Below are 114,110 nucleotides of genomic sequence, written 5' to 3'. Positions count from 1 at the left end.
TAGGTGGGATCTTTCCAAAAACTGTTCTTGCACACAGGAAAATTAGGAAATTGAAAAACTCTACTCTACCCAGTTTTTAAAGAGTCAGTCTTTCTTGGCATGACTTGGACATTTATATAGCTAATTATAAAGACATGTCTCAGCTCATGTCCTCAGTCCATAGGTCTTGTTTAAGAGGAGTTATAAGAAGCACACACTGCAACAACTTATCACAGACTCTTGAACATCACGACAGCTTTACCTGGTGACTCTCACATGATCTTTTCCAGCTTTCCTCTGAAACAGGACCTGACAGGACACAGTGGCTCTTTGCATGACTCACTCTGTATCCTATCTGCCTCCCTGTGTTACAGATAAAACTAAAGCACCATATTGAAGGTTTATTTTTTTCTTTCCTGATTCAGTTTTTTCATGTGCAGGAAGAAAAGCAATTAATCAGGTCTCCTGTTACATTGGTGTGCATATATCTCCCCACAGTGCAGCATATATATATATATATATATATATATATATATATATATATATATATTCATATATATATATATATATATATATATATATATATATATATTCATATATATATATATATATATATATATATATATATATATATATATATATATATTCATATATATATATATTCATATATATATATATATATATATATTCATATATATATTCATATATATATATATTCATATATATATTCATATATATATATATTCATATATATATATATATATATATATATATATATACATATATATATATATATATATATATATATATATATATATATATGTGAATATATATATGAATATATATATATATGTGTGTATGTGTGTGTATATATATATATATACACATACACACACACACACACACACACACACACACACACCTCAGGTGGTGTCCAGACATTCAAACAGTGCTCATTCAAATTGCCCTGGGAGTAAGATCCCCCTATGAAGGTTATGACTCCACTCTTACACAATGGAAATGAATGACATTTTGTTTTAAAATGTCACATTAAAAACTGTGTTTAAGTCGGTGAGCAGCATTAGTTCTCTAGGAAAAAAGTCCTGGTTACACCACAGACTTCACTACACCACAGGTTTCATTAGAACTGCTTTCTGAGATGTTTTTTTCTGCAAAGGAGCCGTGTCAAGATTTACTAACAAACAAAAGGTTGCAAGTGTTTCTCGCCAAAATGTCTATCTTAGGCTTAGGTGTTGAACGCATTACCTTCTTCTTCTTCTTCTTCATTGCCTTTGTTGGTGCATTGCTACATGTGTTTGGTGCTTTTGTTACTGCGCTACAGATAAGGGAGGAAGCAAAATCAGTCAGCGTATAACAAGGACATGAATATACGGTATGAAATTGGCCAAGAAAAAAACAGGAGGCTGCATGAAGACAAAACGAGGAGGCAATAAACCTCATTTCATATATCTTTTATTGTCTTTTTAAAATCATTGCATCAGCCTAAAGAAAGAACCGTACAGATGAAAGAGTACCTGTCTGAAGACAAACACAACTCTGAAGCAAGCTGTACACGAGAAAGAAAGAAAGAAATGTCTCATCTGAATTAAGACAGACAAACGGAGGGAGGATAACACAAGAGAAGAGTAGAACAACCGTCTTTTCGTGCATAGGGGTTGGGCACACCTCAACCAATAGGCCTCTACTGGCTGAAACAACAGTGCTCCCTCTGAGTTCAATTGCACTTTGGTGTAGAGTAGCTTTATCCGACTGCCCCATTCATTTCCATTCACCATTTTTGAAAGAAAGAGAAAACCACATCATCAACTATGCATTGACAACTATATCTGTTGCTGAGGCAGTGACACGGAAGCCAACTTGTTGGGCATCGCGGTGGAGCAAAGCATAATTTGCCATGTTATTAGTGTAAAAATGTGGATACGTGTTTGAAATTGTTGCTGCTCGCTCATGTCGCCCAGGCCGTTGCCTAATGGATCACTGCCAATCTTGTCTCCAACATGCAGAGTTGGGTCTTGAAAATGAACTACTGTACACCAGAGAAAAATGTCCATCAAACGAGTGGCAACCTTTCAGGTCAAAGTCCAGACTGAGAAGTGATGATGTGACAAGACTGAACACGTGCAGAAAAAGGGAAATGAAAGTGCAGTTAGCGTCATCATATCTTTAAGCAGGAATCAAGAAACAAGCTGTGGTGGAAAAATTTTGGTCTTAAAAATGAGTGAACAAACCAATAGAGCGACTCATTCAGCGTTTAAGCTTTGAGTACCATTTTCTGTGTAGTGCAAAATCAAGAATAGGATGCCTCTTGATAGTTTTTCCTGAATTTTTGACTGTTTATGTACTAAAACTGTACTCAAGTGGCGTGGTTTTACCGCTATTCACAACATGTGGGTATCATCCGCAATAAATTCAAACAGAGTCACACTGTGCACAATATAAACAGCAAAAAGATGCCACAGCGTCTCTGGTTAGGATTCATTCCTGCATACACAAGGCTCAGAGTAAGGTGAAGTAGTCAGCAGGTAAAGAATGACAAAGACTGATGGGTACCTACAGTATGTATCATGGAAAAATTAATCTTGTTGAACTATCTTGTTGAGTTTTGAAATTGAGGGAGCACTGTTCTTGTAAGTAATAAAAAAAAAAAAAAAAAAGAGGAACGAACCAAAACAGAAAAAAATAACAGATCAAGCAGTCATAACATTTTCAAGTTTAAAATGACAGGAAATTATGAAATATAAATCAATCTATCACAGCCACTTTGAGGGACAGACAGATTGATTCTCAAACGCATATTTACTATTTGGTTAATTACATATTGTAAACATTTGTATTTCTTTTTTCTTTCTGTACGGAGGAAAATTTTCAAGCTAGCTTATTTTTTTCTTTATAGGCTCTGTAAGGTTATCATTAACAGATAAAAACAAACAAACAAAAATAACCAACACTTGGACAGACAAATCTATCAGCTTTTTTAAAAAGCCAAATAAAAAAAAAAAATACTCAGGCACCATAAAAGAACACTTTCTAATGCCATCATTGTTCCATGTACAAAGATCTGCGTAAAGGAGTGATCATGAACCGTTAAATCGTGAACCTTTTTCTCTGTCAGGTTAGCAGGTTTTACTTTTTCTTTTCTTTTTATGCCTGTGTGTGGAAGTCCAGGCCATAAAACACAAAACAACCCTTCAGCGACCACAGAGATCGACCAGAGTAAGATACAGTGGTAAGATGGTTCGCTCGGGTACAGCATCTGTGGTGGATCTCTGCAGCAGCATCCTAAGTGTATCTTTTGTGGTGCAACTTAAACACTCTATTCACAAAAAATAAAACAAAACAAAACAAACAAACAAAAAAAAAAGAGAGAATCTTCCAAATGACGAAAGATTCTCACGTTCAAGAAAAAAAAAACTCCTAATATTTAATAAATGCAAAGCAGCCAAGACTGCATTTAACATATAGACTCAGCTCTGTAAATATTAACACATGTACATAAGCTTGCTTCATCCTTTGAATGCACCTGATAATCATGCTTAATAGATTACATGTATGTCGATCAACTGTAACCACAAAGTTTGTTGCTGATCATGATGAAGCTCACTGCAGCTGATTAGTAAAAATGCTTGCGTTTCAGTAACTGCTCGGATACGAAGCAGCCGTGGAGCAAGACTGAAGATCGCGTTCACATCAAAGCCTCTTTCTGATTTGTTTCAAGCACAATCCAAATCAGAATTACATCATCCAAAAATATAGATATCTAAGTATATATGTCAAAATATGTATTCTCTAGTATGTCTCTCGTTCTTCAAACCTCAATAGACACCAAATATATGTCTTTTCTTTGTAGTCAGTGAAAGATGTGCTTTGTGTGTGAGGCCATTTCAAGAAATATCATTTACAGTGTACCAAAGCAGATGAAAAAATATTTAATTCCTTGAATGATCATTTGTCATATAGAAAAATGTATTTTAAAGAAGCTCCGACACAAATGCATATCTAATAGGCGAGCAGGATGAAAGCTTTGAGTTTCAGAGTAACATCTACCAAAAGTGGGACTGAAGTCTCAACTCTAAGTCAAAGCGCAATAAAGTCTTCATCTTCTGCCTAACCAGGTTTCATTGCTACCAAAGTTGCATTGCTTCTAGCTATTAAACATCTGTGATTAACATGGCATATATGGCAGATGGAAGTGTTTACCTACACGGCAAAAATGTTCACCTTAACAAGTGACGCAGGAAAGGATTCCTGTTTTTCTTTAAGCAACAAACACATTGAGGAACTTGCTTAAACTGAAGCAGAACCACCTGGTTCATGAACATCACTGAAACAGGTCGACCTGTTTTTCCAGATAAACTGCTACTATCTCATTCCGTTGGCATGATTTTCCAATGAAACATTTTCAAGATAGGTTTATAAATGGATGGTTTACCAGAAACTTCCCCCAAAAAACCCAGACTAGAGTTATCATTTACTCCCAGCGGCATCCAGCCATGCATCTGTCGCCACACGGGTACAATGGCAGTGAACAGAATGATGTTGGTGTTGCTAAAATCATTTAAAAACTACATTGCAGATAATCAACAGCAATAATGTCTATCCAGAAATAATGTTTTGGTCACAGACCTCACTGTGAACAGGGACTATTTCTTCAGTACAAATAGGTCCAAGTAAAATGAAAACAATCGATATCTCAAAATCTCAGCTATCTGCTTGTTCAGACATCACTCGCAGTAAGTGAAAAATGTCTCTCTCTTGTTCGTCTTGTTAAGTTGGTCAATTTTGCTGTGTGGACACAAATTGCATAATGAGCCAGCAGCTCTCCTTAAAGTTGGTTTGAAAACTACGAGAGAGTTTAAACAGTTCATAAAGTAAAACTAACTCTCTAATGAAAACATTGCAATCAGTCAAAAGCATCAGAATTACATGTCAGTTGTTGACCACAAAAACAACAAAAGCATATACTGTACACTGTATGCTCCGATATCATAAAAAAAAATCTCAATCACTCCGATACACTGTATGGAAAGACCTTAAATTTACTTAAAAAAAACACTATTGACAACTGAGCTTCACCACTGTTTGTGAGTTTATGGTTGTTGGGCGTTGGACACACTAGTTTGAGTGTGTGGAACAGAAAAAAAAGTGCAGTCACAAAAGTGTTGGTCCAATAAACCGGATAATGATGCGTCAGCAGTGGCGGATGACTCAACCAGATTGCCTGTTCACAAAGGAACTGGCTTTTAATACGAAACACTGAGAAATGCTGCATGCATTAACTTGAGAGCTTATCAGATGAGCTTCAAACAACTGGGCTGGGCCACGGATGTGTACGGTTCACATTTCTATCTTATCTGAGTTTAATTCAAAAATGTACCAGACAAATAAAAATAAAAAAAATAACACCAAAAAAAATCTAGCTTTGGTGCACAGTGAGAGAGAGCACCGAGCTACTGTACAGCCCCCACTATAGAAAAAAGGAATATGTAACAACTATAGATGTAACAACAAAGAGGCACAACTAAAATCTGTCACTCTCTTATATATAACATGCTCAGATTTGCTCTAACAAACACACAAACACACACACAATCACACACAACAACTATACTCATTTGCCAGCTACCCATTAGTCTTTAATAAATGGCAAATGTGTGAAGCATGGGGCACAGCATATGGTGGTGGTGGCACCATCTTGTAGAGCGACGCTCCAATGACGAGGAGAAGACGAGCTCATCACAATGACTAAAGGCACTTCTAATCGTTCTCACTCACAAGTTTTATAGCCCTCTAATCAGAAGCACCGCCGTCACCTCTAGTTTAATTCTTGGGATTTTCTATTTGCCAAGAACTGTGCAAAGTACAGTACAATTGATTCGTCCTGACTGAAATCAAAATGACGTCTTGATTTTAACTTTTCAGGTTGCGTTAGGTTTCACTTCAGTCTGTTTGGGAAAATGTTGCTGCCTGAAATTTGTGAGTCAGCATTTCAAAAACAGAGATGTTACTGTGCTGAAAGGTGTTGTGTCTGTTGGAAGCGTAGGTCTTCAGATGAAACGCGGGTTTGATTATAACTCATAGTAAAGAGTAGCTAAATATCTCATTTCCAAGTTCTATCCTTCCTCTAGATCCAAACTGCCAAATGTGCAACCTTAAAAAACAGCACACTTTTTTTCTAAAGCTATCTATTGCCAATTTGACTCCACTATACCTTTCTACAAAAATACTTTTTTAAAAACTTTTTGGCAATGTGAGTGTACTATATGTTATAAATTTGAGAGATTATTCATATTCATTCGTTCTCAGGAAATCAACTGTGTAAATCAAATTAAAAAGAGGCAGCATGTGATGCCTCTTTCCCGGTTCATCGACCAGCAAAGAATAACTGAATAACCCGACCTCCACACAAGTGAACTGTGCTTTGAAAGTGCCAAAGAACAAAGTTGGTACAATCTTTACCTCGAGCCAAATGAACATGAAAGAGTCACAGCACAGGACAGAGGGAGGGAGCTGTTCGGAGACTCTGTAAATCTAAAACGTATTAACCACGTATAACTGTGTTGTGCATGGTACTGTAGTACCACACATCATACTGTATATGCACTACGAAAAGTACAATTACCAACCACTGGTGCCAAGTGAAAAAAGAAAAACAACAACCCAAATGAAGGACTCCACGCATGCTGTACGAGATAATCTCTCAGACCACAGAGGCCATTCTAAATGGCAAAAGGACAGGTTCTTTTTTTTCTTTTCTTTCTTGCTACATGAAAAGACATCCTTCATTTGGCTCACATTAGCTGGATACTGTCCATCCTTAAACAGAACCTAAGAGTGTAGCAAATATTCTGAGAACATAGAGAGACACAGCGATGAAACTGTATAAAGTCGCATACACTGACTGCATCTGTGTCTGAGTATACTGTACATGAGTTATATTACTGCTTTCCTTTTTTAATACATCAATGTTCTACAGCTCTGTGAGTCAAGCTTGTGATAAAATGAACAGTCAAGCGCAAGGGCGGGAAGCAGGATGTACCGTGAGTAAATCTGCATAAAAAAAAAACAACAATAAACATCTGCAAGGACATTGTACCGCTAAAACAGTCTAATCTAACTAGAGACGAGGCAAATACAGTACCAAAGATACAATAATCACATAGATTGATGCTCTGCAAGTGTCTTTTGTATATAGAAACAAGACACATAAGAGGAGCACTAACAGTTAAGTCAATGGCTACAGGTGCTACAGTATTGAAGAGGATGAAAAAAGAAGGAAGAAGTCTGAAACAAAGAGACGTCTGATGCAGGAGCTTTTCCACAATTTCCATTTTTGGAAGGAAAACTGAATCATGTGGAACTGCATTTATCTTTGTACCTCTCCATCTAGTGTATTGTGATTAAGAAGTAATTCTGTATTCACAATATACCAAATATGTACCATGCATTTCTTTCCTGTAATACAGCATTTACTGCATGTTGTACCACGTCAATTCAAAGAGGCCCACAGAGAGAGAGAGAGAGCAACAAGCAGTTGGAAATAAAGATCATTTCATAAAAAATATACCTATATGTGTGTGTGTGTGTGTGTATCTTTTAAAGCTTTGTCTATGTCGACAGCCGCTCATCTCCTCCTTCCTTCTTTCAACCTCGGCGTGCCCCCTGGTTCTAGAGACACAGGCTTGTGGTCATTCAAAGCTATTACTATGGCACTTAAGCAAGCTTTAAATTCAATCTTGTTTTTAAAAAAACCCTAAAATCATCAACCCCAGCTATTTCTCTCCCTTTCCCTCCCACATCCTCCCCATCCCGGCTCCAGTGACTACACCCGCCTGGTCCACGGTTTCTCAGCCGCCTTTAGGTGTGAAGCGAGCAGCCTGCTTTAGCCAAGCCAGTCCTTTCAGTGGGTGACAGCTCAGGCTTTTTGTCGACGGAGAGTTCGCAGGCAGTCTGGGGATGACAGATCGGGCCTTTGTCTATGGACAGTTCTCACGTGTTCAAGGCAAAAAAGCAAAAGTGCCTCCTGTAAATTTTCCCACCATCATCCCACCATCTGGTTTCTCTCCTCTTTGACACGTTCCTGACAACAACATTTTTGTGTGCTTATTTTGTCTTCTTTAAACTAATTTAGTCAGTTTTTCTCTGTATCAAAGGTTTTTCCTTTGTGAATTTCTCACACTTGTTTTTCACAACTGACTGAAGAGTCATGGCCAGGTGATGCGACTCTGTCCTCAACGGAAAACTCACTGCATCAGCCAGACTAACTGTACAGTGCTTCGTTACTGGTGGTAGTGTGCTTACTTTGAAGCCATGCTGATAGCAAGGAGTGCTCTTTGCTGGACTGGGGACGGTGTGGGAAATAAGCACCAGTCTCCAGCTAAAAAGGTACATGAACTGTAAATCAGGGCTGTTGAGTCCTTTATCGCCACTTAGACAAAAAAAAGCACTGTTGAGGTCTATTTCTTCCCCAATGCATATGAGTAAAAAAAATGTATTTCCCCACCCTGGTTGGCATCCAACACTGCTGGTGAATAATTCATCTGGGGTGCTGGTTCTGGTTCTGAGAGCGGGCCAGGACTGGGTAGGCTAGATTTACATTCAGCTGGTCGTTGTGTTGGACCAAAGAGACGTTTTTGTAGTGGAGCACCAGGTCTTTGAGGGACGAGTACAGATTGTAGGGCTCAGCAAATCCATAACCTGTGGCTGTCTTGTAGATGACGCAGTGCTTGGTGTCACCGTCCACACTGGAAAAGAGGACAGGGATCATTTCTACAGGTGCTCTACATTGTCCTCAAAGTAATATGTTGTCAGTGTATACATGTGTCCGTACTGTACATATACTTCTCTTAACACTTTGTGTTAAGGTGTTACGCCTGCCTCAGGTTGTGCAGTGGGCCCATCATAGCTAGAGGATTAGTGGTTATTGTGACAATGTATGTTAATTGGTATATGATAGTTTAAAATAGTTGTGGGATATCTGCTATTAAACTAACGTTGTCTACATCTGGTCAGCTATTTAGGTTGATAAAGAAATACATCATCGTACTACAAAACAGACAATACTGTCTTCTGAACAATGGCAAAGACATTTTGGACAGATTTTTGAATGCAAAGTATAAACTCAACTTACACTACTGAGCAGGCGTAGGAGCCCTTCTGTGATTGGCTCTCACGAATGAGGAAGGTTCCGTCACATTTGCCTCTCAGCATTTCCTCAGCCTGGGTGCGTTTGATGTCACCCACATACCAGGTGCACTCATCATGGTGGGGTGAACCCTCGTCCTCCTCCAGTGAGTAGGAGCTGGAAACACAGAAGTAAAGCAGCAGACAATCAATCACACGTCATATCACCGACAAAACACTGAGCTCCAACCACTCCCTGAATTACAGGTGGAGATACTACAGCACCAGGTCGTCACAGCACGAGCTGCTGAAGCTGTTAGTTCATCTGAAACACTCACTCATCAGCATCGTTCTTTATGCCCAGCCATTCATTGATCTTCTTCTGCCTTGTCCCCTTCTGTGTCAGCCATCTGCGAAGCCAGAACACCACAGACTTGATAGTGACAATTTACCAGGTACACACAACGTATACGCAAGATCTCATGGGTGAGTGTACAAGCTATATGCAGTTATATTGCTGCGTGTGTATGTATATATTCTCTTAATTGAAATCAAAACACAGAAAAGTTAACTGTCTTTACATCAAGTACTGGTCTCTGATTTTGCGGAGCTGCATGAGATCCGGCTTGAGGCTGTTCATCTTCTTGTCGATCTCTCTGTTGTCAGAGACTTGCTGTCTCAGGTCCTGTTCCAGCTTACGCTTGCTGTCGTGGATCTCCTTCACACGGGACTTCAAACGTTCTGAGTTGCTCTGGATCCTGATTTGACAGAATAAAATAATGAGGTCTCCGAATGTGTTCTTCAAATACTAAACAAAATGCTTCTGAAGTTAAACCACGATTATTAAGAATCCCATGCACACACACAAACAATAAACTTACTTTTGAATCTCTTTTTCATTGCCTTCGCGTTGGAATCGCTCCAAAGACTCTCTGCTGTAGCGCTCCTGAGTCTCACACTGCTCCTCAAAGATCTTGATGGTCTCATTGAAGGCCTCAATGGCTGTACGCTTCATCTGCAGCTCCTGATGAAAAGAGGGACAGAGACACAGATGGTGACTGTCCATTTGATGGTTTATTGTAGTTCATTTAGTCATTTAGGAACAGAGAGCCAGATCCATACTGCCTTACCCATCATGACCTTATGTAGGCTTTATGGGAGTGTATACATAAATAAACATATACATATACACACATATACACATAGACTACTATACACTGAAACCCCAGTCTGCTTTGAAATCTTTGCCTGGGAGAGACCTTACTGATGAAGTATAACTACTGTGTGTCTTGTTTCTGTGCTCAGTCTTGTCATGGTGTCTGATCTGAGACATGAAACAGAGTTTGGCTTGTGTTCCAACCTACATATGAAACTGACGATCATTAGCACCTGTTTGGTATAACTGGTTAATCATACACCTCACTATGATCCTACCAAATCTCTGACTTTGTGCAAGTGTACCTAAAAGAATTTAGGCTGCTCAAAACAGCATAAGCATAAGGGTGGTCACATATTGATCTGATTAAGATTTTTCTTGAGTTTGCTCACTTTGCATTTTGTAAATTGTTAAAATAATCAATAAAATTTTTATCAAATGGTCTTTTTTCCAAATATTTTCTATTTGTGTAATGTGTCGGATATATTCTAATAAACATTGTTAGATATGCAGGATTATATAACCTAGATTAATTCTAATACTACTGTATTTCCTGTGGCTATAACCAGATTTCCAATGTAGAATAATTACTTTCATCTTATCTTCTGTTCTCTATGCATAAGAAACAATGTAAGATTTATTGCAATGTGCATGTGTGTGTGTCTGTGTGTTGAACTCCTACCTGTGAGGTTCGCGTGTACTCCTCGTACAGGGAGTCGTACTCGCGGCTCTTCTCCTGGTACTGCTCGTGATACACCTTCAGCTGCTCGCCCACCTCCTCTATACTGTTCTCCTTCACCAACTGAGCAAAAGGCAGATGAGAGCAAAATCACCACTTTGAGGACTGGAACAATGAAACCCATTTCAAACAGTTAATGTTATTTCTGAAAACTTCAGCATCAACTTTGCAAAGGAAATCAAAGGAAGCTCTCAGGGGGATTTTGCTTGCAATCGAATGTGATGATGCAAAGTTTGCCAAGTGTATTTGAAGACTCTTGCTTCAATCAACAAACTGCTACACAGTGTGCAGCTTAACAAACCTGTTGGTATTTGGAGACCGGGTACAGAAGCTTGGTGTCCAGTTTGGCATTGTATTGGGCCAGGGACTCATGTCGGTAGTGATTGATGAGCTCCACCACGCTCAGGAAGGTAAGAGGCTCTGAGAAGCCGTACCTTCCATCTCTGTGGTAAATCTTTATCAGCTTGTTGTTCCCCCCTTTCCTGCAGGGGGAGACAAATTAAAAAAATTGAATATCACATTATTTTTTATTTCTATAGTTGAGCTATTCAGCCTGTTCAAATGTGGCTCAAACTGGTGTGGGGACAGAATGTCAATGCTAGAAAGTGTTGCTTTACCTGAGGGTGAGAGTGTACTCGCCCTCCAGTTTACTGGAGGCATCTCGGACCAGAAAGGTGCCGTCTGGAGTGTCTCGCAGTTTCTCATTCACCTCCTCTCTGCAAACATGATGACATGCACTAGTTACTTCATGAACACCAACCGTGAGCAGTAAAATGATGACAACGTTTCCAGGATCATAAATAGGTACAACAAGAGACAATGATTTCTGGAAGCTGTTTCGTATAGAGTGGACTGGCATTGCTCACAATAATCTAATTTACAGGACATTACCTTGAGATTTCTCCCCAGTACCACTCAGCGTCAGTCAGCAGGCAGCTTGTGTCTGTCATGGCTGACGGTGCCATCTTTGACTTGACTGGCTTTGCTGGAAGAACTGGAAAAAGACACACATGTGAACACACAAAGGTCACTTTAAAAAGTATTTTAAATGAATGGGAATGGATCCAAACAGTCACTTAACATGTCAAGTCCTTCTAAGAAAAGCTAACATAATCAACGTTGTACTGCGTATAAATGAAAATGTCTCTGCGCTGCACTATAACACAAACATGGTTCTGCACAGCCGTACTAAAAATAACACACCTGGAGGAGTGAGGTCTTGCTCTGTAGTTCTCTCTATCAACAGCCTCTCCACCACAAGGGCAGGGAACTCCTCATCCAGCGACAACCTGCATATCAATCAATGGTCAGCTTAACAGAGAAATTCAAACTCTATATTTGCTCATTTACTTTTGTAGCCTTCACAGAACAACTCCAAGATGCACAACTCTTCAACTGTACACACTCGATAGTATCTAGTACTGTGTAAAATATTGATCAACCAAAACTAACCAAGGGGTAGAGGGGCCGGTCTGTACCAGCAGCGGTCCAAAGATTTGTCCCAGCGTGTGTGTGTCCAGGCCATTGCTGGCCTGTGCCTGGGTGACCTTGGCCAGATGTGTGAGGAGGTACTGCAGGATGAGACGGTTATGGAGAGGGACGGTGGTGGAGCTCTCAAGGACCAGGCTTACCTCTCTGTCGTGGCTTCCACCGACTGCACCATCTGGAAGAGAAGTTAAAATGAACATGATCTATACATAAAACTGCTGTAACAGTTTTATCAGGTTTTACCCCATGAGATGAATCTGAGGAGAGTAAAAAGCAAGAAAGGTGTACTGAGGTATTTGTACAGACTGTTTGGCCTGCATCTAAAACTCCATTTCATTATTCCTAAAAATGTACAGAGAAAGCAAAGCATGTATCTGTAAATAAGACTAGTATATATCTGAAATTAAATCATGGTGTCCTTTGTGCAGAGGAGAATCAGCTGGAGCATTTCTAGCATGCCTCAGTGAGCTCATCCTCTCCCGACACTTGACTCTATTTTCTCAACGCTGACATGCGAATGACCTCGAGCTGCTGCAGATAAGGTTCAGTTTAGGCCTCGTGCAATTCTTTTACTTAAATTAGAGTTATTGGAGCAATGAAAGGTGCCTTTCTATAAGCTAAAACAACATCAGCAGCATGCAGCTCGTTTTTTGCGCTTGTGCTATTCCTTTTTGTCTACACGGCATAAAATCCCCATCTTAACGACACAGTTTTCTATTACTTGGTCCAAAAATACTTTACATTATCTAGCAGGATGAGACTATTTCACCATCTTCAAGCACAGATCAACTTAATTCAAGAATTTTCTAGAATTAAGTGTTATTTTCTTAAATAGCATATCTAGAGCAGCCAGGAAATCTTAGAACAACAGGAACAAGTTGGTCTGTTTAAGACCCATTCTGGTGGCTTTGCATGTTTAAGCCTATTAACTGCAAATTGTGTGTGCTTCACATTACTGTAGACCATTTTCCAAAGCATACCATGGGTTTTTAGATTGATAAATGAATATTTTCCAAAGTTCCAGGCGCCACTGGTTTCAGTTCATGCTAGAAATGTACGAGCATCAACTTGCAGAGACTTAATCCTTGAGTAATCCGTCACGGAGAACACAAACTTGATTTTACACTTCCAGGTTTAGGTCGTATGTAATTTACTAGTGTGTCTACGCTCCAACATCCAACACCATGTTTGTTTACGGTTTACAGACCATGAGTTCAATACTTTATATACATATATATCTATATATATTTACATACTTTATATATTAGCTGCCACTGCAATACCCAGTGTCAATACTGTAACTTTGGCAATTCATCAATTAACAAAACAAGGAAAGAAAAGATGGCTAAATGTTCACTCTGATGAACAGCATATTAGTTTCAGGGCCTCTGAAGTTGCTTTCCTTGTTGTACTGACATAAACTGAAATTCCTTTGGAAGTAGCAAGTTAATGTAAAATAAATTGGGGTGCTTTGGAAAATCGGCAGTAATGCACAGAATCTGTACTTAATCTGTGATTTATAAAACCTCTAATAACAGTCCATTAACAAGCCATTCTGGAACCCTTTTTAATCAGAAAAATGGGTGCTTGGTCAACTTTTCCTCATGAGATGAGACCTACCTGCAGACTGCTGTAGGGCCTGCTGCTGCAGTGTGACAGCAGTCTGAAGGTGCGGGTAGACAGAGGCCGGGATGACGGGTGACGGGAGGTCTCTCAGGTAGCACAGCACACTCTCAGACAGGTGACCCACGTCGTTCTGAACCATGTCACTCTCTGGACACGGAAGACATACACAAAGATAATTTGACATTTAGGCACAACTTGCAACAGTAAAAAAAGAAATCCACCAAACTTAATCAGTTAACCACAAAGACACCTGAACCTCAACACTCAATTCTGTTGACTGTTGTGGGTTGAATCCAAATTTATATAAGACAGGTGAGATGTACTGTGTTCGCTTAGTGGCACACAGCAGATGACTGCTTTCAGTGATGCAAATGAAAACTATACCGTTGTATCCTTATGAAATATGAAGAGTGCTGCTAAAAAACAACATGTATGCTCATAAAACATCCCATAAACATCCCATATATATGTAGTTCACTCAAGTGTGTAAAGTGTAGCTCGGTCGTTAGTGGATTTTTGAGTTCGATACTGGAATCAGTGTTTCAAGAATATGATACCGATATATCAACTTATTAGACTTTAGTGCTCTCTGGTGGAAAAACTGTGTAACAGTGACACTGTCTCTAAATCATGTCAAACCTTTTTTGGCATTCCTGTGCTGCAATTTTCTCTGTGTGATATTTAAGTCTAGCTCTAATGTAATGTGAACACCAACATAGATTATTATACACACGATGCATCAAACAACAAAATGAAGATTAAAAAGTACCAGAGCTCAGGCTGTACACTGGGCTGTCTGAACCTGAGGAACCAGTTGTTCTGTACAATGTCTTGCAGTCCAGACCTGAGACAGAAAGACAAAAGAGATCAGTTAGGTAACGGGCTGCACAACTGAGCAGACAAACAGTAGAAAAGAAATATTCATAAAATGAAGGCAGATGTGAGCCCTACACTGCAGCCAGAAGCTTGTTCTAACATAGAGGATGCCTCGCTAGGACTAGATAATCTACTGCAGTGTAACAGACACGGAAGACACAAACAGTACGGACATTTTATCACCGGCTGGACAATGTCAGCTGGTAAGCAAGGACTTAGGACAAGTACGTGACAGAGCACATTGCCAGATATTTTCTTTGGAGATACTAAAATAAATGCTGAAATAAATTTCAGCTGATTTTCATTCCAGTCTGACATCCAACAACTGGGAGAAAGGACTCAGCCAGCTGGGGGAGAGTTGGTGCTTCAAATGTTTCTGTACAAGCACAATATTTACAAGAGCAGAGCCAAAAATGTTCCTGTGTTAAATGATTCATTTTTGTTTGATCTTTTCTCTCAAATTTAAAACCCAGGATCATGACCTTCTTTTAAGCAGACAGCAGAAAACTTTAATCCTTTAATGATAAGGGAAACTCAAGGAAAACAGATTTTACAGTCTAAACCTTGTTAGAAAGACTGTTCCATGAGAGAAAGATTTCCCACACACCTCGTGAAAATATCCCTGAAGAAAACACTGTAACTCTGAATGAATACATTTCTTTCCTGGGTCCCAGGCTTAAAAAACATTTAGGAAAACTAGGTCTAGACAGCTTGCATCTAGGAGGCAATTCCTTGGGACTATCCAGTCTCTCAGATAGTTGTGAAAACCACACTGGGCGGTCAGTCTGTGTTTGCATCCAACACTGGGAAGTAACTCAATATTACTGCTACATTATATTATTTACATTCAGAGACAGACCTTCTGTCGCCCTTCTAGTAGGAATCAATATTGAAATCTTTTCTAATGCCTCGCGTGAGAAGAATCTCTGTCAGGTGGAAAGCCAGTGGATTCACATCTAAAATCTTTAAAATCTACCCTCTATAGCTTGTCTGCTTGTCTACACAGATTTTATTAGCGTCATCATTAAGGTATAACGGCTCCTACATGGACTCACTTCATCACTGCGCTTGACAAAAACACTAAAGCTGTGTCACAATTCAACACTAAGATGGTGAGAGTTACAGAAACATGTTGTAAAATAAATATTATAACTTTAGATATACATTTTGCTTTCTCTAAAAAGTTTAATTTAGCACGCATTGCCTCATTTTCTGTATAAAATCAGCAACTATTTTGATAATTGATTCATCTTTTAATCGCAAAAATGCCAAAAGTTCACTAGTTCCATTGTCACAATCTGTTTTATATCATTGTAAACTTATTAACATCTTTTGGTTTTAGACTTTTGGTCAGATAAAATCTGAGGACTTTATATTGGACACTGTATTGGATTTTTTTTGACATTTTAGTATTAAGTGATTTATAGAGAATTTAATCTGCAAATAGTCAATAAGGAAGATAATTATTAGTTATAGCCCTACATGCAGTTTGTGTGTGATTATGTGTGTGAGAGAACAGACAGAGAGAAAAAAAGAAGGCAAAACTGTGAATGGAGTCCCACTGAGCGCTATTTGTTAATAACATGGTGTGAATCAAACCCACTGTGCGGGACTCTAAGTGAGGCCTGCGAGAACCGTTCTGACTTGAACCACATTAAATGCAGAAGATCTATATCAAGCCACTAACCAACTGAGGAGGTACTGTGTGCATGAACTTGTGTGTGCACCGCTATATCTGTGTGGCTGCCTGACTGGATCCACATGTCTGTACGTCTACACTTGTGCAAATGCTGGCATGAGAGCAAGAGGCAGATGGCGGGAGGGAGACAGTCGCACGAAGACGGAAAGACGGGGCGGCGACAGACAACAGACGAATAAGTTGGCCATTGACATGGATATACCTCTCTTCTCTATGGCTTGGATCAGGCTGACGAGGGCTGGGGGAGCCGTCTCTGGCGGTGTGAACTGCTCGCTCAGGTCCGGTGCAGGAACAGCTGAAACAACAACACAAATCACTGTTACACTTCTGGCACAAAGCCTCAGAAGGGCCACAGGGGTGCTGCAGCACTGACAAGGGCGCAGTTAACTAGGAGCAGTTGGAGATATAGAGTGTGTATAATGTTGTGAGTATATATAAAACCTGTGAGGAACACAATAAAATATGATAAGGTGGATTTTAGTATCCATTTCGCAAGAAGCACACCTGTTTTGCAAAAGCACAGCAGCAGTCTTCTGCGTTGCATTTGTTTGAAAAGTGTTCTAATAAAAAACTGCGTAGCAGTAACTAAAACACAGAGAAAACTTAAAGCTTGTGATTCACGCCACTGTGGTGGTTTGCAGTCTGGAGGTCTAGCTGATGAGATGTATGATAATAGAACCAGAACAATTTAGTAAATGTACAAAAGAATGAAAGGGGCTTTATTCAGAGAAGTGAAAATAAAAAAGGACAAAAAAAAAAAAAAAAAAAAAAAACAGACTGCTGATGGCGAGCAAAAACTTTATCTACTTTACAACTCCCCATAGACTAAATCAAACATCTTTTCAGTCCGAGAGAAAGAGAAAGGAGAAAGCAAGAGGGAAAAAAAGAGAGATCCCATTTCCCTCCCCCCTCCTCCCCTCCCTCTCTTTTTTCCCTTTTCTTTTCTACCCTCTCGCTTTCTCTCCTCCCCTCCGCTCCGTCCTGCTCGGTGTTTCGCCTTAGCTCTTTGCGTGAGTGGAGCACAATAAAGGATTTAATCAAAACTCCTGAACAAGCAAAAGCCCTGTGGCAGTGTGCCAGGCCCGGCCCGGCCCGGACAGGCAGGCAGGCAGCACCTCCTATTCGGCCCCAGAGCAGGGCTGCGAGCTGGGGGTGAGGGGGGTAGGGGTGAAGGGTGGGGGTAACGGTGGGAGCAGGGAGGGCCTGCCCTGGCCGGGGCTTGGCAGTAGGCTCCTGTTCCTGGCACAGCTCGGCTAAACCGCTGCTGATTATTAATTTGGGGAGTTCAGACAAGAAACGCCGCGTCAGCACATTCCGTTCCCCCTCTCCCTCTCTCTCCCTCTCTCTCCCCCTCTCTCCCCCTCTCTCTCTCTCTGTCCTTTGCTCTCTTGCATTCTTGCTCTTGCTGGACTTACTCTTTTGCTCCTTCTGTTTCTTTTTCTCCCTTTTGGTCTCTTTTTCTTAAGTTTTAATTTGATCTCCCTTTTTCCATTTTTCTTTTCTTTCTCTGCCTCGCTCTCTCTCTCTGTCTCCATGTCTGCCAGTTAAACATGGAAACTTTGCCTGGCAGTGTCTCCAGCTCTCTAGCGAGCACACAGACAGACCTCTGCCTCGTCTTTATCCCTGTTGGCCATTTTGGCTGGCAGGCCCCTCCCCCCTCTTCTCTCATCGCAGGACCTCTCTCTCTGATGTGCAGTACAGTTTTCACATACATGTTAGCACAAAATCACAAACCCAAACTAAACATCAAAATATGTCATTTAACTTAACCTTCCAAAACAATGAGCTTCATGAACATCAGTATTAAAAAACATCATATGACGTTTACGAAAAGATTTGTGTGCATAAAACTGAGACAGGATGCAAAAAGCAGTCTCTTGTGTCTCCTCCGTGACCTCATGTTAAGACCGAAAAACAGAACTACGTTACAACAACGCAAGTAGCAAGTAGCTGTGTTGGTGAACTACAATCCAGGGAGTCCATTTTGAGTCGAGGATCCTCAGTTTTAAGAAGTCTTAGACACTAAAACACTGAAAAGTGATTTGTAACACAGTGAGACAGGATTGAACAACTGTTATCACAGTGGCAATCATTTCTTCCTGCAGCTACAATACAGTATATCCATATCTAACACAATCCATTCATGTTCCAGAGTCTTCTACCATGAATGTGACCTTGTATGTTTTTGCAGATTGCATTGACTTATGATATCACACTGTGTTTTGCAAAAGTTGAGCAAGTTTCAACTTTTTCGCTGGACAACCCTGAATTTTCTTGCCGTAGCCTCCTGCACCTGCACCTGCATTACCGATGCAGATGTCTCATTGAAATGAATGAGGGGACAGTGTCTTTTTAAGCAGCGCTACGGTTGGTCTGGAAGCAGTCGAAGAGGTTTTGTGGCTCTACAACAATTTCACACGACATCCTCCTTTGCTGATGACAGAGAAAAGACTCAATTCACGCTGCCACTAGAGGTCTGTGTCAGGTAAACATAAACAATGGCCGTTTTAGGCATTTGAACATGTTGTCTCCACAGCAGTCTACACAAACCACTGAACTTACTTTTGCTTGTTTTTACCTTTTCACATATCAACGTCTTGACGTACAGCTGTGAAAAACTGTTCATTGCAACTCATTGTTCACATTGCTGAATTTCATGCTTTCACTTAATCAAAGCATTATTGTCAGAAGCACTGTCTAGTGAGACCGGGCCGTCATAAATACAGATGCAGCAACATGCAAATGCTATTGCTTTAGAAAGCAGAGTGCACTGATTTTTCACTACACCAGAGCAAAAGTTTATCCTCATGGAACTCATATACGGTTGTGTTTAGGCGGGTCGCAGGCAATAAAACACGGAAACCAAATGAAACGGAGAAATAATAAGTACAAATATGGGCTATAAAACCTCAAAATGAATGTATTCTAATAGTTTGGTGGAGGAGCAGGATGGAAAAATGGATTGCTGTATTTTCCCCAAAGGAGGGAACTTTCTCACTCTGACAGGCAAACAAATATAAACACATTATTTCTCTTCACTCGAAAAGAAAAAGGGCTTTTGGAAAGGTATGGAAAAAGAGGGAGAGATAAAGTAACTGCAACTCGTTAGTCAATTAGAACCACTTCCTTGGCAGACTGCACACTGGGAGACAAGCATATGACTTGACATGCCCTGAGATGAAGCCAATGGGAGAGATAAAGAGAAAAAGGCATGACAGAAAGTGTTGGTCAGAACTCTTGCACTTTAATAAGCAAGGTCTGGTGCATTTGAGGCCTTATAAGTCCAGTTTATGCATATCCGACAGACAAGATCTCAGGACTGTGGTTGCTGTTTTTCCTCAGATATGCTTTGGTAAAGTGATTACAGCAAGTAAAACACAATAAAGTTATTCGACATCATCTGTGTTAGAGAACAAAACCATTAAGTCAAACGTGATGTGTGTTATATACACAGGAAGCTGGACACATGAAGGCCTACGAATGTTGCAGATCCTGTCTTTGTGTGTTTGTATTGGCACATTCGCTCGGTCCAAGACAAGCAAAAGTAGCCCCGTTGAAGCAAAGCTATGTGAAGCAGAATATTTGCTCTGTATCTCCTGCATCAGTATGCTTATGTAATACGTAGCTGGCTCTGCTGCATTCTCCCTCTCAGAGCTCTGTGTGTCAGAAACTGAAGCTTCTGCAAGAGCAGAGATACAGCACGACTTCAATCACTGCTCTACTTAAATCTTTCCTCCCTTAAAGGCCAACACTTTGGATTTGTGCTGATTTTTGTGACTGTCTTACTGAACAGTACTGAAATTACAAATGAAGAATGCAGTTCCGTGATCACTATTACCACAATGTCATTCTTTTATTTGACAAAACACTGTCTAATTCACACTTTAATCCATTGGTGCTAAACATTCAGCCCACACAGCTACAGCTACAAGTAAAAAAAAAAAAAACATTTTCTCCAGATGTAACTGCCCTCACAAGGTTTCACTCTCCTCAAGATGTTCTCATTTAACACTAATTTGAAAGTGAACACCTTTATCAACAAGTGAGGATAAAACATTTTTAACGCACGCAGGTTACTCCAAGCATGTGTTTCTTATGTACCGTGGTGACAAGGCCAGTTGGCGTCTGGCTCACGGACGGTGTGTAACAGTGTGTATGTTGCTGGTCAGGTTTCACTGCTGCATGTCCTCACTGCATCCCAACCATGTAGACGGGCAATGTATCACGACCGGTCACACCATCCATTCCTCTGTCACAACATGCTTCAAAGCCACACGTGTACGGGTGAGCCCCTGCAACCATGTCAAACACAGGTGATCTCTCCACAACGCTGGATCTGGTTTTAGAGGCCTACAGGCACCACTGTGAAGAAATATTTATGCAGAGAGACATCACATCGCAGGCTGATTGAGACATGTTTCATGCAACGTGACTTTTAGATTGTTTCATGGTCAAATAGGTCGGTCTACATTAGATTAGCCTCTGCTTATTCATAACTTTTGCATTAGAATGTCACTTAATTTATACAAATAATTTCTTTTTTTTTATGGAAACTTAATGTTGTCCAGTAACACGAGGCTCACCTTATCATCGAGGATAAGTGAGGCTGTAGGAAAATAACATTTTTGTTCTCCGTCACTTGGCTGAAGGGTGTCCAAGTGGATTGATTTGTCCTTTCACTGGCCCATGTGTACAGTTGTGAGGTCATTTCTTGTGTGCGTATTGTGTGTTTGATAATGGGTATCGATATCTCACTTTGCTTGCTTTTTGAGTGCCTGTAAACCAGGATTGGACATTTAATCAATACAGTTTGTGTCGATCTTCCAGCTATTTCAAATGTCCAGCAGTCCAGTGTGTAAATCTGTTAGTGTTGGTTCCATCTCTTCCTCTGCTGATATGAAATGTAAATGTTGTAGTTGTGTAGTTAAAGTGTGTTTTAGTGCTGTGTACTACCTCATGTCTTTCCATGGTTGTGTTAAAGTTATGAGGCGATCACTCTGTGCTGCATTTGTTGACATAATTGTAAATGTTTTGTGTGGATTCTGACTGTAAAAACATGTGATTTGTCATCTATTATCGTGTGCATGGCGGCACAGCATTGTGTCCAATCGGACATAGTGTTATATAACTCTCTACAGTCTAAAAGTAATGGGGTCAGTGTGCTCCAAACGAAACGCCTGTCGGATTGATGAACATCTTCTGAAACCCCCTCCCCCGAACCTTTCCAGTGCAGAGTTAACGCAGCTGCGCCCAACAATTTCTGTAACTTTCCAAAACTGTCAATCCCACATTCATGGGCACTTCACACAGCGACTGGCCAGCTGTGCAGACGAGAGAACGCAGTCAGGCATTTCAGTTCAAGTTTTCTTCTTTCACTTTTGTCACTTTTTCATGCACAAACATCAATGTGCAAACACTTAGGAAAAGAAACAGTACAAATGGCTTTCGTTTCTCCCTTTTTTCACTTGTTTTTAGCGATTTAAAACAGCTGTAGAAACTTTTGAAAAGATATTGGTAATATAATTTGGTTTATAGGCTGTTTGGTACTGTTATTATTGGTGAGAAAAATATGCAGCTCTCAACTCTGGATAACCTGGTATCATTTTGTAGAAACAAACAGGAACTGTGATTTAATTCCACTGCCTACATTAAGCAACTGTACAAAATGTACTTTACTCTGTTTCTGGTTTGCTTAAGTCATTAATTTTTTAGTAAGACAACTTCACGCCTAAATGAGTTCACATTCACAGCTCTGGAAATGCTCCAGAAAATACCATTTTCTGTAGCTCTGCAAACTGTAACATGCTAAATTTACTAAACTCCAGGACAATAGTACAACAGTCTGAAGAGAAACCAAATACAGCTGGTTCCTATATTTGCAGTTGGACGGGGTGGCCTTGGCTTACAATGTAGCCTTCGTCTCTCTCCCTTTCCAGCCTCTCCATATCTCTCCCATTCACTTTCTCTACTGTCTCAGCCCCTCTGCCAACCCCTCCATGAGTTCTTTGAAAGTGTTTTCCTGGTAAGGCGCAGGGAGCGGAGAGTGAGTGGAGGCCTCTCCTTTCTGAGAACTGGCCCCGCTAACATGGTTTATAGCTGCCCAGAGACAGTATCAGACGTGTATGTGAATCAGGGAGAGAGGCTGCAAAAAGGAGAGAGAATGAGAGGAGGGAGGGAGAGAGGGAGGGAGAGAGGGAGGAGTTTGCAAAAATGCCAAGCCATGGTTCACTTCAGCAGGCAGTTAAAGTGAGGCCAGGGAGAGGAGAGAGAGAGAAAGGAGGGGTAGAGAAAAAAAAACTCTCTCTGGGTTTGTAGAATTATTTCTACTGCAAGTTGAAAAACGTTTTGCCTCCGTATCTGGGGAGTGAAACTGAATTTTAGTCACAACTTGTCTCCAAAAGTGAACTTAAATCTATCACTCTGAGGTGTACTGAAGCCACATGTGCACCACAACACTGTAAAAGTGTTAGTTTACCAGCTGAAGTTCATTCTAACAAAGAATTTACCAATGTGAATACAATATTTTTGTATTGCAGGCTTGCTCTGTTTGATCAGTCTGCTTTAATACAGTGAGAGTGATGTGTATTTCATTTTCAATGCACACAGTAATGGAACACATGCTGTACAAAGTCGACTCAAACACTTGTGTGTAGGTGAATCCTGTATCAGTATAACTAGCACAGTCCATCATAGATAGATAGATAGATTACATTTGCACATGTACCTATGCAGCCGAGCTGTCGACATTCTGCAGTAACCCGATTTCTTAAATGCAAATGAGGAATAAAAAAAATAAACTCATAATAAGATAAGATTTCTGTAAAACAGGCCAGACTTGTTGGAAATGTGAACATCTAACTGGCTTTCCACCGAGAGTTTTACACGCGTGCATGACAATGACTCCAAACCGAGAAAGTACCATGTTAACAGCAGTGTTGAGTGAAGAAAGGCAATGTGAACTGTAGCTATGAATGAATATGAATAAATTACATCAAATTGTACAACAAATACTAAATACAAATAATAAAGTTTAAATAAGTAATTTTGCTGGCACTCATCAGTCAATGATCTGAGCAGAAACGAACAACAAAAGCAAGAAAATGATGAAATTATGATCGAGGTTTAACTGATAACCGACCAGCTGCATATAAAGGTGGGTTTTATAGAGACCACGTTTCTACAGAGGATATAAAGACAGTCATGATTTCCTTCATTATTTCTGCCAATAATACACTTCCTTGTGTGCATGCAAACTTACTGCAGGACTTCATTTTCACTTTCATTGGTGCTTTCTCACAAGTAATGTCTCTAAAACTGGACGTTGGGATTAAACCTGTGACCTGGTCAACCTTTCCTAACCAGTGGGCCATGGTGCTGCCCCTTGATGCCAAATGTTACAATCCCTGCGGACAGTAAATGGGCCACGCTAACAATACCTCTATTCACACAGCGTCCAGGGCCTCTGTGTCTTCAGGGAAATGAAGATGATATTTGTAAAATTTGGGCTTGACCATTTCTAATCTACAATGCACTTTTGGTGCTAAGCCAAGGTATCCTTCCGTCAGCCACTGCCACTGCCCTGCCCCCCCCCCCTCAGCCCCCTCTGTCAGGGTTTCACTTGGCTCTTCTGTCCCTGTCTCTCCATATCACAGACACAAACGCCTGCTGCCCAACTGGTTTGTCTCACTGTCTGTCAAACTACAAGGATACTGTTGTCCTCCTCACCTGCCTCAAAGTCTGTGCTTAATCTCAAATGCATCTCCTTCACTCTCAGGTTTTTCGTACCTTATTGGCACAGAGAAATCTCATTTGATAAGAATTCAGGAGGCACATTCACTGTTTTTTGTAACTCTCTGGCGAAAATACAGAGAAATGAATTCAAACTAATGAATCTGAATGAGGCTCAGTGTACTTTGTTATACACGATGAATAGCCAATTGGCTCAACCTGAGGTAATTCAGAGTTCACAGCCTACGTGCTCAGAGTGGTACTTATCCCATCTGTCATAAAAAGCACAGGGGAATTACAAGAGAATACAGCTTTCCACAGAGGAGGAATGTATGGTTTCATAGGCAGAATGATATAAAAACTTTTATTTATCTATTTTGGCCCTCTGCACCTTTTTCTCTGGCATCCCTTACAAGGAAGCAATAAATTAACCAGCTGAAGCCAAAAGCAGGGGAATGCAAATGAGGAGAAAATGATGGAAATCTTGGGGAGTGTGGAAGAACTTTGGTAACAAATCAAAGTTTTACTTGAAGTTGCGCTTGCTAAGGTCGACTAATCCATGCCAAGAGTATGTTTGAGTTGGACGCTGTTGCAGCTGAAGAAAGTAGGCTCTTACCATTATGAATAAATATTAGACGTGCCTATTTTCCAAAGTCACAGGAGTGAAGAGAGGTATGAAAGAACAGCGCACGTATCTCTGAGTAAAAAATGTGACATTATATTCCCTGAAATGTTACATAACTCTCAATTTAGACAGAATGGCAACACACTTATTAAAACATTAGTCTTTCTCACAATGTCAGTGAGCAAGTTTAACATTCAAGTGCCAAAAAATGCACTCAAATATCCAATATCTCCAACTTGGCAATAGCACAGTTAACAACAGCACTTGTTGCCCCTCCTGCCTTTAGGATTCTTTACCCGTGGTTGAGTAGGGTCAACAATAAGTCACAGCGAAGGAGAGGCACACATTTTTGTGCAGATAAGCACAGATGCAGTTTGGAAAGACACATTAATGTTGAATGTAAGGGGGACCACACAGACGGACAGAATCAATGCCAGACCTGTACAGGAGAGTCCAGTAAGTAGATGGATTAGTCCTTTATTATTCAGCAGAGAGTTTGGTTAGCTGTGCTTCCAAAGAGGTAAGGCTTATGACGTGTTTTAAGTATAGATTAAAGGGTCAAATTGAGGTCACTGCCAAATGTGAGAGCCCTATCAAAACTCCCAAGGTGGCTTACAAGTAACACCAACCAACCAACTTTTTAATTTGCGCATTTTTGCACAATATTTTCAAGCATTTGTCGACGGCCCTCTACATAAAACTCTCAACACAGGAAAACTTGTTTGTGGAAAAGAAAAGGTCTATGTAAAAAAGTCCATCTACACAGACGGATCCAGAAAGATCTGGATTCATAAAAGTCATAAAAGAAAAAAAGTGGTGAATAAAATAACTTTCATTTTCATGTTAATCCTTAATAAAATAGAATATGTTGGTATGTAATATAATGTGCACGACTTTTCAATGTTTCAATTATGTTCGGGGGCAGAACATAAAAAAAATAAGTACAGAAATTTAAAATATTATTTCTTGGGCCTTTTTTGACCTCTATTTGACAGTGAAGAGCAGGCAGTAAATACTGGAGAGAGAGGGAAGTAAGACATGCGAGAAATGTGACTGATAAAGTTGCGGTGATGTGGCAATGCGCTGTAAACATTTGGCTACAGAGGTAAGAGAAAAAGGAATTCTCCTCGGTAAAACCAGACACTGTACTAGATGGTCTGTGCATTTCACTAAAACTTTACGTATGATGTTACAACACTATATTTCAATTTGCAATGGTATCGTGTTATGAGCTTTCTTCTCCACAATGTACCACAAAAATGCCATTTACCGTGCAGCTGCATTGCCGAGAAAAACCATGGGACAGAGTAATATGAAAAGGTTTTTACCTTGAGACAACTCCGGTCGTGGAGCAGCAGGGAGAGGTCGCTGGGACCTGGGTTGACTCGATGGAAGCGCCATCTTAACGGGGCCGACGTACTTGACATACGTCCCTGGGAAATCGCCTCTCTGTTTGGTGCGCTCGTTGTACCCGAGGAGCCAGCCGAGGCGCTCAGGCTGCTCCACACAGCCCTCCTGGTAGTTCTCCATGGACAGCAGAGAGGCCTTGCTGACTGTCAGAAGGTCTCCAGGCTGCAGATCCAAGTCCTCTTCCTGGTCCTTGGTAAATGCGTAGAGGGCGAGATACTGAAAACCTTCTGCCGCCATTTTGTCAGGGAGAGAAAAATCAAAATGGCCACAGAGTAGAGGATTAGATGTTGCAGCACGAGTCCCACTGCGACAACAGGGTTCGGCTATACAGAAATCCTCCTCAGAAACCAAAAGGCTGTTGAGTCACTAAACTCTGATATTGGTGTTGGTACGGTGGCGTAGGGGGTCGGGGGAATGAGGGGAGGAGAGAGAGTCACCCGAAGCTTAGAAGCATTTTCAAAAGTCGATAAGGTAGCGCTCTGTTATGTCTGCGGTTGCAGCTGTTTCAGACCTGGCCGGTGTTGGTGGACTGGTGCACTTTCCTCAGCTTGATACCCCGGTTGAGCCAGATGATAGAGCAGAGGGAGAGCGTTGGCAACATGCTCTTTCAAGCAGCGAAACCTGCTGGCTGGGTGCTATTTGAGCAGCCTGGTAAAAGATTTTGCCAGTCGAGGGCCTGGCGTCGTTGGTTCTCCACGGTCAAATGCAGAGGTCTGATTGGAGGACGAGCGGGAGAGTGGGAAGGTCTTTAATCCTCTTCGGTTCTCTCAGGCTCCCACTTGTTCTGGACGGGGATTATGACTGACCTGCATGACATAAAAACCAAAAAAAATGAAGGGGAAAAGATGAAAAAAAAGATTTGAAATTAGTCTCAAAAACAAAAACTACAATTATGAAAAGCAAGAATTATCGTTTCTATTCGATAAATAACCATAAGTAAAGCGGCCCATATCTGTGTGAAACGAAGCATTAAGTGATGCATGAAAATGGCGAACTGCGGCAGCTCCATGCATTTGTGCAGTCTTCGGTTAGGGCAGAGAGATCGGATGATGCTGCTGCGTCATGACCAACAGCAGACTGGGTCCCTGGACAGGAGCCTCCATTCCCTCCACTCTACATTCACACACTCACAGCCTTATCTGACACATCACAGTTTCCACAAGAACAAGAAGTTTCCCTGTGAAATAAACGTCCCCTCAACTTGCACAACATATGCGATTAACTGAAGACATACATGCAAAATGGCGAAGATAACGTTTTCGCAGAGAGAGCATGCAAAGGAAACCAAGACCTGCACCACGGCTGTAGGGCAACCAGAATTTTCTGAAACATGCACAACCCTTTGCAACACTTGCCTCTCCGTAGGAGAGAAAGAAGGCAGCTCTGTGTTGCCTCAGAAATATTTTCGGCTTCATTCTGTCAAAATAGCTAAATCATACTGTACCAAGAGGATTCCAGATGAGAACACCGAATGGACGAGTCAACTGAGCAACCGAAGCCTGGCACGATATCAAAAAGCAGCTCTTAAAAGCAAAAGTTTCCTTGAATAATAGCTCACTATTTTCTAGTCAATCGTATTATTGTGTCTACATACAGCAAAAAGGTCATCCATGGACCCATAACAAACATTCTGATTAAAAAAACGATTGCTAGGCCCAATAACAAGTGGGCAATTATTACCGAGTAACAGCAACGTAACAGTTTCAAAAGACTGGATTTTATCAGTATGAAAGGTTCTGGTGAAGAAAAATGATCAAATCCTTTAAGACACTCGATTTGAAAAATCTTAATTTCTGGGTTGCAAACACTTGAATGTAATATCCATCATGTATCAGGTCATGTATCTTTTTTGGCCAATTGAGATTTAAGTTGGCAATAAAATAGAAATGCTACAAAGTTGAAATTCAAAATGGCAACTATACTGAGAGATGAGACAGAGAGCAAGGAAGAGAGAGAGAGATTAGGGTTTCCAGATTAAGTACGACATCTGTGGTCTGTGGACCAACCAAGGACAATGGTTCTGTTAACCTCTTTGGACGGGATGAAAGGATGTCAGTGAGGAGATGAAGCAGGTAGAGAAGGAGCGTGAAAGGGACAGGAAGGTGGATGGAAGTTTTTGGTCTCGTATTCTAGGAGTAAGGAGCTATTTGGGGCAATTTCCCAAAACGTCCAAATCCAAATAACCATAGGCCTGGTTTGCGAGGCCCGATGTTGTGCAATCATTTCTTAAACATTCCTGGATGGACAACGTTTTGAGTGATGCAATGCAGACACTTAAATAAAACTAGACGAGAGCATGAAAAAATAAATCTAAACCTCCGATTTGCATCTTTGAATGCCAAAGTGCATGCATTCGAACCTTAGTCTAGATTATCCTCTCTCCCCCCACGATATTCGGAAAGCGTATGTACATTCACTGCAAACCTTCGTGAGAGAGAATATCATCTTTTTAAAAAAGGTTTAAGAGTTATCGTGATAACAGGATGCAGCAGAGTGCAACACTCACCCCACTTTTGGTTGAGAGAGAAGCCGGACAGGCTCAGCCAGACTCTCGGTCCAACATCCTTCGAGTCGAGAAGCAAGGGGTGCCAGGCTAGACACGTGGCACTGGCATACCCAACCACAGCCCGCAATCCTCACACCACCATAACCCCCCCCCCCCAGCCCTAAACCTCCCCCCTCCCTCCTCTCTCCACCTGCTCTTCACCCCCCCCCCAAACACACACAGAGTCTTGCCTCCAACTGACACCCCCCCCCTCATCCTCAGCCAGCGAAAAAGTCCAGTCGTTTTTCCAGTTGCCATGTTTTATTTGTTTATAGTCAGAGCGCTGCTGCAGAAGAGAGGCAAAAACAAGACGAAGACCAAGGAAAAGAAAAAGCAGTGCGCAGGGAGCGCTCTTATTCAGTAATCCTTTTTTATTATTTAGTTCCAGAGCAGAAAAAGTCGTACGAGGTGAGAGAAGAGTCATCTCTGTTACAGTCCTGGTCTGATAGTGTTGTAGTAGCTCACAGTTCAGGGCAGCAGCAGCAGCTGGCAAGCTCAGCGTCACTGGATCCATTCCTTTTTTTAAGACTTTTTATTCAGTCAGAGCAGAAAGCGACAGAAAGCAGTGAAAAAACACTGGGAGACTGAGCGACGAAGCACTTTGCTATCAGCAGAGTCCAAACGGCTGAGGGAGACCACAGGAAAATAATTAATGAATAGGCAGCAAGTAACTCACTGTTGCTAGAGAGAGGGAAAGCTAATCCTGCGCTCTGATTGGCTGCTGCTCTGGCCATGTGCTCACCAGTCACCAGAGAAGCCGGGCAAATCAAGGAAATGTTCTAATATTAGAAAATGTATCTAGGCAGTGATCAAACATCTGACCCAAACAACTCCACCTTTTCCCACACACTTGACTTTTTTTCATCTTTGCAGCCTTGATGACTGCTCATCATCTTTGATGAAATGATGATTTAAAGCAAATGAAAGTGCCACAGGATAATGATGAAAACATGGAAACATGGAAAAACTGGAGGCTGCGTGTGATTGGAGAGAATTCCATGAGTCATGTTGAGATCGTGCAATGGGAGGAAAGGAGATGATTTTTGTTTTTCTGAGTTAGCAGGATGATAAATGTGATTACATGCACAGAAAGAAGGAAAAATGCATGATGGTGTTTATAAAACAGGAACACTGTGAGAAACTATTCGCCCCCAAAAAGTGCTGGTGGACTAGTTCAGTAATAGAATATCTTAATTGTGATACTGTGCAATATGACCAAAGAGTGATTTAAAAACAGAGAAAAGACTTCCACAGTCACAATATGTCATTATTCTTCTGATTTCATACTTGTTATTCATTTCACAGACATTTTGTTTAACTATGGGGGGGAAGCGAGACCTAGATTGAACTCAAAATGGCATCTAGATTTTCCTCTGCTGTCTGCAGACATCAAACGACTCCTGATGTGTTTAGTCAGGCAGTGGAGCTCTGACCTGTTCATTATACACCAGTATGCATAATGTAAAATGGCAAATAAGCCATTCAGAGCATCACTAACACAGTGGAGCGAGCAACTGACTCCACAGCAACATACTATATGTGTTTATGTGTTTAATGAGTTGTTCTTTTTATTCTGCTGTTCCTCCACTCGCTGTATTTAGATAAACATACAATAGATAATGTTGGTCTTTAGATATTTAAATGAAAATGATGAGGTCGTTAGTCATGAATTCATGCATAAAAGACCAGCGCTAATTAAGACCTGAAACAGCCGATAAACACATTTCCTGACTGCCAGAAAAACAATCTGCAACTATTTTTGTAACTGACTAATAGTTCAAGTTGTTTTTCTGGTAAAAAAAATGTCCAAACATGATGATTCCCTGCTTTTCTCTCTTTTATATAATCCCAAAATAAATATACCTGGGTTTTTGTACAAACCACTACATCGGAGGACGTCAGCCTGGATTTCTGGGAGTTCTTGAATTGTAAATTTTTCTCTATTTAGGTCTAATCTGGGCAGTTCTTGCTTTAAAGTTTATCTATGTGTCGGCCCTTTACGGCCCTGCTAGTGAGGAGCTGACTACAGAGCCACCACGCATGCAGCCTGGCCTCGGGCCATCTGTCCACATGGAACTGAAAAATCTACTGCGCCACAGGCAGGGAGGACAGGCCAACAACACAGGAGCTTGCAAGGACTTATTTTTTTTAGCCTAAAGGAGGGGGCTTAGGCATTTTATGATTTAAGTTATGTTCACCTGAATTCTATCTTTCCTTAATGAAGCTGAAAAGCTCCCTTCGCTAAATAGAAACATCTGCTACGAAGATTATGGAGCACTGAGACAGCACTGTTCTGAAAAGCCAAGTATACCACAAGGCTCCACAGTCAAAGAGGACTCACTGTATTTATCTGAAGATATACCATGCAGGCAATTCAACGCCTTGGCAGGTTTTAAATCATACCTGATTTCCATACGACCACGCTGTTAAATCTAAACATTTTGGCTGCAAGAAAGAAAGAAAATCTGATAAACCTGCAGAGTCTGCACTAGCTGCAAATTCCACAAGACTTTTTGCTGCGTAGTTAGCGCGCAGTAAGCGGTTAGAGAGCCTCAGACTTGTTTCTTTCACCAGGATGATTGCATTTCTCTTCTCAAATGCAAATTTACCCCTCACAAGCCACATATAAATGCACAAAGCTGCGCTGCACCCCTCCATCGCTAACTCTGTTTTGCCTAAACATGAACATATGCAGGTAACATGCAGCAGCCTCCACTGTAACACCAGTTCAATCAAATACTAATCCCACTGGGACACAGGCAGATCAATGAGGAACCCGTTTTACTCAGTTGGTGTTGAAGTAATTCAAATTAGGTGGGACTTACGTCCACTTCATTCAACTTAATGGGTACATTTGTCTGATATGAGGTGTTTTATTATTCTAAACTGTTCCTGCGGAAGAAATCAGTCAATAAGTTAGTGATATGTTCCCAACTCGTGTCTGCACTTGACACCAATTGATCACATCCAGGACTGAGGTTTCCAAAAAGTGCATTACAAGTGACCAATTAGATTTGTTCTCGGCACATTAGGAGTCCAAACAGGCCCGTTTGTCTTCTAGAAATCCTACTTTTGTTAACTATCAGATGATTCGTTGTTCTTGTGTTCCATTTCCAGAGTAGCTGCGTCTTAACTGCCCTCACGGCCGTATTCTGTAGCTATTCTGATTGAATAACACCATTTTGGTTTAAGTGGCTCCCACAGCTGAAGGACACGAAACTAAAATAACCACAGCTGTACTGCGTCTGGTGGGAGCTGAAGTTAGCTTTGGTTTTATTCAGCTCATCCAAGAGGTGTTCTGAGGAGCTCCACTTCTTTCGGACGTTTTCACGAAACGAGCCCTGCGACTCATGCAGAGCATTTTAGGACATTTAGAGGAAGAAAGACGGCTTTGCCACAAGTCGTGCTTCAAAATCGATAAAGCGGCGTAATGGAGGACTGACATTTGGTTGCATAATGTTGGATTCAGTAATTACAAGAGAGAGAGAGAAAGAGAGGAGGAAGAGGAGAGAGGCGGTGGATGGGGTGGGGGGTCTTTACACAGTTGAGTGGCTTGTCTTATTATGCAAGTGGCACAATTTCCATTAACTCCTTGATGCATGCCAAATCCTCAAACCAGGGATGTGACACACACACACACACACACACACACACACACACACACACACATCATGTCAGGCCTTCAGCTCTGTTAGGCCTCCACACTGGATGGCCTCCTACTGACTGCAGCCAGTGTAAAGGCACTATTATAGTGTAACTTACACACACGGAGTGCACTGCTAAGTTTGGCTTTCAGTCTTGCAGCAGAACTTTCCCCAATGTTAGCATCATGTAGAACATTTCACTTTTTGCGTTTAGCCTGTAAAAAAAACACAACACAACTCTAAACTCAGAGGTTTAAATGCTGCAGAAATCGAGACTCAAGCAGCTACTAGTTAGTTTAAAAGTCCTCTGTACCGTATTCTCACTGCATTCCCAGAATAAACAAACTCAAAAACGACAAAACGGTTATTAAACTCTACAGCGACTTCAAATAAATATAAATGTTACAGTAACTTCACGAGCTCAAGAGTCTCCTACACGTCAACTGTCGACGAGCACCGAAGCAACACGCTGCCGGAATAAAAGCTGCGTTTTTTAAGTGCAAAACCAAAAAAAAACCATAAAAGAAAAACACGAGCAGAAATCTTGAGTTGAAACTTTCAAACTGGGGCACAAGTCAGCGGCACAAAGTCTCGGAGCGCTCAGCACACTTGCAGCGCTTCCACCATTTTCCAGTACAGTGGCTGCTGCCGAGCTGTACTGGAAATGTGCAATAACTTGGAAAAACTCACCCGCGGATATTTCTTGACTCTTCTCACTTTTGGCTGCGGAGCTTTAACACCTCAAAGTGGCAGACCGAGTCCGTGTGGCGCTCTATCTGCGGACGAAAGCTTCTCGAGGTGCATCAAAACTTCTAGCAAACCCTCAGTTCACTCGGTGCTTCGCCCTTCTTTCTCTCGCTCTTTCTTTCTCTTCCCGTTCATGACTCCCTGCTCCCCTACACAGCCATTTTCCAGCTCAGCACGGCGCAGGGAAGGAGAGTGCGTGGGAACTAATATGAAGAGCGCGGAAAGTGCCGAAGCCGAGCGGAAAAGACCGAACGATTAGTGAGGGGTCACCGGCTGGCCTCGGCCCATAATGGAAATTTGAACCTGACAATCTTAAGCTGCAAGGCTGCTTTTTTACCCCAACCGTATACTTTAAGCTCTGTTTTATTGCAAAGAATCCTGTGCATATGAAAAAGGGAAAGTGCTCAACCACAAGTTAAATCTCTGTCTGATCCCCTGTTGGGTTACATAGGGACATGTAACCATACTCTTTATATACTTTTATTTTTTTTTTTATCAGCATCAGCATCACGGTGTGTTTCTCAGATCTTAAATAGTCCTCAAACTCATCAGCCTTTTCATGCATTTCTAGTTCTGTGACTGCTTTGGGTTTAATTCTGGAAAACAGTAGCCCACGAGGGACAAATCCTGGAAATGTATCTGTGCACTTTAGTCATTACTTATTGCAGTGTATCATTACTACACCGAGTAATTATTGCAGTATAGTGGTGGAAGAATTGCTGTGTTTCTTTAGAAATAGGTGGAAATACTTTGTTACATGTAAAAGTCCTACATCCAATTTCACTTAAGTAGAAAAGTATTAGTCATAACAATTAAGTAAAAGTAAAAGTACTAAGATTATTGGATTATCCTTATTGCTGCATGTATGTCTAAGCATCACTGTAATGTTGCAGCAGGTAAAGATGGAGCTCATCTTAACAAATACATGTATTTCCAGATAATTCACACGTTGAGTATGTTTTGTGCAACTAATCAACTAATCTGTTGCTGCAAAGTAACAGAAAAATGTCAAATCAATGAAGTTGGGTACAAAGTAAAATGTTATCTCTTAGAAATGTCGTGGAGTAGAAGTGTGAAGTAGCATAAAATAGAAATACTAGTATAGCACTCAAGTAAATATACTTAGCTTCTTTCCACCACTGAGTATTTACATGTGTTGATCTTTATTAGACCACAACTACACAAAAGAAAGATTATGATCTATTAGGTACCATAAATAAATAATATATTTATTATATAAATATCGTATGAGGGACAGATGACACGTACACACACGTCCTAGTCCCGGACATTGAAGCCCCTTTGCAATTCATTTATTTCAAGCACTGTTAAGACAATAAAAAAAACATACAATGTCACACCGGTCTGCATCAGATACCCACATGGTAGGAAATTCACAAAGGCCAGTTTGTCAATTGGAGTCGAGGGGTCAACTTTACCACACAAACACATGTAAACAACTGTGGGAAATATGTAGAATGACAGCTGAGCACCTATATGAAGACATGAAGTTTATCACACACACACACACACACACACACACACAAACGTAGAGATGAGAAGAGTCGTTGTGATGCTTTATTTTGATGTGTGATGCCAAACCGCTGGTATGGACTGAGCTGAGATCTCCACAACATGAACTCAGATTTAGATGATGATACAACGTAGACTCAAGAGATACTGTGACAGGTTGGTAGGGGTACAAAATAAAGAGACTGAATCCGAGGAACAAATCGAGATGTGTATTGCATCAGAAATTCAGAGATAAATTCTACACAGACACACGGCTTTTTCCCCCCGCAGCACAACTAACAAACCTCCAACTAATAACTTGAACCCCCACAATCTATAACCACTGTTCAACGCTTAGTATGTGCTAAACTCCCATTATGAATTCCCACATTAACAGCTCACTCAACCCTACAGAACACAAATGTGTGTGCCGTCATAAAACTAAGGGCACAGGACAAAATTTTCTTCTGTGTAACAAGTTAATCTGCAATAAGACTGGAAGCATTTTTGGTTGCCGACACTTCCAACAAATAAACGGCTTCAAAATGAGAACACGAACAATATAAACAAAATAAAGAGCACGCGGCTGAAAACCAAATCCCATATGTTCACACGTGCTAACAAAACTCTCACTTTAAAGCTCAAATAAGTGACTGAACATCAAATTAAAGAATTCAAGGCCCTTTTGATGAGATCAAGAAAAGAATATGTAAGATTGTGGGAATATTATACGGGCATGTGAAGCGTGCACAATCCTTTGACGCTGATCGCAATGCGAGATCAAGACCCTGCCACCTAAGTGACATTACACAATGTATCCGAGTCCATCTACCCCTACAAGGTCACTTTCAAAAACACCACCGACAGCTGTTATAAGGTCCACCACTGTTTATACAATATACACCAACAGCATAGGTTAGATTAGTACTGCAACAAGACTGTTTCCATATCAAAATTTACAAAAGGAAATCACCTCTACTAATTCCTTCATCCACGCAGGGCGTCCTGTTGAATTCACTGTCATTCACCTTTTTCATAATAATTTAACAAAACCATGACAAGTCCACACACATAATTTGCACTAAAATGTAAACACTCATTCATAACACACATTAAAAAAAAAAAAAAAACAGCCAAGGGAGCCAGTTTTGTTTGTTGCATCCACTGTACAATTTTTGAATCCCACAGATAAGGAGATCGTCCTGAAATATACATGTGCTCTAACTGTTATACGGCTACTACAACTTGTGCAAACACAGCTAGACTAGGTTTGTAAGGAGCTGGACGGAGGCTTGATTCAACAAGGTATTAGAGAACAGAGACAGTTTTATCTACACACCTGTATGCTGATCAGGTTATGATTCAAACCACTGCTAAAGGAGTGTCAGCACTGACGCACTTTATTACAGGACAGTCAGCGAGTGGAAGTAGAGCCCATGCATGCATGAAGCTTCTTATGTACAACTACAGTACCTCTTTTGAATGGTTCCTATGGCTAAACCATGCTTTGGCACCACGGCTAGGTTTCCAAATATTGACATATTTTTGTCCCTTAAATATGTTAACGCAAGGCCTGTGTTTGGGATCAATGAGTTCTAATAGCCACAATCTGTCAGATATCTTCTGAAGTTCTACGATACGTCGTATGTTGCAGGACAAACACTGTAAGTTTGTTTCAAAGACCCAATCCGAACACGAAACTACAACCAGTTCTAGACAGGCATTGAGGTATTTAAAAAAAAAAAAAAAAAAGGTACGATATCGACTGATGTTACCTGCCCTTTTCTGCACCTTCTGTAAAGCCACACTGAGTATTTGTTGCGTGGCTTTGCTTTTGTGCAATTCCTGAACTAAGAACAACTGAAGCGTCCAAGGCATTTTCAGCATCCAAAAGCATAAAAAGTCATAAATAAGTTTCTTCGATTAAAACGAAAAATATTTACAAAATACATCAGTTACAGGTGCCACAGTGATTTGAGAACCAAGAGAGAAAACAAGCAACCAGGAAGTAAACATAGTTTGGCAGTCATTATTCTGTTAACAGTGTTGCAGGATGCATATATTACTGAGAAACATTGATGTTAATTTGCTCTTCCGTCTTTGAGCAGCTGCTTGTGATGATTTGGGACTTGGTCACAGTTTTCTGGACACACATGCAAGGCCTTCAAATGTAAGTACAGTAGCAGGTCAGAGACTTATTTTCACTTTTCAGTCTCCTCCTGAGTGAGACTCTTGGTTGACCCATTATCCCTGGCAACGTGACACAACTAAAACCCTTCTTTGTCTTTTGACTTGGCTTTCTGCTGCGTTGTTGTACCCTGTGAACCTCTTCCTTCCAGCTTCACACTGGATTCTGTCTGGGCCGAGTTGATCCAGGACGCCTTGAACGCCTTCGGCTGCGTGACAGGAAGCACTGGGCTAGGCGTCGCCTCTCTCTCCTCCAAATCATCGAAACTCACTTCCTGCACGGCCTCCTGTTTCTTGAAGGAGTCCCTTCGCTCCGACAGAGCCAGCTTCCGCATCACCACCACTTCTTTGGAGTGGTGGTTGCCACCGCGGTGTTGTGGCGAGGAGGAATTGCGGTGGTGCTCGCTGCCTCCACTGGCCGTGTCCTGGTGGCCTCTCTGCCCTCCTATGTACAGCCCCTGACGGCCGTGCTCACCGACACAGACGAATCCTGTGGCTGTGTCCCCCTCCATGTCCTCCAGGCCCTCCCCCTCAGACAGGGGCACCTCCATGGTGTGGCGGCGGGTGCTGTAGGCCTTCCTGTCTCCATGGTACCCCCCTGTTGTCTTGTCTCCTGTCAGCTTCTCCGCTGACTGGACCCTCTTGAGTAGCGGCGATCGTGGCGGCTCTGCACTGCGGGGACGCACAGAATGGCGGGCGATGGTGGGAGGGGACAATGTCTTGCCATGGAAACCTTGTAGGGACTTGGGGTGACTGGGGAGGCAGGATGGAGAGCACTGGGGAGAGAGGGGCTGGGGAGGTGGGATGCAGGCCAGTGGTGAAGGAGGGATACTGCTGGTAGACTTGCAGCGGCCAGCTTTGGTGTAGCGACCCAAGACATGTAGGGAACTGGGCCGGGCCTGTGGAACAGGCGAGTTAGGGGAGCTGGAGCAAGGAGAGGAACTTGAATCTGGCAGAAAGAGAAAGAAATTAAGCAGTTTAGTAATAGTAGATATTTTTCACAAAGCATAACATAAAATCACACGACACAAAGAAACTGAAAGCTCCCTTTTTGGGAGGCAAGTGATACATGACATCCTCACTCACCTCCAGAGTGGTCAGGAGCAGGGGAGCGACAAGGCGTAGAAGGCCCAGGAGAAAGACTCTGCGTGGGGGAGCCGGAGAGGCTGTCGCTAGATGACTGGTGGAAACCAGAGGAGAAGCTACGACTGCTCTGCATGGGTGGAGGAGGCGTATGCTTAGACAGCTTCTTCAGGATACTACGCCGACGGCTGCATAAGAGGACAGAGGCGTCAGATGTGTGTTTTGTCTGCTATATTGTTCTTTGCTTTAACTTTTTCCAAGCTTACTTGAGTAGAAATACTCTATTCATTGAGTCTAAATTAAGCATTAGAGGTAAAACACAAAGAGACTAAGATCCATTCAGTTTTTGTTCGTTTTACAATTCATTAGTCATCACTCTAAGTTGTGAATGAGTCATTTAAGGTGAAGCTACAAATAGGTGTGATTTTCATCCAATGCATTTAATACTAAGCCTCAGGCACGAGTTCCAAATGTCAAACAGTAATGCTGCAGGTATGATTTCATTCTCCCCTCGTGTACCTGTCCTGTCCGTCCTTCTTCTTGCTCTTCTTGCTGCGCCGAGCCATCTTGGCCTTGTAGCTCACCTTTCTGGCAGGCCCCACCTTGATAGAAGTGTTCTCCAGCGCAGTAGTCTGCAGGGTCACCCTGTTGCCACTCTGATGAAAACAGATCATTAATATTAACACCTGTCTACAAGGCACTTCTTTCTCTTAGGAGTAGACCCACAAAATGATATGTAACCGGTAAGAAAGTATTAGTTTGTTTGGGAAACCTCAACAGTACATTTAGACCTTTCTGTACTTAAAAACATAGTAACATGTGTGCAGAAAATTATTATTTATAAAATATTAAGAGGTTATCCTCGTACCTTGAGCAGGAGCTCCACCACCTCAGTGTGGACGAGTCCCTGGACTGACTCCCCGTTGACGTGAGTGATGAGGTCACCGGCCCTCAATCCTGCCTCGTGTGCTGGACTGCCCTCCTCAACACACTGTTCACACAAACACATACAACCTCTGATAAAAACTACTGGTGAAGTATCTGTCAGGCTGTTACTATGACAATGTTTCACCAGTGCAATTATTTCAACCAATGTTTTCAGTTTACGTACTCTGTGAAAAAAATAAATATATCCAAATGCATACATGGAAACTACAAATACAAAGCTTTTCACATATGTATAACACAACCAGCTTCACCTGAGATAAGGACACATACCCAGACCATGTGGTGAACAGTGTAGACATCACTGTCTCCCATATAGACTCTGATGGCTCGTAGCGCGAAGCCAAACCTCTTCCCAGAGCTGTGGATGACCACAGGAGGCCTGAGGCAGCTGATGCTGACGGAAAGGTCCCGGCTGGGGGACGAGTCTCTGGACGAGGGGTTGGACGACAAGGACAGGGATGATTTGGGGCTCGTCGGAGGACCTGCTGAGTCATCTGGACCAGGAGGAGAAGATGATTAGAAAGGGCATCGGGTGACTCTGTATGGAGAGTTTGTGTTTCTGACTCACATTTTTCACCTCTCAGTATTTGATCAAATCACTTGTACCAAACTACTTTAACAACTATGCTAAAGATTGAGGTGATTCTACTATCTGCAATACTTGGCTAAATAATTAAAAAGGGAAATCATGATAATAAGATAAGTGACATTCTTATCTTGGCCACAGTATTAGTGTTTATGGTTTATGTGCATCAGGCTGTAGAGGGCACTGTAAACACATGAATAGTCTCATCATAAAAAGACAGATTGCAGTCGTGCCTCTAAAAGACTTGATTAATGGCTTGAAACTTGTGCAAGCAACTGAATCAGTACCAGCTTTCAGATAGGAACAAGGGTAAGATGGACACTTTGTTGACATTTTATAAATATCATCATCGTCCTGCCTACCTGGTGTGATGATGAGGGACAGGCCAGAGACGGAGGCAGATTTGGGGACTTTTCCAGAGGGGGATCTGGGTTTCTCTGGGGTCTCCAGTTGGTGGGCAATGCGCCGAGACGCCCCTCTTCTGAAGGATGGCCTGGTTCCTGTGCTGTTGCTCCGCAGCCGAATGCGGCGCAGGTTGGAAACCATCCCGTCTAGAATGAGGAGGTACAAGGTGTCACCTCTGATGGTTCATAATTGCATAACAACAGGAGAGGAGAATGTAGTGAGGCCTGGGTTGGTCAGTTTTACCTTCCTCCTCCGCAGAGATGGCGAAGCGAGGCATGATGTCGAGGCTCTGGGTGCTGTTCATCACCAGTGGGCTGGCGCTGCGTTCTGACTGGGAAGAGCTGGATGAAGCACGAGGACGCAGACTGCAAGGGGATACACAGTAAACATGTGGGAATTTAGTCAAATCAGATCTTGTAGAATTTGGGCAATTACTTATTCATGTCAAACTGTAAGCAACAGTGTTTTCCCCTTGAAAACAGTCACTAAAAAACAGATATACTCAAATTTGTTTTGATTTTTTATTTCCATTTGTGCAGGTGAATATGCTCTGGTATGTTACTTGGATACACCCAGACACTACCTTGCAGATGCTGCTCATTGCTTTTAAAATGCTGATTTCAGTCACTAAAGCATCACAATTGTGTCAGTAGAGGTCATATCAGTCTTTCATGTCGTACCAGTTAACTCTATTCAGGCTCACAGGGAGACCTGGAGCCTTTCCCAGTATGCACTGAATAGAGAGCAGGAAACCTGACACTGCATTCACACCTCAGAGCAATGTGAAATGCCCACCTGACCTGCTTTCACATTGCTTGAGCATACTGAGAAAACCCAAACTAACACACATACAAACTCACATCAAGGATCACATCTGTGTGAAGATAGTGTTAAACATTTAGAATGACTTATTATATATACTATTATTCCAAAAAGAACAATATCTTATACAATGGCTAATTTTGGATATAATTTGCCCTATATTTAATGAGAGCAAACGCATGTACATCTCAGATTTTTCATGAAATTTAAAAGCCAACAAGGCAAGAATAAGGGCTCGCTGTAATCTCTCTCCTCTCATTGGGAATTGAGACTCTCTCACGTTTCATGCTCTCACCTCCCCCTGTGTCCATCTGCCCTTCTGTCTCCACCAGCCAAGTGTTTGTGTCCATCGCCAGGGGAGAGGACTCCCCTGCCCTCCCATCGCTCCTCCTTCTCCTCACTGTGGCTTCGCTCAGATGACGACAAGCTCTGGTTGGATGGTGTGGAGGTGGACAGATGCTCTGTGCTGCTGTACACCTAGAGTTTAAGAAGAAAATGGTGGCAGAGACGTTCAATCAAGCTATCTGGAGGATTGTTTTCTCCAAGAGTGCACACCAATGTTTTACTTTGCGTTTTAATGCTGTGACATACACCAATAAGCACAGGAGAAATAAGTACCTTGCTGAAACGGTGGGCCACAGAGGAGAACTGTCGGAGCTCCAGAGATGATTCATCGTCGTTGGTTTCATCATCGTCATCTGAGCCCAGATGACAATAGCGCTCTGATCGCGCTGCAGGAAGCACAATAAGAAAGCATTAAATATTAACAAACTGGTGACACTGTTTGTGTCCTCACTGAAATTACCACCAGGCAATACTGTCAAATCAGATCTCTGCCCCCCAAAAACACATCATCAGTCTGACAGCCTATTCTCAAAGCGGTGTGTCCTCGTGTGTTTCTAGCAAAGGCGTGTCTAGGTTTGTCTGTGCATGTGCAGAGAGAGATCCATATTTGTAATGCAGTTAGGCGAGCCCATAATAGATCATGTCCATAAATCTAACTGGTCTGCCACTTACTGTCAAAGTAACTGGTGTCATCCTCAGTCTCTAACTGAGGTATGAATTCAGCTTTCTGCCTCAGGAGGCCGTTCCAGTCCAGACCCAGGAAGAACATGTGCATCTTCACCTCAGTTGTTCCCCCTGGAGAAAACAATAAACACATCAGACCAACAGGATTGGCTTTAGCGCCTGCTCATCATGGGGCTGGTTTACAATTTGTGAACAGTGTCTCCCTTGATATCCTAATATGGTAAATGGTCTGTATTCATGTAGAGCCTTTCTAGTCATTTCGACTTCTTTTCTCATTCACCCATTTACACATCATTCATACGACTATTCTTTAAGATGGTGTTTAGTGTCTTGCCCTTCGACATGCTGACTCATAGGATCCGGGATCGAACCACCTTCTGAATGGGGGACGACCACACCACCACCCTTAGAGGGCCTTCTCCGCCCATTTGTCAGTCACACTGACCTGTTCCCAGACGCTCCAGAGGGCTCTGTCGCAGCAGTCTGGTGATAAGGTCCTGGGCATCAGCAGGCAGAGCGTCCTCCCCGTCTGGCCAGATAATCTCATCTGGGCATAGAAGCACATACCAGTGATTCAATGAGGGGATTTTAATGCATCTACACAGACATGGGGACTAAAACGGATCTCTTACCATTGACCACCTGACCAAACAGCTGCTCTGGTGTGTCTCCAAAGAAAGGCACACAGCCCACTAAGAATTCATAAAGGATGATGCCCATAGCCCACCAGTCTACTGGCTTCCCATAGCCCTGCCTCAGGATCACCTCTGGAGCAATGTACTCTGGTGTACCACACACCTGTAAAAGGAAAAGCAGGTAAAGAGAGAAAAGACTGATGTTAGCAAAGGTCATAAACAACCTTAGAGATGATGAGAAACTGAGATGAGAGGAGACAAACCTGTTTGTCAATGAACTCTCTGGTATCCTTTTCAATATGTCCTTCATACAAGTTGGTGGTCATGTTCATTAGACCAATCTTTGACAGTCCAAAGTCTGTCAGCTTAATGTGTCCCATGGAGGTGATTAACAAACTACAAAAGGAGGAAGAAATGAAGAAGTGTTTCAACGTTTCATCAAATGCTAACCCGAAACATAGATAAGTCAGAAAAATCAAAGGCTGAATGAATCAGAAAATTCTGTTCCAACTTCAAAAAGATTGCCAGACTTTTAAAGATGATGGCAAGTCTGAAAATGATGAAAGCTTTAAAGTAATTAGGCGCCGCCTGAAACCAGAGATAGAAAAAATGAAATGTGAAATGAGGACTCACTTATCGGGTTTGAGGTCTCTGTGTACGATGCCGTAGTTGTGAAGGTATTCTAAAGCCAGGACAGTCTCTGCAAAATACATCCGTGCCATGTCCACGGGCAGAGGACCAATGTTCTTCAATAGGTTGGCACAATCTCCACCTTGAAGTACAAACACAGTCCAATGCTTTGTTAAAGCTTTCTGAAAGTCTCACGACAATGTGTTTACAGTGGCTGAGGATAGTGTGTGCCATATCTTGGTATTTAATAAAAATACCTGTCATCTTAATATGTCTGCATGGCCAATTCTGACCAACCTTACCTTCCACATACTCCATGACCATGCAGAGGTGCCTCCGTGTCTCAAAAGAGCAGAACATAGAAACCACAAATGGGTTTTCAGCAAAGGTCAGGATGTCCCGCTCCACAAACACCTGCTGGATTTGGTTCCTAAGCATCAGGTTCTGGCGGTTGATCTTCTTCATGGCAAAACGTTGACGGGTCTCCTTGTGGCGCACCAGAAATACAGCCCTGCATGGCAGGAGAAGAGAGGGAAGAGGGCAAAAGAAATGAGGAGGAAAGTTACAGGACAAGCAGGGATAGGACGGTTCATAAGGGAATGGCGGGTGCGGAGGGAGATACGTTGAGAGATTTTACAGGCAAAAGATGAAGAAACATACTCATCACTTACTAGTGAACATCAGTTCAGACTTGAAATGAAATTGTCCAGACAAATTCTAAGTGTAAACACACAAATACTACAACACATCCTCATTTTAGTTTCTTTTTCCGCTTTTATTGGGCTCTCTGCGGTGTCCACAAAGAGAGTGAGTCAGAACTCAAACAAAGAAGTCTGTCTAACTCACCCATAGGCGCCATTGCTAATGAGCTTGATCGTCTCGAAGTCGCTCTCCAGCGGTTTCCTACGAGGAGGGGTGCAGGCTGCTCGGCTCTGAATCACACACGCCCAAAAAAAGAGAGGAGGAAAACAACAGAAACTTAGTGGCTGCACTACTTCTGAAAAGCAAGAAGGCTGAACTGTATCTATCCAAGCAGCCCTTTCAGTGGTGTTTAGCGCTTCCTTATGACATTGTATATTATATCAGTCCAAGTGACGTTGTCTTACACGTTACATCACCCACCACCGTTTATTCTGTTAAAGCACGACTCAGATTATAGTTCACTTAAACTGCTTTATAACTGTTTAATAAGTTTGTACCTGTGTAGGTGTTGCGTCTCCAGTGTCATCAGAGTCTCTGCTGGACGCTCTGTGACTCGGACTCGTCTGCTCCAGATGGACCATCTCTGTTATAGCAGCAGACACACTGATCAAACTCCATTCAGCTTAAATGAACACCAGTGGGGACAAAGAGTGCTTATTGAACTTACTGCATTCATACTAACTGACTCATGATGCTTAAAAAAATTGCTGTGTTCAAATCATATTTGTTAGAGTTTTCTGTTTCTATGCTTTCTATGTTAACTGATTCAGGGTTTCCTACTTAAGTTGGATTATGCTCCACTCTGTTAAATATCATTGTGGAGAGCAATACTGACATGGAGTTCTGTAGAGGGAATATTTTAAATGCCCAATGAAGGGCACGGCAACACTAAGGCAGGAAGTACGACAAAAAAACAATTACAAAGGCATTGCAGTGCAAGTAGTACTAAATTGAGTAAATTACAATGAATGACAAGCGCTGTCCCCCATAAAAGGGTGTGCCTTGTTTTCATTTAAAACAATGAAGTGCTCTGAAGAATTAAAAAAAATGACACAAAACAATAATAATTACAGCAGCAGTAAAATCAGAAGATATAAAAAGCTTAGCCAGCTTATTATTTTCCCACATAATTAAATTTGTACAATGTTTCATATCGAGAGAGGAGATTCTTTTTAGAAATCTTATATGATTTTACTCCAGTAAAAAAGTGGACGTGCATTTTACTCAGTGGGATGAAGAGGATATTAACTCCTTACCATGTGATTTGCAAAAGCTGACTACTTGAATAAAGTAAATATTGTAAAAAAAACTCAGTGCTGCACCTTCCAAGGGATCCCTGGTGAGGCCGAGCTGGCTGATGATGTATCTGGGAATATCAGTCTTGATGCCATGGCCCACTTTGGCTTGACCCTCTGCCACCTCCAAACGTTGGTAAAACTCTTCTGGATCAAACTCCTGGAGAAAAGAGAGGAAAGATCATTTAGATTTCATTTATTTGGCAATGGCTTTTGCAAACACAAAAAAGGGACTCACTACTAAAACACTACAATAGGGCAGGAAAGTGATATATGAGAAATAGACAAAGTCTCCTGACAGGAAAGCTGAACATGACACACTAGGAAATAACAGGAAACACTACTGCAGTTTAATGACAGGGTTGGTAAGAAAGAAGGTTGAAAAGGTTAATTCAGCTAATTTCTTCTGCACTTGCAGGAAGAATGGGGTGAATATCTGGGCTTGTGAACTTCAGCTACACACCCACTGTCAAAATGAAATTGCTTATAAAGGACTACGACCCAAAACATCATCCTGTCTGGAAAGGTAAACTTGCTGTGGGCTTATTCCAACATGCAATTGTGTTATTATTACTAAAATTATCATTACGACAACATGTCATCAGTGTACGTGAGTCACCACTGACATCTGCTTCTGTAGGGACAGACATTTTGTTCGAGGCTCTAAACTGGTGAGCATCATGTTGATAATGCGTCACTCCTGCTCCTACACTGACGTCTGTCTGCCGTTGAGTCTTACCAGACACTCCAGGAGTCTGGCTGGCCTGGAGATGATGATGAGAATCTTCTTGACCAGTTTGGTGATGATGGTCACCTCCTCGCTCTCTGAGCGCTCATACGCCTGATCAGCAAAGGACAAAGGATGACAGATTATTACTGTGAATTAATCCAATTGGCACAAGCCACGAGGCAGCGCAGCTCGTCCACGGAGGCTGTCTGCACTTTGGTCTGGCTCATATTATTTTTAGCATCCATTTCATCTTCTTACATTATCTGTTGGTGATTCAGTGGATCAGGGCTGGTATTTCAACATCTTGCATCAATATTTCCTCTCTGCCTTGCCCGATTTATTAATAATTTATACATAGCACTTGTGAATACATTCATTGTCTCCATATCTTGGTCTAACATTGCCTTGCCTTTGTCAAACAGCAGGTTCTGAATCTGTGTTACAGACGTGGTGAGAAGAGTGACGTCAGTCAGGGTTCAGGTTGATCCACTGTAACTGTATTGTAACAGGTTTTGTGTGTTATCCTGTCAAACCTGATCAAACAAGATTTATTTCTAAGAACAGTCTTCAGAAAAACAGCTATAATTCAGACATTTCTCTATGTGACAGTAGTGACCATTTGCTTAAAATAAACTCTTTCCATGCTGGAAAGTTATTTTCATGGTGACATTAAAGAATAATTACAGAAATGTGGCTTAAGTGGAAATTATAGATGAAATAATGTCTGTCCCTGTTGTATTGTGGGATACATTAAGCTACTAGGAGACTGAATGAGCTCAAGAAAGCACTGCATCGACTGTACTGCGTGGCACTTTTATTAAAATATGGACTTGATGTTAAATTATCCAACTTTCTGAGTAACAAGAGAAAGTCATTTGGAACCTGAGTCTGCAGCAGAAGCCATGATCCATTTTGCAGATTTGCTGGAAAGGTTATGTAATAAATCATTATATAATCAAGCATTTGACCACTGCGCAGATCTTTATAATATAAAATGACAACACCGTTACTGGCCAATGAGCTGGAATCAGCACTGACTGAGATCCAATCAAACAGGCAATTTCAATTCAATGTTCCCAGTGAGGCTACAGTATAGCACGCAATGTCCCAGAGGGCAATCTGAGCTACCAACAATCAGAAATGCACTGATGATATCTTAGGAAGAACAAATACTGGCGGAACAGTTGCAAGACTGAGTAATAATCAAAAAAGTAAACAAAACTGTGATTGTTCAGATGGAAAAACTGTTTTTTTAAAGATGAGAAACACACACCTCATGCAGCAGCTTTTCCAGCTTCTCCTGCAGCTCCATAAAGTACCTGGAGGTGACCAGGCCTTTCTGGGACTTGTCCAGACAGTCTCTGGCGAGCTCCACCAGCTGGTGCTGAATGAATCCCAGCACACCATCAGCCAGGGGCAGAGCAGTGCCTGGGGAACACTCTGCAATGATGTCGAGCAGCTGACCCTCCATCTGGGCTGTCGCCTGGGAAACAACCAGGATGGAAGACTTCATTTGAAATGGTGACAACAATATTGTATTAACAATTTCTTTACACTTGGTCCCCACAGGTGAGTGGTCTAAGATTTTGACTTTGCCAGGAGCGTTAAAATCTCTGTCCTGGTTTCTAGTCTTCTTCTTTGTACATGAAGATGCATTAGCGCCACCGATCAGAGAGAGAGAAAGAGGGCAAGAAAAAAGAAGGCAGTAAAAGCACAGGGTATACCTTAGGAAAGCGTTCTTTGTAGACGTGATTCATCATGACAATTTCATTGTCAAATGTTCCACAAGTCCGTCCAGGGCTGGATGAGAACCAGATAAAAGAGAAAAGCAGCAAAAACGGATTACAGATATATCGTCACAAAAGGAATATTATATCATGTTTTTGCACAAATAATCATTTGTGGTTTCTACATTTGAATTGCATAAAAACAAAAGATCTGATTTGTAAAGTGATGGAGGTGGTGGAGGAGTGACAGATGGGAGAGGCTGACACCACAGAGTAAGTTTAAAATTAAGTGCTTAAGACAAACACTGATACACTGAGGCTGTAAAACAATGTCAATCACAAACACTGTCTTATTAAAGCTACAAAAAATGTACCAATTCCTTACGAGTGAACTGCAACTGTGTGACTGAAAGTGTTTACTGCCACCCCAGCTCATAAACACAGCATATTTGAAAACGACAGTAAGTAGCTGATCTAAGTAGTTCAGATCAGCTTCTCATCTGCAGTATCCATGACCACATCTGTTGTGTGCACAGGGCTTGAGTTACAAGAGGGCACCTTTAAAAATTACAAATCAATGTACTGTCATCACTAATATTAAAAATAGCCACCCTGGGCGCCCCCATACATCACATACTACAAATAACAATATCATCATGTGACGAGCACTTTACTATTTCTGGGTAACTACAACAGTTGCACAGCAGTGGTTTTATTTGAGGGCAATAGCAACACTTAACCCCTCGGGAACTATTCAGGGGCAATAAGAAATGCTTTACACACCCTCAGGAGCTATTTCAGAGCAACATTGACACTTGTCAGTCATCTACTCCCAGTAGTAATTTTGATGTGTTTTAACAGCATTACAAAAGTCAGTTACATTAATTTTATGAGCCAAGTACTCAAACAGATTAACTAAGGAAACCCTGGTGGAGTTTTTTCTCTAATGAAATTATAAGATCGTTTGTGGAATCTCATATTCAGTCTGTGAGCAGGAGTCGCATTAACAAACCATCAGAAAGAAAAGCTGTCTTTACTGGATATCTAAGTATATTTACTTAGTATAAACTTTTAGAACCAAACTAGAGAGTTAACAAACCTATACCATTTTTTGACTTGACTATATACTTCACCATTTTCTCATCAGCTTTCAATCAGAAACCTAAATGTTAATATGTTTAAATCAATAAATGCTAAATACCTTACTAGACACAACAAGCAGAAAACAACCACTTCTGCCTCAATTTAACAGTGAATGAAGACAATTTCTGAAAGGACAATGAACAAAGCTAACTAACATATCTAGAGAGCATCTAGAGCCTTCTGAGTATGTGGCACAGGCAGAGACTCCTCGCAGGAAAAACAACCACATCAAGATGCTGCCAACACCCTCTAGAGTCAATTATAAAAGTCTCCAGCAACCTCAAAACTCCCCACCGCGAGAGCCACTTGGAGAGCTTGTTGAAGTGTTTGATGAGAGCAGCGATGCAAAATGATGAGGAAATGCAATATTCTAATCCAGGGGATCATTAACTAGCACAGAAGCTTTTTTTTTTTTTCCAGTACCACATAAAATAATCATCCCACCATATTCAAATCCTCCCAGCCAGGATTTCATTATTTATAATCATACATGAAAGATGTTATGAAACATTAAGCCTATTTTTGTCGGTTTGAGGCAGAGCAGCAATCTTACCAAATGTGACATGACTTGTTTACTTTTCTCTTTACAGCTCTGCTACTAAGTCGCACATTGATGCTAAAGGCAGGCTTTTTTTTTTTTTTTTATGGCTGCGGTGCTCCTGACATCATTTTTTTCTCTCTTTTTATTTTAAAGTTATTCTAAATCTTGCGTGAGCTCTCTGATGGAAGGAAAACAGGGTCCAGGGTGTATCGTGTCTGTCACTACTGTCACTACTGGTCATTGTATGCCTCAAGCCTGTGGAGGTGGAAGGCAGCAGCATCTTCAATTAGTACTGCAGAATTTTCCAGGCACGGTGGAGCAAAAGCCGACGTGGATACCTCTTGGCTGGGCCAAAGAACTGACAAGTAAATGTTCACTAACAGGATAATACTAATGGGAGAAAAGGCACGCTGGTTCAGTAATGAAAAACACAAATGATCTATGGTCTGTTCTTCTCTTTCTTTTACACTACTGGCACTTAAATGAGTTGTTTCATTTAGAGAGGTTTGCACAGCTAACTACATAACTAACCCAGCTAACAGAGGAGGACTTGACTACATTTCAGCCACACTAGCTCAAGTGTGAGGCTGAGGCTGCTTATTTTAACCCTGGTTACAATAGTATGTAACTTGTGAAATAATTTTATTCATAAATAACCATTGGTAATGTTAGTAGTGGTGGACTAAGGGCTTCATTTTAACATTAACCTGCAACATCAGCCAGGTCAGACCACAAACACAAGCAGCTACTATATCTACGCAGTACAGATGTTGCAGGATCAAACCCAGGCTACCTGAGACTGCGTGAACGGAGCCTGACAGGGGGCGAGGAATGTGCTCCTTCTTCGTCTGCCACGCTCTCCGTGCTCCGGAAATGTTTGAACAGGAAGTGGAGATCATCTTGAGTGGGCTGGAAGGGCAACTGGTGCAACAACTCCTGGGAAGAAGAGGACTGTGAGGGAAAAAAAAAGAAATGGGGTATGTAAAAGAGAGATAAGTGACAAAGAGCAGTGTACAGACGTCAGTGATCTGGAATATTCTGGAAATACATAATAAAACAATAAATGGCTGAATACTCAATCATTTCAGACTTTGTCTACTTTTAATTGCGCATTTGTATCCGTGCTGGCTTGTGCTTCTACAGCTTTGACGATATAACATTCTGTGTTAAATGTGCTTCCTCTAATAGGAGATTCACACCACTACTCTCTCTCAGATTCACTCAGTATCCTGTGAACACTCAGAGTCTTAAAGGCTTTCATGTTCCACTATAGATCTGATTAAGATTTAACACTTAACAAGGGCTTGCTGAGAAAGGCTTGTGCTGCAGTGAGGCAAAACATCATAAATCCTTTTCCAGATTTAAAAAATGTCTCTGTGAGCTTTAGTGTTGTGCAGGACTTTTCTTTACTGCTGCAGCATGCCAAGAGGCAGGCAGCAACGGCTGTTGCGTCGGCCATGCACGCATTCGTTTTCTCTTTCCAAGCCAAAATGTGTGACACGCAGCCTGGAATTTATGAGTCCCTCCCATCTGGCTGGGATCTTGTGTTTCACTGGAGGAAGAGTAAAGGGAAGAGTGGCTCATCTGACTGGACGAAGAAGATACCCCGAGGAGGAAACTAGAGACGTGTCAGAGGCGAGCGAGAGCAGCATAAAGGCCTCACTGACAGCGAGCCTGAAAGGGACATTGTGTGGGGAGGGCTGACCTCACCGTCTCCGAGCCATGTGGTTGGCCATACAAAATTACAGCCGTGGCAGAGGAGCCGGGTATTGTTTTTACAGCCAACTGCAGCTTCAATATGACTTTCAAGACAAAGTCTCAAGATAATGAGAACAGAAACCACTGATAAATAGCTGATGGGCGTAGCTGGGCAGCATGGCACGCTCACTGTCCGTTTAACTTTTCCCAAAAGCAAAAGCTGCGTGAGGAAATGTGAAATCCTGTACAGTCCCTCCTCATTTGTGATGTCATGCAGGAAAAAGAAAGCATGCATTTCAACAAGACCAATGTTATTTTAGTGATAAGATTCATTATTCCTGTACTTTCCCTCAGTCAAAAGGGGCTACATAGAGTAATGCTCACATCATTTTGGTATGAAGTCATTTCTTTAGCGAGGGTGGCAAACACTTGAGACTTCCCAACAGGGGACATTTAAGGGGTCTGAGAGAGGATGAAGGATCAACAATATCAGTCCTCTAACAGGGGTAGCTGTATGTTCCTATGTTTTACACACTTTTTTGTCTGGTTTTCCTCTCTTAGTTTGTTCTCTTGTTGTCTTGCTTTTTAACTACCTCACCCATTGATGTGCATAAAATCTGCCGAGCAATTATAATTGTGTGTTCTTTTAGGTTGCAATGTTGTTACGTAGATAAAATGGAAAGATTGCTCTTATGCACCAGTCTGGACTACGTTCAGCAATAACCTGCAACATAAATACTCTAATTCCATAAAAAAACAAAGTCTTTATAAGTGTATTCAGCCAGATAAACTTCTGTATGTATAAAACCACCATCGTTAATCTTATCTATACAGTGTGAATCATTCCAGGAAAACTTTGGGAAAGGCATCTGAGGATTCATTTGTTCTTCCTGTCTGCGGTGGAAAGTTTGATAAAAGGCCGGTGATACAGAGATGCATCATCATCATCGGACATTTCCTGTTGTGACTGAGTCATCCATCCATCTCCAGTCAGCTGTTTTGTATAAACTGGCTGCAGAGAGTACGGTCGGCCACATTGTCAAGTAACAGTGTTGTGACAGTGTGACGTTCAAAGTGTGTTTACTTGCATCGGTTAAAGACTATTTCAGCTGTTATGTTGAGTTTAAACGCTTTGCCAATATCACCCCACTGTAGACTTGAAAGATTCAAAGATAGATTTTGGGTGACATGTCTCTTTAAATGTTTACATGGGCTGGGTCTGAATCACTTTTGCGCAGTATATCAAATAAACATGCTTGCAGCCTTTAACTGTGAGCTGTTGGTCAAAAGATGTAAAACACACTTTCACAGCTCATCTAAAATATGGCCCAGGTGCTGAGCCCCTCTATAAAAGGACTCACTCAGTAAACGGGCCTACTGTAAATCAGCAACCATTTATAGGTGGATTTATTTCTTACACTGTGTGAAATCTGATGGGATTTACAGTTCAGTCAGTCAGCACCATAAGTTTACAAGACACCACAGCACTGTAAACTGATTGATACACTGAGTATGAGTAACACAAGGAGCTAAATGGTCCCATGGCAGTGGTTTAGAAAGAGGTTGAATATCTGATGAATGAAAGAGACAGACAGAGGTACAGAAACCTCAGTTCAGGCTTTGTACAGCTTTTTTAGAGTAAAATTCAAGCACTTTTTGAGCATTTTGTATGTAATGTATGTATGAAAGGCAGAAATGTCCAGACTCTCAAAGCCTTTATCATCATATCTGAATTGTTACTACAAATGCACTTTTTCAAAAAAGAACTGGTAAAATACACAAAAGTAACAACAGAATTCCTTTATACCCAAATACATAGATGTCTTTGGGTATAAAGGAATTCTGTTGTCACTTTTGTGTATTTTACCAGTTGCTCACATTAACTTTGACTTTATATTTTGATTAATGCTTGCCAGGGATTACATAGAGCGCTTTTCAAGGAGTGCATTCAAATTCATTCATGCCTTTTCCAAACCTGTTAAAATCAAGGATTTTCCGAGTGTTCAAGCCTTTGCCAAACCCTGTCACTAGCACTGGTGATTACAAGGAAATACAAATAAAGACAGACTTTGAGAAAGAGTCTTAGCTTACAGATACTGATGAACTGGGGGCATTGGTGCAGTATCCAGACGAGGGAACCGACGCCACAGACCACCTTCGCCCATCCGCTCTGCAGAAACAAAACAGTAACAGACTGCTCAGGGGTAGCTCCGCATCACATAGAAACCTACACATCCTGTTGACGCAATCTTCAAAGAGTTACGCATGCAAATGTCACTTTCTAAATCAGCTCTGCATGCAAGTTTAAAGCAATAACATCTGATGCTTGACACTGTGTTGATGAAAGGAGTTTTTCATTTTCTTACCTTTCAGTGCGGGCCAGTTGGCTGCACAGATGCATAAACAGGAAGACACAAATAGAGAGGAAGAGAGAGGAAGACGAGCAGCCGCAGACACCAAGTGAGAAAAGAAAATAAACGCTGTTTAATGATAGTGACAGAGTAAGTCTGGCTGTCAGAGCCATAGCCCTGTTTGTCTGTCACAGTTTGCAGCCAGTGGCTGTCTGCTGCTGCTGCTGCTGAACACCTGCCAAAATGTTATCATACTGCAGCACTGAGACCCACAGACAATTAGCTTGTGACTCATTACACACACACCACAAAAATACACTCATAAACAGCATTTACACATATACCATGAGCCACCCACCCAGACCACTACTACAAACAGAAAACCCCAACCTTTATGTAGGAAATTTCCACTTGTAACAGTGCCTCCATCTCCATTGTCCCCCCTATTTTTCCATCCAATATGGCACTCTGTGGACGTGGCCCAGTTTCCCTGACTGATTCAATCTGTGGTGACAGGGATGGTCGAATGTTTTCTCACACAAACCAGCTCTTGGGGACGTGTAGCTAAATCAGGGGTGACACAATGAAATTGGGTGGTTCTGCCCCGAGTGTAACCGAGATCTGAGGATTAATCAGGGGAATTAGATTTGTGTTTTCTCATCTGATTCATAGCGGATATGTATTTCATCCGCTATGTGTTATTAAACACTTTACTACTGATACTAGGTTGTTGCATTAAGGTCCAGCAGCGCTTAAGAGGATAGAAGCTAGGATTAAAAACATGGTTTTAAAATCGATGTGAGAATCAATACCTGAGCTGTAAAAGGGGGGAAAAAACTATTATGGGCCACAGCGCTGGCAAGTCCGCACACCCCAAGGTTAAAAAAAGCATTTTTAATGGTGAAGAGGGAGCTGCAGCTACACGATTATACCTCGCTCTTGAGATGGCTCCTTATCGCCTTATTCATTCATTTGCATTTTAAAAGACTTATTTATTCTTTGCGTGAATGCCAACTATTGTGTGTCTGCCTCGTTCATGTTTACACGACAAAATAGGTGCACAAACAGCGGGGGGGTTTATACAGCTTGTGTGAATACCAAATAAACCCAGAGGAGCTCTCAAAAGTGCAGGCACAGCATCCGTCTCCACGCTGGCAGCTTAGAAAGTCTCAATAAATTTAGATGAATCATGCACACTTGTGCGAGGCAATCCTATCAGGGGACATCCCCTCTCCGTCCGCGGGCTTGTGGTGCAATATGCCACACTGCACTGCAACATTAAATGCTAATTCATGGCACATGATATTTGAAATAAGCAGCATTTACATTTAAAGTAGATCCAGTGAGACAGCAGCAGCATATTCTTAAATCTTCTAGGATGTACTACAGTGTGTACATATTATAAACACATGAGCCTCACCTGCTGCCATTTTACCCAAAATGCCACTAGCAAGTCAATAACACACTATTTTCTGCTACTGCACGAGGATGCCAGTTCTAGCTACTATTCCTCCAAACCACTGTGACTCCATACACTCTTGCAAGAAGCCTGATGAGAGGGCAAGCTTTCCAATTTTTCCCCATAATCACAGCAGCCCTGAATAACGAGTGTGTGCACCGAATTGCTGCCTTAATTGGCTTGACAAATGCCAAGGCCCATGTCCAGCTAGTGTCCCTGGGGCCTTTCTGGGGCTGGTTGGATTTGCTTCTCCATTGCCTCATTTCCACTACAGGGGCAAAAGGGAACAAGCCAGGGCATGTTCATTATTCATGCTACTCAGTCTCCTCCAAAAACCAAGTTTCTTAGGTTACTGAAGCGTTTTTATTGCAATGCGCTCAAAATAAGTGAAAACCGATGATGTTCTGGTCAAGTTTTATTTTTGTTTTGAATAGGTAGGACATTTTAAAAAGTCTCATGAAGCAGCTTGGCTATCTCCAACTCTCATTGCAGTTTCTAGTTACCACTCTTTAGTGATCCGTGAATGGAAAAATGAATATTTCTGTTGCCGCTTATGTCTTACTCTGAACCTTCTCCAATGTTAAAATATGCATTTAATCCACTGTATTTTGGAGGCATCTGCTATGCATTCTATCAAACTAACCAATTTTCCAGTGTTTTGTATGAGGTGGGGAAAATATAACTGTAGTAGCACGGCTGACATAAAGTGCCTTAGAAAAAAATCCATATTAAAAAGCACTCAAGTTCACTCTTACCTTCGGGCAAACTGGAAGTTGGCAGAGGTGCTGGCAGAGACATTTCTGGGGCTTTCAGAAGGGCTGCTGCCAGCTGAGGAAACAAAAAAATATCACAAATTTACACACTTTGAAAATGAGTGGAAGCTGAAAGTAGTAGTTACTTAATTTAACTCCAGTTCCATGAGTATGTGCGCAGCCCGTTAGAGGGGGTAGCACGTATAAAATACAATAACAGATGTATACGACTCTCCATATGTTGAATCATTACATGGGTTGTTTTACGTGATCACGTTGTAACTGGTTTTAATTCACAGTTGAACCAGAGACAATCACATCTTTTAGTGCCACTCCCACAGCAGATAACTAGACCTATTTCCTGCCAAATCAAAGAATCTCAGCTTCAGCAGACGGCAGGGAGTCCTGCTGTTGATCACACCACACCACACACTCTTGAGAGGGTCACTGAAGGGTTTCAGTGCCAGCCCCTGAGGGGAAAGCACTACCACACCCTGACTCACTTAAAGAAATGCTGTAGAGAATGAATGAGGCTTCATATAGCAATTCAGGCAGCTGGATCAAGGAATGAGCAGTGTCCCGGAAGCTAAATTAAAAATATCATCATGAAAAGGAACACTATTTTATGGCTTATGCCGTACACTGTGGGCACATTATAGTCTAACAGCAATGAAAACCTAGGAAACACACCAGAGGGAATCCACTGCCTGTCATGTGCCACACTGCATCACAAATAAAAACCAGGCTGAAGGCATATAAACTCCACAGAAAGGCTGACGTATTGGTCTCATGCCACAAATTAACTTTCATCTTTTCATTCCATCTGATTACATCTCTGTCCTGTAAAGTACGTCTGATAAGTCTCTAGACTAATTGCCGAACAATAATCACACTGAGTCGCACAGTCATGCAAATAAAAACAACACACAAGTACCTGTGGCAAGTGGGAGAGGCGAAAGCGGTCGTGACAGCGTGGGCGACGGGGTCCCAACCGCCAAACTCCTTCTCTTGTTGTTACGGGAACTGTGAGAAGAGGAAAACAAACACAAGAGAAAACATTTGCTTATGCAATGCAATTACAAACACGATCACGCAGCACATGTAACAGTCTCTTATGAGCGCAGCGAACAGTCCTGCCAAAATAAAGAACGAAAAACACCGTCAACCTATGAACTTGAGTTGTTGATTGTGATAAGAAAAACACTAATAACTGTAATGACAGTGGCAATGGTGTTTATACATAAACATACATGCATAGCTACAAACATGTGTGTATGTAAATATATAAACACACACACACACAGAGAGCATGTACTTTATCAGTTTTAGCTAATGTGGCAACACCAAACAGCTCACATTTTTATGTTCTTATATTTAGGAGAATAAAAGTATTTCTGGCTGCAAGAGTGACCAAAATAATGGAAATACATAAAATAAACGAATACCCAGGAAATAAGGAGTGTGGAGGCAGTGTAGTGAGGTATAATACTCAAGTATCAGTGATGATCTGATGAGGTTTCCTGTGTCTGAAAGTATTTTAATGTGAGAATATGGGAAACATCTGGAAAGAGCCGTGTGCTTGTACCAATGGGAGCACCTGATCCTATAAAAACAGCCTTGGCTGGCTGTTATACAACAATGCAGAGAAATAAGTGGGCCCGGGGACTCCAGTGACTGTGCAAGGCCATCACACTGTGTTTATACCATTAAAAGATCCATCGCCATGGACAAACACAATCGTTGCCTACACGTACACAACACAAACTGATCTATAAGTAAGAAAATCAATGATCAGATTGTTTTTCCATTGCACAATCAGGCAGGGGCTCAGCAGTTGATGCAACTCTGGATGCAAGATTTTTCTAAAAACATACCAGCTGTCTAAGATACCAATTTTTAGAAAGTCAGGTTCAGTTTTGATTCAGACCATGTCAGAGACGTGTTGTTTCAAAACTGCTGGTATTTTTTTTAACTGATTAAAACACTGTTCCTTTTTGCTGGAACAGTTTTCTTCCACTTTGGTATATTTTGTTAGAAATTTTAAGACTGTTACTGTGCAGCTTTTTTAATAAATGCTAAATCAGTAAGCCCACCTCTTCTTTGGAGCTCTGTTAAGAAAACCATTTTCTTTTTAAAAATCACAGATAAAAGTGGTGACTGGCAGAGCGGTTTAAAAGCCGGCAGACATGACGAACTAGCATTTCTTTGAGTACTACTCAGCCACAAAGATGCCAGTGTAATTATGATGCAGTTACTTTAAAGTTCAAATGTTATTTTGTCCACTTCCTGTCCGTTTGTGCAAATATGATGCCGGAGGCCTCTGTATGCCTGGTATTCGCTCTATCTGTGCTAAAGTCTTCATTGAGAACAGTATTAGATCCTTTTTTATCCTTTGTTTTTACAATCCCCTCAAAGCTGGATCTAATCCCATCATGCTCTCGGTTTCATGCTGGTGATGTCGATGCCGTCTCTACCTCTCTTCTGGCAATGACCTAAAATAATTGAGGGGCTGAGACAAAACAGAGCCTGACATTTCTGGGTCGATGCTGAGGCAGATTCACACAGTATATGGCCCCCCAACCCAAAAAGGCTCAAAGTGGCAAAGATGGCACAGCAACAGAGAGATGGGAGAGCCAATAAATGCTTGACTTTGGCTTCAACGACAGAATGATGCTGTGCGCGCACCATTTTACTCTTATCAGAAAATAAATACACAGACACCCTTTTCACACAAGTGAGCATGGCAAAAAAAAAAAGAAAGAAAGCGTTGCATGAAGGCACCACTGTTCCACACCATGACCACGAGAGCTTTATCATCAGTTGGCAGTGATAAGACTACTCATACATGTGGGACTAACAATAGTGGTTTGTAGGACTCGTACAGACAGCCATGTAGCATGATGAATGTAGGCCACTGAGATGCACGCTTGCATCTTTCACATGTCTGCTGATGGTGAAGGACTGCATTTATTCACTGAGCTGCATTCAATGTCATGCTGGTGCATGACTGATGCATGAACCCATGCTGCACTGAATAAGTGGATACTTTGACTCCCCACAGAGCGCAGTCAGCACCCTGTTAACAGTTAGAAAAACTGCATTACATGAATTTAGAAGATGAGAGCACAGCTTTTCTCCACATAACTTCACCCATTAGCAATGTCAATGCAGTTTATGCCGCTGACAGCAAGCTATAACAGACGCATACTGGGCCAGAATCACAACAAAATAACATTTCACTATGGGAATAAAGGGGGAAACGACCGAGGAAATAAAAAAGGGCGTAAATTACGATAAGATCACTTTGAACTCACTGACCGCCAAAGACACACAGAGTCTTTACAGGGAGGCAAATTTGACCGCTCTGATTAAATGTATCTCACAGATTAGAACAAATCTACAACACCACAGTCCCACTAAGTACATCAGGGTATCGATCGGCACTTTGTGTCGCTGCATGCGACAGCTGGTAGCAGACAATGCAGTCTGCCCACATACACAACACTCTACAATGGCCACGTTTCTCCGTCGGAAACCAAACCTTGGGCGGATGTAACCGACACATACAGCTACAGTAACGTTAACGCACAGTCGGCTACCACAGACACCACGATGGTATTATCAATCCGAGCTGCAAGATGATCATATTACCAGACACTGTGTGTATTGGGGAGGGGGTTGCGTTTACGTGCTGTGAATCAAACGTTCAACAAATTGCTGTTTGTCAGACAGTGAATGGCTCAGCTCAGCGGGGAGCTGATGACAACTACAGGCCGAGCAGACGTTTTCGCTTTGCAGCAGTTCAGTCCAGACTGCACTGCTTTTGTGCCTCCACGTTTAAAAAAAAAAAAAAAACAGTCTGTCATTAACACGGGCTATGTGGTTGTTACCTTTTTGATCTTTTCATCATGGCCCCAGTCACAAAACTAGTTTTGTAGCTCGGCAACACGGTCCAATAGTAGTTTTGGTCAGACATGGTGATGGTGGTGACCGATAAATCCGATGCAGATATGCTAATTGTCCTCTTGTTACAGTGGGAGCATCATGTCAGACAGTGTTGTTTTTGGTGGCGGTTAGGCCAGTACGCAGTGTCCAACGGCAGAAACTCCATTCAGCTTCGGTACAAACTGACCCCAGACCCACTGCACGGCGGCTCGGTGGCGGTGAGCGACCCCGACGGCCATGTCCCCGCTGCTCCTTCTCCCTGTTACCGGCGAAATGTCCGCGACAGTCGGTCTCCCGCGGGATGCGACATTACGGAGGGATTTCTTCGGTATCTTGGGCCAAATGTAAAGAGTGATACAAACTTTCCAGCAGCAACAGCAGCGCCGCACTGCGCAGCCGCGTCAGCGCGCGCCGGAGGGAGGAGGGACTAATGATGCCTTCAAGGACTATCAGAAATATTATGTTAGCGACATCACAGATTAACCACCCATCGAAAAACAAAAAGAATACTGAGGAATTATGTGTATCCGGTAATACTGACATTCTATCACACCGGAAGATGGATATTTTACAATTAATTAATACATGTAAACGCGCAAAGCAAGTCGTATTTGCGCCACAATTTTGAGACGTGGAATTTACGAGTAGCCCTGAGTGTTGCATTTTACAACAGTAGGCATTGAGGCTCTGCTGTGATTTTCAATGACTGTCCAGCACATGTCCCCAAGACCTTCAACTCTGTTCTCAGATTAAAAAGAAAGCCCAGACATTACGTGTGATAAAATTGAAATCTGGGGCCAGGTCATGGTGGCAGCAAGCTAAGCAAGCTAGTCCAGATGGCCCTCTCTCCAGTAGTGCTTTCTAGTCCTTTCTGGGGGATCTCAAGTCAAATGTAATCTTACAAGGCTGTTCTGGGTCTAACCTGGGGTCTCTTGACCATAGGTGAGGGCTTGAACGTAGACTCAGATCAAAATCTTCTCAAACAGGACAAATGCAACCCCCCCTTCTGTGTGCTGAAGGTCACGGTCTGATGAAGCCAACAGAGCCGCATCATCTGCAAATAACAGAGAAGGCCCCCAACCCAGGCAATGTCCTCCCGGCTGCACCTTGAAATCCTACCCATGAAAATCACAAACAGAGACTGTGCTGAGGCCCGAGAACACGGACACAGCTCTCACTCCGGTTATATATGGACAGGATGGCTTGCAGAATGGGCCTTGGTCCACTGTTCACCTCCTGGATCTGAGGTTTGACAATCCGTCAGAGCCATCCTGTTATCGTAAGAAACTGAAATGAACATTTTCAAAATAAGGACTGTACCTTGTAACAATTTATCTTCAAGAGCCCCAGATTATTATTTGCAAATTTGCTTGGAAATGATTTATGTACTTGAGTCAAAATGTATTGGTGTATAGCCTATTGCTTAAATACATCATAGAGAGATGTTGGCAAATCACTTTCATTGCTAAACCTTTCCACAGACACACCACAAGTCTGAATACTGAAATGTTTGAGTAATTTGTTCTGTTAAAATCAGTTAGTTAAGTGTTAATCAGTTAAGTGTTAAATTAGCACAGGTGACAGAGGGCAGGATGTGGATCTGTGCTCCTCTCCACACAGCAGCTCTGAACAGAGGACCACCTCTCTGTGTCAGTACACCAGGGACCAGTGATCTCCTCTGCGCTTTTCCTCCAGTTCCCCTGATTCATCGCCTTTTAGTCACATCCAGGAAGATCGTTTAGCACTTATTCTGGTGGCTCCAGGGCTCACGAGCGCTTCATGGTGTCCGTCAATGATACACGCTAACCATGACACCTCTCCCAGCTGGACCTCTCCATCCTAAACTTTAACCAGCTGACAGACCAGTGTTTGTGGGTTTGTCCCCTGAGCGTTTGGAAAGGTTCGGTTTACCTCCTGAAGTGGTCCGAACTGTTCAGGGTGGAGGCCTCCACCTACTACTGACACACAGAGATGGTCCTCTGTTCAGAGCTGCTGTCTGGAGAGGAGCATTGATTTTTTTTCCTACCATCCCACCATCCCTAGAATATCATAATAAAGCAAGGTATTTAATACAAATTGAATATTTAGACCCCTGAGACATAAAGGGTGCAACCTCTAAATCCATGACTGTCATTCCACAGAAGTATTGCCCCCCAATACACTTAAAATAAAAATCTTCTTGTTTGTTTTGGACACCTTGACGGGCAGGAAAAACTCTCAGAAATCTGTCACCTGTGATCCTGTGATCTGTTCATATTTTCAGTGACTGACTCGCAGACAGTGAAACTAGGCTGGCTCAGTGTCGTCTCTGAGGAGATGGGAAAGTCCCTGAACAGGTTAGAGTCACGGAAGAGATTGATGTTGTTCTGAACGGGGCGCCTCCCGCATGAGCGCCAAACTCACAACCGAGTTCCTTCATGCCGTTCTCGTGTGTCACTGCTCTTCTGATAAAACTTGACATGAGCTGTTACTTCTGGGTAAAATCCTAGTTCATCATCAGATGATTACTCTTGAATTCTCATCAGGAAAAAGATGAAGAAAATCAAACAATTACTTCCTGAGCAGAGACCTGTAAGAGTTGGCTCAGCTTGTTTGCTCAGTTCACATGTTTTAATGCATAATCACATGGACACCTGGTTATTAAATCTGCTGTAGCAAATCTGAATCAGATATTCAGTGTGTATTCACAATGAGCATGATGTTTTTTTTCAATAAGAGAGCAGCCACCCATTGATTCTCACATACTGAGAAGATTTTACACATAAAGTGACTCGTCCACGTTTTTTTCACCTTATCTCCATCTGTGCTCTCACACTCTAAGTTTACATAGAACCTGTCGGAGCGGTGGGACTGCATGCTCTGACTCTCAGCTAATCCTTATAAGCAGCCTCAGAAGTTCATGCCTCTCAGTGGAAGGTCGAGTAAATGTAAACTGGTGTGAAATACAGCATGCATGCAGAACAAAGCTGCCAAGTGACAGACAGCTGGCAGGTCAGGTTTGAAGGGGAGAAATGGGAGGAAGACGGGACGGAGACAGAGAGAGAAAACACAGGTTAAGTCAGTTGATAATACTTACACGTTTCCCCTGCGAGGAAGACTCAGTTCTTTCTAGAAAAGAAGAGGTGAGAAATATATAAATGAGAATGTTTTCCTAAAAAAATGTCTTTTCCTGTGCTTGTCATGGTAACATTGCTTTGAAATGCAGATATCCACATATAGCTGTTTGAGCAGAGAGGGATATTTATTGTTTCTTCAGGGGACGTTCCTCATTTTGAATATTTTCGTTTTTGCTGTTATGAAAACACATTACAGAATAAATCGGGAGGAACGTAAAGATTTCTTGTTGTCTTAACATCCACACAAGCGTTTTTTCGCCCATTTTTTTTTTACTATCTCTGTCACATCCTCAGATCCTCCTATTAATGCTGTGTAAATATCATTAGCTGCAGTATGACCTAGTTTCTTGCATGAACTTTAAAGTTGTTTACTGGTGAAGATACAGCCCATGGCTACTGAATTTGAGCTTAAGCAGCTGCAAAACCGCCCTTGCCAATCAGGTTTCGAAGGGCAGGGAAGGGTGGTACTCTGTTAGACTGAGACAGCTTGTGCTTGAGGATTTCATCCTTTTTTTCTTTTTTCATTTTTCTTAAGACAATCCATCTCAGAGAGTTAATGTCATTGTCACATTTAAAAACAAAACATACCTTTAAAAAGGACATTTCTGCATAGAAAAGCTTCGAGCTTCATCACTAATTAGGACATAACAATTAGTGGAACGGTGTGCCCACTTAATGAAGACTAACATCATGCTGTGTCTTTTGCACAACATAATGGGTTTATGGTAGACATGAAGGCAAACATGAATAATCATCAGGTTCATTATTTGTTTAATGACCGGGCTGCACTTAAATCTAAATTGCAGATGAATGTCAGGTGGAAAAGAAATGAATTGCAACAACAGAATGGGAACACCCAGTTTGGACTGAGTCTTTCATCACAAACCCAACATCACCTCCTCCACAATGAACCAGGGGTAGAAACAATGCAGCGCTCACTATCTATGCAGAAAATATACACATGAATGAACCAGTGGGAGGAAAAAAGCACTTCATTATTCCCATCCTGGACATTCCTGAGTAATAAACATGGCACCCAGGAGGAGATTAAAGGGATGTTTCTGCCAATCATTCAGGGACCCTTGGGTTTTATGCTCCTATCACCAAGGCAACCAGTTTCACGAAAGCACCATTGGAGAAGCTTCAAAATAAACACATAAGATAGTGGAATCAGTCCTGCTGCACAGACCTACATTCATTAATTACATTATGAGCACTATTTACTGTAATTCATGGACTCATGGTGGTGCCACCCCCTGTTTTAATGAATGGACAACCGACATGAGGAAAAAATATCACTGTCTACAGATAATAAACGTTTCCAAGCGATGTCACATGATTAAATAAAGGGGAAAAAATAAACATAAACCAGTGCAATAAAAAGTATATTAAGAGCGGATCAGCTGCTACACCCAAAGCAATTCCTCGCCGACGGCTCATCATCCTCATCCTCACATAGTATCAACCCGTTTGCCTGAAAACAACCACATCCGAGCTCTGTCGTGACAGCGTGGACTTACCTGCAGACCGCGGCGTCTCAGGATATTCGGCTCATCCATCATTGAAGATAATAGAAAAAAAAAAACCACCTCTCCAGTCAGTCAGCCCATTCTGCGCTCCGCCCGTCCTCTCACCGGGGAGCGTGGACACAGAGTCCTCCTCGGTGCTGTTGCTGCACCACCACCACCACCACCACCTCCTCCTCCTCCTCCTCCTCTTCCTCCTCCTCTTTCTCCCCGGAGCGAGCTGCACGATGGGCTCCGAGAAGGTGATCACTACAGCCAGCCGATCACCTGATCGGGAGGAGAGGATGGAGGTGGGGGGTGGGTAGTTAACCCAGACCTCTGTACTGAATGAACCCAGCCCTCTTATTGATATTCTGTGGTCAGTGCAAAATACTGCTGTGTAAAGGCCACATTCAGGTCAAGGGGCCGCAAATACATAGAAGATCCTGTAACCTCCTCATCATTTAATGTCCACAGGCTGAAAAACTCCCTGTACGTGGGGGGGGTCCCCGACACTACAGAGACATCAGTGCACCAAACCCTAAAAAACCCCCCACATGCAACCCACTTGTTTCCATATGTTGCTGTTCATGCAGTTAATCTCCTATTCACCCACATGTACAATAACACCACATCTGTCTGGAAAGGGTGCAGAACAATTGTGCTTTGAAGTCAAGCTGACTTGCAGTGATTGATCTGTGTCTGTCACCCAGTGGTACCATGATTTGTTGTTTCCATATACAACAATGGTCCGTCTCTTGTCCTGCCATGTCACACGTCCATTGATGTAAGCCAGAGGGATGTGAGTCCGTCATTGTTCTCTCATGCAGTTTGCTGTTTATTTGACATTTTTTAATGGGAAAACTCTGTAGAAAAATCAAGCCTCTACGGGGTTAAGTGTATCTAATCAAGCAGCACAGTTGGATACCTTCATAGTGGGTTGTTTTAAGTGACCAATTTGTATGAAATGCATTTGTGAGCATTGTAGTAGTATTTAAATAAAGAACTGTGGTGATATTAGTAATGCTTTAATACTGAGGCTTTTTCTGTCCTTTCCTCAGGTCTTTCACTGATTGCTTCATGTACAATACAATAAAATACTCCGAAGATATGCTTTCATATTTATTTGGTGTTTGATTTGTGCCACTAGATGTTAAAACAATATCTAATTAAAGTAAAATATAAAGTAAAATAACAATGAGCTTGTCAATATTTGAATGAATTCATTCAGATTTTTTTGTTAGCTCATTTGAAATGTGGGTTTTTAAAGATGTAGTCTTAATACCAATAAAGAAAAGTAAAGCATATTGTCATGTATATCTTCTCTCCATTTCTAGTAACAACATGACACTTGGGAGGAATCTGCAGAGACAATCAGACCATTCTGTGTGTTGATAGACTATGTTCTTTTTACAGAAACATCAGTGTTTTTTCCCTGCTTCATTTCTGCCTCTAACCAATGCATCCAAATCCACAATGAGCTGATTGTTGCACGTCAACGTTGATGCTTCTTCAAAGAAAGGAACCCTTGCAAGGAAGAGTTCAGCCCAGACGATGAGGAAAACGCTTTAGTTCTGCTGCAGTGTAACTTCTGCCGTATCTCCGTGACTAATTTAGTACAGACAAACTTCTTTGAATGCAATGTTCAAGTGTACAGATATTCAGGCTCTGATGGATCTGGAGCTACAGCAGGACAGACTGTGTTGTCTGTATGTGTCCTTTTGCTCTGCTCTCCATGTGATGCAGCGTAGGTCATCTTCAAATGGTCCATGCTCATTAGAGGAACCAGTCAGGCATGAAAGTTAGCTCTTCCTCTTTTTGCTGCCCTCTTTTTGCAGTCATTTCTATTCCTTCTTACTCTGTATCCACCACATTAATCTCACATATCTGCTTTATTCCATTGCAAGGCTGAAAGCTAAAAGAAAGAGTCTCCTCTCAGTTTTCTGACAGTTCAACAGCTGATATGAGATGGGAATCAATGCTGCAAACAACCAGACACATCAAATAACAGCACTGCGTATGTATTAAGTGGCTTTTCTCACATCTGCAATAGAAAACACACACTCTCTTGTCTATGAAATGTCCACACGCATGCACACACACACACACACACACATATCACACATTTGGTCTGGAAAGCAACAAGTCCTCATTCCAACTCCATATGAGGTCCATGTTAATAATACACTTTCCTCACTCCTTCTAACTTCAAACAAAGCTGTTCTCAGTCATTAAAGCCTGTATTGTAGCTCTATGGCCACTAGGGGGCGCCACGGAGCTGGATGTACATCTGTGTTCACCCTGTAGATGATGAGTTATCCTCTCCTCTGACAAGTGCATTCGGGGGGAATGTATGTGCAAGTAACATGTTCGTATATGATGGGAAAAAGTCAAAATAGAAGCAATGTGCATGTGAGCTGTTATCAAAAATGCAACATGTGTTTCCAGTCCATAGATTGCTTCATTTAAACAGTCTGTGAAGAACTATGCAAAAGAGGAAGACAATAAAACATGATTTGATGTATCAAAATATTGCTCGCTATTCTATCATGTAAGGACCTCTTAGACTAATCTTGTGACTCATTGTAGGGCTCATGACCCAAGGTTGGAGACCACCATGCTAAACCATGTAGTGTGTGCAATGTGCTGCCATTTTTTTCGGTGTTGTCTGTTGCTAGTGTGCATGATGACATTCACTCTCATTACGCAGAAATGTCTCTTTCATGATGACAAGATGAGACTATAGTTTTCTTCCTCTCTCTTCAGAAATTGAGGTGAAAAGAAAAGGAGAAATTGCTCAAGAAAAGAGCGAGTGTCTGTCACAAAAGGCTAAACTTCACACCTTTCTGTGAAATTAAAACAAACAAAAGAATAACAACGGGATTGTAGAGATTTGAAATGGGAGATTTTCCTAATATTAATTACAGATAACCAGAATGAGTGTTCTAGATATTAAACATTATATTGAGGATATTTTAAATGTTCTTGACTTGTACAATCGAAGCTGTGGATACCTTGACTCACAATGTCTGCCAGTAAGAAGGTAATTGTGGATATCTTTAATTACCGTTCGGACTTGTGAGAATACAACTGTGACTTATAGACATGCTGGTATGGAAAGTGGTTGGATTAAATGTTAAAATGACCTCCTAGGCTCACCTGATCATTTCATCCACCTCAGTCATTCACTGCTCACAAATTCACACACTCTGCACTGTGGAAGATACAACTCAGGCACTTTTTGTTATTTGGACGGTAACTTCCTCACATGTTCAAACATAGTCCCTTTTGATTCGGGGAATTATTTTTGATGTTGTGGCAGGTGCAGCTCTGGTTGCCGACCTTTTTGGCTTTTGGGCCTTTACAGCCTAGCAACGCATACATCAAACCCCCCATTCATAGGCTGCATATGTGTACGAGCTGGGAGAGGCTCAGCTAAGAGTAATGCTCCCTTTTCATTTTGTTTCATTTTAATGGTTAGTAGTGTTTAAGAGGAACACTCCAGCATGTTGCTTGTAATGACTAGGGAAAAGGCAGTGGAGAATTCTTCTTCTTTTTGTTAATCATCTTGCAAACCCTCATTGTTTATCTTGACGTCATGTCTTCACAATTTACTGCACTGCTTTCAATTATGACATTTAATGTGACTTGCTATTCAAATTTAATTAGCATTCACGTGGTTGAATTTATGGTTGTGTCTCAATTCTACAATTTCATGATATCATAATGTACATATTAGCATTTAATTTCATTTTTATTAACTTTTGCTTCGCTTGCTGATGTTATTCTTACAAGCTCACAATTTGGCACGAATGGCCAAAATACTCTTTTATGGACATTTTCCAGAAGAGGAAATCTTTATTGCTGAGGTTGAGATCACCCCCAGGTGGAAAGAATGGGGCCAATGACACAGACAGCCACCTAACAGGGCAGGGGAACTCCTTTTTAATCATGCAGTGTCCTGACCGTAGGCTACTTACTGATAGACGTGAGGAATGACATATAACATGCTGGTGACTGCTTGGCAACCCTCTGCGGTTTACAGTTCAGCGTTTAGCTCTTTAGTCTCTCCCAACAACTACGAATGCTCTTTTTATCCGATTGCTGAGGATGAGATCAGATATGTGTTCAGTCTATTCACATCATCAGAAAAACAAAGCATTGCACAGAGAGCTCGGTTTGATCTTTGACTCACATCAGTTGTATGATGATGCGATTATTGTAACACCAGACAACCGGGGAGATCGCTTCTCTTCGTTTATCTGCCTTTTTTTTTTTTTTTTAATTTGAGATATTTCCTCTTTGACTAGTTTAAGGAGGGGAAGTCGACACACTGATAACTAACTCTTCTTTTCCTGCATTTCATTTATGGTATGTTGTCACTAAAGGCTGTTAGAATACATAGTGAGACTGGACTGTTCATACAGAGGCTTGCGGTGCTTGGCAGGAAGGCAGCCTGTAGCGTTTGGAGATGGGGCCTCCCAGGTTTCAGCACTTTGTCTTGGAGGGAACAAGACTCCAAATCCCTCTTCGGTCTGTAACTAATCTTGACCTCTGACCGTACTTAGCAGAGTTCCAAGGGAACAGAAAGGTACAGCCTTATCGGGATCAATAAACTATCACATTATCATTATTAACCCTGGAGGAGCTAATGTAATTTCCCATTGTCCCCCTGCTTAGAACTGGTCACTGTAAGACATATGGTCATTTATTTGATTAAGTGACGTATAACCAGATGATCCTGGTGACGTAGCATGCTGAGGTGCACACCATGTACCCGTGATGTAACCTAATGTCATCCAGAAACCCCTCTATTTTATGTCCCTCCCATCTCAGCTTTCCCTTCACACTGTCTGTTAATAAAACGGCAAACAAGCTATGAATGTTCAATTGAATGTCACAGATTTATGTCTAATAAATTTATGTCACGTGTTGTTAACACAGAACACAATGCTGCATAGCATTGCCACATAATGTGGCCCAAGCTGAGCCCATCACAGGCACACCTGACTAACCAGGGGTGTGGCAACACAGAAGCTCTACAAATAAAAGCATGTCAAGAATTTCATTCATAACATGGACAAACCCAATCCACTGAGCAGCAGCACTCTCACACCAGACCTACCTGGCAGGCTCACCATGCTCAGATCACGCACACTCCACCGACTCATCTCCTGCACGCTGCTGCTCCTCGCCTCCCTCTCCGGCTCAGGGGAGAGCCGGCCTCAAGCGGCCCACGGAGGCACACCTGATGCGGACAGAACGGACAGCCAGAGGGTCTTGGTTCTGGAGGCGGTGAAGACGGGGATCCTCAGCTCACTGGGTATGGACAGGGAGCCCATGCCGAACCAAAAGGCCTCTGAGGGAGAGCTGAGGAAGATGTATCAGCTCTACAGGGAACAACTGAGGGAGATGAGAGGAAATTCCAGCCAGATGATGGGGGAAACCAGGCAGTCCACCGTGTCTACTGTGCTCTTTCCAGCTACAGGTGAGATATTTATTAGACAGGACATCAGGAAGGGGCTCAGGCCTAATTTAGCCACTGTCACTCTCAAACGACTGATGTGAAAGTTGGAAAGTTTGAGTGGGAGTAGGAAAGAATGTCTCATGACTAGCCCAAGCAATCCTGCAGCGCGAGTTTACCTCTGCACATGGAGACACACACACACACACACACGCACTCAAAAGCTATTGTATCGGTTTGGTTGTGAATACTATGAATAACCTCTGTCCCTATAGTTGTTCAGTTGAGGTAAAGATCTCTATCTGTGCAGATCTTTAACATGTGTGAATGGTTGGAGAAGCAAACACATTCCTACAAGCTTTTAGAAATCATGAGCATGACAGACACACCTTCTACGTGATGTTACACTTTGAACACATTTATATAAATATCATCAACAACAAGCCAACAAATTTTGTTTGTTTTGTTTTTCCACTCTCAGTTATTCCATCGCTATCATGTCTCCTAAATGTACTTTGTCAAATCAATAGACGATGTTCCCAACTTGGGTTCTAATGAAGCTTTCCCTTGTTTTTGTGTCTTTTAGTGGAGCCACTAAAAGTGCTTCAGAAGGCTGATCAGCCACATTCAGGTCAACGCATGCAGTGGTACAGAGCTGTTTTCCATAAGAACCCCGATATCCAGACTGAGCTGACACTAGCTCGGGCTGAGCTGAAGATTTCCAGGCAGATTTTAGACAAGCCCACTGCAGTTCAGCCTAGACGAGAGATTAAAGTAAAAGTCAACAGGATGAAGCCGATGAACTCTGTATGGGCACACATGAGCTCACCGGTCCGTGCCAATGTGTCAAGCACTCAAGATGTGATGTTGGACATCAGCCCTGAGGCGGAGAGCTGGATGAGGCACGATGGAGGACAGGCGCTGATTGTGGATGTGGGGATAGCTGTGAGTCAAAAAGATGCCCTCAAGGCAAAACCAAAAATTTCCCTGGAAGTAGACCTCACGCTGCCCAAACCAGCACACAAGACAAGGCTGCCTCGCTCCAACAAGGAAGACGAGTGCGATGAGCAAGGATGGTGCTGCCGTAAGTCTATCACCGTGTCTTTCAAAGACATCGGTTGGACGGACTGGGTGGTGGCCCCCGCTGAGTACACCATGCATTTCTGTGACGGCACCTGCCCCCACAACTACAAGCCTGCGAGCATGCACACGCAAGTGAAGTCTCGGATGCACCAGATTACCAAAGGAGAGACACCTCGGCCCTGCTGTGTGCCGGCGGCCTACGAGCCCATGGTCATCATGCACTACGACAGCAGGGGAAAGCTGAAGCTGACTCCTTTCAACGACATGATTGTCAGCAAATGTCTTTGTGCCTGAGGAAAAAAAGTGAATTTTGAAGATTAAAATGTTACTGCTGCAGAGCCACTGTTTCGTTTTACATTGTGGATCAAGCAGTTGGTCTGTTCATGAGTTTGCATTTGAAAAATTATTTATTTTAAGTTATATTTATGATCCTAAACTTATCTTCCGTTGTTGTTTTATGTTGCAGCATGTTTTAGTACACACTATTTTATTGTCATTTATTATTTAAATAACTGTATTGTTTTATTGTCTTAGACATTTCAATGATTATATGAAGACCAAAATAGATGTTCTGATTCACTCATACTGAACTGTTGCACTTGAATATATCAACATGTATATTTCATAATAAACACCTGAGCATGATGCTTTAGCGTATTCGTCATTTATCTGCCGAGTCTGGGTGAGCTACAGACATCAGCATGTAAAGATATGATAACCCCTATCTCCCATGAATGGCCTTGGAGTTACACTGACTGTGGTCTTGACCACCTAGTTAGAGAACAAAACTAACGCAACCACTGCTTTACTCTGACACATATAATGGGAAATACATATCTGTGACGATATTGTAAATGCATTTTCATTACAGATTATCAAAGCTTGTGTCTGTAATATTTACTTTTAAGTGCTCTCGAGATAAGGTATCAGAAAAAGAACAAATGACAATCTGAGATATCCTGCGATAAGTATGATCGCCAACACGGGACAATGTAATTCACTGTAGAAAAGGAGCAAATGAAGGGATCTCGAAACATGCCCGAGTGCAGCTCAGAGTTTTGGAGTTTAAAAGTAAAAAACAGAGCACCATGATGAGGGTGATATTTAGAGAGCAAACTGAGGTGAACTGAAATCGGTGGCCAGCTCCTCTGAGATGTTATTCCAAGAAGTGACACCACCGCCTCTAATGAGTCTTTAATGATTTTTATCTTTGAATAGGTAAAGGTCACTGAAATATGAGCATATGTTGTTCTATAATTAATAAAGTAGATGTACTAAAGGGTGGGGCATATTGAGTGACCCTAGTCAACTGAATAAATAGGCAGAGGAATAAATAGGTGATTAATCAGAGTTGCAGACACAAACGCTAACTGTAATTGCACGTTTCTATTGGTAAATTCAAACCTGTTCCCAGTAACTGCTCCTTCATTTCTTTGTCTCTTTGTTTTAGGGATGACATCCTCAGTCATTACACAACTGTGGGTGGATGTAAATATCTTCAATCTTAGATTCTGAAAGGCCCTGAGTTGCAGAACCACCCAAAGTATACAAGTATAAAAGAATTAGAGACAGTATTTATCAAGCCCTTCTGTTTGTAATCTGAGGTATGAACTCATTAGCCTCTTAGGGCTTTCTCCTGCTTTGAATCCTTACGTAGCCTCCCGAGAAAAGTATGACAGCAAACTGTAAAAAAAAGCAAAAGCATCTCTTGCTGTTACCTGTGACACAGAAACACAGAGCCTTTTCTGTAACTGCTCTAAGGAGTAAGACGGTGAATCTGGGTTTCATTTTAGCTACTTGTTCAGAGAGATTTTCACATCCTCTGATGGACCACAAGACAGAAACCGTGGTGCTGACCTTTGCATGTTTTGCATGTTTCTTGGTGGTAAACTTGATAAATGTGCAACTGTCATGTTTTGCAGTGGTTTTTGGTGCAGACCATCTCCAGTATTAAAGACTGAATTTTTTAGTGTACATTTTTAGGGAACAGAATGTGATTGCAAAATGTTCTTTGTTCTTTGTTTTTTTTTATTTTCATTAGTATATCTTAATGATTTGACCTGAATCCAGATAATGAAGTAGTTCATGATTGGATCTGTAAATTTTACATTTTCTTATTTTAAATTTTTTTCAATTGTGGCTGCTGATAACAATTTATAAAACTTTTTTATGATGATCATACAGAGCAAAATACATTTCAGTGTTCAAACAGAATCAATTAAATGAAGTGATATAACCTGTATGTCAGTGATGCAGCCTCCTAAGACTGAAGGCTGATAAATTTAATTTAAATAAGGTCTATGAAAAGTATCTTTAGAACCATTACTATTCTATGAAGATATTGAATACTATACCCACACATGCTTAGAAGTGTACACCAACTTACTTATGCATGTGCATAAATTGATATTTTCATAATCACAAACTGCTTCTTGGTTTCCAATGTATTAAAAATAGTCATTTGTATTTGTAGCTTTTTATTTAATCCCATTTGTAAGAAAAGAACAACACTTGAATAATTATTTCCTATGCTGCTGAAATGTGTCTGAATCTAACAAGGGGCCAAATGCGCAATTGCTGAAAGCAAAAAAAGTGCTCACTCACTCTCCTCTCTAAAGGTCAAAATTTAAAGTGATTCATTTGTATTTCCAGACATATTGACAGAGAGCCATAAAACGATCAGATCTCATCAGCAAATTGATTACCTTAGATGGTTGTGAAGTGAGAAAAAAACAGCAGAATATAACACAGTGTCCCACTAAGAGTTAACAGTTAACAGGACATACACAACAACTCATACATAACATTCCTGTCTTAACTTTACAGATGATGCACAATGATAAAATATAACTATAAATCTAGAAAAAATATAACTATCTGTATGTGGCTGTAAACTCGTACCTGTACTAACTAACCTTACACCACAGACACTACTGGGCTTTTTCGTTTATAGTTCAGCTGAATCAAAAACCAGCAGCATATTTTTGCTTTTTAAAAATGTATATCCGGAGCAGTACAGTAAAAGGAAGAAATGAGGAAGAATAAAAAAAATATGCAGACATAGAGATTTATCCTATCGTCCGATCATGAATCTGGCACAATATAGACGTCTTCTTCTTGGGAGTCTGGTAGGATGGAGAGGTTACACGCCGGATCGTTGCTGTATATTGCATCATCTGGTAAATCACACTGCAAGTACAAATCCTCTTCAGGTTCACTGCGCGACCTGCGAAGAAACAATAAGGGTGGCGGATAATGTTCCTATTAGCAAGCACTTTTCTGATGCAAAACCATTGTGACACAAGACAAATATTATGTAAACTGAGTGGATTTCCTTTTCCCAGTTTCTATTCTTGCACAGAGAAAAACTCCAGCACTGAGTCATCAGCTGGCACGTTTGATTAATAGACTTTAAATTATACGAAACAACAGAAGAAGAGATCACCTCCATCCGCCAGGAAATTGTGTGCATATAATACAAGGAGATTGTGCAAAATGGGGAAATTCACACCGCAGTGTTTCCACATCTGTTTCCGTTCTGATCTCTTTTTGGACCAGTGCAGTTTCAGAAATGTCATTTCAGCCTCAGTATATCCTCTAAATTGGTGGCTTTTCACAAAAGTATGAAAATACTTCAAGCACAGCTTACCTTCTCTGGTTTACTTCACGCCTGTTGTTTCTACTTCCAGTTGACAGGTTTTCATAAATAGGAGTCTGTGCTATTGACTGTTGTCTGACCGTACTGGTATACTGATGGGGACCAGCTTGTGCTGTCTCTATGTAGTCCTCCTTCTTACGGTTTCTTCTGCGTCCAAATTGCAACATATTCCTGTGGTATTTGTACACGATTACACCGGCTGCGATCACAAGCAGCAGAAAGAATAGTGTCAGCCCCACAGCCAGGCCTGCAGGGGAGCTGGGGGGCAAACATGTGGTGGTGTTTCCAGGCACACAAGTGATGTTGGCAATCATGATCTGTAAGTATGAAAGTTACAGAATTAAAGTGAGTGACTGCATGTCATTGCTCAAACTACTTTATACAGTCATTTGGGATTAGTTATTCAGACATTTCAAGATTTTTACTCACCAATCATTGTTTATTTATATTCCTATAAAGGTCTATTCTAAAAGACCTCTACATAAATAAAATACAAAAGATTTTCATAAAAAATTCAATAAAAAAAGAAGTGAAATTCACAACAGATGACAGGAAATGCTGTAATAAAATCATCGACGCCAAGTCAAACAGTTTTCTGTCAAAGTGTAGGTCAATAAAATCTGTGATCTTACCAAACAAGGCTCCAACGACGAGGGTCAACGTCTGAGTGGCAAGTGAGCTCATGTAGTTTGTCTTTATCAGCTCACACTTGCAACGACGAAGTTCCCTTTTTACTGAAATTATGGAATGGGGTAATGAAAGAGCTGAAACCAGAAGATTTCCTGTAAAAGTTCTTTCTGAAAATAAACTGTTGCTTGCTGACCAGAGCTGAATTACTGTCACATTAAACTCGATGACTCACTGGACATTTGGAAGTTTCCAGTCTGAGCATCAGAATTGTTAGGATTGATCTGGACATAATGGTTTACAGCAAAATTATTGAAGTGGTGAAGTGGTGTTGGTATAAAACTTGGGTTAAACTGGTATGTTCTCCACTTTTTCTGGTAATCAAATGTACCCAAAAGAGAATTAGATTTTTGAAGAATTGTGTAATTATACTTATCATATCATGTGCACCAAAGTTTCTTTCTGAAGGGATGAAAGTGTGTTTGGAAGAGGAGATTGGAGGTTGATAAGACGCAGACACAGACACACACACACACACACACACAGAAACACAAGCTTAAGTTCATGCAGAGTTCAAGTAGTCTTATCTCTCAAATGCATGTCAGTCAGACTGCATTAATAAATTATTTGACATTAGGTGGTGACACAGTTTAAGTGAAGCTGTGCTACCAGTACACTCTCATTCTCGCTGCTTCTCTACTTCACCAGGACATTTACCTCCCTCTGCTGTTACTATTACTCCCCACAGGCAGAACACACCAAGCCATATTCTCACCTTCGGCTACCTTTGGACTATAATTCCCAACATATTTGCTCTGCAGAAGAAAAGGGGGTTGATAAATTATAAACTAACGACTCCTCTGAAAGTTTGTGTTTGTGAATTGATGATCTGTGTCTGGTCGTCAAAACTCACACACGTCAGGGTGTCAGGTGGTGTGAGGTTTTTCTGTGAAATGGCATCTCGCTCCACTTCACCATTGTGTTAATGTAGCTTGATAGACATGGAGGCATCATGTGACGGGTCCATCTGTCACGTTAACTCCTCACTGATACTTCATATCATGCCACTTCATGCTGCACACACAGGGCCTATTGGATGCCTGCCAATCCTGGATTAATTAGATTAATTAATTCTATTATTGTTTTTTGTTTTCCCTTGTGGAGGCCTCTGAGACAAACTTGTGGTTTTGCAAAATATGAATAAACCTGACTTGACTGGATCCTTGGGTGTTCTTATTTAATCAGAACATGAGTAATGTTTGGTTCCTCTGTATGTATTTGATAATAGTGGACTGGGTTAACATTATGATTTGGGACAGAGAACAGAGGCTGACACAAAAATGTTGCCATGTTGAGGAGAAAAGCATGCATCTGGGTTTTTCTGAACAAATAAAACACGTGCTTCCATTGAAACAATGAAAATGGTAATATTACGGGCTTATTGAACAGAGAAAAGTCCACCTTGTTAAGTCAGAGGCTTCAACAATGAACAGTCTACTTTCAGACTCAGGCACTACACGCACCTCTCACACTAAAAGCCAAAGTGGCTGAAAATGGTGCAAAGATAAAATAAGTAACTGAAAGGGGGGCTTCCAGACTTTCAGGTGTAACTGATAAAGTGAAATGAAACTTTCCCCCTCTGCTTCAAGAGAGCATGTCTGAGATGCCGCTGCTGGCCATGCTGCTAATGTCAGTGCAGCGTGTTTGCACAATACGGTAAACATTAAGAATCCTCCACAACATGTGGTTTTCCTCATTTTTACAGGCCACGACTAACAAGTTCAGGACACATGACAGTAACAGAATGATCCTGTGCACAGACTCCTTCCCTCCACCTGCCCTGGAGTCACTTCTTTTTCTATGTTACCATGGTTACGTTACAACCAAATTACACTCTCCTGAACGGCAGGTGAAGCAGCTCCACTGTGCCCTCAGTGCCTGTGTGAAACAAAACAAGAAACACTAACTGTAGGCGTGGTTTTGGGACTCGTGGCAAAAACAAATGAGCTGCTTTATGTTCTCCTGAATTTGAATTTGCATGAGGTGTTCTTACTGAGCCTGACACAGCATACATAAAGCTCAAAGGCCTCTTGGTGTCTTAGGTGCAGCTGTTTTTTCATGGCTGACGGTCAGCTGCAGTAGCTGTGAAAGTGAAATTCCATCTGCAGATAAGAAACAAGGAAAAGGCTGAACAAATGTGTGACTGAAATAACACCTCTTTCTCTCTCACCCAAGACCCCTTTTGTCTCCACAAGAGCGCGTCTCTGAGAGGAGTGTGCAGTCCATTCACCTTTTGAGTCTACTCAGCTGGAAAGCAGGGGGAGACAGTGTTTTGACAGTATTTATCCTCAGTCAGCAGGGGTGCACATTACAGCCCCAGAGGAGGCAGACACAGACACTTTCTGGACTGAGGTTCAGTGTTGTAAACACCAACACAAACAAGGAGGGTGAATTCTTTTCCATAAATAAAAAGGAAAATAAGCTAAATCTGGGTTCATACTCACCACCTCATTTCCTCACAACCCCTTAATTAGATGTTAAAAAAAAGAGACACTCCACCATCTGCTGCCACTGACAACCATGCTCTAACATACTTGTCACACTGGGTGAGAGCATCACCTCAGTGCCTGGAGAAACCTTGTATTAAAATCTGCTACTAATAAAAATGGAGGAATAAAACAATGGATAAAAACTGGAATATATAATGGAATAATAATCGTGGAGTGTGAAGTTGTCTCCTGTGTAAAACTCTCACACGCAAAGTCGTTTTTTTTTTATTTAAAAAGTGAAATTTGCGGTTGTTCCGCAGTCCAGATGTGCGGTGCGCCTCCACAACACCCCCGCGCAGCAACGTGAGCACGCAAAGCCTCACGGAGACAGCTGAGTCAAGTCGGACGGAAACAACAGCGCACACACCGGAAACCCCTCAGCTTCAAAATAAAAGTCTGACTTGTGGCGACAAAAGCAGACAAATTACATTATTTATTTGCTGACTATATGATAACAGACTGCGGTGTTGCTAGGCGGATATATTTCAGTCTTTTATGACACCTGCATTGGTTACAGCTCCACAGAGTCTTCAGTTTGGTTTCAAGCAACTTGTAATGGATATATGTGTTGTGGTTATCACTTATTACCAAACCAACAGTGAAAACAACAGTTGCAGGTGGTGATCAATAATGATAGTGATTAACGATGGAGATAAGGCTGGCTCAGATGATGAGACATAATGGAATGGGGCCACTGTTTTATGTATATTTTGTGTTTTTCTTACTTATTCATTTGGTTTTCCAGTCTCACTGTATAAAACTGTATTCAGTTACTTCCAGCAAACAGGCTCAGACCTGCCCTGCACAGCAGAGATGTGTGTTTATGCTGTGAGCAAGTTAAATATACAGACATACTTGTGAGGACGTGGGGAAGACCAAAACAGAGCTAAAAGGTGGTCACAAGCACAGCTCCAGAGAGATGTAGATCTGTCTGCAGTGCCTCTGTGAGTCTTTTCTGTCCCCTGCTGGTCAAAACCCTCCTTGGAAATGAACAGTGCATTACACTCAGTCTGCGGGGTTTTGTTGTGCCGGGTTCACCCTCTCTAACAGGAAGTTGTGCGTCCTCATCCCGCATCACTTGACACTGGCCATTGAAGGAAAACGGAGCAGAAGAGCGAAACATGGCGACTTCGAACAATCCGCGGAAATTCAGCGAGAAAATCGCTTTACATAACCAGAAGCAGGCAGAGGAGACGGCGGCGTTTGAAGAAGTGATGAAAGACCTGAGCATCACCCGGGCAGCGAGGGTAACGAACCCGGTTCTTCTTTTGTTTTTATTCCTCCGTTTGTTTTCAGCGAGCTGTCAAATATGCATTTGCAGCGCGGCGGCTGCACGCAGCCCGGACAGAGGAGGTAAACAATAACAAACGACGCTTCCTGCCAGCTGGAGCCTCTTTCTCCCCCCGCTGACCACGAGCAGAGCTGGCGGGAGGCTGCAGTCCTGTGGTGCTGCTTATGGATGACGGGGACCCTCGTCCGAAAAAGTTATTACAATTTGTTGTCCCACGCAAGTGGGAAGCAGAGGGGCGTGCATGCGTATTTGACAGCGCGCGTCCAACTGCAGTGATGGTTTTTCTCCTGGTCTCGTGCTTCCCAGAGAGGAGGCGATGAGACAAGCCGATGTTATCCACCACGACAGACGCATCCCTGCATTATCAGGACTGAATGATCCGTATGGTGTCCGCAGCCTGTGTGGTGGTGGTGGGGATCTGTGGCGTGGTGTGTTTGCGCCGTGGCTGTGTAAACTTGTCTGACTGGTCCTCAGGCCTGCCTGCACTGCAACATGAATGACATTTACAACCACAGATGAAGCCCTGCAGATTATGTGGAATTTAAGCCACATTCACACAAACACGGGCCTCCGAAATAAATCCTATGGAGGCAGGGCTTCAGGGGGCTGCAACTCCACACCAAACATGGAGCTGCTGCAGTGCTCGCTGTGCGCGTTAACTGTGAATAAATAGAGGAGGAATGAGCATGTGGACAAACTTAGCGCAATATCACGAAGCTTAGAGCTGGTAGAGGATCGACTGTTTCTGTTGTGTTGATCTGAGCTCTTCCTACAGCTGAGGACGTGCTGACATGCTACAGTGGGGGGGGGGGGGGAAGCACAGGTGTAAATAATAACATTAACGATGGCTGCGTTCCATTTAGCTGCTTCAGTTTCAGGGTCCTGGTGTTGTGCATGCTGTCACACTGTCACGGCTTCCTGGAACACTTAAAGGAAACGGATCATCAGTGGCATTAGTGACTCCTGTGCTCCTCCAGTCAAAATGTGTGCCTGTTTATGAAGCTTTGCTTGGATTTTCCGCTGATTAACGACTAAAGACTAATAAAATTCAATTTTCTAGACTAATAGAAAACACACTAAAAGGATAGATTACTGTGTTGTTATAGATGTGTGTTTTAGGACAGACGTCCAGACAGTTTACTCCATTTGTCTTCATGAGTCGAGGCCTGAGGCATCGTCGCTTTTGTGGATTTTATTTTCATTAAATGGCAGGAAGCACTTGTGTGAGCCAAAGTTAGATCTGTGGCAAGCAGGCCTCAGGTTTAGAGTTTCATGCTTTTCACCCCGTCCCCTCCCTCCCCCCCTCAGCCCCTCTCTCTGCTGTTTTATCTCTCTGTCGCCCTTCCTCCATACCAATCTTTCTGTTGCTGAGAAGATCTGGATTGGCCTCTATCTGATAGTGTGTAATCTTTTGTCAACAGAGTAGGTATGAATGCAGTTAAAGGAAAAATCAGCATCAAAATACAACAATTCTGCAGGCATAGTAATTGTTATTATTAGATCTTCTGCCCTGCCCTCAGTGAACAGTGGGCTTGCATGAGAAAATTTAATTGACTGGTTATGGGCTGTCTAATGGGAAATGGAACTGGAGGCTGTTCTGAAAAGAACAAGGCCTCAGACTTTAAGGAGTTTGCTTTTGGAAATTAAACCATGTGTAAATTTAGCTGAGGTTGAAAGTTAAAGGCAGAACAAGTAGGAAAACAGTGTATTGGGGCAGTGGGTGTGTCGCCCCCAGCCAACACCAGGGTGTGACGACGGGACTCTACGAGAACGCAGCAACCAGGGGCCAGATCGTAAGCAGGCGTCCAAGCATGTTCTTCTGGTGTCGTTGATCCGGGTAGGAGGAGGAGGAGTCGACAAATCCTGCTCATAAAGTTATTAAATTCCCATCGCACTGCTGTGATGCGTTGCAGCCTGCATCAAACTTTGCTAGAAGATTTATCTCCGTTAGATCAAGATAACACGAGTAAACATGGTGGTTTCAGTGTCGCTGTCTAACACAGTCACGCTGTTATAAGCACTTAGATTGGAGTAAGGTTGGATTAGTTTCAACTTTGCTGTATAAATGCGTCTTTTGCAGCGTTTTGCTGGAACTGCTCCTGCATGAAATGACACTGAGCGGTCGTTATTAATGATATTAGTGACTGCACCTTGTTTATAGTCAATTGTATTGTATTGCTGTCACTGGAGCGTGAACTAAAAAAACAGCCTTGTTTATTACGTCATGTCTTACTTGGTGTTGCTCTGCTTCCAGTTACAGTTGCAGAAAAATCAGTATTTGCAGCTGGGTCAGAACCGTGGGCAGTACTATGGAGGATCTTTGCCAAACGTCAATCAGATTGGAAACGGCAGCGTCGACGCGCCTTTTCAGGTGAGGGACCTTTTCAGCAGCAGCTGAAATACTGAAGCTGAAGAATAGTAGATTTGCATTGAATGTTGGCAAATGAACGTTTCATTTGTACCCGAATTTGTTTTACAGTGATTATCCACAGCTGCTTCATATCAACAAATATCCTTTGTACCCATCTCTGTGGCCGAGTAATATCCTGCAATATTGATTCAACCTGTGGCTGCTCTATAAAAGTGTTTACATTGGCTTTTTTAAACACCATGAGATCCTTGTTTCCTGGGATTAACACTTTGCTACACAGAAAGGGACATACTTTATGCAAAAGCACTTTGTTTAGAATAAATAGAAGAAGGAAGAGTAAATATACCAAGCCACAGTATACATTAGGCGGCTGTTTTACTACAGTGACACACACTCTCCTCTACAGAGCTCATTCAGTGCATTTTATAATCTATCTGCATAATGTCCAAGCCATTGTAGGAAAAGTGGTTCGACCAAAATACCAAAGCAATGCTGCTTTTTTAAACACCTGAAACAAGAAAAGAAATAATCTTACAGACTATAATTTTAAACCAGTATACTCACATTCCACACATAGTTTCCTGTAGTTCTCTGGGAAAACTGTGTCAGTCTGTATATATGAGAGAGAAAAGCTGCTCCATTTTTCCTGTTTTTCACCCAAAATGCACTGGGAACAATCTCTCGCTCGAGGCACCCAAAGGTATTGAAGCTTAACAGTGAACGTAAAAGGCAGTGACCAAACTGCACTGCAATGTCGGACGTAGTGTATGTTTGTAGTATTTGTTTGTCGTCTGGTTACATTTTGTATTTTGTTATCTTGGGAAGACACATTTCAGAGGAATAATCTGATAATGAAGTAAAATCAAATCAAAGTCAAAACACCAGGATATTGAATCTTTGAAATTTTGCTCCAAGCAGAGATGTTCATCCAGCGCAGCAGTGAAAAGGATAGAAAACCTTTATCGTGTACATCTTTGTTTGCTCTGTCATCCTTGTAAAAACGAATACATACCGTATATTGTGATGACATGATGTGGAAAGAGGCAAACCTCTTAAACAAAGTACAATTTAGCAAACATTTACCAAGTGCCGGTGCAATTTAGTGGCATCAGTAGCTTCATAAAACCTTTATTCATCTACAACAAATATGATTCTGTGGGTAAGTAAAATCTGACTGAGGCTCAGCAGAACTCAAGCAGGGGAAGCACTTATTTGGATGTCTCTGCCGACAGAGGATGGTGGGAGTTAGTGCCATTGTTTCCCCGTCAAGGCTCAGTTCCCCCACGAATCAGCTGATGAATGATGGCCCATGAAAATATCTCTCAAGAAAACTCACAGAACAAAATGGGCGCTTTTCAGATCCTCATTTTTAACTGCACATGCATTTCCCAATTTCCTATAATCTTTTTTGCCGTGAGCTCCATTAACTTTCATCCCTGCTCCACTTGCACTGCATGCATCTCCTCCAATGCGAGAGCCCAGGTTTATTGTCTGTAAGTGGGGCAAGTCTACATCAGCTAGTGCTAGTGCCTTTTTTTTTTTTTTTAAGTGAGTGACTTCTGAATTTAAGAAAGGATTTAGTTAGGATTCGTTCAGGATTAGTTTTGTTTGCATTTTCTTATTCAGTGCGTTCCAACAAACCTCACAAAAAAACTCACAGTTTTTATCAGTTGGTTATTATTTTCTCTGTCTTCATTTGTCAGAATTCAGGGTTGGACACTAACAGATCGACGCGGCACCACGGTTTGGTGGACAGGGTCTACCGGGACCGGAACCGCATCACATCCCCTCACCGAAAACCACTGTCTATCGACAAACATGGACGCCAGATATCCTTTAAGACCATCTGCTTGTTACGATGCTTCTGTAGATACTTAGCAGTTAGATACTGTTTTTTAAAGAGACCAGGAAATGTTTCATCTCACGAATGTTGTTTCCTATCTGAGGACTGAATCCCCCATAAAAAAAAACGTACACACATGATTTTTTTGAAGCTCTGTTGAACAGAAAGCTGTATGATTTATCCCTGTGTCATTTGTTTGAGGGAATATTGTGATAGAAGATAAATTAGTGTTTTCGTGGTCTGAAAGGCTCCGTTTTTGAAGTTGCCTGTTCATACTGAATGAGATAAATGAAAGAATTGTTTAATTTTTCGGATTAATTTAAATATCTTTGCATATAATACAATAGAGTTAAATTAAACCACAAAATACAGTCTCAAAAACTACAAATCTTAACTTATTTTGTCAGTAACACCCTCATCCTTTGTGAATTCTGTGGACACTTAATTTATCCACAGATCACCAAACTTTTTATGTGGTTTTGTAGGATTTCTTAACTGGGGTCACACATGTGCCTAAATGGATGTTGCAGATCTTCCTATGGCTACAGAATCACTTCACTCGTTTGTTGCATGCCTGTGATTGATTGAAGTCAGATTATGATTACGTTTCGTAGGAATGTAATCAGGAGCTCGTACAATGAGCCAGTCAAAGATCAGACCGTGATGTCGCGCTCGCCGGCTCACATTACTCCTCGGCGTCATCACATGCTGGTATTTCAGATACCACCAGCGCTGCGCTGTTATTATTACGTCTCCCTGTGATAAAAGAATTCACAGGAATTAATGCACTCAATCTGCCAAGACTCGCAGTCTCCAGCTGTATTTTCTTAACCTGCAATCTCACATTGACAGCTGTCCATATGGCTCAGTATATCTGTCACCACCACCTGATACCAGCTGGAGGAGGTAAGACGAACCCCTGTCACTGCATGACTGTATATCGTAGTGTTTACTCTTTTTATAATGATCATAGTAAAGCCTTCACGCGGCCTTCCCTCATAACTCTGACTTGCACCACCACCACGCTGCTCGGTTTGCATTATTTCCTCCTCTTAACGATGCAGCGTCAGATCAGGACAAGACAAAAATCCTGACAGATTATGAAAACATATTGCATAATCACACATTTACCATCAGATTACCGCCACTGACGAAATGCTGCGATTAGACTTCCATCGTAAGCCACAAATACTGGATCATATTCAGATTATGTTAGATTCTTGTTTTTAAAAAGCAAACACATTTGATACAGTTGTGACCGCTGCACATTAAAACTACATGATATGCTAAATGGTATGACATTTTCATTTTTATTTTTTTTCTGTGAATGATATTTCAGATGTGCAAGTGAGGTTTTTATAGATCGATGCAGATTCTCAATTGTCCAAAAAATAATTAACAAATAATTAAGTTTAACGGGCATTATGTGTTTGTGCTGAATTATAAATTATTTACCATGGAAGTAAAAAAAAAAGACAGAAATTGTTGATTATGCGCGGCTCAAATCTTGAATTTGTATAAAATGTGATGATTTGTGTTGCACAACATTGTGTGTATTTTCTGGGTTCTTTTTACAGACAGTATGTGTTTCTTAGATTTCTAATTTCTCATGCTGCAGGACAAACTCTGACTCAGCATTGCACCAGAGCACATTAACTCCTGCCCAGCAGGCCTCTTTCATCGGAGGGTCACAGGAGCTCCAGCCAAAACGAGGTACACGTCACCTCGAGGAGTTCTCATTTTAAAGTTTCTAGATACATTTTCTTTTAAAAGTCAGGACTCATATGAACATGCTCAGCCACACGATAGTTATTGAGTATTGAGACAGATGTGAAACTGTATTACAGTAAGCTCATATAGTATCCATGTTGTATAAACAGAGCCCTTAATCAGGTCAGCTTCTAATGAGCCAGTTCTTGACTACTCAGGTGGTTTTCCAAAGCCTGTTTATTTTTTATGGTATTTTGCTGCTCTCTCTCTTGGCGGTTCAGTCGAGTGCCCTCCAGTGTATGATGAAAGGCTTTTGAATGTGGCTTTGAAGGCAGAGGAGGAAAATGAGTGCTGAGAAGACGAAGTGCATCCAAGTGTCCAATGATTTTTCACTGCTAATGGCCGTATGAGGCGGATTATTTTAATTTTAGGAGCACTTTGATTGAATTTGTTTAAATCTCCTTGGAGGCTTTTTTTTTTGGTTTTTGCCCATTACTGTCATACAGTGTTTCAGCTTTTTAAAAATCCCTTTACTTTCTTAATGACACTTCTTGCCTCCCTCCATTTTTTTCTTCTTTCTTATTTTTCTGTTATCTTCTTTTCTTCGCAGTGCTTTTCGAATGTCACTTGATCATATTATACAAGGACATGTGGGCTGTGATTATTATAAACTCTAACAGGCTGGACATCTGTAAACCCAAGAGACTGAGGAGATTTTCTTTGTTGTTGCTGCCTCTCCATCTTTCCAGTTCTCCTGCTCACTGTACCGGGGGCTGAAGCAATTAAACAAGAGGTGGATGAAGATGGACAAAAGCAGAACTGGGAGTGCAAAAAGGTGGAACTTCTGTGCCCACATAGATGATTTTTTCTGTCAGGTTTCTGTTTGTTTGTCACAGTGCACTAGCTGTAAATTATTATTTTTTCCCATTTAGAACATTTCAAGGTCCAAGCCCTGCAAAGTTCCAGGGATCCAGTGAGTATTTTTCTGGTTTTACTGTGTAGGAGGGGTCTGACTTTGTATAAAATAATGAAATGATGATTAAACACGGCTGTACTTTTATTATCAAGGGTAGTGGAGTAAAAATGGTATTTAAGTGCATGCAGGCAGCTTCAAAATAAGAGCACATGAACATGCATCAGATGAACAAGTATGAATTAAACATAGTTTTAAACGGACTGTAATTAAACATAATTTCCATCATCGTGTCACTCAACCGCCAAAGTAATAAGAGTGTGGAGCCAAAGCATTTGCAAGTACCACTGGCCAAATGCACCAAGTCCAAATATCTCTGGAATTATTTGTATAGCAAAACAAGTGTTGCTCAGTCATTTGCACAAGATATCCAGCTTTTATTTATTTTTTTTTGTTGCTTCATTTTGTGATTGACATCAGCCAGCCGATCTTATTTTTCAGAGCGTATTAAACTGCACTCGTCTGTTTTCTGCAGCATATTCCCATCTCCGGACCAGCAGTTGACCACTTCATTAAAACCAGCAGCCCACAACACTGGCGGTTCTCTTCCTGACCTGACCAACATCCAGTTTCCTCCTCCGCTGCCCACCCCGCTCGACTCAGATGATGCAGCAGCTGCCTCGTTCAGCTCCTCCAACAGCACTCAGAACCTTGCTAACACACAAGGTAACACTGCTGTCGGTGGTCCGCTCACATTAAACATAGAAAATGTCATTTTCCTATAGTTATGTGCAGCATAATCAACATTTAGCACCCTCTGGTGCCAATTTCTCTTTGACTCTATGTATGCTTTTAAAAAAAACTCTTTTCTCCTTATGCTGTTTTCATGTGCTGGGTAGGAGTGAACACATCTCAGCCCACTGTAACCATGGAAATGCAGCCTGGGCAGGACAGCATGGTCCCTCTAATCCTGAATGCAGGGGACTCCCACCAGCACCAGAACCTGCAGCTCTCTCCAACATCTCCACCTCTCACGCTCTCTCAGGTACAGCCCCGCTCTGACCCTGGCTATCCCAAGAAAATCAGTCACACGCTTGATGATTGAATGTTTGTTTTGATTTAATTTATTTAAGGCAGTTCCTAGTGGTTTAGAGCGAGTTTTTGTCGTGTTGGGGTTATGAGGTTATGTTTGTGGTGTTAAGAATACAAAGAAAAAACAAATTTTTATCAGGTGGGTATAAAATTATTTATTTTAATGATTGTTTTATTAATGGGAAATCTGTCAATTTAGCAAGCTACAATTAATGGGAGAGATGCATTCCCTATAAAACTTTGGAACCTCAGGTCTTATCTGTTGCTGTTACCCCCCCCCCAGGCTGCCATTAACGCCATGAACCTTGAGCAGCAGCTGTCCCAGTATGCCTTCTTCAACCAACAGCCGTCGTCTCAAACCCACCAGAGCCAACAAGTGAGTTTCTCCTCCAGCACCCAATGCACAAAGGCTGACAGTTATACAGGAGCTCCCGCCGCTGACTTGCACTCATTTATTTTTGTTTTTGTGCATCGTTTAGCAGAGTGAGAAAAAATTATAATGTTACAGACGCTTATTCTGAGTAATTCTGTTAATCTGATGAAATGGACTTTTTAGCAGTAAAGTCTGTCAGTTAAGTAAATTTATGAAACTAAATTACCAGCAGTGCCCAGTCAGGCCTCTGTCACGTCTCCTTTTTAGGGGTTTATTGTTGTGGTTGAGCCTGAACATAGAAAATGCTTCAACATTTGTAAACCTGCTGTAGTCCTCCCTGTAGACTGTTTTCAACAACGCTTTAGAAACTCTTTTCTGTCCTTTCACATCCTAAAGAAGAAAACCCCCTGCAATGGAGATTTGCTCTGATTTGCCTTCTCGACTTGGTCTTGAGTAAAAAAAACTGAGGCCTCTACAGTGTGATGTCTTATTCTGAGGAATGTTATGTTTTCTTAACACAGTTATCAATATCTCAGCATAAATCTAATGATATCTGATTTATTTCTGAGAGAACCTAAACAACATTTGCGGACATCATTCCTCAAATCTATTAGTTAAAAAGTTGTGGCAAACAAATGTACAAGATTTGTAGGTTATTTGACAGTTTAACGACAAGCAGTGTCAACAACAACACTAAGACTAAATATAAGATAACAGTTTGAACTGTTAACCTTTAAATTATTATAAATAATGACAATATGTAAAGAAAGAAGCAGAGACTAGAGTCAGTGTTTACCAGCCCATCCAAGCACATTAAAGCACATTGCAGAGCACACACAGTGATTTTAGACTCTGATCTTAATTTTATTGTTTATTGTCCTTTCTAACGAGGTGGTAAGTAGCATCATTTTTTCATCTCAGGAACATAATGACACAATATACTCAGAACAATGTTCAAACACCGATGCGTGCCTCTTCAGTTATTGCAACCCTCTTTTCACTGGTCCTCCTAAAACATCTTAAAGATTTAGGATTTTAACCAAAACAAAAAAAGAGATGACATTATTCCTCTGCTCACATCACTGCACTGGTGACCAATATCTTTAAGAACTGATTTTGAAGTCCTCTTACCTCTCCACAGAACGTTACATTAAAACCCCTCAGACCTTCCACTGCCTTTCTTTTAGAAGCACCTTAAATGTCACACAAGAAATGTGGTGAGGATGTTTTCTGCTTTTATGGCCCTAAGCTGTTGAACAACCTCCCCTCGCACTTTAAAACGGCAAACTCCATGTATGTTTAAAAACAAATCTTCTCAATTGGCTTTGTATTCGGGTCAGTTTTTGCTGGTATCATTCTTAATGTTTTATTGCATTGTGACCAAACTTATTATTATTATTATAAATACAACACTTGAATTAAAATATAAGGTCCTAAACTACATAACAATGAGGCCTGTAGCCATTTATGCTCTGCTAATTCCTTTTACATACTGTATTGTGATGACCCTGTATTAAAACCATTAAGTGTTACTTGATGGCCCCATGATGTCTGCGCCTATTTATGACTCTACTGTTTATTTTCCAGCAGACAGGCCTGGTCCAGCCGTCGTCCTCCGTGAACTCCTGCTCCACGTCAGACAACCAGACGTCCTCACAAACCAACATGGCCATAGACATGAACACGGTGAGCAGTGGACACATCTGTCTGCACCACATCAGTGTATCACAGCCTTGTGTTGTGACAGCAGCACAGTGTTAACTGGTTCCTCCCTGCTGGTCCTTCATACATTTTCACATGGCACCAGTGTGTTGGTCTCGATGATACATGCTGCCTTTGCAAAGTGTTCAGACTGCATGATACCGTGCACATTTTGCTGTGAGATGAGGTTGTTTTATAGCGTGTTTACAGTATTGTGAAGAGTAGTGTGGTGATCTCTAGCATCAAAAAGAAAACTAAATTGTGCCGTCTGTAAAGTGTGCATGACCATCTCTTTTATTCAGCATTTATACTTGAAAACAAATCTTAGCAGTTTTAGAATTTATTGTCTTATGTTGCATTTTTTTGCACCGAGAAAAAAGACCAAACCCACAAATTAATGCATGAAATAAAAGCACAACACAATGTGCAAAACATCAAGGAATCTAAATGCTTTTGCAAGACTCCGCGCGTCCTTCAGATCTTGGCTCTCGCTGCTCTACTTCTGTTGCAGAGGGAATGTGTTTGGATAACTGCAGAAATGAAGTGGCCTACATTCTCGTGGTCTCAGTCAGAGAGTTTGCAGTGTGGGGTCGAGTGAAACATTGTGAGAAAACACAGCTGAGATTTAACTTTCTGTTCATCTAGCCACAAAAAACGAAACTCATCCATGGTTCTCCAGGACACATTATGTACTACTTTGTTTTGGTTTTAGATGTTTGTTGTTTCTAAGGTGGAGATTGGAGGCCTGAGGATAACAGAAAGATGATGGAAAATACTGTCTTCTTTCACGTCCACTCCAGGAATCATTATTATTATCATCAATAAACTAGAGGTTTATTTCTGCATCTAGAGACCTTAAACTGCTTTAGAACTTCTCTATCTCATGCTGCCAATATTTTGATAGATTATCTATCAATAGATTAGGAATGTGGAGGTTTGAACTCCTGTTGGCTTTTGAGTGATAAGAGATTATCACACTTCGAAATCTGAACGACTATAGTTTACGACTTACGATAGTTTATCTGTTATTTACCATTATAGTAACATTACTATTTTTCTTTTAACAGTCTTGGTTGTTTATTGCTGAAGTCAAATTTATTTTGTGTTCAGAATATGATTCTAGATCTAGATATTCTCATTTTTGTTTTGTTGGATGAGCAGATAGAAAAGAGCAGATATGACAGAACAGAACAAAAGAGACTCTCTTCTCTCTGATCCTCCAGCTTTACAATATTCAGTTGCTTAGCTTGGATTCCTGGCAACATTTTTCCTCTTCTAATTTATCCCCTGTAGTTTTCTCTGTTCCTCCCAGATCCTTTTCAGTGTGACATTTAGCACATGGAGTTCACTAACGTAACTGTATTAGTCGTATTTCAGCATTAGACGCTAGTATGCTGGGTTACAGTAATAGAAACAGTGAATTGTTATATTAGTGTTTCCTCACTCCTGCTGCTTGTGACTTCCTGCTGAATCGATGTTGGCAAAAGGTAAACTGAATAACCTACAGTAAGAGAAGCACCAGAGATGCATATAACAGACACGGACACACACACTACAGAACCACCTCCATGTGAATAACTCAAACGTATCCTCTTGTATCAGGCCTCCTCCCTCCAACAGTACCGCAGTAGGATCGGATCCTCTGCCAATCAGTCTCCAACCTCCCCCGTCTCCAATCAAGGCTTCTCACCCGGAGGCTCGCCTCAAGTAAGGGCGTGTGAACCAGTGGGCCGCTGGCTCGCTCTGTATAAACGTCACCGTCCCCTGCATCGTAGCTCTGTGGTTATCGTTGGCGAGTGGGACTCTCCCTACAGCTGCTTGTATTGTGTTGACGTTAGCAGATCTGGGCAAAAAGTATAAAATATGTCAGTTTATTTCATGCAAGCTTAGCTGGTTACTTTGCTGCTATAGATATACATCAGGGGAAAAAGGACAAAAATCACATTAATATAAGGAACATCTGATGCAGTAGAGTAAACCTTTTTCACAGTTGACATTTTAACGTGTCCTAATGGGAAATTCACAGGTGTTTTCTTTCAGTGGTAAATTTCCTAACATACACAACACCACAATAATTGTTATAATTACGCCTGTGGTTTTCATGCTATGACACGATGAGTAGAAGTCAAACTAAACATTGTTAAGTATTTCAGGGATCATTTCAGGAGAAAAATGACTTTGTAACATGTTAATTCACACAAAAAAGTGTTCAAAAAACAAACTGACACTAAAAATAGTGTCAGTTATAGATGACAACATTAAATACTGATACATTGTGAAGCCTATGTGGTCCCTGTTTTGCCCAGATCTGACCACCAGTCTCTTTAAACACTCAGTGTCATTGATGTGCTGTTATGTAGCTGTGTCCCTGACCTTCCCTCTCTGCTGCTTCTGTGGTATTTGAGTTGCATCTCCACTGTTTCCTCCCTAGTCTTGCTATATAAGACTCTACTCGAGTCTTGTTTTATGTTCATCAGGTCTTTGTGCTTATTGTGGTTTTGCACCAGCATGGAGGTTTGCGGTGGCATGGGAGGGGAGGTGGTAATCCCACCTCTAAGCGTGTTTTTGAGGAGAGGCCGCTAATAATCCCCATGGTTGAATCTCAACAAACCGAACCTTGCTTGCAGGGTGGTGCTTTAAGATACAGTAAACACGCCCAAGGTAAACATGGATCCGGGTTGTTAATCTGTGCCAGACTCAGTGTAAGCATTTGAGATTTGAAACCCTGGTGAGGAAGTGGGGCTGTATATCATTTACTGCATTAACCACCAAACATGTTTTGAAAAGCCTCAAATTACATGTTTAAATGTATATCATGTTTATATTAGATTCAGTACAGAAAATATATAATGCCTTTACTCAGCCAGTGTAAGTAAACATTTGCTTCTACTGGATTGTTCGTGCAACTTTGTGGGTTTGAGATGCAGTGGAAGAGAAATGTGGCAAGTGAGAGATATATGATACATGCTGTGTGTGTACATTTCTACATGTTTGTCCTGTTGTTCATTTCTCTCCTGAGATGAAGCGGCTCACTCGTAGTCCTGAGGTTATCCGCGGGCTAAACCACAACTGACAAGCCGTGCGCTCTATTATGCTGCTCTGCCCAGCGGGGACATCTGCAGCACACACAGATAATTTGGTTTTGAACAAGGAGGAGCACGGGCTGAGAATATGATCCAATTACTTATACATTAAGAGGCCACGATGAAATAGGAGAATTTCTGCCGCTGGTTCAGTGAGGACATTCAAATGAGAAACATCAAGAGAATTAACTTGCGGTGGATGAGTCGGAGGGAGAATAAAGTCACAAATGGGATTACATTTTCAATGATTCCCTTTATTTCATGTGAATTTCATTCCATTTGGTTGGTGTTAATTGAAACACAAAGGCCAGAAGGCAGCAGAGAAGGCCGATTTGGAAGGAGCTGCCTGAAAGTATTTAGTGTATACTGATCTACAGCATACTTTATGGAATGGCTCTTATTCATGCAATGAATCATTACTTGTTTGTTTACTTATTAATTCATTGAGTCAATACTTATACTATCATTTACTTGATACACACCAAAACTACTTTCAATATTTTTAATGCAATTTTTACGTGTTCCAGAGACAGGAAAATGCTGCCAAAGTGACACTTGAGTGTAGCTCCCCTTATGAAATATTCATATGCACAATTTCTTATGATAGTGGATGTGCAGTACAGTACGCATGCTGCATCTGTAAATCACAGCAAACACTATGAATAATGCAAGAATTTGCAAATATTGCAGGGTTTCATTTACATTTCTTATTGAAACAGCAGGCTACAAATTCCTTGGTGGACTGTCTTATGTTTGGTGTCTGCGTCTTGCTCTAACCATCCATTAAGAATGAGGAAGTCGCTTCTGAAGTTTGTTTTACTGCTTTTCTACGTGTACCATCGCTTGTACTGTAAGTGCACATTTAAGCTATGTTAATGTTTGAGTTAGGGAATCATTGTTTAGCTCACAGCGATCCGTCTCTTCTCTACAATAAATACTCAAACGTTGCGTCATGTGTGCTCAGAACACTCCCAGCATTAGCATACGCAAACTGGCTACAAATGATCAAACTCAACTCAAAAGAACGATATTCCCAAATGCTGTGAGGTGATATCAAGCACTTGTTCCAGTGTTGCTGCTGCTTTGACTGTGTCCTTTTCATGTTCCAGATTTTATGTTAAGTGTCTTCTGCAGCCTGGATGACGAATATTCACAGTCGCACTAGCAGTTTCTAAGCAGAGTCTAACTAAACAGATTGGCTTGTTTGTTGTTGCAGCACAACTCCATACTGGGCAGCGTGTTCGCAGACTTCTACGACCAGCAGCTCCCGTCCATTCAGGCCAGCGCTCTCTCACAACAGGTACAGTCCGTGTCAGGAGGAAGCCTGCATGTCCGTATTTAGTCTCAACCTGCTTTTGCTTCAGAGATGTCGGATACAGCAGCAACAGTTGTGATATCTCTTTCCGCTGTGATTGTCACAGTTGGAGCAGTTCAACATGATTGAAACGCCCATCAGCTCTGACAGCCTGTATAACCAGACCTCCACCCTCAACTACTCCCAGGCACTTATGATGGGTCTGACTGGTGGTCATTGCAACCTTCAGGACTCGCAGCAGCTGGGCTACAGTAGCCATGGCAACATCCCGAACATCATCCTCACAGGTGCTGCTTCGATTTATCCTGTTGTTCGCCTCAGTCTTACAGCGAGTGGCACGCTGCTGCTTGTGTTGGAAACCTTTTGTAGAGATTTCCCAAATCCCAAACCAGGATGCAGCTTGTGTTTAATGTTTGCTTACGTGCCCTGATGTAGTGGCAGTTTTGCAGACTCTGCAAACAAAAGCTGAACGTTTACAAAGCTTACAAAAGCTTTACAAAGATATGATTAATTTATATATATATATAGGACTGCACATACACCATCCTGACAGAGATTTCACTCTCACTTCCCACTAAGATTGAAGAGAAGAAATACAGTGCTACAATGATTTTAGTGGGGAGAAAATCTGGGACTGTCAAATTTATCACAAGTGACTACAAATACTGCCCAGACTCATAACTTAAACCCTGTCATATCTCTGGATAATCCTGCTAAATCTGTTCTTAACAGGATTCTTAACAGATTTCCAGCCCAGCTGAGTTTTCCCTTCAGTTGTTTCTAAAAATTAGCAGTGTCGGTTGTTAACTGCCTCTTTACTGAAATGTGTAATTAAGATGTCAAGCATCTTACAGCAAGTCATTGTCAAATCATAACCCAGACTCAGCGTACTGTCTCTTCTTGCTGTCATTGATTTCTTTTCTAATCTTAACCAGGGAGCCTTCCCTGTCCTCCGTTAGAACCTCACAAAGATAAATATCTGCCTACTAATGCCTCCAACTACTAATCCCTTTTTTAATTTGCTTTGAATTTGTCTTGCCTCCGCTCAGTGAGTGGAGAGTCTCCCCCCAGCCTGCCCAAGGACCTGACCGGCTCGCTGTCCACGGATGTCAGCTTTGATATCGACTCCCAGTTCCCACTGGACGACCTGAAAATCGACCCACTGACGCTTGACGGCCTGCACATGCTCAACGACCCGGACATGGTCCTTGCTGACCCCGCCACAGAGGACGCGTTTCGCCTCGACCGGCTCTAACCACCGCACCACATGCTCGTGCGCAGGTGTGTGAGTGCCGCTGCCCCGGGGTTTCGCGTCGGAGAGGATAAAACCAAGAGGAGCAGATTTCTGGAGCGTGCTGGTCGAGACCTCGTCAGGGCGGAGCATCGATCCCACACCAACCGACCCAATCAAACCCCACGGCAGAGCTTTTAAAAGAAACATTGTATGAAAATCCATTGAAATGTTTTTGAAGACTGCTGCCAGCCGCCCTTCTCTTCAGAACCGGAAAGATGGTTTTCGATTGATGACACTCAAGTTATGGTATGAATGATGTTCATGGTTCTGTTACTACTCTTTTGCAAATGACACATCCAATTTAGATTTATGTTAGATGCCTAGATTTTGTCTGAGGGAGCTCGATCATGCAGCAGGAGCCTGATTAGTGACTGACTAACAGTCCACAGTCTACCTATGATATAGAGTAGCTTGATCAAGCTGAACGTCCCTCTGTGCCAAGCTGGTTGTTCTCAGTAGTACATTCAGTCCGGATATTGATTTAGTGTTAATCCCTCTGTGGATTCCCAGATTTCCTCTAAAGTCTTGAGTGATGACGAGTCAATATTTAGCCACCGACGTTATTTTGAGGAAATGCTGAATCTTGATTTCACCATAGTAAATAGCGGTCATCGGTTATGCATGAAATCACAAATCACTGTGCATACTTGTTTTGCCTTAATAGCTTGACATTTTGGTTTTCATGCAAAGATGACTATTATGTAAATGAGAGAAAAAAAAAACATTTTAATTGTCAAGTAATTTTTACTGTTTTACAGGTGGTTTGGCCCACAGTCGCATTACTGTAGTTGAATTTTTGAGGTGTGCTGATCTTTATCCATTACTTCACCCATTGCCACTACCATGTCATTTTTCATATGCATTTATCAGTCAGATCTAAATGGATAAATTAGCTCTTTGTTATGAAATAGATGTTTACAGGCTTGTTTTGTTTTATACTTTACATGTACAGAATGTGATTAGATTTTGCGTAATGGTATCTATGCAAAACTACAGCGATTGATTTAGGACTGTAAAATGAAACCGATAAAATGAACCCTTATGAAAGGAAGCCAATGTGCAGGACTGCACAGTGATGGTGCCATGTTATGTTTCTTTTGATAAGTTTTTCTTTCAGACTCGTTTGGTGTAGAGAAAAAAAAAAAAAGGCTCAGTGAGTGCAGAATACAGTAGAAACTTTCCTGGATTACTCCCAAAGATGTGACCTCAGCGTAGTTGAAATATATATATTTTTCCAGACAATTGAACTGCCTCTTTACTAGAACAGCATTGTTGATGCAATGAGAATGTATTTAGGTCACATCTGTACAGTTGTGTTGCTGCCATCTTGTCATCCTCATTGCCTCTCATATCTAGCCTTTATGTACTGTAGGACCAAATATCTCTCACCTGTTTGTTTTCTCCCTGCAAAGGAGATGTGGCATACGTTTTTTAAGTTTGGTATATTGTGACTTTTCGTGTCCTTGGCACTACAGTGACACTGAATATCCGTTCCCTCGTCACGCTTGTGTTGTCTGTTGCCCTCTGTCGATTTGTTCCACGTCTCTCTACTGCTTCGTGCATTTGCTCCGTAAAAAAAAAAATCCTCAGCGAAGTCAGTGTGTGTTCTCAGTGAGCGTGTGACCCATATCTCATGTTGCACTTTATGCATTTATTTAAAACACTGATTTATGAGAGTTTATATACCAAACCCCCCCCTGTGACTGTTATGTGCACTGGACCTGTTTGCCCTGTCTTTGACTAAACTTGCCTTCTTGTAAAAAATAAAAAACAGAAAGAAATATGAAAAAAGCTAAATTATAGTTATTTTTGAAAAGTCATATACAGATAACATATTTAAAAGAGCTGTTTTTACTTAATCTGTAAGTATTTTGTTAGCTGTCTACTGTTAACACCGTTTTTCCTAAATTTCAGGAAAACATTTGTATTTTGGGACAGTGGTGATCAGAGGTGTGTCATGGTTCTGTGCTGCAGCTCTAAACTAGAAAAATGTGTATAACTTATCACTGAAATTTAAATTATATGATTAAGAAATAGAGTACAGTATAGTGTGATCTCTCAGAAGAGTACATTTGAAAGGCATATTATTACAATACTGTGCCACATGGGATCAACTGATCCCTGAAAGGCATTTTACAGAATTTATATTGTAATTCAGTCCATGATTATTATTAAAATTCCCATAAAATTAATGTAGGTTCATTTCTAGGACACTATATAGCCATTTCCCATCAATACTCCACACTATGAAAAAAGGCTATTCTGTAGCTGCAACATTATGTCTGTTAAAGTGTGTCAAGGTCCTGTGTGCCACCACAGTTCACCATTATTCTCACATTTTAATCACAAATTTTCTGACAAATGTTACCAAATTGATTGAGCTTAAAGATTTAGTGATTTTCTTGTTTTGTTTTGAAAAAACTCTAATATTTTGGATGCATTTTTAATGCAGCGTTTTTTTTGTTTTGTTTTTTATGACTGCATGAATCTCTGGAAATGCTTTCCCCTTTATGGCTCGGTTTTTATTTCCTTTTGAAGGTTGAGGTCGGCTTTGTTTGTCTAAGTGTTTTGTTTTTCTTGTTTAGTGATATTGTCCCTTGTCTCTTTTGAATTCAGCGTCAGGTGTAGGCTATGTATCTGCTAAGTGAAGCCTAAAAGCATCAGAAATATGGTAATCAGCCTTTTATGCACATGTAGAAGCAGTTGTTTGGTACTTTGTTTTACACTGCAATATACAGTATGTGCTTATTTTCTGTGCGACTCAACACAGAGTTTTATTATGTCACAGTAAATCTAGACTAGCTTTGTATATTGCTGTATGGTAGAAACAATGTTTTTTGTGCTTTATGTGATATGATGTCAAAGTGAGAAAATGCACTGAGAAATACCGTGCTGCAATACGTCATTGTGGCTCTATATTCTCTGCTGGACCTCAGACTTTATAGTGAGCCTGACATCTTTGTGGGTCCATTTTCTTTTTTTAAATATTTCTTTTTAATTTTTTTTTTTGTGCTCATGTAGATAGCCTGTTACTGTCACCTTTTTATGCATCAACGTTCAGGTATCCATTGGTGTTATACCAGTGTTTACAGAGACAAGAGTTTACAACAGAGCAATGTTTGTTTTTCTCTCCTTAAAAATGTTTCAGCTTTGTTAAATACTGGAGTAACAGACTACATATGAACCACTTGCAGTGTAGAAAAGCAAAGTTATTTTGCTATATCAATTTAACAGTGAATCAGTAATGTAATATGAATTGCATGACAATAATTTCAATATTATGACCGTTATAACATATTTCATGAGGTTTTATGCCTATATCAGCTAATTATATTTCCTTTGGACGTCATCCGTAAGCATTTCGAGGCCCTGAAAGCACTTTTTTAAATCAAATTTACAGAAGTAAGAAGTTCCCCTTCCTGTGCACTTGCTATGGGCAGCTACATGCCATCAGAAGTTGTTTAAACAAGATATGTTCTGTTTGGATTTTATTGAATTCAGTCTCAGCACTGTATCCTCTTTATCCTGTCTTTTACTTTGAAATCAACAGTTGAACCATAAAGCCAAAGTTTAAAACAGCCATAAATGAGAGAAAACTTTTTAAATTAGAGATATTTTATCCCTCTAAATGTTGAAACACACCCTCTCCTTTTGTTTTTCTACACATATTTATTGGGGTACAAATTACTTCATATATAATAACAATAATGATAATAACAATAACACAATGCATTGTTTACATTGAACATGATTACTGAAATACTTGCAGCATAACTTGAAGAGATGCGACTCATATATCTTGTCCACTACCTGGCAAATCTCTTTTCTGCATGATGCTGAATTTCGAAATATCTCAGAAAATACATTGACATATTGTATTTTGTTTGAAATTTCAATTAAGTATTTGGTTTTGCATATGTTTTATAAATCTGCTGTCAAACACTATTTTGTAGTGAATATTACTATATACATCTTGTCTGAGAAATAACATTAACATACATACAGTAATAAATAGCATAAGGAATAGTAGATACAAATACTGTACAATCAGTACAGGCTATATTTATATATATATATATATATATATATGTACACATATAGATATATGTAGATTGACTTTGACGTGAAGCAACATGTTAAAACAAACTGAAACAGGAAGAGTTAGTCATAGTCGTGTACAGTTACTCAGTGGGTTACCCACATCTATGAATCCTTTGTGCGCATTTTGAGGACAGCCCCATGCTGGTTAAAGCCTCATACAATGGCAGCTAAATTGTTATATATAATGTATTTTGTTTCTGAGTACAGTGATACTATTACAAACACTGCACATGCATTTTACTGCCGTCAAGGGGTGCGCTATGCTCCTATAGTACACCCAAAGCAACAGGAAACATTATGCTCATAGAATATGCAAAATCTAGCATTCTGCAGCACAGCTTGGCAAGTTGGTACTTTTTTGAGCTAACCCTTTAAAAATTACTGGTTCCGCCCTTCTTCTTAAAAATGTGTGTTTTCTAATTTAACTGTCAAATCGGACCAAAAAAATCCAAGTTGGCTGTAAATGTGTGCTATATTAAAGATGAAATACGCTTCTGTTTGAACTGTACCTGATGTATTTTTCTTGTGTGAAGGCTTCTGTCTTTGTATCTTTGCATTATTATTTGTAAATGAGATGAAAATAAATATATCTCAATAAGCCAAGACATGTCTTTCATCTCCTGTTTGTCATTAGGTGGACTACAAACAGCACTAGAAAACAATGAACTGGAACAGGAGTTACATGATGATCACAGCCCCCATAACTGGCATAACTTGGACTTTCTCACCCACTCCACAGCTTCACGCCCAGATTTTGCCCTGCCTCTCCCACTCTGTCCACACTAGCAGTTTTAATGAGTTGACACTGGACATTTTGCATGTGGGATGGTATGACAAAAGTATTGACCAAGATAAGAATTCTGTCTTAAAGGGTTTGGTTTATTTTTATTTAATTACAACAGATACATCAATAAATGTTTCCCTTTTTTGATTTGCTTAATATTAAAACTATACTCTACTAATACCCAGTACTAACACAATTACTTTTAAATAAGCAAACCATGTGAACATATATTTTTTCTGTTTTTAGATACTTTACCATTTGAAAACCTTGTAAAAAACCATCTTAATGCACTAAAACTAAGCATAACTGATTCCCAAAACAATCTGCTGGTCTCACTGTAGTTTGGTGGTTCATATTAATATCACATATATCATATCATAAGGCCAAGTGCCCGAGCTTCACCATCACTGAGGCCCTGAAATGGCTCAAGAGTATCTAACAACCAATCCGGTCCAGTGATGCAGCATCCTAACTTGCTCCATGCTTGGCCTCCTGTTGTAGTGACAGGCTATTCTTCTTTAGTTTTATCCATAGACTGTATATATATATATATTTCATACAGTCAATGATTTTACCCTCTTTTAGAAACTGCAGGACTCCATCTGCTGGTGGTACGATGCAATGTAAGCCATCAGTGTTGATCACGCACTCATGATAACTTAGCTGTTGTGGTAAACATGTCTAGATCGAACATTTATGTGAATGTCTGCCTCGAATGAGACCACTGTTAATGTTGTAAATGTAACAGAGATGTATGATTGCTGAGAGGTTTAGCAAAGGTGAGTGTGAGAGTGTGTGCCGATCACTGATACAATAATGGAGAAAAAAAAAAACCTTTTGATCAAAGTTAGTCTAAAAACTGACAGTAATTCAACAGATTTTCTTCTCTTCTCTAGAAAGCTGCAAAATGAGACCTGCAGGCCTTTAACTGATAAATGATTGAAATGAAATGAGTGATCTTTTGAACTTTGCTATTTTTTCTTCTTTTTGAGTTATGCCGTGTAGTTTAAGTGTTTTCTGTTCCTTGTGATGGTGATCTGGCTGAAATGATTACTCAATTTATTGGCTAGTTCAACAGAAAATTAATCACCAACAGTGTTGATTATTAAGATTGTTAATCAAGCAAAAATGTGAAACATTACCTGGTTCCAGCGTCTCAAATGCTTCTTAACCTGCTTACTGTCATTATAAATTGAATACTTTTGTGTTATGAACTCTTTGTTGTACAAAACAGGCAATTATGGATCAGTAATTATATGAACTGATAGCTGCACTCCAACATTTGTTCAAATGATCATTGTATTTTTATACATTTGTCATAATATCACAGGCTGACTCTGTGTGTAGCCACTGATCTCCTGCGTGTGACAACAGATGAGGAGGATTCATAAAGCAGCAGTGGGGTCCACCCTCGCACCCATGGGGGTATACCCGGAGCGTAGGTGGACGCCAGGGATGTTTACTTGGCTACGTGCAGACGTCAAAGCGCATACATCGTATCCCAGCATGCAGCAGGAGGCCGTTGAGAGATCCAGCAGCTGGTAGTGAGTTGCTAGAGCGCCGAGCAGGCAGCAGCCATCGGTCAACACAGCACACACATCTCCCACTCCATGTGAGAAAAACTGAGCCGTCTACCTTACGGGCGACTGAAAAATATGCTGTTCGGACGCCTGACGAGTTACTGCAGCGGCTTTTGAGTCCTCATTGTCGGCCGGTTTTCATTTTGGAGGATTCCTCCCTCCATCCTCCGGATCGCACCGAACAGGCAATGACAACGGTCTCAGCAACCCCGCAGCAGATGAGGGACCGGCTGCTGCAGGCCATCGACAGTCAGAGCAATGTGAGTAAAGCTAGCAGGCTAGGTAGCTAGCCTTAGCTTGTTTACCTGCACTCCCGACAAAACTCGACAAGGCAGCTGACCAGACAGCTGTCAATAAACTGTTGTGTAGTTATTTGAATTGCGTGATTTACGATTTGGGTTGGCATCGACATGTCGAATGACAAAAGGTGGAGAGACGTTGGGCTCTTGATTTGACAGCTTGCTAGCTAACTTAGCACAAGCGCTACCCTGGTTAGACATCAACCTGGCGTTGGCTAGCTTGGTTATGTAGCATGCTAGCTGCTAGCCTAGCCGTAACAGTAGAGCGGGTTTAAAGTATTTAACGGCCTGGGGGAATATAATGCACACAGGTGCTCTAGAAATACACGTTTTTCTACGAAATCATCTGTATGTTCTTCTAATTGACCAGAGTGTCGCTGTAGACTATTTCACGTCAATAATTCCTTGTTACAGAAAGTGTGGGAGGTAGCTAGCTAACTCTTAGCTTAAATAGCTACGTTTTAGGAAATAGTCGGACCCTTCCTTCTCAAGTGAGATACACATTAGCCGTAGCCAAAGCTAACACAGGTAAGTCTGCCGACTCTCAAACGCTGGTTGACTTTCTAGACACGATAAGAAACTCGCTCAAATTAAAGTTGATCACTTTTTGCCTCTGGTTTTTTCTCAAACGCTGCTCATTTGTCGAAACGTTTGCGACGACGAAGTTTATTCTAGTTGACACTTTTCCATCTTTACTTTTCAACGTCGTTTGTCAGACAGACAAGCTAATGTTTCCTAAGCTAACTTCTAAGCTAACTTGCCCCCACAGTCACACACGCTGCAGGCACGATTCAAAAGCTTTTTTCAAAACACTGGAGTGTTTCTAGCTACTACATGGATATAGGATACTTGGTTAATGAGTTTCAGTGATTAGGACTGTTTTCAAATATACCAGGACTCTCATTTAAATTCTCATTTTAACAGCAGCTTCCATTGTTGGTTCCTCTGTGAATGGTGATTATGGGCTTAAACGAAGTATTTTCTTTGTGTGAGCAACAGTGCAGGTGAACTAATAGAAAAAACTAATAGAAAATGTATGGTTGTCACCTCTGCAGATATGCAACATGGTGGCTGTATTGGAGGTAATTTCCTGTCTTGAAAAGTATCCTATCACCAAAGAAGCACTTGAGGTAAGGTAGCTGACTATATGTGAATTAACACTTCATGTAAAACATGTGTTACTGAATTTGTTTCTAACTTTCACACACATTATTTATGTAGGAAACACGTCTAGGAAAACTGATCAATGATGTCAGGAAGAAGACCAAGAATGAAGACCTTGCCAAGCGTGCAAAGAAACTCTTAAGGAACTGGCAAAAACTGATTGAACCTGGGCCAGCTGTGGCTGCTAGTGCCCCCGGGTCTACCAATGGCAGTTCTCATCCCTGCAAAACAGATGCCTCTCCTCCTGACATTTCCGTGTCGGGGAAGGGTGTCGCTGAAGTCAAAATCAGAAACGATGTTCACAACACATACTCACCAAAAGCTGAGAAATCAAGCAGTCGCAAACGCCGAGCAGAGCACAGAGACAGTGGAGTGCACTTACCAGAGAAAATCGCCAAGATGTCCTCGTATGATAATTCTGTTTCACCACCACCCACCAATGGGATTGCAGGCAGTCCTGATGCCCTGCCTGACCAGCAAGTTGTCCCGTCTCCTGACAGATCTCGGATAGAGCACCTTGATAATGATAAAATTAACAGAATTCCGGTTAATGCTGTCAAGCCTCGCCCCAGCTCCCCTGGTGTGGCCAAACTACCTAGCACTTCCTCTATGATAAAGGTTGCTGTGATGCAGCAACAGGCCAGATTGGATGAAGGAGGTGGTGGTGGTGGTGGTGGAGGAGGAGGAGGGGGAGGGGGGCATTATCAAGCCAAAAGTCCCCGTGGTCTCACTAACAGTCCAAGGAGCATGAAGCAAGACACAGTGACCAAGCGCTCTTCAGCATATGCACCGAAAGGAACACCTATCCCAAGTCCTTCCTCTAGGGACTCTCCCTTGTCTTTGCCCCAGCCTGTATCCTCCCCAGCCCAAGCATCTTACGCTGACAAGCTGCCACATTCTTCTCATAGGTCTTCAATGCACTGGGCCAGTTCATCAGAAGTCCCCTTGCATTGCCCACCACAAGACACATCTGCAACACTGGAATCCCCATCAGTCTCCCCATCACCATCTCAACCCCAACATGACTCAGAATTACACAGACCGACATCTGAGGGAGCCATGTCTGTGTCTGATGACACAGATGGGGCAACAGTCTCCAACTCAGAGCATAAAAGGAGGAAGTACAGATCAAGAGACTATTCTGTCAACTTAGATGGCCAGAAAATAGAGGACACAACGAAGCCAGTACGGTTAAAAGAGCGCAGACTAACATTTGACCCTGTCACAGGTCAGATCAAACCTCTGGTACATAAAGAACCTTCTCAAACAGATGAAGTCTCCACTCCTGACCCTGCTGAATCCAGGCAGAGAACTGAAGGCGCTGTACAACAGCCCACTGCCCCGGCTCCGGCTCCAGCTCCGGCCCTGGCCCTGGCTCCGGCCCGGGCCCCAGCCCCAGCCCCAGCACCAGCCCCAGCCCCGACCCTGACCCTGACCCCGACCCCGACCCCGGCCCCAGCCCCAGGCCCCAGCCCAAACCCTTTCCACCAAACAAACTGGAAGGAGCTGTCCAGAAATGAAATCATCCAGTCCTACTTGAACCTTCAGAGCAATGTGCTCACCTCCTCAGGGGTCCAGGCCCCTAGTGCACACTTTTTCATGTCAGAGTATCTGAAAAGGGAAGAACAGGAGACCAAGGACTCACGGAAGATACACGTTCTGCAGACGGACAGCTCAGTAGGAGATTTACCGGGCGTTAGCCGGGAGGTGACGGACGGGGACCTGGATAGGATACACACACAGCACTGGCCAGGGGTGAACGGGTGTTATGACACCAAGGGCGCCTGGTATGACTGGACAGAGTGCATATCATTGGACCCTCATGGGGATGAAAGCAAATTGAACATCCTGCCATATGTTTGCCTAGACTGAGGGGTTTGGGCAGGTTGCTGTCCTTTTCCACTCCTTTCTTCGTCTCCCCACAGAGACGAGATACTTTGTGATTTTTTGTTTGTCCACTGTGAGTTCGGCAACAGCCAGGCCTGCTAAACTCCCCTCCCCCCCGACCCATGCCTCTTCCTCTTTCTGTGATTTTGGTAGAGCGTAAAGATTAAAAGAATAGTTGAGTTTGTAATACCAAGGGCTTTTTCGGTTTTATTTTTCAAACTGAAAGCCACAGGGAAGAAGAGGCCCTAGTTGCAGAATGCTGCTACTACACTAAAGGTAAGAAAGAGAGGACAGAATTATCTCAGACAAGCGGAAATGGAGTTATGATGTGAATTTTTGATGGTCTGTGTCGTACCTCTATTTCAGGCTCACTGGGATGATGCTCTTTTCTTTTTCCACCCTCTGGTTTCTAATGAGGAATTACAATCTAGGGTTCAATTGAAGGGAAGGCTGGGGTTTAGCTGTCCTGTCCAGACCGCCATGTTGGTGCCCAGAAAGGTGTTGATAGAGTTCATCTAGCACAGGTAGAGCTGAACATGTCCAGAGTATGAAATACTGGAGCATATTTAGCAGTTACAAGAAGCTTTATGTGAGATATAAAGAGTAAATTATAAATTTCTTAACATGTATACATCTATTTATTTTGACCAGTTCATTTATGGGACGTACATCCAAACATACGTTCAGAAACCTTTAGATTTGTTTTTTTTTCTTTCTTTTTTTTCCTTCTGTTCGCATCACAATGTTGTCAGCCTAATCTTCTAATGTTTAAGGGGCATACAGATGTTCTTGCATGGTCTCTCTATAAGATTGGCCAATGCTTTTGGTCATTAACATTCCATACTCCACCCTTCACCCACTTCGCTCTGTCTGTCTCATCACACAGCTCCCACGTGTCCATGCCATCCAACCCCCAACAAGAAATTTATTCTGAAAAATCATCATCAAAATATCGGGGCGCTAATTTGAAATCAACTCGGCTCGAGTGTAAAATCTCTCGCTACACACTAATATCTCTCCCAAGCCAAAAATATTAAAGAATGTCAAATCAGATGGTACTTGTCAATAATTGCATTTCAGAGACAAAAACAAGGGAGTATTTGGATGCCAGGACTCTCTTTTGTTTCTGTTCCTTTCGATATTGTTTGCCTTCACGATATTTTTCTGAGTTAAAGTGAATGTACCGGACTGAGACCTCTCAAGCACTTGTACAAACGTTTACAACTTGTTGGTCATTTCATCGCAGACTCAGTTCAAGTGTGAATAGTGACTGATGCTCCCACAATTTATGCGCCCATAGTTTACTCGGAGTTTCAGACACATTAAAACTCTTAGCAGCTGCTTTCGAAGCGTTTAGGAGACGTTTAGGATGCCTTCTGAGGTAGCATTTCTTTTGCTTCCATTCTTGAGTACATCAAAGATAAAAGGGAGAGAGAGAAACCTGTGCATCAGATATTCTAGGCATTTTCCATGCGACAACTAATACTTAATTTTGATTTCCCTTTATACTCATCGGTCACTACTACTTTTTCTCACATGACTTAAATTAAAGATTGGCTTCTGTGCAGCCTGTCTGTCCATACGTTCTCTCAGTCATTCATCCCTACCAATGTGCCTTGGTAAATGGTAAATCTGGGTTTGCTTCCGCATAATACACGCCTGTCCGGGGAGCTGGGTTTGTGTGCGAGAATTCCAAATCCCGTGATCAATACGACGCTGGTATATGCACCATTTCTGTTACTTTTTGTACACACTGATCTAGAGAGGGTGAAGCTGCAGACAACTGAGAAACTGCACAACAACACAGCTGGCAATAAAGGAAAAGTGCTACAACTGGTTGATAAGAATCTGTTTTCTGGAGTTCTGACTGGGGCATCTTTCTTTGTTCAGTGTTTAACATCTCTCAATTGTTTGAAAAATAAAATGATCTAAATCTTCAGCTCAGTCGACTGACTCGTGGGTCTTTTACAGCTCCGTCGTGCTCGGCAGCTGTCGTCATCCTTGAATAATTTGGGCTGTTGAAATGGCCTCTCGGAGCCCTGTATGCATCTGCCTTTTTGTTTTGAGCGTCACTGTTGAAGTTATGCTGTAATTCGTTGTACTTATACAGTTTATCCATGCGGGGGTGCACTTTGTCCATTTGTTTTCTTTATCTGCGTCAGTATGTGATGTGAGGGCGGGACGGCACCATGATCACAGTTCACTGGGAATTACCTGATCTGATTGTCATTCCTCGTGCCCCAGAAAGAATATATGACCCTCTATTTTTAAATAAAATGATCACACTCAACGTTTAAATCGTCTTCCATTAGTGCAAGCCTGGAGTTGGCAACGCCTCCAGTAAAGAAGTGGTATTTTGTGTAAAAAGAAAAACAACAACAACTTATTAGCTCAATAGAGGTTCCACACTGGTCTCTATATGTTCAATAGACTCAGGAGTATCTCAGCTACGTCACTCTGTGCTGTGACTCCACCAGCTGACGTAATCACACCACAGATATCAGGATGAGTAACTGTCCTCGCCCCTGGTGTGTTTACTCACAGACTCTGAATCAGTCCTGTGCTCACCTGTGTGATGTAATCACCTGCCACATGTGGCCTCAGAGACACACCTGCATGTATGTCCAGACACACACGGGGCCTTATGTCGTCATTAGAGTGAAGTGTTTTACGTCTTGTCTTCTCCTGTTAGGATTTATTGAGTAATGATGTCATGTTGGACAAAAAAAAAAGTGAATTCATTATCAATCTACTGACAATGTTTACATGGTGTCAGAAAACAGCTCTAAATGATGTCCTATAATACAAAACCCAAACATATTCACTTTACTATCATATATGTCAAAGAAAAGCACTGAAATCTCACATTTGAGAAGCTAGAAACTGCATTTTTGCTTGAAAAGTGACTGAAAAGGTTGATTATCCAAATAATTCCCATGGAAACAGATAAGCTGAAACAAATGTGATTTTTTTTTTAAAGGTAACCGGCTGCATCTTTGGCCACTTAACATTTCGCTGGCTGTCCAACAGTCAGACAGTAGCTCTGTGTTTACCGTCATCCTTACTATCTGTATCTAGATTCAGGCTGGCTGTGGAAAAACAGCTTGGTATGTGTGACAGTGAGTCGACTACACACGTTAGTGTAGCTGTAACGCCTTCATTTCTTTGCTGAGTTATGATTTATATGGTTTTTCCAGATGTTCATGTAGAACCAATGTTACAGTGTCATGCACTTGGAATAATAGTCAGTCTGAAAACTGCTGCCACTCAAGTTGAGGTCTAACTTGCAACTTAAGTTTCTATCTTAGTTTTTACAACAAGGCAAAGTCCAGATTTTTATTTTCCATTGTGAATGTGACCAAAGAAGAGAAAGGAAAAAAGCCCCTGTGACCTAAAAAGAAAACCCCCTCCCGACCCTCCCAGCTCACTGTCAGCTTAAATTATAGTCTGTGTCTTTAAAATGCAGAGAGGGGCTCAATCCTGCAGAGTAAACTGTTGTCTACAAATCCCGGCGTGTGAAGGGAAGTCTGCTATCTAAAATCCCATATCATCGACATTACGTCACCCCAGTAGCTCAGAGCACTCAGTTCAGTTCCTCAGAAGTTTTTTTTTTTTTCGACAGTGACTCAAAAAAGTGCGACAACTTGTCTGGTCCGCTGCACGTCTGGTATGCGGGGTGGGACCGGCGGATCACTCCCACCATTCAGGAATTTGGGAAGTTTCCTTCCATATAAGGAGTTTTTGATTTCAATCGCGACCTAAGGAAAAGAAGAGAAAGGTGGAGCCTGGGATCGATTATCGAAGCGGATGACCAAAGAGTGCACAGGAGAGGCAAGAGGAGTCCTGTCTGCGCACTTCCGTAGTTGCAAAAACTGTTGTGGACAGTTTTATACGGGGGATGAACGGGTAGTTTTAAAGAAGTGTAACATATGATATAACTCTATGGTGGCAGCAACTTTAGCCTGCACAGGGCTGCTGGTTACAGTGTGTAACTCTGTTTGTAATTAATAACAATTCGAGGTGCGTTAACTTTACAGAGTCACAGCAGTTTTATCCAATTGTATCCATCCATTTTAATTTTCATCCATGAATGGACACCTCCTCGCTGCTGCACTGTGGTTTTCTATGTCTGGGATGTCTGGGATATCCTTTAGTCACATATGACTAATGTGATGGTGTGTGTGTTGGACTTTTTGATCATTGAAAAAAACAAAAACACTATTCATAGGCCTATCTTGCACAGTATGTGCAGTCTGTTTCTGTGAATGTAAGCCCTCTCTAACTGCACTGCCTTACAGGTACACAGAGAAATGCTATACCATTTTCTTGTTGGACAAAAAACAGTCCAGTGCAACTATAATGTTTCTAAACTGGGTTTATGAGGATACTTTAACAAAGTTAACAACTTTTTTCCAGCAGCCTTGTTGAGTTACATAAATCAGCGCTGCTATTTCATGCAATCATTAACTAACATACTGCATTCTTAAGTTGAATATTCATTAATTATATTGATTTTGTCCCCCCACGCCGCATACGTAGGTCTCTAAGTTGCATTTCCAGGTTTCGCCGCTCCTGTGCTGCCTCGGTTAACCATCATCAGGGAACTATCTTGACCCTTGAGTCGCAGCTCTTTGGCAGAAACCGTGGGAGCGCTCTAATTGGTGGCCGTAAAAGAGAAAGGAAGTATTTAGTTCACTCCGTTTTCATTGGAAGAGAAAGTCGGAGATAATTTAGTGCAGATTTTTATCCACAAGTCATTGTCTATTTTTTTTATACCCAAACAGAAAAATCACAACTCTTCGACAATGTTCTTTAACAAGGGTCCTGCTTACGGATTATCAGCGGAGGTCAAAAACAAGGTAAGTGCATTTTATCAATATATCACATAAAGTAAGTTGTATTGAACTTTTCTTCCCTCAGTGAGCTTCTCTCGGAGCGCGTGTTTAGGTTAAAAGGTAACAAGAGGTGGTTGGGAAACAGCTCCAGAGGAGAGATTTGAGATTTTTTTTTTTTTTTTAAAGATTAAACGAACTTTATAACTTTTCATTAAACTTTTAGTTGAGTCTGAATACTTCCCAGTGCACGTAGTCATGTTTGGGTTTTACATCTTGAAATCAGAGTATTGTTTTTCTCCCCCCCCCCACGCACGACACAAACTTAAAAGCGGACTATGGGCGTTGTCCCTCCTGGCAGAGAAGTGTGTCGTTGTGGCAAAATAGTTATTTCCAGCGTTTTCTTCTCCCCGAGCAGCCTGCTGCCCGGCATTGTGACCCGCATTAGCAGATAATGTGATTCACCTATTAGTCCAGGGATTGGCTGCCATCCACCCTCGTTATTGCTCTTCTCTGCGTCTCTCTCTTTTTTTTTTTTTTTTATTGCTTCTTTCAAACAACAAGAGCAGCTTCCTCCCCCTCGCCTCCCTCCCTCCCCCCTGGGGTAAGGTGTCCTGCTGCTTCTCTTCAGCAAACTTGTCTTTGCTCAGTCACACCAGATCTGTGCACAATAACTCCTTGTGTGGACTCAAGCTCTGTTAAACAAAAGGTCTCCAAAGTGAGCCATGCACTCGGCCTTTGGTAATGTGTAACTTTGTGAGTGAGGCCTTGATGAGGAAAAGCACCTTGTTTATTTGGACCTGCCTGCACAGATCTCTGCACACCCGGATCCACTTAAAATACCAGCACTAATGCTGCAGATTACTTCCCTGACTTCTTTATTGTGCACCACACATCAATAAGTGTGCTGTTACTGTGTAGTTCACTCCTTTGTTATCAGCCAGTCTTTTTTTTTTATCTTGGGCTTCATTTTAAGGTTCCCTTCTCTCAGTAAAAGAGGGGGGGGGAGGATGGTTCGAGGTCAGATTTTGCTCACTCTGCTGTCCGACACACACCGACCAGTTCTTTATCTTCAACTCACCTTCAGCTGTGTTTTTCTTTTCTTTTCTATCTGCATTCCTCGGCTGCGCCCTTGTAAAGGAGAGAGAAAGGGTCACATTCCCTCCCCAGACCTGTGCAGAACAACATGTGCCGGACGCAAAGAAAACATGTAGATTTCCTCTGTTACCCGGTGATGTCCTTGTAGGGGTGGTGGTGAGGGGGGGGGGGGGGGGGGGCTGAAGAGATGCTGACTTGAGTGGTATTTCCTGCCATCAGTGACGTAGCCTCCTCCGTGAAATGTGAGGCATTTAAGGATTTACACTCCTCCAAGGCCCCCCCTCCACCCACCCACCCACCCACCCTCCCTTGTGCCTCTGCTCATAGGTGTAGAAAATCTGGCCTGGAAAGCATCTCTGCAGTTTAGACGGCGAGCTCAAAGTTAAGCTGCACTAAACCAAATCTTTGAGCGTCACCACAGTGTGTGTTCATTCATCGGATCGGCACACACGGCTCTCCTCCCTCCCATTCGGCCCCTTTTTTATTCAATCACTGTGCAGCAAATTCCTCGGGTTCAGCTTGTCTCTGTAAATTACATCTGTAGGAATCTTTGTGGGCAATTAAAATAGCCACTGTTGTTTTTAATATGAGGATGACTGAATGGAGGAAATGTAATTAGAAGACAGACATTCCTTAAGAGCACAACCAGCTGTGGGCCGAGTGCGGCCTGCGTCTATGTATATAGGAGGTTCAGCTCTGCGGTTCAGTTTCTCGGTGCCCTCGGGACAGAGGGAGATTGTTAGCTGGTGGTGAGTTTGCACGGAGCTTGGTCAACACCTTATCCGCCGTGGGAGGAGCACAACCCCCTACCTGCTTCTGCTTCAGTCACTGACTTTTTGTTATTTCACTTCCGCCTTCCAATTTGTCACACGCCAGATTAAACTGTTTACGTGACCATAATGCTCTTTCTGAATTGCCTCTTTCAGAGCCGCTGTAGCACTCTCCTCGCACTTCTGTCATCGATCAATGAAAAGCTTGTAAATCAGAGTAACGCCTCGGCATTGAGGCCCTCACCAGAAAGCAGATCTTTGTGCCACGTGAAGCCCCTTCACAGCTCTACCTCCCCTTTTCGGCAACAGCCTTCCTGTGTTTCAGGGGAGATTTTAGCAGTTTACCAAACAGGATATCTGTGTGTGTGTGTGTGTGTGTGTGTGTGTGTGTGTGTGAGTGTGTGTGTGTGTGGTCATGTTGGTGTCCCTTTTCTTTTTGAGAAAAAAAACCCCTCTGTCATGGACTGAGGCAAAGAGGAAGTCAGGCATGATCATGACATTTGATTATGTGCAGTCATAGCAAACTTTTGAGGACAAATGTGAATGTTATGTGATATAATAAGTCACTGGTGCAGCTCAGTTATTGGTTCATAACATTCTTAATCAATCTAAAGGTTTATGTGGTATTTGGGGGTGCAAGAAGATGATGAGAAGAAGTTTGTGACCAACTCTGAATGCATTTACTGTTTAACAAAATCCCCCTCTGGCCGCTTGTGGGACACATGTGACCTTTTTGACCTCTCTGCCCAACCAGATCGCGCAGAAGTACGACAGTCAGAAAGAAGAGGAGCTGAGAATCTGGATCGAAGACATCACCGGCTCCTGCATCGGCCCTGACTTCCAGAAAGGCCTGAAGAATGGAGTCATTCTGTGCGAGTAAGCGGAAGACCACAGATTGTCCGGCACCACAAGGACCTTTTTATTACATGCTGTGGTTTGGAAAACTAAGATTTTTTTTTCTTCTCTTCTTTCTGCCTTTTCTCCTCTCAGACTTATCAACAAACTTGCCCCAGGCTCCGTGAAAAAGATCAACCAAACGGCGCTGAACTGGCATCAGGTGAGTTAGCTGACGCAGGCTTTTTTTCGAGTTTCTTGGTAGTTCTGGTTCTTTGGGTGACATTACATGCTGTTCTGTATGTAGTTACCAGGTAGTTCCTTCTGCTGACGTGTCTTGCTTGGAGTGCTTTCTGAGTCATGCTAGGTCATGGTTGCACTTGCATGTTGGCAGTGTTGCGAGTTTCTTTTGCTTTTACAGCCGCTGCTTAGAGCTGTTTCTAAAACTAGTTCCTTTACTGAGGGGTAAGCAGTTCACTAAATTCAGCACACTCTCTCATTTGAGACTGGCTGAATGCTGCAAACACAATCTGTCCTTCCAGCTATAGGACGGCATCTGTTTAAGAAGGAAATCTAGGATGCAATTAGGTAAATGAGCACACCCCAGTTTTTAGAAATCCTGCACACACATTGTCGCTGATGTGCTTTTTAAATTTGTGGTTTTCAGCTGGAGAACCTGACAAACTTCACCAAAGCCACCACGTTGTACGGCCTGAAGCCGCACGATATCTTCGAAGCCAATGACCTCTTTGAGAGCGGCAACATGACGCAGGTCCAGACAACGCTGCTCGCACTCGCTAGCATGGTGAGTCCATTTGGAAGCACAACACCGGTGGCAGGAGTGACGTTTTTCCATCATCTCTGCCATTAAAAAGCTAAATATTATGCTGATTTTAGTTCCTCCACCATGACAACCTTCTACACTCACTTCTCTCAGGCCAAGACCAAAGGCTGCCAGTCACGGGTGGACATCGGGGTGAAGTACGCGGACAAGCAGGAGAGGATGTTTGATGAGGAGAAGATGAAGGCCGGACAGTGCGTCATCGGCCTACAGGTGCGGGTTGTTTCAAGTGTGGCAGCAGTTCACCTGTAGATCTAAAACTCTGTAATCAAACACCGTATATACGCTTCATAACCGTCACATTCCTTCATTTGAACCACTCATTTTGTAATTTCAAACTAGACAGCTGGTCTGTATTTACACTCAGTATATCATAACTGATGCTGTGCTGGTACAGACCTGACAGTGATACTCAAGGCTGTGGTTACTAATTTCTTTTTTGTTTGGCTATGACGGAGGTGAGGCACTTCACCTGCGTGGAAAACTGAACACGCTACTGCATGTGTCGAAACTGCTGTGAAACCAGACCGCCGTGATCTCATGTCAAGCATAGCATAGCTCAGCACAAGAGCTGCTCGTTGTTCTCGGTGCCTCGGTTTTGTTATTGTTTCTGTCACTTGGAAAGATGTCAGGTAGATATGAGGGCTGCCTAAACAGAGAGGGCGAACATGCGCTGCGGCTTTTTTTTTTTTCTTTACAAGGTCTCTGAGTGTAGTGTAGTAGCCGACAGCTGACTTTAAAGTATGTTTGCCTGCCGTCAAGATTGCTTGAGTGTCACTCACATTCTTGTTGGAGAATGCAAGCGATGTTATGCAACGTGTCACCACTGTCTGTCAGTGTGTAATGCAGCAAGTGGTTTTAAAACCCACCTTTTTGTTTTACAGCTCTTGTACAATGACTTAATTGTGGTGTTTCTGTCTCTTTAGATGGGGACCAACAAGTGTGCCAGCCAGGCGGGTATGAATGCATATGGCACCAGGAGGCACTTATACGACCCCAAAGTTCAAATCCAGGCCCCAATGGACAACACAACCATCAGCCTGCAAATGGGAACCAACAAGGGAGCGAGCCAGGTACTGCGACGTACTCCAAACTTCTCATAAATCCAGTATTATAGGACTGCAGTGGAAAAAGCCTCAGGGCAACACCTATTACCGTGTTTCCTCTGCTGTAAAGTAGTGCCGTGTTTCGTCTTGTAGAAAGCTGTAAACTCCTGGATTGTGCCCACCAAGGAGACATGATTTAGCCGATCATGGGCTCAGTGAAATCGGCACTTTGTGTTTTAATTCCTACAAAGGAATATTCACTAAATAGAACATCACAAAATGTTAGAATAAAAGTAACTTTAA

At 41.8% G+C, this 114,110-nt stretch overlaps 6 protein-coding genes and 1 long non-coding RNA gene across 8 annotated transcripts in view; 4 read left to right on the top strand and 3 right to left on the bottom strand.

Moving 5' to 3' along the window:
* Window positions 1-7,811: 7,811 nt before the first annotated feature.
* pik3r2 (phosphoinositide-3-kinase, regulatory subunit 2 (beta)) lies at window positions 7,812-26,754 on the bottom strand. Its single transcript, XM_070844668.1, has 15 exons — window positions 26,386-26,754; window positions 16,907-16,999; window positions 14,899-14,973; window positions 14,124-14,276; window positions 12,468-12,678; window positions 12,219-12,304; window positions 11,907-12,009; window positions 11,633-11,731; window positions 11,317-11,497; window positions 10,959-11,078; window positions 10,002-10,144; window positions 9,702-9,878; window positions 9,459-9,530; window positions 9,128-9,298; window positions 7,812-8,741 (listed from the first exon to the last, which is right to left on the bottom strand). The coding sequence occupies exons 1-15, from the start codon at window positions 26,702-26,704 to the stop codon at window positions 8,534-8,536; spliced, it is 2,211 nt and encodes a 736-aa protein (XP_070700769.1). The 5' UTR covers window positions 26,705-26,754; the 3' UTR covers window positions 7,812-8,533.
* A 7,925-nt stretch (window positions 26,755-34,679) lies between these two features.
* mast3a (microtubule associated serine/threonine kinase 3a) lies at window positions 34,680-59,896 on the bottom strand. 2 transcript variants are annotated; one of them, XM_070844491.1, is made up of 27 exons: window positions 59,529-59,896; window positions 56,573-56,661; window positions 55,642-55,714; window positions 53,443-53,463; window positions 53,168-53,246; window positions 50,172-50,329; window positions 47,692-47,767; window positions 47,241-47,450; window positions 45,977-46,078; window positions 45,265-45,397; window positions 44,440-44,525; window positions 44,087-44,172; window positions 43,543-43,751; window positions 43,244-43,382; window positions 42,874-43,006; window positions 42,608-42,773; window positions 42,421-42,522; window positions 41,964-42,086; window positions 41,565-41,677; window positions 41,242-41,423; window positions 40,368-40,489; window positions 40,082-40,270; window positions 39,404-39,627; window positions 39,054-39,176; window positions 38,705-38,841; window positions 38,189-38,373; window positions 34,680-38,051 (listed from the first exon to the last, which is right to left on the bottom strand). In XM_070844491.1, exons 1-27 carry the CDS (start codon window positions 59,612-59,614, stop codon window positions 37,183-37,185), a joined length of 4,215 nt encoding a protein of 1,404 aa, XP_070700592.1. In that variant the 5' UTR covers window positions 59,615-59,896; the 3' UTR covers window positions 34,680-37,182. The 2 variants fall into 2 exon arrangements, with proteins under 2 accessions (XP_070700592.1, XP_070700593.1); XM_070844492.1 differs by lacking the exon at window positions 53,443-53,463.
* A 9,447-nt stretch (window positions 59,897-69,343) lies between these two features.
* gdf15 (Growth differentiation factor-15) lies at window positions 69,344-71,045 on the top strand. Its single transcript, XM_070845787.1, has 2 exons — window positions 69,344-69,692; window positions 70,255-71,045. Exons 1-2 carry the CDS (start codon window positions 69,344-69,346, stop codon window positions 71,043-71,045), a joined length of 1,140 nt encoding a protein of 379 aa, XP_070701888.1.
* Window positions 71,046-73,231: 2,186 nt separating this feature from the next.
* On the bottom strand, window positions 73,232-75,070 carry LOC139214733 (uncharacterized). Its single transcript, XR_011585474.1, has 3 exons — window positions 75,042-75,070; window positions 74,401-74,726; window positions 73,232-73,977 (listed from the first exon to the last, which is right to left on the bottom strand). It is a non-coding gene; the product is annotated as an uncharacterized lncRNA (long non-coding RNA).
* A 3,636-nt stretch (window positions 75,071-78,706) lies between these two features.
* crtc1a (CREB regulated transcription coactivator 1a) lies at window positions 78,707-96,774 on the top strand. Its single transcript, XM_070844858.1, has 17 exons — window positions 78,707-78,832; window positions 78,882-78,938; window positions 80,612-80,713; window positions 81,131-81,247; window positions 82,951-83,076; window positions 83,935-83,996; window positions 84,709-84,803; window positions 85,550-85,635; window positions 85,733-85,773; window positions 86,249-86,439; window positions 86,613-86,758; window positions 87,089-87,181; window positions 88,766-88,864; window positions 90,482-90,586; window positions 93,179-93,262; window positions 93,384-93,564; window positions 94,327-96,774. The coding sequence occupies exons 1-17, from the start codon at window positions 78,707-78,709 to the stop codon at window positions 94,530-94,532; spliced, it is 1,917 nt and encodes a 638-aa protein (XP_070700959.1). The 3' UTR covers window positions 94,533-96,774.
* A 4,227-nt stretch (window positions 96,775-101,001) lies between these two features.
* On the top strand, window positions 101,002-106,325 carry crsp7 (cofactor required for Sp1 transcriptional activation, subunit 7). The gene is made up of 3 exons (XM_070844496.1): window positions 101,002-101,296; window positions 102,391-102,465; window positions 102,557-106,325. Exons 1-3 carry the CDS (start codon window positions 101,225-101,227, stop codon window positions 104,369-104,371), a joined length of 1,962 nt encoding a protein of 653 aa, XP_070700597.1. The 5' UTR covers window positions 101,002-101,224; the 3' UTR covers window positions 104,372-106,325.
* Window positions 106,326-109,070: 2,745 nt separating this feature from the next.
* The window catches only part of cnn2 (calponin 2), a 6,440-nt gene continuing 1,400 nt past the window's right edge, over window positions 109,071-114,110 (top strand). Inside the window, exons 1-6 of the mRNA XM_070844497.1 lie at window positions 109,071-109,245; window positions 111,841-111,962; window positions 112,077-112,143; window positions 112,588-112,725; window positions 112,858-112,974; window positions 113,688-113,834. Coding sequence (XP_070700598.1) covers window positions 109,192-109,245; window positions 111,841-111,962; window positions 112,077-112,143; window positions 112,588-112,725; window positions 112,858-112,974; window positions 113,688-113,834 — 645 coding nt within the window. The 5' untranslated portion in view covers window positions 109,071-109,191. The remainder of the gene's footprint in view (window positions 109,246-111,840; window positions 111,963-112,076; window positions 112,144-112,587; window positions 112,726-112,857; window positions 112,975-113,687; window positions 113,835-114,110) is intronic.

Source organism: Pempheris klunzingeri, chromosome 15 (genome assembly GCF_042242105.1).
Source record: "Pempheris klunzingeri isolate RE-2024b chromosome 15, fPemKlu1.hap1, whole genome shotgun sequence".
In the NCBI taxonomy this organism is placed as follows: Eukaryota; Metazoa; Chordata; class Actinopteri; order Acropomatiformes; family Pempheridae; genus Pempheris; species Pempheris klunzingeri.
The sequence above is the reverse complement of the archived record's forward strand: the minus strand, read 5'-3'. Positions and strand labels throughout refer to the sequence as shown.

Coding starts and splice junctions, on each gene's coding strand:
- pik3r2 (XM_070844668.1), bottom strand. CDS start 26,704: ATGGCGGCAGAAGGTTTTCAGTATCTCGCCCTCTACGCATTTACCAAG. Junction 11,732..11,906: donor TACTGGGGAGAAATCTCAAG/GTAATGTCCTGT, acceptor TCATGTTTGCAG/AGAGGAGGTGAATGAGAAAC. Junction 11,079..11,316: donor CGGTCTCCAAATACCAACAG/GTTTGTTAAGCT, acceptor CCTTTTGCTCAG/TTGGTGAAGGAGAACAGTAT.
- mast3a (XM_070844491.1), bottom strand. CDS start 59,614: ATGTCTGACCAAAACTACTATTGGACCGTGTTGCCGAGCTACAAAACT. Junction 42,774..42,873: donor GAGAGTTCATTGACAAACAG/GTTTGTCTCCTC, acceptor TTCCTTTTACAG/GTGTGTGGTACACCAGAGTA. Junction 38,052..38,188: donor TGCTCCTGACCACTCTGGAG/GTGAGTGAGGAT, acceptor TCTTTCTGCCAG/ATTCAAGTTCCTCTCCTTGC.
- gdf15 (XM_070845787.1), top strand. CDS start 69,344: ATGCTCAGATCACGCACACTCCACCGACTCATCTCCTGCACGCTGCTG. Junction 69,693..70,254: donor TGTGCTCTTTCCAGCTACAG/GTGAGATATTTA, acceptor TGTGTCTTTTAG/TGGAGCCACTAAAAGTGCTT.
- crtc1a (XM_070844858.1), top strand. CDS start 78,707: ATGGCGACTTCGAACAATCCGCGGAAATTCAGCGAGAAAATCGCTTTA. Junction 81,248..82,950: donor GCGTCGACGCGCCTTTTCAG/GTGAGGGACCTT, acceptor TTCATTTGTCAG/AATTCAGGGTTGGACACTAA. Junction 86,759..87,088: donor CACCTCTCACGCTCTCTCAG/GTACAGCCCCGC, acceptor CCCCCCCCCCAG/GCTGCCATTAACGCCATGAA.
- crsp7 (XM_070844496.1), top strand. CDS start 101,225: ATGACAACGGTCTCAGCAACCCCGCAGCAGATGAGGGACCGGCTGCTG. Junction 101,297..102,390: donor CCATCGACAGTCAGAGCAAT/GTGAGTAAAGCT, acceptor TCACCTCTGCAG/ATATGCAACATGGTGGCTGT. Junction 102,466..102,556: donor TCACCAAAGAAGCACTTGAG/GTAAGGTAGCTG, acceptor TTATTTATGTAG/GAAACACGTCTAGGAAAACT.